The following is a 111291-nucleotide window of genomic DNA, read 5'->3' on the forward strand; positions in this document are numbered from 1 at the left end:
CCATAAAGGCTTGTGTATAACCCAGATTTTCAATTTCTTGCTATTCAGCTGCATGCTGGTCTTGGCCAAACTAAGCTCACAGATGCCTTTCTTCACTCTGTTCTCATAATTCCCTTCTCAGATTGAGGTGCAGTGTTACATGGGTCCTGCAGATGGCACGTAAGTTCCAGTAAAGAAAGAAGGGAGCACCTCAGAGATCTAAACAAACATCCTGCTGTTCCCTGGCTTCTTCAGGGCTACAGCTTGCTGGCTGCAACACAGTAGATACGGATTTTGCTCTGTCACTGTACTGGGACTTGCTTCATTCACCATTCACCTCTCCCCTTTATATGTGAAAGGTGGACAAGTTTGGACTTGCATCCTCTCTGTTGTTTGAGTAGTCAATGCCAAACAATGGGATAAATGAGAGAGCAGAGTCTGGGCCAAGATGCACTGAATCTAAAACCCTTGCTGCTGGTCAGAGTGCAAATCAGAGTGACAAGGGGGAGGAGAGGGGCGACTAAGTCAAACAGAAAAGACAAGCTAGGCCTAGAATGAACTGTTTAAAAACAGGTGGTATTAGCAGAGTACTCTACAACTGAGTACTTTGCTGCTGCCTTGCTTTGTTGGTTTTGGTGGAGGGGTTTTTTATGCTTCATCTCCTTTATGTGGCAGATCTATGTCTTTTCTGCGTCTGGCCTGTCTTTGCTCTTTGCATCTCATTTATTGCTCGCTGAGGTTAATATAACTGCAATATATGTAGCAAGGACCGGAACGTTTTGGGTGAAGGATTTTTTTTTTTTTTTAAACTAAAAATCTTAACCTAGCCTGGTTCACGGTGTATGGGAGCAGAAGGTGATAACACTCTTGCAAGCTGAAATGAGCCCTGCCCATGAAGAGCCATACACTCTAAATCTTTATCCACTAACAGGCAAAACAAACACATGATACGTTCTGTTCAGCAGACTTCATATCATGTTCAGGCAGTTTCTGCTTGTAAAACCAATGCTGTTTAATTGATTGACATTTTGAATCTATGACTCTATAAAGTATCAAAATATTATTTAAACTACTAACAAAGTAATGGAGTTTTTGACAAGGATGAATATCCATTGCTTTCCTTCACCTGAAAGCTGCAAGCATCAAGTTCTGATGGCTATTAGATGCCCTAATACATTAATTTGTGAGAAAAGTGTTTTGATTTACTAGTATAAATCCTTGGTTAAAAAAGCAAATACATTCTTCAGTCTTCCAATAGCAATTGCATATACAACCTATAGCATATATGTGGATTCAGCAAGGACTGTCTAGCTGTGACCAAAATCATGGATATAGAAGGACAATGCTGCAACTACCAAAATGTCAGTTGATTTATTTTTTTTAAAATGGAAACAGTTTATAAGGCAAGCAAGGCAAACTGCTACCGACTAACCTGTGCCACTCCTGACAGTCTGTATTTTAGTCCATGGTATTGTACCTGGCTATTTCCACAAAAATGCTGATTTCTCCATAGTAGTACAGAGTTGCTGATCCTAGCTCTGTGCTGTAGGTTATTCAGACTGGCCTGTGCTGTTCCACATGATGCCATGCTCCAAACAAGAAAGGGGTGACAGGAGTAGTATTACATTATTATAAACGTAAAATCTGCTTTAAAAAAAAAAAAAAAAAAGACGAGGGTATTCAGCATACATTTCTAGAGATTACTGTTTCCTTGTTGGTTGCTTTGGATAGGCTGGACTTGCACATTTCCATGTTTTCGACATTGATGGTGGTATACATGCCTTGCAAAGCCTCTCTGTTAGCTGTCAGTTCGATGAGGATGCACAGATATCCTGTTTGCAGAAGTCTAAGATGCCTACAAACCAGCAAGAAAGTATACACTTAAAGATGCTATCAGCTTTAAAAATATCAAATTCTTCAGGTACTATTCACCAAAACAGCAGAATAGTTTCTTAAAAACTTAGCCTTACAGGAATCTAGCTTACTGTGTATCTTCATTTACTTCAATACAGATTTTCAGATCCCAAAATAGCTTGACTGTGGCTCAGACAGTTTCAGTTTTTATGATAGCTACACACATACCTCATCCAGCTTTCAGTGGATAATAATGGAAAAGCCAACCTTTACGTTTATAAAGGTTTTGATGTTGAGTTCTCCACTACACTCTTCAAAAAGGAAATTATTTAACTGATTTTAAGGTTAATTCAAGAATTAAATAGAAAATTTGTTATCTTTTTCTCAAGTTTGGCGTATCCAAATGAACATTATATACTCTTTTCTCAGAACTGATCTTTGGAATTGGGGAGAAAAATTTCAGAGTGGGAGTAAACCAGTCCTATTTCAATAACCTCATATTTGTTCTAAAATGTGTTGGTTATTCTGTTCCTGCAGAGCTCCAGTTTCAGCGCTTTTGAATAGGAGTTGTAAGAGGCTCTAAAGGAGCTCCAAACACAGAACTCCTTGGAAAATTGTTACTAACAGGATATGTAGAACATGCTTCTCCGTTCAGTCTAAACAAAAGGGCAGTAGCTATGCACAGAAGGCTTCCTGCTTTGCATTTTTCTCTAACTCCGAATTCAGAACTTGACTTTACCTGCAGGTGTACAACTAAACACTGATTCTGCCAGCTGAAAGAAAGACACTCCAAGAATTTCTTCATAGCTCATGTGACTTGCATGAACAAGGTACTGAGTAGCATCTTTGAAAAGCAGATCACTTTCACCATACTTCAATGACTGAAAGAGATGGAACTGAGAATCCAGTTTGCTTCCCAGAGATTCCTAAACAGAAGAGAAACAAGTTCCACAGCTTGGATCATAAATAGCAAGGTTAAGCTGGCAACCCTCAGTTCTATAGCAACACCTAGCAGAAGAAAAGGTTCCACTCCAACCTAGCACTGTCCGCATTCATACAAAAAGATGCGGTTTTGCAGTGGCTTACTTCTCAGCAAAAGTATGACCACTGCAGAATAGCAACTGGTGCCAAAATGACCCTTTAGAGAATCCAAATAATTATTTTCTCAATCTCCTATGCGCATTCTTAATTCTTTCATACTGGACCCGAAGGCACTTCATGTATTTAGTATATAAAGCTTTTGGTCTTGAAAGGGCTTTCAGCAGTCACACATAACAAGTGATGATAACACACTAACTTCTTCCCTGTTATCTCCCTTACCTGGGATTTCATTAGAAAGTCATAGATTTTCGTGACAGTGACTGGTCGAGTCATGACTGCACTGGGGGGAATGGCACCAAGGTTACAGCCTGGCCATTCTGTGACTGCAGCACGCGTTCCATCCGGACACAAGAGGTCAAAGTCAATAGGGGTATAACCTTTTGCCCAACCAGAGCTGTCCAGATCTGAAAAGAAGATGAAGTGAAAGCCAATCCTTTTAAAAAATGAAAACAGAAGGCAGGGTGAATCTCATGCAAAATGATAAAAATTAAAAGGAATAAGTTTAGTCAATATGTTCAAAACATAGTAGTGTTGGGCTGACGGTTGGACTTGACAATCCTAGAGGTCTTTTCCAACTTTAATGGTTCTATGATTCTATGCTACATGGTCGTTTATTAGGAACAGGGTAGTGTTTTCACAGAGCAAAGAGGTCAGTGAACGTAAGCTGCAGCTATCAACTAAAAACAAGAGTAACATCAAGGTATACGAACAGCTTATCGTGCCTCATCTTCATCTGTAATCAGATCACTTCCTGAAAACAGCAATTCAGCCTGCATGTCCTGCTGCCCCAAATAAACTGCTCTTGCAGCTTGAATTCCTGCAGGTTTCTAGGCCCCTATACCTCCACTTGATTTTAGAGATTCTTCTCTTAGAAAAGTCTCTTCTGTTAGTGAAATTGCCTAAATTAGACTTTCAGTGTGCTTTATCACACTGAACAAAATGGGGGTTCCCTTTCTCTTCACCTCTGTGAAAAGGCTGCGTATTTTGGCTGTTAGAGCAGTAGACATAATGTAAGAAATTGAGGGGATTTGAGCTACTGTAACCACAACCATTTTCATCAACAAAACCCAACCGCTAGACTGTTGCGAAGATCAGTATTTCCCAGAGGAATTTAAACATTTCACAGTGTAGTAACAATGTTTTTTTAGAAACTGTGAAAGGCAAACTAACTTGTGATATTTTTACCTATTAAGCTATTTGGACTGCTTATTCCATAACTGCCTGTGAAACAACATGAGAAAGCTGCCATGTCAGGACAAAGCCATAGAACATCTCCCAGCCAACAGCATTGCCCTTATCTACCATCTTCATTCTTGAAACTGATCAAAAACAATGAATATGTGCGCTATGGCTCCCTATGGGAGAAAGCCTGATGGGAAGAGTCACTTGCTTTTTAAAGCTTTGAGCTTTCCAAAAATGAGTGTAGCCTCCAAGGGTGATTACCCCCCCAACACACACCGTGATCTAATCAGTGATTCTTCCTCTTGCCTCTCTAAAACTGAACAGTATCTGAATTTCGAGCTTTACTGGAACACCTACATGCAGGAAGGTTCTTGCAATTTTCCAGTCACAAACACAACTTCAAGGACCTAGATTAAACCTGTAAAAGCTGATCCTCACGAGTGCCAGTCACTGTGTGGGAAGTCACTGACACTAATGAACATTCTCAAAGGAAAAGAGAATATCTGCATCTCACACTCTATGTTCTGGAGTAGGTTAGAGTGTTCCAGGAAAGCTACATCTCCAAAGCTTCTTCCACTGGGATTGCCAACTAGACACCTAGTGCAGGAAAAAAACAAAAGTTATCAGAGACAGCCACTACACGATGACTGATGTTTGGACAGTCTTCTGAAGCTAACACAGGAGTAGCTGGAAGTATCCCCCTCATCTGTAACTACTTGGTGGTTATATGGAAGAAGTTAGTGATGTCGGTATCTTGATGGAGAATGTTCACATATTTGATAAGACAATCCCTTTCAACCCTTAGAGCAGCTCCCAAGTCAAAGTTGTGGCACAATGTCCATGCAGCATCACCTGTGCCTAGCCAGGAAAGAGAATGTAATTCAACTAGATGCATTGTATATAGTCTGTGCTTTCACCTTTAATACTCTTCTCTGCCTCTGCTTCAACTATGGGTTTTTTGATATCTCCAGTCTATTTAATTACCTCCTGTACACCACACTCTTTCTTATCCCATCAACTCTGCTCTCTGACCTCCTAACTATGTTTCATCCCTTCTCTTTAAACAATCAGTAGCAATGCTCTAGGCCTTATATGTTTGGAAGCATTGTCTTGCTCTGGAAATGGTTTCATGACTGTTTTAAATCACCAATCAGCTGAACATCCAATAGCAACTGCAACCAAAACGAAATACACGCATGCATACAGCCAGTTGCTTAACAAAAAACAAAAAGAAAAAAAAAAACACACAAACAAACAACACCCAACCTCCAGAGAAAATCATCAGCAAAATAATAAGCCAATTCTGGCTATTGCTCTGCATTTTTGAGTCTGACAAAAGGCTTACCTGAGTGCTCCCATATTGCCATAGTAACGTTCATTGTGACTTGCAGCACATCTGCTAGATACTCGAGCCCCTTCCACCTCACTCTCTCCAATGCACACCTTGCACAGGTTTCCATCTGCTCCTGGCATGCAGCCCTTCCAGAAGTAGTTCTGATAAACTGAGTAGAGAAAACTGAGGTGAGATTAGGACAAGGTATTCCAAAGCCTCTTCACGCATGGGCAAAGACAAGAATGGAATTCCATCCTAACAGCTAGCAAGGACTAAACATGAAGAATCACAGATAGTCAGACAGGAGGAAGAGCTGCTTCAACACACTCCGAGACTGCAATCGCCACTTGCTGGTCAAATCCTCATGGCCCCATCTCCATTTTACTCCCAAATTTGGGGCTTCAGATTTCCACAGTCTAGTCAACAGACAACCCAGAGCAGCCCTTACCAGAGCCAATGTCACAGTTTGCAGTATCATTCTCCAGATTTGTGTATTTGGAAAACAGTAACCATCCTCCAGGACTATACAGGTGACTGTGGCAGGATCGCCTTCCCCTAAGGTTTCGGATGTTAATCTGTTTGGCATTTTTCTTAGCTAGGGCAACAGCATAAATTGGTGGTAGTGCTGTAAAACAATGACAACAGCCGGTTATACCAAGACAATGAAGTATTCCAGACAGGTACAGCCCCTCTCTTCCCTCCCTCAGCCTGTCATGATATCTTCAGTTACAGTAGAGGATCTGCATTCTTTGCTTAGCCACAAAGCTCTTGTCCTAGCTGCCCGGCATTATCTGTAAAGCTCCTGCTGAACATGCACAGCAAGTTCTTCCCCAAACCAACATGCAAATATATTCCCACATAAATCCTAGGGGCAGCCTCAGGAAAACCTAAATGTTTTGCCTTCTCAAAGTTGTCCTGTTACCTTTGTGCTTAAGGTGAATTAATTTCCCTGTTTCCTCCATGCTGTTAGCAGCTGGGGCACAATCTCCCCCTGGAGAGGAGAAACAACCATTAAGGACCTTGTAACTGCTGATGTTCCTGTTATGTGGCAGCACCCCATCAAAAACCTTGCAATCCTCTTGAGCCATGTCAGCATCTCTGTCCCTTTTACAAAAGATATAATAAATATATCTATATAATAAACAGCCAGATCAAATGCTAGAGCCGGTTAGTGGAAGAGCTGGGAAGAATATTTGGATATATGTATTGATTTCTACTTCCATTACAAAACATCAGAAACTGTGGAAATTTAACTATATTTTTGATGGTACTTTTTTGCTAAGGTCACCTGAGGACTCACCATAACATTCTGCAGCTACAGGAACCAATCCACACCTCCCTGCAATGTAGACATGCGTTGCATCCAGGGTGACTGCATCAGCCTCACTACTCTGCCAACAGCATTATAGAAAATAACAAAAAGAGGATTTGCATGAATTGTGTAACCAAGCAGCTGTACTTCCCCACTGGTTGGAAATTCCCCTGCCTAAATTCCTTCTCATTCCCACTGGTTCCTCTAGTGTACAAATTGTTTTTCCTCTTATTCACAAGAACATACATACCTTGTGTGGTCTTATATACTCTGACTAGAGGGAATCTCCTACCTTGATCATTTCAATGCATTTGGTCATGGAAGTTGCTTGGACACAGACCAATGGGTAGGATTTGACACTCAGTGCCCACTCCTCACACTTGCGAAGCTCAGCATCACTGATGCAGCACCACCGCACAACACTGTTGTCCAAAGAGCTCCCTGCATCGGAAGGAAGGAGCACAGTGAGATCATGTCACCTACACACCATTCTGTTCTTTGCTAGGGGGATGTTTAGGTCTATGCACTTGTGCCTGGCAGGGAGGAATAACACAGAAAGAGAACTTTTTCTTCCCTTTCCTTAGCTACAGTTATCTAGAAGGCTTCTCACCTTCATGGCCAAGTCCCTTAAGGAGAGCTACATAATCCAGACCAAGGACATAGGCAATCTCTAGCTGCTCCTCAAGAAGCTGCAGGTGCTGAGTGGCATCTCGGAACAGCAGGTTCTTTCCCCCAAAGGGTGCTGAAGTGAAGAGTTCAAACCTGGCTCTTTCCTTTCCTTTTCGCCCAAAGAGGCGCTAGGACAAGAACAACACTTTTAATTGCAACAAATCTGCTCATCCTTGCAGTAACAGGCAGCCTCATCCTCCCCTCCCTTCATGTCAATGGTTTGTAACATAGCACTAGAGGTTCCATCACACTGGGACAAAAGCCCACAGGTACTGCAGGAAGTGGGTGGTTCCAGTCCTAAAAGCATTATATGATTCACTTTTTTGAAGAATTTTCTCCTGTCTTAGTTATTCCAGTTTATTGGGCTGTGCTCAATGTCTTCTACCCTGGAAAGGCAACTGAGGGAGTATAGCTGAGTGAGAAATATTTGTGATAAAGATCAGTGCAATAAAGGGGCACAGGATACCTTCTGCTTTATGATGGGGAAGTACCATGTACAAAGTAGCTCTGTTCAGCCTGATGGTGATATCCTGAAGGAAGTAGATTTTTTTGAATTTTCTGCTAAGCCACAATAATGAGCCATGTGAGCTTGGCAAAACAGAGTTTGACGGCCATGGAAGGGAACTGAGAGATAGGGAAGCACTTGTTTTATGAGTTTATCCTTGGGGAGAGCTGAGAGACTGATCAAAGGAAACATCCCACCTCAGAAGAGCTGAGAACTGGGTGATAAAGTGTATAGTCAAGGAGAACAGCTAATTGGGATGTTGATAAGAACGAAAACAAAGTGCCCTTTAGGTGAACTATCCTCATTATAATACTAAAAATCGCACCCATAGGCCGGGAAAACACACACACACACACAGACACCCCCACCCCCTTAAACAAGCCCCTTACTCTCTGAGCATGCATGGTCAATTAAGAGTGCTGTACCTTTAAGTTGAAGCGAGAAAGCAATTAACCAATTATTAGCTGAGGCGTGTTAATATTAGCTGTGACTGACATATTTAACAGTATAAATGCCTCATAGTTTCTTGGTGTGGGGTGCTAGCTTTGTGGGTTACCTACCCAGCACCAACCTTTGCTCAAAAATGAATTAAATGAAATATTTTCACTCTCTGTTTTGCACCCTGGGTGAATGAACCTGCTTTTCAGGCTAACAATGGTACTGGAAGAAAAGAAATCACTGAGAAGTGTACTAGGAACACTGCTGCACAGCCATTGCTATGTGTGGGGGAACACAGCTAAGCTACGCGTTATGAAGTGCACTGAAAAAGACATATTAAGATCTGTCAATAAAGAAGAGGTTTTGTACCACAGTCTATCTACCAGAGTCTGCGTGACAGTACAGCCCAGCCAGTGGCTTGAATTATTCTGTGTCTGCTGGTCTATTTTAAGGCCTGGACAGCTTCACAAATTTTTCAAATTTGCACTTAAATATGCACTTCAGGTTCAGTTTCAGACAGATTCCTGGATGTCAAGGTAACAGATACTATGTGTAAGATGAGAAAAAGACAGGAACAAAGGTGAACCCTGCCTGAACCTATGCACCTCCCTCAGCTACATAAGTTCCAGGGCAGGATGAACACCATTAGCCATTTTCCAGTTTGGGTGTTATGGCATCTTCCCCTTCTTTACTTATTTATTCACACCCTTCTACAGAAGAACACTTGAGAGAGAAGTAAAACCTTCTTCCAGAAGCCAGTGTAGGATCCTTCCCCAGAACAACTGATTTTTAGTCCTTTTTCACACTAACTATAAATTTCTCAAGGATGGCAAACTGGGTGGTAATCTCCATACAAAGATGGAAGAAAAGCCTGTGTCTGGAGATATACAGCTTATAATATCCACTCACTTGGATCATGGTAAGAAATTTGTTGGTGATCTTCTGGAAGTTGTGGCGGGTGATGATGCCACGGCCGGGCCCCTGGCCCAAGTTACAGGTGCTGTATTCAGTCAGCTCAGCTGTAGTCCCATCAGGACATAAGAGTTCATATTCCTGTTGTTCTGACTCTGAAACAACAGGACACTCATGAATCTATGAAGACATGACTTGACAGAAGGCACAGAGATGGAAGGTAAAACATTTTTCAGAGGTGGTTGCTCAAAGATTATGCAAGCGGCACAGTGTACCAACCACACTTGGGAAAGTTGTCTTTGATAGGCTTTTCTCTCAACAAAGAGAAGGACCTCAGCCAGAGGTACTCCAAAATACTCTTTAAACTGTACTCCTGTAAATATGTTTGTTTAAAAATTCTTACCTGCAAATACTGTTGCTAACCACCTTCAAAAGCATCGATACAGAGCTCGACTGAGTTTAAAAATACAAAACCGGTATAGGGGAACCATGCATTTTAGCAGCTTGATACACTGAATTTTAAAAGGAATCTTATAACTCCAGCAATGCAAATACTGACAGCTGCATCACAGACTAGGCTAAAGAAATCACCTGTATAAAAACATCTGTCTGCTCCCATTCTAAGAATCTCCTGTGAGGAATTTTTCCTCACTTACACTTTCCTTTTCTGTTTCCTTCTGACTTGTGGGGAAAGCCAAGAAATACCACTGAACTGCTTGCAGGAACTGAAATTTCCCTAGAAACAACAAAAATATAGGCATATCCCCCAAACTCCCATGCAGGAAAGAGCACAGCCAGAGGTTAAAATGAATCTGAGTTTTTAGGGTTACCTGTGACACTCATAATTGTTAGATGATCTAAAAAGGCAACATCTGCCACTCCATTCTTCAGGCACCTGCAGAAAGAGAATGCTATCCTATTAACATGTCACCTGGTTTCTCCTCCCTTACAAGTTGTTTTTCCCTGAAGGTAAATTCAGTACAGGAGTCAGAGCTCACCTGAAGGCTCCTTCAGAGTCATAGAAGGGCTCATTACTGCTTGTCTCACAGAAGTGGTTCTTGTCTCTAACATAGGATTTTTGTCCTTGGCAGAGAGCACACAGTTGAGGAGCAGCAACTCCAACCCCAGGGATGCAACTTGCATTGAAATACTCACTGATTACTGCAGAGGAGAAAACAAACAAACAAAAAGAAAGGAAAACATTCAAATGGGAAAAAAATGGAAGAAAGAAAAGAGGCCAAACATATCATGAGCATAACTAGGACTATGGTGCTTCAAAAAAAATAAATAAATCAGCAAATGCAGCTTCATTGTCTAAACTTAAAATTTGAAACATTTGCTGGAAACAAAGAGATCAAATTTTGTTTGGTTGAAACCATCCTTGTGCTGGCTAGATATTACAAAGACTTCTTCCCTGTTGCATACAGAACACAAAGGTTTTTGTTTTGGTAACAATTCTGCTGCTTTGAGATCACTAGAAAAGTTCTGAAGAGAGCTAAGAGCCAGTATCAAAAACACTCCAAGAGGATATCTTGTCCACAAAGCCCTTCAATTTTCACATAGCTCAGTACCTTCTACATCTGCTTGCATTTCACTCACTTTGCTGAGGGCAGACATATAATCCTATGGCTCTTATCACCCACCTTGGCTCAAAGGTTGTGCCTCATCCCAGGAAAGATCATTTCTTGCAAGGAGAAAGCCAAGTGGAATATTCCAGCCTGATGTCCACCTGGCTCCATTGTGGCAGCTGCGCACACCTCGCAGCCTCTGGATATCCAGAGTTCCTCGTCTGGCAATGGCCACAGCAAACACACAATTTCCTGTGATAGGACAAAAATATTTAACAGAAATAACTCAATCCCAATTCCATAACTTCCATCTGTGTACAGGAGTTCAACTACTTCTGCAAACACGGCTGCAGAAAAGAAATCTTAGGCATATGAAACATAGGTACTCATGCCAGGACCTTCTACCATATTCTGGCTACATGGCACCTTGTTAAACTGAGCGACGCAAGTGATGGGCAAAGCAAGAATGTAAAAATCTGGTGGGAAAGGCTTACAGGATCATCCAGCTCCATCATTCAATGCAATCGCTTCTCAAGAATTTTGAACATTTGTATCACACTGTTTAGGTATTGTAATGGAAAGGACTCCTACGCCTTATCCTCAGAACATACTTACCACCTGAAACATATCAATTCCACTATGATTTCATGGTTCTTCAGCCAAACCAAAATTCACTTCTGTTCTCATAGCATCCCCTTATTAGTGTCTTCCTACATCCATCTGCTAATTTGGCTTCCTTCTCAGATTCATGTCCCACGAGTATTTTCCACTGTGTACTTGATTTTGGCTCAAACTTATTTATTCTTGCTTTATAAACCATTCATTGCACAAACTGCTCAGGTCTGCCAGGAATGAAGAGGAATCTTACCATAATAAGATTATCCACCTTATATTCTTGTCTCTTCAGGGCAAGAAGGAAAGAACTAATTCATGAGAGAAGCTAACCTCTTAAGGAACCACTAGTAAATGTTCAGTTACAAGAGTAAAGAGCATGGTATAAGAATTGACACAGGCAGAATAAAACCATTCTTATTCCCTACAAGATGTACTTGCCAGTACACTAGCATTGTGGGTAGGGGTAGATATCGACAATTTGTCATAGTGACAGTACCACAGGCAGAAAGCTACTAGATACAAAGCACCACTGGTATTTTATTCATCGTCACTAAGTATTTTAGAAACAGTTGTTAGCCACCTCCATACTCCTATAAAGTTAATGAAAATGTATACACTTTTTTTCAAGAATTCTTGAGCTTTGCCTTTCACTGCACAGCAATTTATTAGCAAATTCAAAAATACAACTTATTCTTTTGCTTTATTAACCTACCTTGATCATAGATCTCCTTTGCCACCACTGCCAAACCATATAGCTTTACAGCAGAGTAAACGTCTCCAGCATCCAAGGAGGCAGCATCTGCTTTGTTCACCTTAAAAACAACAGCAAAACCTTCAAAACAAGTGTGTTTATGGAGAAACAAACAAAACAGCTTCAAGAGCAGGGTTTCTGCCTGAGAAGTAGTAACCAGTGGCTTTTACAAGCATTTGCCTTATTTTTAATTGAATCCCTGCTACTAAGCATGGTGAAATGATAGCAATGAAGGCTAAGTTGTTTTGCAGTAACATCCCTTCTCACCTCTCTTTGGGCCTTCCATTCCAAAAGCACAATTCTGATGCCAACTCAAGAAAAAGGCAACCCCTGTTTTTTCCTAGTGCTCCCCCAAGACCCCAAATCCTTCTTAGAGTTCCCCTGGCTATAATCTTTCCATAACCCAGAAAGTGGAACCGCAGCCTATTAACAAGGGTTGCAGGACTGAATGAAAACACAAACCAAATTATTCCCTAACCTTCCTTGTTGGTTTTTCTTAGTTTTGTTTTCCAGGTCAGATTTGGACTTCCCTGAAGGAAACTGGGACTGAATGAAAATGGAAACTGAAATTCTCTATCCCAATCAAGGTTTAGGTATGTTAATGAAATTGTTCTACAGCAAATGCTTATCTTCCTTTTTCATTAGTAGTTTTTTTTCAAAGCACATAGCGTTATGAAAATTTCATTCTAGAACTGGTCAATTACAAGAGCTTACACTTACAAAAGGTCTGATGTCTAATTTTATTCAAATTAAAGATTTTCATATGAAAAAAAAGCCTTTGCTCTTTACTTCAGAAAAGACTGACTAGGGGCTAAAAGTAGCAGGGAAGAAAGAGAAGAGAAAATATTCATTATAGTCTGAGTAGGACCAAAGCCCACAAGCAAGAAGAATGCTCTGAGGAGGTTTTAATTTAGTAGATTGATTTTGTCCATTTGCTTCCAAGCAACTTTTTACTTATTTCCTGGAGATTGCCAGGACATTAGCTATGGGAAAATATTACCTCTAGTAGGATGCTCATGGGTTTTAATTCTTGACTCTCAATGTTCTGTGTACTTTGTCATATATGCAATACTATCTTTCAGTATCATTTTATTCTCCCATGGATTCTGTCTACCAGTAACTTTTCAAAAGAGGATTTGGACTCAAAATCAGTTTTAAAAATCTCTGTGAACTCACCCTGATTTTATCAATACAGTCATATGTATTGTGGGCTCTGATGCAAGAAATCCGAGCAAATGAATCGAGAGTAGCAAGGGGCAGCACAGCCGTAAGTGCTTTGGACAGTTCAGCACACTTTCTCTGTTCCAGATCAGAAAGGGTGCACCATCGGAATTTCTTCCCTGTGGGATCAAAAAAGAAGTCAAGATTTGTAGGATTTAGTGAAAAAATAACAAACACCTCAGTTTAACTCCTAATGGAAGAGGAAGACTACTTTATTTTATTTAACTTCACATGTAAGTTGATTCTGTTCACTCACACTCACATATCCACTTACTTACAGGCATCCAAGGGATGTGCCCAAGCAGTTTGACCAAGCCACTTTGCCCAACATGGAGGACAACGAATGGTTGTCCTTTAGTCTTTAGTATATCTCTTTGCTTCCTCTTGACTAGCAGCAACAAACCAGTTTTTAGGTAGATTTTTCAAGAATCAACAATTATTATGGCAAGATCTTTTGCCTCAGAATCTTCCTTGCTTCATCCTCCATGAATCTTAAGCAAAGTTGCCACCCAAAATGAGGAAACAAAGGCAAGGACATCTTTATGGCTATGGTTTGTTTTCCTGTTGGGATAGCAAGAAGAGGAATGGCACTTACAACATAGGGTAACCTTCTTACCATCCTCCTGTTATCAGACTGCAGTTTTTCTTCTAGTGAGCCAACTGTGATGTAACCTTATCAGAGCACAGACCTTCTCTCAATGTAAACAATGCATTCCCTAGGGTTTATCAGTTTTAGGGCTGCCAGCTGTGTCCTTGGTTATCAATACAGGCCATTCTTTTAACCTTTGCTCTGCTGTTCCCTCTGGTGCTTTCATACACACATTCTCCCAAGCATAATTTATCCATACCAATCTTAATATTTCTGTACAAAGTTCTAGAGAGTCAGAACTAAGGCTGCAAAAGAACAAGAAGTATGGAGGGAGGATGTTGGTAGGGGATCAAGTTGCTTTAGCTTTGTTGAATTTAGTCTTTAGATATGGGGTTGTTGTTTTTCAAACAGACAATAACTGTTGTTCCAAGTCCCAGCTGTCTCACAGCACTGAGCTACATGCTTTGTTAGAACAGCATTTCCCAATGAGCACCATGCTTTGTTGGAACAGTATTTCCTCCCCATTTTCTTTCCAGACAAGGACCACCTCATTTTAAATAATAAGACCCACATCAGAGGTCCAGGGTGGGAAAAACTTAGATCAGAGGAGAAGTATTAAAATTTTAAGTTGGAAGAAGTTCACAATTAAATGCTACTTTATAGTAGAGTAAACCAAATCTCTCAATCCAGGAAGTGAGGATCTGGATCTGTTTGAAATTAGAATGGCAGTTCTATGTCTTGGACCTTCTGCTCTTTGTAAACAACGTATTCTCTAAGCGTTTTCTCAGCAATGACAAGTAACTTGCTGTACCTCCTTCAAGACAGAGAGGTTTATCTTCCATGACAACACCCACTATGAAAGACAGAAACTAGGGACAATTTGGTTATTGACAATGAAGAATCATGTACTACCATAGAATGTCCTGAGTTGGAAGGAACCCACAAGGATCATCAAATCCAACTCCTGTCCCTGCACAGGACAGCCCCAAATTCACACCGTGTCTCTGAGGGCGTTGTCCAAGTGCTTCTGGAATATCGCCAGGCTGGTGCCGTGATGCCTCCCGGGGGAGCCTGTTCCAGGGCTCCACCGCCCTCTGGGGGAAGAACCTTTCCCTAATACCCAGCCTAACCCTCCCCTGGCACATCTCCCTGCCATCCCCTCGGGGCCTGGCGTTGGTCACCAGAGAGAAGAGATCAGCGCCTGCCCCTCCTCCTCCCCTTGTGAGGAAGCTGCAGGCCACAATGAGGGCTGCCCTCAGCCTCCTCTGCTCCAGGCTGAAAAAAACAAGTGACTTTAGCCACTCCTCATAAGGTTTCCCTCTAAACCCTTCACCAACTTTCTGGCCCTCCTCTGGACACTCTCTAGTAGCTTTAGATGCTTCATGTCCTGTGGCACCCAAAACTGCCCACAGCACTCGAGGTGAGGCCGCCCCAGCGTGGAGCAGAGCGGGACAATCCCCTCCCTCGCCCGGCTGCGATGCAGGGCTCGGTGCCCCCCAGGGCACATTGGCCCTCTTGCCTGCCAGGGCACAGTGGTGGCTTGTGTTCAACCTGCTGTCGGCCAGAGCCCCCAGGTCCCTCTCTGTGGAGCTGCTCTCCAGCCTAATTTGTTGAAGGGAGTACTGAATAAGCATTAACAACAAAATCCTTACAATCCTACCTCTTCCAAGTAGAAAGTTAGTAAGAATGATCTTCATTTCTGGATGCCAAACAAAGAAATTAAATAACCTCCCCAGAAGCACTCTATAAATTTGTAGCAGAACAGAACTATTTTGTTGTCAGATCTTTTTTCCAGTTGAAAACTAAGTAACCAATAAAAGTCAAAACAAAAGTGCCAGCAGAACAAAGGAAGATGCAATTAGAAGTGGTGGAGAAGGTAAACCTCCTTTTCCAGGGGAAGTTGGGGGCTTCATTGGTTTAAATTGACTCTGAAGCTACATTCTGAGTAGTCCAGACACGTCAACATAATATCCTCTTTTGCTTTAGGCTCCAGTTATTCCATCTGGGATGTACTATGACTTATTTTGTATTCCTCCTATTAAATGCCTTCTACTCTGAAATATATCATCATATACATCTCAGGAAGATACTATGCATTAAGGAGAAAAAAGTGATTAATATATACAAAAATAGCATGCAGTTATGTAACTTGAGAGAATCTTATTCCATGTAATGAAAACCAGGACTGAATGCATCAAAAACACTACAACATCTCACACGTCGTCATTACCAGATGTTTAGGCATCTGGCTCTATTAAAATTTAAAAAAAAAATATTGCCTGGAATAAATAATTTTTACAGTTAAAACACTGAAGTTTTTATTTCTTTGAGCATAGCATCAGACATTAGTCCTCCACTTCTTTTGACATTAGTTCAGTGCAATTCCAAAAAGAACCCATTGTGGTTTTGGAGGGGAGTGGCTTGAAATACACTGATTCATTTTGACAGCATTAATGAGTATGCAGATCCCAACTATTCAAAGAAAACAAACCTTCACTGAATTGCTAAGAAACTAGTGTATCAAGCTGCTTCAAAACTAACAGGGTCACCATCTGCCAATGATCAAACAGGAAAAGTACAGACAAATGGAAATCACAGGCACAGTCCTAGCCGCAACTTCTTTGCACAGAAGAAAGCAAAACCAAAGCATATATTAGAGTTATATATTAGTGTCTTCCCCTCTGCCCATCAGCCTTACCTGAAGACAGCAAATTGAAGATGATTAGGACCATTAAAATCGCTGTCTTCATGATTACAGCAGTTCAGCAAGGATCCTCTCTCTACCCTGAAGCTCTGCCTTCTCATACCAGGAATTCCACAGTGATGACCAAAAGCTTCTGGAAGATAACAAAGGGTTTTTAGCCATCAACAAGGATAAACCAAGATTTAAGAAAAAAACCCCAAGCAGAGGATGGTACGTCCTTGTATGCAAAGGAGAAAGGGATAGTGACCTATTCCTACCCACAGATGGAAAATATCTGTGCATTTTCTGCTCGGTTACAAACAGACATGGGAAGTCAGCCTCTGCTTTTGAAATAAATTATACTTCTACTGTTTCAAAAGGCACCAATATGCCCTCAGGAGGTAGGTAAGACTTACAAAAAGGGTATCTAAAGCTAAGTGAATTGTCCAAACTACTGCACATATCTCTTTTCAGAATACCAAAGGGTCTTTCTTGCCTTTTTTTTTTTCACCTGATAATGGTTTATCTATTGAGTAATTTTAAACAAAAAGTAATCCTATGCTTCCCTAAGAATTCAGAACAGAACTGTGACACGTCAACTTTCTTGACTCTCTTCGTTCCATTCTATCACAGCAGTCTCATCCAAGCTGGCTTATTTCCCTGTTTTCTAACACTTAGTCTGGAGTATTACCTCTTAATTACTCTTACCTCTTAATTACTCAATTACAGCAGCCATGATTAACATCATTAATTCTACAGCAGGGAAAAAAGAAACCAAATATATATATATCTATAAAAGCAGAAGGGTGCATACTGAACTGATCTGATGATGCAGAAAATATTGCTAATATGGTTTAATCTTTCCTATTCAGGAAAAAAATTACATTTCCAAAAGTCCTGGAGAAAGAAAGTATTTTTCTTAGTTTTGTTTTCATTCTTCATCTTATGGATTTTCTTGGTACTTTCTCTGCTTCATGTATTTTTGCCAACACTTTTCCCAGAATTCTTCTGTTGCCTTATGCACTCTTCCCTAGTGATTCACAGTCCTTATTCCCCATGTGCTTCTTTTGCATTCACGTACATGGATTCCATTACATATCCCTGCGTTTCCTAAGTTCCCTCACTAGGTCTGCAACATTTGCTGGGTTGTTATGTCTCCCACTAATCCAATCACAGAAGGAGTTAGATTTCTCACTACTTCCTGAACAAATGTTCTCAAGCCCCAAGATCTCCAGTCTCTCATTTGCTAAGAGAACAACTCTGGTATTATCCCACCCTTTGACTGGGCTCACCTGTGCAGGCCTAGCAAAGCCCTGTACCCTTTGGGAAGCATGTTTTATTCCTCAGTGAGTGCAGCTTATATAGTCTTTTGATACAATATATTATCAGATGTTAAAAAAAACCCAAACCCAAACATATGAACAAAACATGTTATGAGAAAAGTAATATTTAAATAGTTAAAGGTCCACATATTTACTTTTAATTCCAGGGAGAAAGATTACGTCAGGACAGATCATTAACCAGTTCAGTCGGTGTCAGTTAATACACACTATAAACAAGTGTGTTTCATTTAATCTCTGAATCACTCTTGAATCATTTCTGGAGAAACTTGTCCGTCAGGCCCACCTGCAGGGTGCACTTAGACATCAAAGCTAATGGCTCTTGCAAGACTTGTAGCAAAGCACCCAACAGGATCAAATCCCACCTTCTTTGAGGTTTTACTTCCTGCCAATCCTACCATTATGTTAGCTCAGGATACACATATATCCCAACAACTCAGCCAGCTAATGTTATCACTATTACATGAGGGCTGCATCTGGATCTCTGGTCATATTTTACATATTTAAAAATAAAATACTTTCCTGTAAATGTCTGAGATACTTATAGAGATACTATGCTGCTATCTGTGGTGGTGTGAAAAAAGCAGAATGACATGACGATGTTGTAGGCTTCATTTAGGCCTAGTCAGGAAAACAAATATTAATCACAAGTGTAAAGTAATCACGTCAGCTGAGAGGACCGTGTCCTAAAGCACTGAGGATGCAGAAACACAGCAGCAGGACTCTGGAATTCTTTTCTGACTGATTCACCTTATGAAACTACTCCCCTACCACCATCAGAAAATGGTAATTAGCTACTTCCCAGTAACGTAGCACCTGTGTATCTATCTAGGTGTGCATCTAAGGGGGTGGAAACCAAAACGCTCTATAAAATCACCTCTGTGCTGCTAGGATCCAGGCATGGAACACCAGACCAGGAACAGATGTTACTGTCCTACCCTGCCTGACATCTCACTTGCAGGAACAGTGTTGTGCCTGTCCTGCACCGCATCCCCCACGGCAAAATCCCTGCCCCAACATCCCTGGTGCTCCCGTATCTGTGGTCAGGGACTTACTTGCCCCTCAACAGCAACACTGGGAAGCAGCTGAACCCCAACGGCCTCGTCCTCAATGCCCCAAGAAGCAGTCCGCTCCTCACAGCACACCTCCCGCTGGGGAACAGCTTTGTCCTGATATCATACCCCCTTTGTGGAGTAGCCTTGTCCCCATGCCACAAACCCTCAGGGACAGCCCTGTCCCCACATCATTTCTCCCAAGTAACAAACGATAGGACGAGAGGAAACGGCCTCAAGCTGCATCAGGGGAGGTTTAGGTTGGATATTGGGAACAATGTCTTTACTGCCAGAGTGGTCAGGCCTTGGACCGGGCTGCCCAGAGAGGTGGGGGAGTCACCATCCCTGGGGGGGTTCAAACAACATGTAGACATGGCACTTGGGGACATGGTTTAGGAGGCCTGGGGGTATTGGGGTGATGGTTGGGCTTGATGATCCTAGAGGTCTTTTACAACCTTAATGATTCCATGATTCTATGATCATGCCCCCTCAGAGACAGCCCCGTCCCTACACCACACCCCCCCGAGAACAGCCCTCACCACGTACCACATCCCCCTTTGGGGAACAGACTCCCGTCCACGGCCCCATGCCGCTTCTCCCCTGAGGAGCGGGGCCGCCCCTACACACCGGAGTCCCTCCAGGTAGCGGTCCTCGCCCCGTCCCCCGGCAGGGCGCCCTCCTGCCGCCCGCCCCCGCGCCCGCCCACCCCGCCGCCTGGCCCCGCCCACCGACCCCTCCCGCGCGGGGCGCGACAGATGACGCTGCGCCGCGGGAAGATGGCGGCGGCCGTAGCGAAGGGCGCCGTGGTCGCGCTGCGGAGAAGCAGGTATGGCCACGGCGGGCGGGACGGCACCGGGCTGCCCGGCGGTGAGGGGGCTGTGGCCGGGGGCGAAGCGGCAGTCGCTGTCTGACAGCCGGCACCGCGGGGGCGGGGGGCTGCAGCCGCCCCTGCCTCTCCGGCCGCCTCGTTCGCCGGCGTGCCCCTGCCGGGGTGGAAACGCGGCTGTTTCTGGTGCCTCGGCCCTGTTCCCTGGGCATGTGCAAGGGGCCTCGTCCTCCTTCCCCAAGCTGGAAAGCCAGATGGAGATTTTATATCTTTTAAGACAGGAAAGCGTGTGACCTTGTGTAAACTTAACTCGGTTTCGTGGTCTGTAGTTGTCAGTGTCTAAGTGTTGGGTAGAAGTTGGTAGGTGGGGGCGGCTGCTCCCCCTAAGGTTGTGTAATCCCCGGGGGAAGGGTGGCCGTGAGGAGAGGCAGCTCGCGGGGAACCCGACAGCCCTTTACAGGAGATATTCTCTAAAAGCTTATGCTTTTCGTAGTAATGAAGCAGTCTTAAGAATACCGTTTCTAGGATACAGTTCTGCGTTCTTGGGTAGAACACACCACCCCCTCACTCCGCCGTTTCTCTCAAAACCCGGCGCAAGCACCCCATGCTCATGGCCTGCCGGGACGACCGGCCGCGGGGCCCGGCAGCGGCGTGTTGTCCCCCGTCCCCTGACGGCTGAAGTCGCCAAGGGGCTGAGGTGGACGTGGGATCCCGTCGGGTGGCAGAGGCAGGAGGCCAGCGCTCTCCTGCACGTTTGTAGCCATCAACACCGGGCTGTCAGGAGCAGGGGAGGCGAGGCTGACAGTAAACTATTCAGTCATGGCATCTTTACCTACTTTTAGACAGATTTCAGAGTAAGGAGGAGACTGCTTTTCCCATGTTGGACACAAAAAGCAATGTCGATAAGAACTTAGGGTCTGCGATTAATTATTGCATCCTTCCTGTGTGATGATCCGTCTGCTGAAGTACAAAGTCCTGGTATGGTATGCCATGCTCTGCCTTGGCGCATGAACAGCTCCAGGATGCTCCTGTGAAGCCAGCACAGCTAATTTTGTTCTGGCTGTGCATTTTTTCTTAAGGTTATTATGTATCAAGACTAATCTATGTCATGAGAATAGTAGTGCTTTAGGCTGTAGATAACTTTGAATATTCCCCCCCCCCCCCCCCCCGAATTTTTAGGGTTCTAAAACTTTTCTGGTAAATTTAAGTCTAATGCTAACTGGATTAGTTCTTATTATTTTTTAGTCCCTTAGAAGTAGCCCACAGGCTCCCAGCTTACTGATGGGTAAGTAGTCCTTTTATGCCAGGTGTTTTAATATGTTGTAAAGCAGGCCTCTTAAGACCACAAATTAGTGTAGGTCTGGTGTGTGACCCAAGAGGATCAGCTGACCTCATTGTTCATGGTAAAATTACACCATGTTGCTATGTAAAACATACAGGTTCTGCAGCAGTGAGGGATGCTTTTTCTGTCTTGCTAAGGAAATAATATCCTGGGAGATGATGCAGCAGCATGGCATGTTTAGCACCTGTTTACAGGAATCCCTGTTTTGGGGAGGGACTGTCCTGTCACATTTAGGTTAATACAGTGGTTTTAGTAGAGACCATGAAGGTGAAGGGCAGAGTGAAATATTGACACCGTAGTATCCTTATATACTTGAGAATAAGTGAAAACTATAGCTATTTGTCCTTGGCTACCATTAAAACATTGTTAGCAAGTGTCTACAAGTATCATTATGTGATTTCTCACCAAGAAATCTCCTGTTCCTAGATTCTTTTTCTAAATAAAGACGTAACTTCTATATGTAACTGAGTAGACGCTTGAAACTAATTCTTAAAATCCTTAATAATCACTTCCTGGAATTGAATCACCTGAAATGGTGCAGTAGCTTGTAAGCTAATGAAGTAATTCTGTACTCAGCATGTGTCTGATCAAGAGCAGATGAAAGGTCAGAGAGCCAAATGAAGACATCCCGGCTGTGGCATTTGCATCCCAGGAATGAGTGGGCTGCACAAAGACCTGCCAGGCCTGGTCCTTCCCAAGGGACGGAACCTGTTGGTGTGAGAACACTGTCTCTCTCCTGCCCTGGCTCAGGCGTATGATCCCATCGAACAGCAGGATGTGGTGTTGCCATGCCTTCTTCAAGTACTTGTCTAAATGTGCTTATTACAGACTTTGAATAGGAATAGTTCTTGTACAGTTGGATAGACCCTTTTCAGATTTTTAAAAAACATTAAATGAAATGTTATATGTTAAGCATATGAAAAATCCCAGTGGAACCATGTCCCAGTGTTGGCCAATTATAAGTCTGTTCTGTATGTTTTCAGAGTGGCAGAACCATGCACGTTACAGTTCACCAGCATACAGAGTAGTAAGACAAACTCTAAAGAAGAGCTTCTGTGCCTGGCAGCCTTTTTACTTTTTCAGCTGTACCAGTTGGTCTATTAAATGACATCACTTCTTCATAGAATCCATAACTGTTCTGGATACTTCTCCTCCCCTCCAGCATGGCGAGGAAGAAGATACATGAAAACAATTCATAAGTGTCTTGTAAGATTGCTGCTGTTGTAGGAGGTTCCTAAGTGACTCCCCTGTGCAGCAGCCTGGTGGAAATGGAATAATCCCAAGTGCTCAATGATCATTACAAAATTTACCACTATGTTTGCAAGCAGTGTTTTTGATCAGCATGACTTCCCTTTGTCCACTATAAGCATTAGCTTTGACTGGAAGTAAATACGTTAGTCATGTTGTTACAGAAGGTTATGATGCTTGTGCGATCACATCCTTCCCTGTAGCGAGAGGAATCTTGTTTTAAACATTTTTTGTTTTCCCCAGCAAAATAAAAGTAATGTACAGACCTTAAAGGAGTTGTTCGCATGCTGCTGGATAAAATTGGTCTATGTTAAACTGGAGGCAGATTTAGAGAGTAGTAACTCTAATCAGTTCTAGAATCAATTAAAAAAAAGAAAAGAAAGAAAAAATTAACAGATTAGTAAACATGTAGGCCAGGACAATGCATAAACCAAGATGAAATTACATTATATTAGCTTGTTTTTTTAAAAAGACCCAAGTTGTGTTCACAATTACAAACATTTTAGAACTCCAAAGAGGCCAAGATACAGTACATAATGACAACATAACTAGTTGCCTGAAAAGCGTTATTGCCAAGATAAGCATTTAAAATACTCAGAAGAGCATCATTGTTATATTAGAATTAAGCTCAAGATGAACATCTGTCAATATTTGCTAAGAAAAGAAAAGATACAATAGATACAACATTAAATATCTGCAGGAGCAGTTGGATTGTCAGGGCTTTTTTGTATTTTTGGGGGGAAGGAATAGGCTCAGTGGGAATTTTATGATACTTTGTGGAGACTTTTTCCTCTGTCATTCACCTTCTGAATATAAGATAATCATTACATTGAACTGCTTACATTTTCATTATTAAATATTTGTACTTAAGCAACTGCTTCTTGTTTGTTGTATTTACAGTTTGCTGCCTAGCTGTAACTTCCTTATACGCGAGAACCTGTGTGTTAGAACTGGAGTGCTGTGGAAGCAGCCACCTTCTAGGTCATTTTTCAGTGGTAAGTGAAGGCTTGTATCTACCCAGTGTTTTTAAATTCAGGGTTACTCAAAGCTAGCCAAATTACAGTCATGTGTTGGTGAATATGAAGTTCTTGAGATTAAAGCAGAGGTCTGGCATCAGAGACCTATTCAATTCATGGCATTTCCATGGACACAAGCTTGCAAATTATGCTTTACTCCATTGGTGTGTTTGTTTTCCAGAGAGTAAAAGTGTATTTACCTACTTCATAATATTCCTTATGAAGTGTTATTTATTGTTTCTCACCTATTTTGGAATATTTGGGTAGCAAATATAGCAATAAAAATTAAAAAAACAAACAAAACCCCAACAAAATAATTTCCTTTAACAAGAGGGGCATTTTAGACAAATAGCTTCCCTAGCCAAGGTTGAAAGCTGCTTCTCTGTTATTTTAGAAGTGCCATCTGTTCCACAGTGAGTTCATAGGTACGAGGAGCCTTGCAAGAGATGCGAATCTGGACAGCAGTTTAGATGCTGTAGTATCCAGAGCAGTATTGGCTAAAACTGGAAAGGCAGAGCTGATCTCATCTGGGAGCTGTCAGCCTCCCAGATCAGGAATACCTCCACTGGGGCTTATTAATAGGCCACACAATTGTTTATTTTCTGCGTCATTATCCTCATTAATTTTGTTCACTCTCACTCTGCTATACCTGTGTGTGTTTATCAGAAAGTAACTGGCTTGCTTTATCATTGTGGCACCTGCTGCCCTAGTGGTCTCTTTGAAAGTACCCCCTTAGAGGGTATTTGCCTTTTTTTAAGCTTCTTTGATGCTTTGACAATCGTCCTTTTCACTGGGATTATCACTTCTGAAGAAACCTGTGTAACGGGGCCAGCAAAAAAGGAGGAGCTAGGATAATAAACAGCTGCTACAATTCTGTTTTGTCAATCCCCACCCCAAGGGGCATCTATATTGGGATCTGTTTCCATCTTCCTTGGCAATATGTTTTTTGACAAGTTTGCTATTTTATTAATATGTTCAAACATTACAATAGCTGGGCAGCTCTGCATCCTTCATATGTGCCTTACTGCATGTAAATACAGTACAAATGCGCCTTTTTCATATCATCCATCTCTGCAGACTAATGAATCAAGTTTTTCCCCTGTGAGCATTTTTGTACAACCTAACAACATACTGTGAACTAGGAGGTAGTCATTTAATAACAGTGTCACTTCCTCGGCTTCATTAGGTCAGTTGTATGCAAAATGAGGGATTTCATGTGTCCCTGTACTCCCTACTCTCAATAACTTAAAGTAGAATATTTTGTAAAGCAAATTTAATCAGATAGGCTGTGATACTAATAACAGGTGCCAGAGGAAGGAGGACTATGGGGAAGAGCATATATGATGGAATCTCTTTACATATAGCTCTTAAACTTTTCCAAACATATACATTTTTTTTCTAGTGAAGGTAATCTCTGTATAGCAAATTAAAACTCATTAAACATAGATTTATTTTTCTTAATTAGCTTCTGCACATTACTAAGTTTTCTGAGGAGTCTACAGCTGAAAAAATGACTTTTTTAAAGACACAATACAGTTTAGCAGGGAGATTCATGTTAGGAAAAGTGTTTTTGTATTAAAAAAAACCAAACACTCTGAACTTGCTGAGCCAACAGTTCCCTAACTTCCCACACCTACATCATATCATTCTCCCTCATTTCAAAATTTGAAACTTTTTTTACGTCATTTTAATGGTTTTGCATGTCCTGCAATATTTTTCAAGTGTTTTGTTGCTCTGGAGTATATCTAGCAGGACAGCAGCGCCGAACAGCGTGCCAGGCATGCTTGTGGCTTTCTTTTGCTGGATAATGTAATGAAGGTGACGCATAAGAGTCTGCATGTATGTTGGCTGAGAGATCTATGTAATAGCGTAGTTATGAATAATGAGCCTGACAACTAGAATGATAACCGCTGTCAACCTGAGAGCCAGTGAAATAATGTTCTATGTGAAGCGACTGACTGAGAAGGACACCATCAAGCTTAACATATAATGGATAATAAGAACGTAACAGCATGTACCAGGTAGGGATTTGTTGGAAACCATTCAACTGTGTTACCTGCTTTGTAGTGCAACTCTTATCAGCTATTCAGACCTCAGCGGTTTAACAGGCCTGTAAGAAAAGTTGTAAGTATCCTTTTATATTTCAATCTGTACTTGGAACTTTAGTAAATCAGGAAGTCAAAGTATGTTTACATAAAATATTTAAGACCTGATTAAAATGGTGCTTGCACTTGGAGTTACTCTAGCTGAGTAATGCTGTGAAGATAAAATATTATTGTTTGTTTTTAATAAAGATTTGTTTGAAACTAGTAGCATATGTGTTATCGTATATTAGTGTAACAACTGCATACAGTCTTCAATTTTTGTCTCCTTGCCAGCTGAGGTACTGATCCTATTTTCTATAGACGTTTCTTTGGGTTAACTTGCCTGTCCAAATCCTTTGTCTGGCGTGTTACATATGGATATTTCATTATAAAATATGCTTATGCAGATTAATAGAAACAGCAGCTCTTTGTTGTCTAGAAAGGAAAGTTAGTCCTTACAGAAAAAAAAAATCTGGGAGGCTGAGAAATAAAATGCAAAATTGTTGATCACATGGAAGAAAGGTCATTTGAAGTTAGCTTTGAGTTTTGAACAAATTAACTTTTCAGCCAGCCATTTTCTAATCCATTGATATTTCAGATTCTCATTTGGTTTTAAATCTAGATGACTTGCAAATGATGTCATTAGGAAGAGAGGATAACTTTTCTTTAGTTTTATATCTACTCCTTATAATGGCGGCCTCTAGGTGTTTGTATCCTTTCCTAGAAGAAATTCTTAATTTGGTCAGAGTAACAAAGCAATATTTGTATCAATGCATCTGATTGCATAGGCTGCAGCATGCCTTCCATTATTCATTTTGCTTTCTCATCCTGCGTTTTTTAATGTTTTTGAGGCAATGAGTCTTTCATCTGTTCCAGAGGAGGAAATTGTTACTTTCTTTTTAGTCTCATTTGCTGAATATACTCAATGTTGAAGAGAAATCTGAAAAAGGTCAGCCTTATCTCTAAGGAGTTCAGATTTAGGGTTCAAAGCATCTAAAAATACGTTATAGTATGTTAAAAGTCTTACACGTTTTTCCTCTGTTCTGGGCTTGTTTCTGCTGGCTCATGTGCCGAGACATGAGCTTTCCTCACGTTCTTACGCTGCTTGCCAGCGAGCTGCAGTATGTTAGTATCATTACAGAACGTGATGTTCAGCTGAAATCTCTAAACAGCGCCAACTGCATGAACATGGTATTGTTGCCAGAATCAGTAACTAATCTTTTTGTTTTGGAATTTGTAAACTACTTGTGTGAATTTCATTGATGTCTGAAAGGTGTGGAATTTTGTTTTGTATGGGGGGGAAAAAAAGGCTTAACAGCAGCATGTTGGATGTCTTTGCCAATGATTGTATTTTGGATGCCACTTACAGAAGTGCTGTTGCATTGATGTTGGAGAAGGGGGAAAGTCAAGTCTTCAAATCATTTATCAAAAAATTAAATTGTTTGCTGTGGCTGGTGGAACATCGAACGGTTTGGTCTCTGGAGATGGAACATCAAATGGTTTGGTCTCTAGCACAGGGAGAAAAATGTTCACATTGGTGTAATCGATAGAGGCTTTTGAAGTGGAAACAGCATCTCCCTGGATACAAACCAGAAAGAGTGTTCCCACTGAGGGTTTTGGTGTGGGAATTTGCGAAGCTCTGGTGAAATAGCTGAGCAGCTTTGCTAACTTAGAACCAAAGATGCGGTGGGAAGGGAGTTACAGGCTTTAAAGCTAAAGAGTATAATTGGTCTCTGTTCAGACATTTCTCTTGAAATAGTGATGCCAAGTTGAAAGGTTGTAGAGTTTTTGTAAATTAAAAATAAATAAAGACTTTATAAACATTTATCGGTTCTAAGTTATCCCTGTCCTTTACTGAGTATTGTTCTTTAGAGTAGAATATTTTCTAGAATCTTAACTGTAACTGTAGTGGCTGCCTTGTTTGCTGTTGGGCTCTTTTTCTCCAGTAAGAATAAAGCTGTTTTCATATTATAATGTATTCTAAGACACAGAATTTGAACAGTGTTTTAAATCACATATTCAGGAATGAAATGAGCAAAAATATTATTTGGTAAAACAAAGTGTGAGCAAGAATTATTGGGCATTTTTTTGCAGCATCATAGATGAAGAATAGCTGAATGCTTTTAATCTCTCCACTACTTAGAAGTAAAGCTTCTCCCAGATCGCTAAGCCATTACGCTTTGTCTCTATGTGTGCCTAGAAATAGATTCGGTGTTTACTGAATTCTTTTAGTTGTTAATGCATCCTTTCATAGTCAAACCCTAAGCCTGACATTGGTGGAACAAGATAGTCCATTGTTTTTGATTCCGGGCTCATCCATGGTAATGATTGTTGTGGAAATGACACCAGTCAGTATCTGAGAATTAATTCCTTTGGGCATTTTCTCTGTCCGGTAGTGACTTGTGCTTATTGCTGAGAACCTTCAGGCTGACTGTAATACAGAAAGCAGCACGGTCTAATACCTCCTTATCCCATTATGCCTGAACATATTTGTTTTCTCAGATTTTGCAAGGGAAGTACTTCCCACCACTGTGATGGCCCTGTGCGGCTGTCCTGACGCATAGTGACAGTGCTATGGTGTGCGTGTATCTCACAGATGACATGCAGGGCTTCTGTCATGCAGGAGCAGCTTGGTAGTTCTCAGTAAGAAACAGATGTTAATACTAGATGTAATTTTTTCTCCTGTGTGGTGACCTGTATTACAGGAGAAGTGTGCCTATTATCCTGTTTACTAAACCTACGCTAAAGCAGCTTGTCATGTCCTTCCCTCTTCCAGTTAGCTGCACAATTTGGGGATTCCCTAACTAATTATAATGAAAGCTACAGGTTGTTCCCCAGCAACTGATTGTTCTGTATAGTAACAACACAGAAGATCCGATAGTTGGAAACCAATGATAGTGCTTTCAGGCAGGTCATTTTATATATTTTGAGGAAGAATGTTGGAGGGATGGGGTGGGTAAGGGATGAGGTTAAAAACACAGATGATCAGTTAATCGGCTGGGTTTCAGTAGCTTGGTAAACTATGATAATTGGAGTACTTACGAGCATATATATTACCTCAGTTGACATCCCTCACTGCACATAATAGCTTTTCCTTTACCATGTAGTTCTCTTTCCTGAAGTCTGTGTTTTTTTCTGTTACAGACAGGAAGAAGCTTCATACTGCGCCAGTAGGGCAAGTCTTCCGGCTGCGCCCCTTCCATGTTCTGGTAGCTACAGGTGGGGGATATGCAGGATACAGAAAATATGAGGATTACAAGTTGGAACAGCTGGAGAAGAGAGGCATAGAGGTGCCTGTGAAGCTTGCGAGCGAGTGGGAGGTAAGACACTTGGGGCAATTTTGCTTCTGCCATGTTTGATGCAAAGCTCCTTTGCTTTCATTCCAACAAGGGAATGTTTAATTTGTCCTCTACTGCCAATGCATTTATGACAAATCATGGAACTAAAGTTTCAGCCACTTAACTGTCATTCTGGCTGAAGTCAATGTAATGATACATTAGGAACTGCTGGTGTCTCCTCCATCTTTTAGTACGGCTGGCACTTTATTTTTTTTAAATACTTGTCAAATCAGCTGTAGAGGGAGTTATTAATCAAGTGATTGTATTACATATTTTGAATAAAAACATGTCTGGTAGGCATTGAATTGTTCAGATGGAAGTCATGTAGTCCAACCTCTTGCTTAAAGCAGGGCCGACACTGAATTCAGACCGGGTTACTCAGGACTTTGTCCTCTTGGGTCTTAAAAATTTCTAAGGACAGAGATTCCACAGTGTCTCTGGGCAGCCTGTTCCTACAATGGCTGTATCTCCTTTGAAATATTAAGTATATTGTACAACTCTGTGTTAAGCACAAAGTATATGTGGTATTCTTCCAAACAGCCAGGTGAGTGCCTGCTTCAGTGCCCTTTCTGAAGGCAAGGAGTTAAAAATCATAGGATTGCAGGATTGTGTAGGAGATGCTTCAGTACGACCTTTAGCATCCCAGTTACTTTGCATTCCTGAGCACACTGCCAGTTTGTGAATGGTTTGGCCACATGCCTGTGGGGGACTAGGCTGGAATCCCTAAATTCATTTTCACTAGTGACCCAAATCAGACATGATCCAGACAGGCCAGATGCTAATAGCTTGGGCCATGATAGCTCCTGAGAATTTGTCTGTAAATCTGTCTTCTGTTTATTCATTTCCTGCTGAAGCTTATTTCAAGCAGGTTTTATGCTCTAATTAAAAAAGACTGGTAATTGTGCATGGAGTATGTATTTAAAAAGGTAACGTCAATTCAGTTTTAATATGCGAAAACAATTTTTTTTTATTGTTCATACTTTTAGGTATGAAATTGGGTAACTTGTTTTCTTTCATTATGCTGATAAGCTGGTTTGTTATTATTTGATGGTTATTATTTGGTGAAGCTACGAGTGTTGCTTTCAGTGAAACAGCTCTAAAAGGTTTGGGTTTTTTCAGTGGGGAATCACACAAAAAATTTCAAACTGATAAGCAGGGCTCCAAATGCAACAGATACCACTGCTAGGAGATGCTAAGAAGGTCTCCTAGTCCTTCCTGGTATGCTTAAGTTCTGTTGAATGCTTCTCTGGGAGGGAAAGGAAGCTTTGCAGTTTTGAGGAAAAAGAGAATCTGTGTTTAGACATTGCAACAAATATTCCAAACAATGAAAGATTCAAGAAGAATAAGAGCTGCATTGTTCCTTTTATTCGAAAGTAGAGTGCCTTTTTGCTGACCTATTATTTTCCATTATTATGTGTGTTACACCCCTGGAAAGCATACTTAGGAGCGTGGAGTGTGGAAAGGAGGGGCGTCATCTTGTTTGTAGAGGAGAATAAGCCTTTGCATAGGCAAAAAGGCCAAGTGCAGTTTGAATGGGCTTTGAAAGAGTAATCCAGAGCAAGAAACTGCTGCAGGTGCTCTCTCTGCCGAGGCTGCTGCTGTGAAGCTCTGATTCCACAGTATTCACGTTCATGGGAGAACAAGCACCATGTTCCACCTGCCGGCTTGGTGTGTGAGGCAGATTCCCCTGCTTCCGAGCAGAAGACAGGGATATGAAAGAGGTAATCGTTGTCATGTTATGCAAGCAGAGAAGCTCTCCCTGTTGCAGAGGACCTGCATGTCCTAGGAGTGTGTATGGTTTTTGATGGAATTAAAAAGAGCATACTCCTATGGTTTTGCTTTGTTCATACTTCATAGAGGAACGGGGCAGGGGGAAATGAATCTGTTTTAAGTCAAGTGTCCTTTAAGTTTTTCCACAGGGAAAGGCAAAACATTGTTTCTTTAGCAGAGACCTTTTCTTCCTGTAATTTTCTTAGAGACATTAGGTAGCTAATAGCTTGAGCCGATTAACGCCTTAGTGTGTCGCCCACTGTGAATACCAGCGAGGATCAGCTTTCATTTAATTAGATGAGGTAAAGCAGAGGGCTTGGAGAGAGACAGATATTTATCAGAGGGATGGGAGCTTATTGTTTCAAATCCTTGCTGTCACAGGACATTTCCTGGCTGGAATCTGCATGCATAGCATGCCATTCATGTGCTAACTAGAGGCACTTTGCCTCTTCTCACCTGGGCACTGGGGCAGTGGTGGTATGGGATCAGAGAATTAGTCGGGGAAACCTGGGCCAAAGAGTGTGTGTGGCTGAACAGAGTGACCAGGTGAACAAGTTTTCCTCTAGAGAAAGGAACTGCTTGTAGCTGACCTTTGCTTCCACGGTATGTTCCGTCTGTGTAAGCGAAAAGCGGTGACGTGCAGCAGGAAGAGCGCAGTGAACCTCTGAGGGAAGTGAGCTGTGGTGACGTCTGAGGGCACAGACAACAGATTAATACCCGATTCTGTCCTGTTTGAACCTCAGCTTATTGTCACAGGCCACAGTTTTTAAAAACAGCATAATTCAGTGTGGAAGTGCTTGAGTATAGGTTTAGGATCTTGATTCTCAGAGGTAAGAACAATACAGAAGGTGCTTTTATTGGCCCAGAGGAGACAGACATTTAGTGTTATGGTAAGAGCTGTGTAACAAGCTCAGGAAGAGCTAATTGTGGAAAATCTCTGGTTATTTTTTTTATCCAACCTTGGAAGAATGAACCATAACCTCCAGTTGGTTGGTCTGTCACTCTTCACTCTTGCTCCCATGTTCAGAGTTTTATTTGAGCAAACATGCAATTATATAAAAATGTCTTGTAGTGTGGCCCAACACACGTGGCAAAGATGGTCAGAAAAATGCTGAAAGGGGTGAAATTTCGGCAACATCAAAATGTGTGAATGGTGTGATGGTGTAAATGTATTTCTGTCCTGTCCTGGAGAGGTGAACTGAACGAAGTCAGTTCTGACCAGAACCTGACCCGTGAGGTGACTTTCCGGCTGTATCGGTCAGTTCTCTCTCCTACACCCTCCTGAGCACCTCGCTGGGGTTACGGAGCAGCGGCCCTCGGCGTTTCAGGAGCACGTTACAAGGCCGCCGTGTGCTTTCCTGCCCGCGGGCCGGTGCGGGGGCGCGGCGGGAGGCCTCCCGGGGCGCGGGGCCGTGCCCGGCACCGCCGCTTCCCGCCCGGCTCTCGGGACTGCGGGTACCCGCGCCCCCCGGAGCGCCCGGCACCCCCCTGCGGCAGCCCCTTCCCCACCCCGGCGCCTTCTCTCCCGTCTCCTTCCCGTGGCCTGGCTCCTCCTCCCGCGGGGGCCGGGGCCCCGCAGGCCGCCCCGCCAGTGGCCGGGAGGCGAGGCGGGGGAGGGCCGCCCGCGCCGCGCCTTAAGGCCGGGCCGGGACCGGCGGGGAGCGAGCGGGAGCGCGGGGCGGCGGCCGGGCCGGCGGCGTCTCCTGCTCGGCCGTGCCGTGCCGGTACCGTGCTGCCCGGAGGTAGGTGGGGGCCCGCCATCCCGGGCCCTGCCCTGCCGGAGCGGGGGCCCGCCGGCCCGGGCGCGGGGCTCCGGGGGGCCGGGGCGGGCTGGCGGCCCGCTGCTTTGTTCACGTGTCTTGAAAACTTGCTGCGGGCGGGCGGCATCGCCCGGCGGGCCCGTGCCGGGGGAGGGCGGGGAGCCGGGCCGAGGGGAGCGGGGCGGCCGCCGGCGGGGACGCGCTGCGGGCCGGCAGGGGCCGGCGGCTGCGGCCGGCGGGGCTTCCTCGGGCGCTGGAGGCTTCGGGAGGGGTGTTCCAAAGGCTCGGCCCTCTCGTGACTAACCTCCCAGGGAATTTAAACAAAATCGGGTCTTTTGGGGCAGCGTTATCAGGGTTCAGAGTCCGGCGGTGCGGTTCCCCCGTGGCAGTCCCCGGCCGTGGGGCCCCGGGAGGATGTAACGGCCGGGAGCTTCCCTTAGAGACCCCTCACAGACAGGGGGTTGGCTTTACAGGCACCTTAAGCTGAAATATGGGGGGTGGTGTCTTAACCAAGAAATGGAAAACACTACTGCAGAATAACGCAGTGTGGTTTAGTTGTCATCAATTTTCATGCCACTTTACAAAAGTAAATAAAACTTTTTTTCCTTGCTTCACAGAAGAGGTCTTTGAGACTATAAAACAGGCTTTTTGCACAGAATTCGGGTTTAAGTTTAAAAAAAAACCACCCAACCATTTTATGGCTTGCTTAAAATACGAGTTCTTCCCCTCCCCCCGCAACTAAAACAGCGATGTAAAATTAGAGGAAAACGATCAGAAGTTTTTTTTTCTTAATAAACTGAGAAAAAATACAGAAAGCCTTATTCTATGAAAAGTAAAGAATTTTAGAAACTAACGGTAGGTAAAGCAGGGTGTGGTACATTTCATTAGGCCGGCACCGATAAATCCACGGAAAGCAGTACAGTTGGCCAACTCTTCCCTGGCCAAGCTGGAAGTGAAGGCGCTACTCGAAATTCACGTGGCCTTGGCAGACGCTAAGCCTGTGCTCGGGTTTCCCCAGCAATGTGAGCAGTTTTGTCATGCTCTTTCTCGGAGTTCAGGAGCTCCTGGCGGGGTGTTTCTCTTGCTGGGCTGACTCCGGAAAAGGTTGGGTGGGAGCGGGGATTACGAGTCTGAAATTAAACAGATACTGCTGGGAAAGGAATGGGGCCTTTAATAAACGGTCACGGAGTACCTCTCCCCTGATTGCAGGGCTTTACTTTTGCTGGTACTTAAATAGAACACAGCATTTGGATGCATAAGGTGCATTTTTTTTAAATAGTAGCTCTGTTACCAGACGTAGAAAGTGTGACCAGAGGGCTCTGAGCACTCTGGCTAGCACATTCCAAGCCTAATGATTCATGCTTATGTTTAGAAGGTTTGAAGTTCAGTTGCATATTAGTCTTTCTTGCTAATTCCTTGCTGTATTGTTTTTAAAAACTTGAGGGAAGGATTTGAGGTAGTAATGAAAAGACAAGTAATTAAATGGGGCTGCTGGATTTGATGCTTATTTGAGCTGACAGAGCAGAATGGTGTTGCACAGCTGGCAGATGAGCAGTTCTCTATTAGATAATAATTCTCTAGGGATCTATACCTCCTGGTAACAGCTGCTTTTATTTACCTAATACAGATTCTGGGCGAGTTCGGCCAGGTGGAGGACTTTGGTACTGATGTCCAACCTCCTACAAACCAACAATCGTAAGATTCTTGTCTAAGCTAACAACACAGGCTTTGTGGCACTGCCTGCATCACAAGAAGTCCAGCTATTGAGATACCATTATAGGAGTTCCTTTGTCATTAGCTAGTTGATCAGCAGTTCTTTTTCCTTTCCCCACAGAAAGCAGGTAAACTTGGGGTGGGTTTTTCATTTCAGCCTTCTTACACTGTAGGAACACTGTACAGGGCGGTGCTGGGGCAGCTGCAACAGGGATGGCAGCTTGCCATGTATGCCAGCGTTCAAGCAGGACTCGGGTATTTACATCTTGGTGAATATGATGAGGTCAGTAGAACAGCGAAACAGGTGATCTTACTCATTTGAACTCGGTTTTTCAAAGAAGTCGAGGGAAAGGAGCTTTTAACACCAATAATTTCTTCCTTCCTGGAGAGGAATCTCTCTTGCACCACGTTTTTTGTTTTGAACTGAAGGGTGGCAGTTCCTGCAGCACTGCGCTCTAGAACATTTCGGTATCCATTTGTTTTTAGGGAGCAGGTGAGCTATTTAACTTGGTCCATGCTTTCACAGAATCAGGCTTGTTCAGTCTAGAGTATAATAATTCTTGGAAATGTTTCAGGGGATAAGATTGAATTTCTGCTGAAAGAGCTTGTGGGTTTACCTCCCTTATCCTTAACGGAAAAGTGCTGAAGAAAATGTAGATAAGAGTTCTGTTTGCTCTGCTGTCGTTCTGCAAAGTCATGCACAGGCGAAGCTCCTCAGAGATCAGACCTTAGACCGGGGAGCAGGGTGCCAGCCTGGCCTGCGGGAGCTGGGCATGGCCGGGCGCTGCCAGCGCTCGCAGGAGGGCAGCCTGCGGGTTGGGGTGCGCTGCCTGCTGCCGCCTGGCCTTGCCAGTGCCCAGCGAACGAACTCTCTCGTTTTGTGAAGATGCACGTTCAGTGTGAAAGGATTTTCATTTTGGTCTGCTAAAGTGCCTTTTGAAACAATGTTGCCAATTTACCTTGTTTCTAGTTAAAATTTAGTATTTTAATGGTGATTTCTCATGTTCCTGGCAGATCAAGAGCAATAGCTCCCCTGTGCTCCTTGTTGCATTTCTTTGATTTTTGATGGGATTTGGGTAACTGCTTTCATCGCTTTACTATACAGATGGCTTCGTTTTTGTGGTGTAGGAGTTTCTTGTGCCAGCCAGAGAAAGACGGAATGATATTTTCAATAGGAAAACAAAAAAAGTTGGCACAGGGCTCAGGGAGGAAGGAGTACATTTTGATTGCTTTCAGTTGATCTTAAATTTACCTTCTTTCAATTAACTGGATTATTTTTTTTTTTTTAGATAAGCAATTGTTAAAATTCAGCTTGAACAACAAAACACACGCAGGTCTTGGAACTTCCTGAGACACAGAATATCATATTTTTCCATATATATACACACACGATATATTTACCATTTTTCTTCCTGAAAAAAAAATAATGTTCTAATGCAGGGACTCCAGAGGTGTTTCTAGGGAATATCGGTAATATTTGGAGTTGAAGGCCAATCAAAATACCTAATTCTTGCTAGAATATTTTCCTTTCGAGGCCTGAGGGGCGGGTATGGCATTAGCTAGTTAATTCGAGCCTTTCCTGCTGGCCCTCCAACTTCTCCTGCCTCATCCTTAGTACAATACGACCCTTTCCCTCACAGTGGCGCACCAGTGCTCTTTTTGATCTACTCTATTAAGCATACAGCTTTCATGGTGTTGAGAGAGCTTTGGAAAACAAGGATTTTTCTTTTTTAAACCCAGACTTTAAGAGACAATGTAAGTGACATGGATAGCCACTAGACAGCTAGCCCCATAACTGTTCTGGGTATTTGGTTTAGTCTTGAGGTGAGGTGTAGCTAGCTGACTTCCACTTTCTGAGCCAGGGGTCTGGTTTCAATCTGGATCTGTGTTGGAGATTTTGTGTGCAGGGTCAAAGAGGGTAGTTTCCCCCTAGGTATGTTCAGAATGCTCAGATAGAAATACCACAGCTTTTTGTCTTTAAAATACAAACTGAAACAGCCTCCTTTACTCATGTTATGTATTTTAGTTCTACTGGACGCAAAATCTGTGACAGTACCAAGAGTCACATAGTAGATATGTTAACACTTCTTTTATACCTGATTCTTAAGCTGGCCCTAGAACTGGCTTACTTCATCGCATATCTGGGTATTAATAGAAGAATGTCCTTTACCTGCCCCCTACGTGAGTCTTTTGAGATGGAAAGAGACTTCAGGAGATGGATGTTGGTGTCTGGCAAGGGTTGTAAAATAGAAGGATGTTCTTTTCCCATTTTCTTCTTTCTAAGCTGGAAGTTAAGAGCAGGAAAGGATTTTTGGTGCCCAGCAGTCCAGAAGTCTTTTAGTGGCAGCTACTGCACTGCAGAATTGAAGCTGGAAGTTATCTCCTCCTCTTCTCCACCCCACTCCTCCTCCCAGCCTCGGATTCAGACTGGCGCTGGGGTTAGCGGTGCAAGGCCAGCTGGCAGCTCATCTGACTGTAGTGCATCACTGCCCAGCAGCCTGAGACTGCAGGGTGTTTTCTGGAGAGTTGAGTTTCAATGGCCACCTTGACTAGCGAGAAGCAAGGACTGCTTATACGGACAGCTTGTTTTTATCTTGTGCGGAGTCGGCTTTGTAGTGGGATGTTGAAATATGACACAATGCCTGTTTGTTTGCAATAGCTGCAACTCTCGTAGCAGAGATTCAAGTGGGAAACAGAGGGGGAATCCAGAGACAAACCAGCGGGGGAATTAGGAACTGTGACGCCGTGTCCTCTCTCCTGTGCCGAAGGAAGCAAAGGAAAAGAGGTAGAGGAAAAAAGACTGAGCCTTGCAACCAACCGTCCACCCTGACGATGTGTCAGTCAAACACCCTGCAGGGACCAGATCTGCACACAGGGAAATGGTGAGATGCTATAAAGCTTTATCTAACCCCCCACCCTCTTGCTACAACCTCCGCAAAGTTAAAATTCATGTCCGGAGGCTGCGTTCAGGGAACGGTGGCAGCAGCAGCTGTGCCGGGGACCAGCACCCACAATTGGAGAGCCCAGGCCCGGCTGGCTCTGCCGGTGGTACACCAAATAGGAGAACTCGTTTCAGGTACTGTTTAGTATTTTCTGCTTCTCAGGAACGGTGACTGAAGGGAGGGAGGATGGGAGGGTTTCTGGGCAGAAGGAGCGACGGCCATCTGCAAAGCTTTTGTTTGGCCTAATTACTATAAAGCTCCTTATGTATTGAATTGGCAGAGAAGGGCATGCTGTTATATGACAAGGGGAACAAGGAGGCTTTCATTCCTTTCTTTCTACTCTCCATCACTAGGAGAACAGAAAAATTAGCGAGGGACTGCTCTGAAACCAGGCCAAGGCAGCGAGAAGCCTGAGGCTCCGGAGCAGCGAGCTGCCAGGACGCAGCTCTGCGGGGATTGGTCTATGAGCGTCTGCAGTGAAGGGGGGGAGAGCGGCAGGAGGGGGAGCAGGACCTCAGTGCTCGGTGCTGCCAGCCCAGCAGCCTGGCTTCCACCTTCACCAGCCCTCGAGCAGACCGAAGGCTGGTGGATGGGGAGGAAGAATGCGAAGTGTCCCTTCTTATTCCCATGTCGAGTCAGTCCTGCCTCCTGCTGAGAAAGCTGGCTTCAACTCTGCTCAGGCAGCATGAAATCTCCTCAGGGCTTTTTTTTTCCTTTGCATTGTGATGCACAGATCGTTCTGGTTTTTATTTATTAACTCTTGGGAGAAAGAAGTTGTGCTCACGGCAGAAAAATCTCTGAGCCAAAAGCACCATCTTGCATCCCAAGATGGTGACAGTTGTACCTGCCTGCATGATATTTTAATTCTGATCCAGGTTTTGAAAAGAGCATGTGGGCAAGAAAATTTCCTTTTGATTTCCCAGCTTCTTTCCATCTTGGAAAGATGTACACAGTATCTTAGAGTTCTTCCTTCATATCATATAACCCACGAGAGAGCAAGGTGTTCAGAGCAGCCAGAGCGTACTACTTCCAGGCTGTGTGCGTGCCTAGCTGCATCCGGGTCGCAGGCATTCTGCCTTCAGCAGTGCCGGGAGAGCAGTCTCTTAGCCAGGCTTAGTCATTACCCAGAAGATTTGGATATTTTGCCCTCAGGTAGGCACTTTCATTTGATAATGTGACCTCAGAAGTGCAATGGTTTCTTCATGAGTAGAAACCAAAGAATAAATGGGGACCTGAAGTGTCTCTCCCAGACCTCCTGCAAGGGTCTGAACTGAGGCCCATGATGTCCGTTGCTAATAAGATGAGCAGCTTTTCTCTCCAAGTTACAAGTTCAATCAATGTCTCCCCATGGCCATTTGTGCAAAATGAGTTTGCTCTCAGCCAGGACATCTACATCTCAGAAAAAAAAAAAAAAAAAAAAACAAACAAACCAAAACCATAGATGCAGTTGGTTATGAGGCAAAGGAGTTGGTTATTGGGCTATGGGGACTAGATTATCTTGTGGCACTAGCGGTATCAGCTTTGTCCACGTGTTCTCTGTTCAGAACCAGGGTACTCAGTGAAGGTTTCAGGACCTGGAAAGATGTCTTTTGGAATCAGTTATTTGTAAATTGTATTAATTAACTCAGGAGTGCCACTCCTGTGGTTTCTCAAGTAAGTGTTTGTTTCCTGAAGTTAGTGAATGAGCAACAGGTCTGTGTAAATTGGACTCTGAGGCACAACCTAGTCAAGATGCCTTCAACACATGAACCCTCTGAGGGACCTCAGTTTCTGAAGTTTCAAGGATTTCTTTCATCAGAGTATCTGTTCTTTCCTTAATGTTGCCCCTTCATAGAGTTCTCATTAAAAGTCCCAGCGTCACAGATTCCTGGCCTTCAGCTTATGGCTTGCTGTCTGCTCTGGCTATCCCACTGCTGGGGATGTAATCTTCTGATATTTGGAAGAAGAACCTTTGCTTGCTCTTATCTCCGCTGTAAACTCTCATTTTATGTTGTTAGTTAAATGAACCGGCTGTGACACTGTTTTCAGATGTCACCTGCAGGTGATCTTGCCTTTAATTTTTGAGGGTGTTGCTCGTAAAATATGACCTGTGAGAGTGAATGCTGGTTTTTTGGACAGAGGATTTTTCTTTTTCTGTTTGTTTTTTTTTTTTTAAGGTAAACTAGTCTGCTTTTGGGAAGGGGAAGAACTGACCAAAATAAAGGAGCAAAGACTTGCAGAATCAATGTTTAAGAAAAGATTAGCAGGAGTAAATCATCCCCAGCTATCAGAAGATGGTGGTTCTGAGGCTGAGATGGCTGACCCTCTTATGTTGTGTATGTAATCTTTCAGGTTGCAATTTCCCCAGCTGGCCCTGAGGCGAAGGTTGGGCCAGCTAAGCTGTATGTCTAGGCCTGCTCTGAAACTCCGTTCTTGGCCTCTGACTATTCTCTATTATCTTCTGCCTTTCGGTGCTCTTAAACCGTTGACCAGAGTGGGATGGAGGCCTATGAGCAGGGTAAGTGTGAGCAGGTCTCTCTTGTGCTTCGTGTCTGTTAGCTGTTTTATACCAAAGGGAGTGGGTAGCAGCTGGCCGGAGAGATCTGGAACGTAGAATGGGCTTATGGTCACCAGTACGAAAGCAGGAGTTTTTACTGTTCATAGCTGTGCTGACTAACTGCTTTGCAGACGAGTGATTTTCTTCAGTAGCAGATAATTTCTCCTCTAACGGTCTAGGGTTGACCCAGGAGAATGAACAGAAACTTTTGAATTAATTCAGTCACCTCAAAGTATCAATAAGGGAGACCAAAGGATTTCTCCAGTTCCCTTTCCTGGCCACGTTGAAATGGTCTGTTGCTTTGTGTCACTCTTGCACAGAGAGGGTTTGCTCCTCGAGCTCTTTGAGAATTTGCGATCCAGCCTGTCCAAATGATACCCAAGGCTCTGCTCTGACACTCCCGAGAGCCGGGTGTAGGAAGCCTTGCACGCGGCTGTCCTCTGCACCTGTGCGATTTCAGGATGCAATGCCACACAAATACTTCAACTGAAAACTGCAACAAAGTTGTCGTTAAGACTCTTTCATTGAACAGCTGTTGTTTGATCCCATCAATGTGAAAACCAGGCCCTTCTGAAGAGAAGGGGCTTCTAGGAAATCTCTTGACAATTTTTATGATTTTACAGTAATATCTGCATATTCTCAGGATTTGTGGGAAACGGAGCAAAATTTTAGAAATTAATACTGTATAAGGCACGTCAAATAAAATGGCAAAACATTTTTTTCTTCAGTACTTCAGCATATATAACCTAAGGTACTGCTGATCCGGAAGTTTTCATCTGAAGTACAATTAGGTTGGAGTTTTCCTTCTGAAATATCACTGTATTTTAATATGATGTGGGATGGTGATTTGTGAGTGACACCTTAATTCACTGTATCTGACAGGATGGACAGGCTCTCAGTGTGTGCTTCTGTTTGTGTTTATGGCTGTGTTTTGCAAGACTTAGTTATGAAGGATATGATTAATATTGAGAATAAATGATGACTCTCACTAAGAGAAAAACCTTTTAGTTGGGAGTGTAGCTGAGCTGCACTGTTCAAAGAAATTGTACCAGATCCAGCAGGTGACTACTTCTTTTGGCAAACTGCCCTCGGAGGGTTCAGTTCCCCTGGTCTGCACCCCCCACCCTACCCCCTCGATCACGTTGTGGTCAGACGAGCTTTTTGGCTGCTACAAAGTACCACAAGCCCCGGAAGAGTTACCTGCTGGAATTACCAACAGGAAGACAATGTCGCCTGCCCAGTGACATCAACAGCATATGCCTCTTACCAGCATGGTTTCATTTCTTCTTGCTGCTAAAACTTAGGCTTTGGTGTAAGTCCAAAGGTACATTTCTACAGGAATAAAGGCACTTAACTCTTGCAATCAGCAGCTCCCATTGCTGTGAGAGGAGTAAGGCTCGCATAGGCTTATACCGGGATAGCTGCGTCCACATGGATATGTTTCTTCAATTGTACCAGTATCATTGGAGCAGTATGACACTGGGATGTGGCAAAAGCCCTCATTAGTAGATGCATCTGAGAAGCATGTCATCAAACACAGAAATTATTTTTCAGTCACCTTTCATGTGGTTATTCACAAAAATTAATATATTGGTAGTTAAGCCCTTCTGATAAGTGTTCTACAGTGTGTGAAATGTGTCTCTTTTTTTTTCCTGTAAGCCTCACGTTGGGCAGTTTCCAGTAACTTGAATGTGGAGCTTCTGGCTTCAGTACAAGGTTATAGTAAGTTTCATCCTGTCCTTCATCTGCTCTCATCTGCGTGGAGGGCATGAGGATGAAGTGCAGGGTTGATTTTTTGCTGACTTAACACCACACACAGAGCAGCCTTTAACCCCCTGAATTCAAGGGAGTGGTTAGCAGGAAGAGTTTGATCCTTTCTGTTGTATGGGGAGAAGTAAGAGAAAGCCATCGGTGGGAAGAATGGAATGACGAGGTGCAATTCTTCTTTCTTTAGGTTGCTCTGTACAAATCCGTACCGACTCGACTGCTCTCACGAGCATGGGGTCGCCTGAACCAGGTGGAGCTGCCTACATGGCTCCGGAAGCCGGTTTACAGCCTGTACATCTGGACATTTGGAGTGAACATGAAGGAGGCAGCTGTTGAAGATCTACATCACTATAGAAACCTCAGTGAATTCTTCCGCAGGAAGCTGAAACCACAGGCGCGGCCAGTCTGCTGTTTGCACAGCGTGGTGAGTAAAAGGAAACGAAGGCTTTGCACTACACTACCAGCTTCCCCCCGCCCCCCAAAGGAACATGTCTGCTTTTTGAGGAATGAACAAATTCCTAAGGTGTTTTGGTTTTTTTCTCTTTGCTGTAGATTAGTCCCTCTGATGGAAAGATCCTGAATTTTGGACAGGTAAAAAACTGTGAAGTGGAGCAAGTAAAAGGGGTCACCTATTCTCTGGAATCCTTCTTGGGACCTCGCATCTCCACAGAGGAACTGCATTTTAGCCAGGGTGAGTTCTGCATCGGTTCTGCATTTACTCTGCTCTGCCCTTTCAGTGTTCCCAGAGATTGAGAAATTAGATTAAGAAATTAGATTACACTGGGGTTTTGGGTTTTTTTCCCCTCTCTTTTCTCGCATTGTCAGGAACAAGACTAGGTCTGATTGTTTTGTTTCATTTGGGGATAAACATGACACTGTTCTAGTTCTTCTTTCTCAACAGCAGCTTTATAGTGTCTTGTCTGGCTTGTTCTGATGATCTGAATTTAATTTTTTGGTCCCTACAATTGACACCAAGATCTGCCACTACAGCGCGATGACAGCGCTCCTGCTGTCAGACTGATATGTGCCCGAGCACCTGGCTAGCAAAAGTTGTATAAGCTGCTCCGTAACGAGAGTTGTGCTCAAGTGCTGTACTTCTAATGACTTGTGGCATTGCTGCTCTGCTGCACCTCGAGCACCGTCTCCAAGGCCTTGCGTTTTGATGAAGGCAACACGTTTTGCTAAACTAGCAAGGGGACTGGGGAGACCGAGGACTGCAAACAGTAGGATTATTTTCAGCATGAGCACAAACACAGCTAATACATTTTATAAAACTAGGGACTCTTCGCAAATTCTGTTCTTAAAAAGGTTGCTCTGAGTAAAAAAACTGTTCTGGAAAGGGGAGCTTTAATAAAAATTCTGTTTCAGTAGATGTCAGTTTCTGCTCTTCTGTTCAGGGAAGGGAAAACTCCAAAATTAAGGAATTTCCAAACTTACTAAAACAATACAGGATGTAATTTTCTTGTAAAGGGAAAAAACAACTTTCAAGTATTGGATTCCTGGACAAAGTGTATCTTTTTGTAGCCACAACAATACACGTGGACTGCATTTAGCCCTCTGCTGGTTCTGATCTAGCCCGCTAGTGCTGATGTAGACTGCTCTGCTATGGGAGGTGACAGTGTCACAAATACCTTTAACCCCTTTTTCCCTGTGGTTTCTTTGCAGCCCCACCTGGTAACTCCTTTCAGCAACAACTAGTCACAAAGGAGGGGAACGAGCTCTATCATTGTGTGATCTACCTTGCACCAGGGGATTATCACTGCTTCCACTCACCCACTGACTGGAGAGTGTCGCACCGACGTCACTTCCCAGGTAGGTTTCTGTTCCTAAAAAACTAATGCGGAGCAGCTACGGCAGGAAGCACTGGCCTGGGCTGCTGCTGAACGAGACACGCCAGTGGAGCAGTTGTACAGTCACGTGGTAGATAATGGTAGAAAAGTGATTTGTCATAAATGGTCATGAATTTTATAGTAGTGTTGTTTACCAGAACAAATCCCATATACAGGGTGAAAACAGTAATATTGCATTCAAGCTGGTTTAGTTCTTTGAAGTGGCTGTTGGCGCATGCTGACCTGCCTTGTTCCCACACTTTGCATCTGACATACAGATAGTTCTGCAGATCAAACAGTTGCCTAAAACATGATCTCTTCCTGTGCACGGCAAAGAAGATGCAACTAAGCAGTTAAACTCCTGGAGCTGGGATCAGACGTTTTTGGCCTCCTCTTTGCAGATCATCATCCTCTAGTTCAGCAGATAACAAAATGTTTTACTTTCTGGTATCTAGCAGAAACCAAGTACTTGGATTTGGTTCCAAACACCATGACAGCGAGACACTAACCTGCTGCAAGTTTTGAGAAATCTGTCAAGTTCCAGATTGAAGCTAGGCCTTGACTGAAACAAAGGAGTATTGGTGAAATGCTGCTATCGGATTGAATGCAGTGAAGCAGATGCACTTTATAGCTAAAAATGTGTGTAGTGAATATACCTCACTAAGCTGCTTTAAGGACTATGTAGGGATTTAAATCTTTGAGGTTCTTTAATATACTTCTTTTCATCTGATTCACCTGATTGGAATTTCCCAGTCAGCTCTAGCTGATAGCGACTATCTAGCTAGATAGCGACTTGGTTTTCAGCCACAGACTCAGTGACCGCTTCTGTGCGTTTACCAAAGAGAACTGGAAGGGGCTGTTCTCATGGACTCAATAGTTAACCACTGAAACCTGTTTCTAAGCTTCTTAAAAATTCTTTAGCTTCTTTTTAGTAGCCTGTAGCCTTTTGCTAGGTGGGTCTTATGTGCTTATTAGAAAGCTTCTTTCAACTCTGTCAGGACTGAGACTAGGGACTAGCTCTGCTGTTGTCCTTACCCTGATGCCTCTGCAGGGCCTATTGGATGACAATTAACAGTAGCTGTCACTTGTGAATTCGTAGATGACACTGGTCTGAAGTTGGTTGGTTACATCTTTGGTAGAGGAATGGCGTCAGGCAGTGTGGAAATGAGTCCCTGCCACCTCCCTTTGGTCGGTGTGACTGATGCTAGAACAGCCTTCAGCAACGACAGATCCTTAATGGCAGGCTTTTGCGGTCAGGAAACGCAGTCAAGGGGAAGCTGTAGATGGGAAGAAGTGAAAGCCAGGGGAGGTGGGGGGTACCAGTCAGCCGGGACAGAACCATTTCCGGGTGTGAAAGTGTAAACCTGTTGCTCTTTAATGGAGAGGAGCGTAGATGGTGCTCCACACGGCATTCAAGCCTTATGCTGAAGGGTCAGCGTGGTCTTTAGTTTCCCTGTGACTGTGCCAGTTAAAATGGAAAGTAATATCAGCCCTGCCCAAGTGCGCTGATCTTTCTGGACAGAAGACTAAAGATTACGTCTATGGCCCCTTTACTACAGCCTTGTCCTTCCTTCACTCTGCCTAGCATTCGCCTCTCTTTTTACAAATAAGTGACAGAATTTCTTGCTGGATCAGCTATGATTATACTGAAAATACTATTCAGATGGCATTACAGTACTGCCACAAACCTGACAACTGAACTCAGGTTTTTTCTCCCTCTTGCAGGCTCTCTGATGTCTGTGAATCCTGGAGTTGCTCGGTGGATCAAGGAACTGTTCTGCCACAATGAACGGGTCGTCCTTACAGGTGACTGGAAACACGGCTTTTTCTCTTTAACAGCTGTAGGAGCAACAAACGTGGGCTCTATCCGCATCTACTTCGACCAGGTGAGCAATACAGTAGTAGGCAGCTTTTGGGTTTTGATGGTTGAGGTTGGTATAGTATAATAAAATAAAATTACAGACAAAATTTTTAAAATCTTATTACCCTAAAATGAAGGTGTTTCACAATACTGATGTTAAGGAAGTCACCTCCAGTATAATTTTTTTTTAATATTCCTATCACACTTTTGAATTGTAAGTAAGTTCCTGCCTTGAAAATGTCTGGATAGCCACAGTCTACAGCTGTGCTAATGAATACAGAGTACTGAAATCCTCAGGTAACAGTTTCTTCCTTCTCTGCACAGGACTTGCATACCAACAGCCCCTGTTACTCTAAAGGTTCCTACAATGACTTCAGCTTCATATCCAACAACAACAAGGAGGGAATCCCCATGAGGAAAGGGGAACACTTAGGGGAATTTAACTTAGGCTCTACGATTGTACTGATCTTCGAGGCACCCAAGGACTTCAAATTCCACCTCAAAGCGGGACAGAAAATCCGCTTCGGAGAAGCACTGGGCTCTCTATAGAAACTCAGCAAGAAGGTTTTCTACACAAAGGGACTCTTGTCACACCACCGAGTGTTTCACTTAACAAGGATGTATCACTCAGCAGGACCTGGGTGAGGAAAACAGATGATGTCATTGCTATGTTAAACTATATTTACATGCTGCTGAAGGCAGAAAGAGAATGGAATGACCATGTATGTATCAGGTACAGCTGCCTTTAAAGATGTTGCCCATGGAGGTTTCTGTCCCACCCTGTGCCTGTAGTCTTTCATGTTCTCCCCCCTCAACGTGCCACAGGATAATTATGTTCTTAGAGCCTGTAAGTCCATGTTAAGCCTTCCTGGGCTGTGCAGGTGCAATGGGGAAGGGTGGAGGTAGAGATTACCTGTATCTAAAGGGACATTGACAGGCTGAGTCAGACCTTGTACCTTAGAGCCGCAACATCTTTTTTTCAGACCTTGAGTAAAGAATGTGTTCTCATATTTATTTTATTCTAAGACACTGCTGACATCCTTACATGAAAGGCAGCCTGTGGATGCATAGAGCACCAAACAGTTAAATTGGCTACTGTGGCTGCGCAGTCCAAACTAAACAAAACGTACAACAGACATCAGCACAACGAATTACACTCATCCAGATTTTCTGCTGCTAGTCAACTTTAATTCTTGTACCTGACATCGTCCCCTTAAAAATGCACTGTGTTTTAAACCTGAAAACACTATGTCTACATTCCGTGTGATGAAAAATCCCAAGATGACTAGTTTCCTTAACAAAAAAAAAAAAAAGCAGGTGAAACTGTGTGTCCTGTTCCTAATCCATGGTTTTATTTTGCTGTCCAGGCCTTAAAGATTTTATTTGTGTGAGAGTTACTTCACTTCTTGGATTATGGGGTTAGAAGACATAGGGGCTGTTTTTCTTGTGTGATGCAATGAGATGGCAGTCAGAATGTTCTTGCTATGTATCTTCATTGTTGCTTTGTCACTAAATTTTTGAAGAACTAATTCCTCTACTTACAGAACAGTTTCAGATACTTCAGGACCAATTTTTATTGCACAGTGAAATGCCCTATGCACTGACTGTGTATGAAAATATTACAGATCTTTGAAGCAATCCTGCGTTGCCTCCCAGGTGCCAACCTGGCCATCCTATAATGGACTGGCAACAATTTCATGTTATCTAAAATATAAAAAGCCCCCACACCTGCTCTAATTTCTGCCCTCATACTTAATGCCAGGAATGTGCTGGGGGCTGAAGGGTCTATGCTGAAGCTACATCCTACAGCAAAACTTGAGCCTCTTTGTAACTTCATGTCAAGAAGAGTTAAAAATCTGACACCTTGGAGCTGCTGCATGTGGCATTACGTGGCACTGCCAGAAACTGGTGCCAAAGTGAAGATGAAGAATTGAGTTTTAAATCAAAGTATCGATTGTTTTTTAAACTGTTTCCAGTCCAGGCACTCACACATCGAGAACTGATGTTGCTGTCCAGAGCTTGTTAGAGTGGACATGCTTATGAAACCTGCCTTTCTGCTCTCTGAAAGATGTCTCATATTGCTTCCTTGCTTGAGCCTTGGGTGTGTTTTCTGCTACTTCAAGGAGATGCTAGGCTTTGACCAGCTCTGATTTCCTAAAGAAACACTTACCTTCTTTGTATGCACTGCAGAAAATAGAATATAATTTTGTTGTACAAATGTCCTGTATGCTTAGCTTGTCATCAGGAAAAACAGGATGATAAACTGCCTCTAAGTGATGTAGCCCAGCCCTGACTCACATGGTGGTGGCTGTTCAGGTGACAAGCAGGAGAAAATTCATTTGGCTCCAAGAGTCAATGTTTCCTCACTTTACAGGGGGAGGAGTTTGAAAGCTTGAAGTGGCTCTCAGCCACCTATCTTGTTAAACTTCTTGGCATTAGCAACTTTACTCCTGCAGCAGTGTATTACAGGTTACAGAAATGTGCACTTTTTTAAACCATCGAGTCTAAGGCAAACATCAACTCCACGTGGATAAAGCTACAACTAGCCTGTTGCCTGAACTTCAGCATCATATTAACAGTAGAGAACAAGTTTGTTCCAGTGGATGGGAGAGCAGACACCTGAATCTCTTGCCCCTTTTCCGCTGGGGCCTAGGGCAGCCAGACACAGCCAAAGCAACTCTCAGCTTTAATTTCTTCCTACTCAGCATCATCATCCACAGTATCTGAAGGTTACTGTAAGGAGGACAGGTTACCTGATGTTTGCTTTATTAGAAATTGAAGGAAGAGGAGAGGATTCAGCATGCAAGTGGCTGTTGTTGTGATGGTCTTAATACTGTGCAGAGGTAGATTAACAAACATTACTTGTTATGCAGTGGTTGGCAACGCACCCTGGAAGTGAGAGCAAAGTTCCTAGAGGGTACTGATAATGCTGTGAATTTCTCCTGCATGGAGAATCCATTTAATTCTTCAACTGTATCAGTAGCACGGTATTTTTGTATGTCAAAGTGTATGACTTACTGACATTAACTCATTTAATTGCAAACATTTTGAAATAAAGAATCTTATCAGTGTTGCTTATCTTTCTGAAATGTCAGGGTAACCTAAACTAGGTATTGTGAGTGCAGCATGAGGTATGTTTAGCTCCTGTTTGGTTTTTAACCAGCTGTAGTAACAAAATAAACCAAGCAAAAATATTTAAGTTGATTTATAAAATAAAGCCATACGTAGACTAAGAGAATGTATACATCTCTTCCATCCTCCCCTGCTATGAAAACGGCAAAAAGTCCTCCCTGTGAGCTGGAAGATTGCTTCAGATGCATTATATATCCAGAGCAACCTTGATATCATGCAGGCGGGCAACCAGCTTCTGCACGTGATGTCTCTCTTTTAGTTGTGCTTTGGCAAGAGTGTTGATCCTCACCTGCAACTGAAAGTGGAGAGAGTTGTGTAAGGTGTTTGTACAGCAAGACAATATTTACTCTTTTTGATGGAAGAAGAGTGAATGAGCTCTGGCAGCCTGTATATTGTCCCACTTAGGAACCATTAAGTGATGACTGAAGCCAGCCAGTGCCAGAGGTGATGGTACAGCCCCTACACCTGGGGCTGTGTGAACTGTGGGACTGAGCAGTGCCCATGTGGTCACTGGAGTGTAGCTACGCTGTCCTGAGGCAATGACAGAAAACTAATTGAGACTGAAGCTACTCAGGGCTGCGCTGTAGCTTGGAAATAGCCTTAGAAAGGTCTGTTGGAGCTGGAGACACGTTTCTGAGCAAACAGGAAGATGCATTTACACCACAAGTCTGTTCTGGTCAACAGCCCACTTCTGATTACAAGTGTCCCTCCTCCTGGCCTTTTAATAACAGCTGGCTATGCAAGTCCTCACAAGTGCTACCAGCCCTTAGTGATAATCACTTAAGTAACTTCAGTGAGTTTGCTGCTTACATACCTGACGCAATTCTTCCTGAATGCCTGGAGCACCGTCTTGGCCCTCTGGCTGCATGCTCGTGTCTAGCCACGTCTGTAGAATCTCTGCCTGCTGCTGACAGGACCTGATAAAAGGGATTAGAAGGATTCCTATCCCAATTAGGAGCTCAACAGTCTAAGCCAACTTAGACCTGCAACTGATGCTTGCAATAAGAGCCAATGTTTTGTCTTAAACCAGTGAATGATAAAAGTCTTTAAAATAAGAAAAAAAGGATGTTGGAAAGCAAAGCAATGTGTCTGAAAGCTGTTGGCTCCATTGCCTACTCCCAGTTCCTGCCTTCTTCCTTTCCTGACAGTTGGATCCTCTCCAAGACCCATTTTCTTTTAAGCATCTTTGTAAATGTCTTCTTGTTGTAGTAGAGAAGTTGTCAAACCCCAGCTGTATTTTTTTAATTGACAGTTGAAAAACCTGAGTCTTCACGCCTCATGATAAAAGACCTAAAAGCTACATTTCAACTACTCTGCCAAGTCCATTTGCACTGCCTTCAGATTACACCCAGTTATGCCTTTGTCACGCTTTCTCCCTAGCTGCCAAAGGTAAAGTTAAACCACTTCCTGACTACAGAAGCAATGCATGTACTCTCTGATGCCTGGCATAAACTCGTAAAAGGAGAAAAAAAAGTCTAGAACTTTTCTCTGCTTCATTCACAGTTCTGCTGTGAACAGAGTGGTTTTCAAAGCAGAGTCATACAAAAAAAATGCAATATTGAGTTGACAGCATGCAGAAAGGCTAGCTAAAGGGGCTTTGCAACATACTCAAGTTCTTGCTTCCTGCTGTAGTAGTACTGCATCTGCTGTTGGATACATCGGAGTTCAACCGCCAGGTTTCTCTGTAACACCATTTCTCTGGAACTGTGCTCCCCTTCTTCCCCTTCAGCTGAACGGGAGATACAAGCACAAGCAATAGAAGGAGAGCAGGCTTAGGCCGTTTCTTCTTACCAAGGAAAGTCAGGTTAGTAGACAGGAAACCAGGAACCCTCCCAAGTCCTTGTCAGTTTGCCACCTTGCGACATGTGCCTTACCCAAGAGATCAGGTACAGTGAGAGGGCAGGAGTCCCAACAGCATTACAAGCTCTCAAGACTCAGTTTACACATTTAAAAAAAAAAAAACAAAAACACCAAAAACGCTCTAGTGAACAGTTTAGTACTACAAACGCTGTTTTGGCCTAGTCATGATTTAGTCCTGTGAAACACAAATTTCATGCCCTTATGTCATTAAAAACCACCATGTTGAGAGGTGCTTAGACATCACCTGTCCCCTTTACAACCACACTGCAAGTATGGGGAAAACTTAGAGACCCACCCTGGGTGAATGCCTGCCTCCTGAAGCAAGTTCTGCTGTACACGCAGCCTTGCGCACGCAAATGCCGAGTCGGGGCCAAAGCCCTGTTCAAGGGATTGAAGGACGGGTACTGCGAGGGGGTGGCTTCTTTTGGCAAAAAGGTGCTCAAGTGCTGGGGCAAAGTCTGTAAAATTGTGTCACCATCCCTAAAAGGAACAACTGATACTCTTCACCTCCTGATGCCGGCATACCATGCTGCCTTGTCTCCCTTACGTTTTGTGGGGTTGACGTGCAGTCTTGCATGTGTTGGAGGAGGACACCCAACTGCTACCGCTTAGATCTGAGGACATACCTGCAGTCTGGTGGCTCCATTCTCCCACCAAGTCTTCAGGTGACAGCAAACATGGCTGCAGGTTTGGTCGCAACTTCTCCACAGAGTCCTCTTGAGAGTCTTGGGAATGGGCTCCTTTGTGACCATTCCCAGGTTGATGTCCCCTCTGCAGGGTCAGAATGATTCTGGTTTTTTTCCTCACCTGACCTGCTGAGCCCCACTCCCACTCAGACATCCCCTGCAGTCATAAACTTCCTCTCAAAATGCCACAAAAGAAGCAGAGCTTAAGAAATGGCCTCTTTCGTTTCTAGCATGGAGGTATTTCATCAATATTAACGCCCCCATTCTGTGTGGAACAGGAGTTTCAAGTGCAAGCACCTACTTGCAGGTGAAGTGAACTTCAACTTTTGAGACACTCAGCCTAGGCACCTCTAATAAACTGAGCTACTCTTAAATCCATGTAATCCAGTCAGCAAACTAACTGCTCGGAAGGAGCAGCACTCTCAAGTCAATTGCTAGGAAAAGCATCCTGCTAGGAAGGACACTAGACCAGGTAAAAAGGCATGAATTACAGTACAGCATACACGTGGATTGGTCAGCTAGTGAAATACTGCTTCAGACTGGTGGTAAACAGGTCTCGGGCATTCAGAGCCAGTTAATTTGGTCAGCTTTTAAGGTGATCACTAGAACAAGAAAAGAATAGCTCAACCACCAGATGGGCAGTCCAGAAGAGCCATGGGAAAAACCCAGCAATAAGCAGCATGCATGCTGACCGCAGCCCAGTAAGCACACTGGTTTGTCCTTCAGCAACAGACTCACCGCTTCTGCTCCACGTTTCATCTGGGGCGTAAAAGATGAAAGAGACCATAGCTCTGGCCTCTGGAGGGCACGGCGCACATCACGTGTCCCCGGTGGTGCAGCCGGGAGAGCAGCACGTGTGAGGGATGGACAGGAATGAGTGGTCTTGCCCATCTGGGATAGACACATAGAGGTACCTTCTTCTGTATGAGGTGTCAGCATCAAGGTCCCAGTCTGCGCAGAACATTTATTCACAGCTGTTTGCTGACAGGGTGCCTCTGATCTGCAAAGGAAGAAGGACGAGGTCCCTGCACATTGCGACCTGTTGGTTTTCTCCTTTGCACTCGGTGCAAAAAAAAGGGAGAATCCCGTTATTCCCTTGCACACAGCTGTCAGTTGGCTGCTTTACTATGCAGCCAAGTTTTAAACCCCAAGTTAAAAAAAAAAAAAAAAAAAAAGAGAGAAAAGAAAAACACCACAGTGGTTTTAAAAAGAAAGTAACCCACAAAGCAGTTAAGGTTTCCATAACTCCTACCTGCCCTGCTCCAAATCCTCCACATTAATCCAGGCTGAAACAATTTCTTTAGAGCTGTGAATTCAATCCATTAACAAAACCCTGCCTTATTTTGGTTTGGGGATGAGAGAAGAAGGGTGCAGAAGCAGCACTCTCAGATAGGTTTTAACAGGAAATACAGATATTTCCCTTCTCTGAAGCTACTTACAGAACAGTTTCACAAAAAAAGTTTAGTCTGAACAGCTGCTTAAAAGTAATTTCTGCTTTTATAGCACGAGCAGTTTCAGCTCCCTCACTTTCAGGTCTAAGAAGTGATACCATCACTAAAACAAGTGCAGAACACTTAAGACAGTGAAACCACAGCTTAGATGAACAATTTCAGCAGCATAGACTTTTTGGGGAAAGTAAAAATAAAAGAGTAGCTTCTTTTAGAGCAGCAAAGTTGATCCAGGTAAGACAGAGAGAAATAGTCAGTTCTGGCTCTGCATTACCAGAGTCATTAATGATTCCCCAGTAGATTAGTTAAATCCAGGCCAAAACCTGTTGAGGAGCAAATATGATCTATGAGCCAAAGAGCATCCTGCACAACCCAAGCTTCCAAGTTTATGTGACAAGACCGACAGAAAAGGAAACTTGACTTATTAACTAAGCCCGTCGATTCTGGAAATAAGTGATGTGCTGTATCTTTCCCTCAAAATCTCTCACTAACGAAACAAAGGCCTTGGTTGCTATTTAATTAACTTGAGAGTTTCATTATTCTTGTCTGCTTCTTGGGCCCCCCACTTTAAGAAGGACGTGGAACTCCTTCAGCAAGTCCCGCAGAGAGCTACGAAATTGATCAGGGGCTGGAGCATCTCCCTTGTGAGGAAAGGCTGAGAGACCTGGGCTCGTCCAGCCTGGAGAAGAGAAGCCTGAGGGGGGAATCTTGTCAATGCCTATAAATATCTAAAGGGCGGGTGTCAGGAGGATGGGGCCGGACTCTTTTCATTAGTGCCCAACGCCAGGCCAAGGGGCAACGGGCACAAGCTGGAACACGGGAAGTTCCACCTGAACATGAGGACAAACCCCTTCCCTGTGCGGGTGCCCGAGCAGGGGCACAGGCTTCCCAGAGAGGCTGTGGGGTCCCTTCCCTGGAGACATTCACACCCCGCCTGGACGTGGCCCTGTGCCCCTGCTCTGGGGGTGCCTGCTCAAGCAGGGGGTGGGACGGGGTGAGCTCCAGAGGGCCCTTCCAACCCCCACCATTCTGTGTTTCATACAAGAAGCCTGATGTTTTTAAGGTCACCATGGCCCGTTGATAGTATAGAGCAATGCAGAGTCCCATAATTACTGAATGCACAGCATAAAGCCTGCTGTAAGACACCCTCTTTTTCTTTACTTTTAAAAACAGAATTTCTACCTAGTAAAAGGAGGTCCCAGCATTTCCTTGCTTTCTAGAGATTCCAGAAGGAAGTCAGGCCTCCATGGTGGTAACGCTGCTTGTTGAAGAGCATTTCTGAAAAGAGCAAACAGAACCAATAATGCCCCAGATTCATGATTATTTTAAGTGGGCATAAGCTGGCGTTGCAGCTAAAGAAACAGTCCTATTCCATCATTCATCCCTTCTCTGCAATATTCCCCTTGCATGCAATAATGATTTTAAAGATTAAATTTCGACCTGTATTAATGTCACAATGTGGTTCACCATACGAAGGAGCATGCCAGCATGAGGAGTGGCGGAAGGGACAGAACTGAACAAAGCAGAACTGCTTCTTTCGGCAGCATATGCTAGCTTAAAGAAGTGTAAAGCTATCACCTTATTTCCCTATAACGCTCCTGTCCCAGGCTGCAAAGCTTCACAGGAGATTCTTCCTTGCAATTGCCCCCATGATCAGTAAGAATTTTTTAAGGTATAGCTTCCCCAAGAAAAGAAAGGGGCAAGAAGAAAGTTCGGTTTCTACACAGCCAGGATCTTCACATTTATCATTTCATCAGACCTATATATGACTTCACTGGAAAAAAGAAAAGCTTCAGTGACAGCTCTGGGTCACTTGGGCAAGATAAGCTTTCCTTATGGTAAATACATCTTTCAAACGTTTCTCTGCGTAACTGTTCCTATGACAAGTGACCAACACACTACAAATTCAGGGCTGCATAATGAGAATCGCGTAGTGGGAAGTATATAGCTGAGCTGATTCTGCCTGTCATGGATACGTAAGTATAAAAAGTCACAAATTCTTTCATTATTTGTGGACTGATGTATGCATTATGCAGCAGCGCTTGTGTAACTGCAACACCAGCCGTGTGATGCAGGATCAGAGAAAGAGTTAGGGAAATGGCATGGAACAGTCATCAGTGTGAAAACTTGGAAATACAAGAATGACAGAGACACAGACAGACTACATCTATGCAGGGAGAGACAAACTACATATATGCTGGAGAAATGCAGGAGGGACTAGAACTTTACACTCACACATTACTGAGAATCAAGTCTCCATCAGCATGGTGAAATGGTAGACAACTGCTTTTTGAAGGCCTTGGCTCTTCCTCTGCTGAATGTCCTCTTGTCTCAGGGCTGACATCAGACATTCTAAGTGTCACTTGCTTCTTCAGAGACGGTAGAAAACAACAAGGATTATTTAATTTTTCTGAGAGCACCTTCTGTTTCCACAGCATGGCATAACGACACACTGACTGGTGAAGGTTGTAGGCTGCCTGCCGAGACGAGCATCTGATGGCCGAGTGTAGGAAGCAACAGCATGCCACCCAGGTTGAAAAACACTGCAGAAAGGAACTGAGATTTCTGATGACCCCACAGCCACACCAGCTCTCTATGCTAAATTATTACTATTTGGGTAAAGAGAATTGGCTGGGTACTTCTGTGATGAGGCAGGCTGCACATCAGCAAATGGAACAACTAGTGTCTTCGTAACCTGGAAAAGAGCTGGGAAAGCTGCCTAGGAGCAGGAAGAGAGCAATCGATACAGGCATCCCTGTCTTACTTTCCACACACAGTGCTGGGCTGACACTCAAAGGCAGAAGTGACACTAGCCCATATTTGACGGTATAAGTGGTGCGTAAAGCTAAGAGAGGACTAGATGCAGCCTCTAATCCTTCATTCTAGCACAGAATTTAGAGCCCAGACCCTACCTACAGGCAAAGGTTCCATCCAGCTGTAATGTCTATGGTAGGGATTGGCCCGTTTTGAAACAGCTTCATCAGGAAAGGTTCCCAATTAGCAACAGAAATCTGAAGTGCTCTAGTCTTAGTTGAATGAAAGGACAGGATGTTTTGCTTTGAACCACAGGCAAAAAAAAGTGTATGTCAGATCCAAACAAGAGCTGAGATGCAGGGCTCCAAGATACACACACACACACACACACAGAGAGCGGATCAGAGCCCAGTCCTGGATGTATCGGAGTGATTACTTGTGTGTCTCACCTTCAGCTGGCGCTGGGCTTGGAGCTGTCCCTCCAACTGTTTCATGCCAGCAGTGTATCTCAACTCCTGGGTTACCCCTTCTCTCAGAACAGCAGTGTGGTAAACTCCTGTGGCTTTTTCAGTGCTATCTTTTTTCTGCTGTTGCCCCTTGGCAAAGCTGAACCAAGCAGCAAATACCTACAACGTGAACAGCAGATAGCTGTGAGGGTTACAAAGACAGGTTCCAGGCCAGGGACTCCGCCTGCAGAAAGGAACGCTTGCCCTTCCACTGGACAGCAACAGGTAGAGCTACAGCAACAGCAGGACACTACCACAAGGACAAAGGGACAGGGATTTAAGCCAGCCGAGGCTGGATGGGGAAAAAATTGCAAATTTTTTAATCCAATAAGAAGATTTAGGGACAGTTTTCCAGCATCCTAAAATAACATACAGCACCCCAAAGATGAAAGGAAACAGATACTCGCTGTGCACTCTGCTGACTGTAGTCAAATTTGAACATGATCTGCATATCTGCAAACTCACTTGTCTGCCTCTGAAGCCCACATACTCTTACCTTCCTTTGCAATGAAAGGGACCAGTGCCACAATGCTTGCGCCGTCTTCTGCTTTTCCCATTGCTGCTGCAACAGCTGTCAGGGAAAAAAAAATCGCACAGGAACCAGGTTAGAAGTTTACATGTCCCACACCAGAAACGCTAGCCAGAGCACCAACCAAACAGGAAGCGCTGGTGGAGCCATAGCAGAATAACCTGCTCAGTTTACCCAGTGTATGGCAAAGTGTCTCTTGCACTAGTGGAACCAAAAAATCCAGAAAATTTTTAAATACTTTTTTTTTGGCCTCATGTGTAAATGGAATACGAAGGAGAAGGGATAAGGATCAGCAAGGAGCTAGATACCTACCCAGGGACAATTCCTTACCTGTGTCTTCCAGCAAGAGAAGGAAGCAGAGCAAAGTCTACGAGTCATTAGCTCATCTCCCTGCCTCTGTAGCAGCTGTAAGGCAACCAACAGTGAGTCACTTGCAGACAAACCCCACTTATCTGTGCCAAACGCTGCTAGAGCAGATCAGGTACCAAACACCCTTTATCACCTTCCCTTCATTCTGTTGAGGCCACCCTCCCTTCATTCTGCTGAGGCCACCCTCAATATCTAAGTGCCCTATGGTGTAACCCCATTTGCAAATATCCATGAGCCCTGCAAGGATTTAATGAACAGCAAGTGATCCCACATGTGGCAAGCCCAGCTTGTCATCTCTTGTTAAGTCTATGAGTTCTATCAAAGCTTCTTCAGGCATGTTCTTTCCTCCCCCTCAATGCACAAGGCTGTCATGCTTCTCCTCAGCCCAGACTACCATTCCCTTCACCGGGGGACACGGCCTGCTCCTCCACACGCACAACTCCCCTCCCTGGGTCACTGGCTGGGGAGGTCGCTGATCCTTCTCACCATTTTCCTGAGGCATCGCTGGTGATATGTCTTCCATTTCACCAGGTACTTCTGGAGTAGGTGCTGCTGGTGGTGCTGTACTGCCCTGTGCTGCTGTGCCCTCAGCATCAGAGACTCCCTAGTTAATCCCTTCCAGTGAAGAAACAGGGTCTGTAAATGCACTGTGAGAAGATAAATTAAGCAATGCACCAAAAGGAGACTATTAGTCTTAGAGAGTATCAAGTGATCAGCTACTCTCCCACACTGCTTTAGTGATACTTAACACTAACAATACTGAGCACTGACAGTACTCAGCACTAGGAAGAAGGATTGTGAAACACTTCAGGTAACGGACAGTGAGCTGTCACTTGCAAGTCTTCCCTGGTGCCATCAACATTCTTCACAACCCTTTAGGAAATGATTTGCCCTCATTGTGCTTCAGAGTGCTCATGTCAAGAACATGGCACATACCACAAAAATGCTTGCAGAGTTTGAGGGCCTTTCTGTATTAATTACTAGAGAAAGACTGAAGCAGTAATTTGTAAGATTACTTGCATTGCCCTCAAACCAGAGATGTCTGAGCTTCCCAAAATTAGTAATGGAAAATTCCTTTGAGGAAGGAAGTGTTACCATCCCTTATATAGACTAGGAACCATTAGAAAAGCAAAAGTCACACAAGAAGACTTCAACAGATCACTGGAATCCCGAAAGTCATTCCCCATTCTATGGGGACATCCTTGGTAACCTTCACAGACCATCCAGTCATTTCATCTGTACAGATGACACAGAAGACTGGCCTACTAAGCCACGTCCTTCTAAGGATCGTACGCAGACAGCTAAGTCTTTTGGGAGTTCAATATCTCCATCAGCTCACCTATATCCAAATGTTTTCTGGCCTCCATCACAGCTGTCACCTTCTGCTGACGGTAATACACCTGTAGCGAGGCAGTGTATCTCCACTGTAGCAACACCTAAAGATATAAAGCAAACAGGAGACAGGATACAGACTGACACTGCAATGCTCTTTGGAAGGGGAAGCAACGTACTCCGCATTGCTGGGACCATAACCATTTCCATCTGTGCTGGTTTCAGCTGAGAAATAGTTAATTCTCGTCACTGTAGCGCCTGTAGTAGCCAGGGGCCTTTCCAGCTTCCCACGCTCTGCCACATGGGCAGGAGGCCGGGAGGGGCGGGGCCATGGCCGAGGCAGCTGACCCCGACTGGCCAATGGGATGCTCGTTCCATACCACGTGATGCCACGACCCGTACGTTACCCTTCGGCTGTGTCAGGTGTGCTTTGTGTCTGTCGTTCATTCCCCTTCCCCCCGCCTCGGGTCTCACGCCTCTCTCATTGTTTTCCTTTTCACTGCATTATTGGTGCTGTTGTTATCAGTTATTAAACTGTTCTTATCCTGACCCACGGGCGTTACCCTCTGATTGCCTCCCCCGTCCCGCCGGCGGGGGAGCGAGCAAGCGGCTGTGTGGGGCTGAGCTGCCAGCTAAACCACAGCACCATCTCATTTTTCAAACAAGGCTCAGCAATACAGTGCAAGTTTCCTAAAAATTAAATACCGCAATGTTTCAGAAGGTCCCCCTGGCATTTTCCAAGGTATTCTTCTTTCTTTGTCTCCACCCACCCACCCCAACCCCAGGTAATACTACTATGCTGTATTATACTACTGCTTTTCCCTTCCTTCTAGGAAATGAGCAGAAAGAAAGGAAGAGGAAAGACCATGAGCGCAGAGACAACAGTTTCAGAGATGTGTGTAAAAATAAGATGGGGCTCCCACTTTCTAAACCTTTCTTTCTGGCTCTTAGATGAAGTTTTTGGTCCCTCTAATTGCATTACCTGACCCCTGCCTGAACTAGCATCTGTACTTAGACCTTGGTATCTGCTATATAGACCCTACCTTTGACAAAATTGCTCTCCTGTAGTGCTCATCTGCCCGAGTAGTTGCCTTAGCTTCACGTATAAGAGCAAGAGCATTTTCTCTCCATGTACACAGAAGCTGTCTGAAGGCAAAATGTATAAACAATGTAAAAACAAACAAAACCCACTAAGAACGATTCTCACTTGTTCATTTGGTACTTTCCCCACTTGCAGGGGAACCAAAACCAGCTGCCTCTATAAACTCAGTCTTGCATCAAGAACATAAATCAACTTCTGCCCCTTCAGGTCTCTGCTGAAGAGAAGACAGCGCAAAAACAGAACACACCCTTAAACCTACCATCTTAAGCTGAGTCACTCAAGCTCTGCAAGCGACTCAAGTTGTATAGCACTAAAACCAAATTAAGTAGTTAAAACTAAAGGAACTACAATCAATACAAAGTGATACTATCTTTAGTCGCTCTCTTCACTATAATGCAAGACAGCCTCTACCTCTTCCAGGCTGCTTTAATACCATAGCAGTTGGAATCATTGCACTGTAGGGAATGATAGTTTGCTGTCTCTCATGGGACTAAACACAGATAAAAGAAAAGTTAAAGCAAAACAGATGGCAGTCCTGGAAGGGTTTAACTTCTTTTAGCTAGGTGACCTGCACAAAAATAGCAATGCAGAGCAAAGTCAATTCCCAGCACTGAATAATCAAAAATTTACAATGGTGGCAGTGAGAGTCATCTGGCTGCAGTGCAGTCACTTCCCTCTCACACTGCACAAGCAAATATAGGCTTACCGAAGCAGTAGTCTAGTGTGCTGCTTCTCCTTTTCTGCTGCTTGGTACAGAACGCACTGTATGTTACGATGGTAACTCTGCAAGAAAAGCAGTAAGAGGTGAAGTTTCCCTCAAATGCCAGTATCTCTGAGGAGGGAAGACATCTGGAAACTCTTAGTAGCAGCTTAGTAGAGTAGTAGGGGCAGTAGAATGTAGGGAAAAAAATGGCACTACAGCCACTAAAATCAAACACTGTTCTTCTGAGATGAACAGTCATTACACGCTAGTTAGGGCTAGCTATTATATACCCTTCACCAAAGCCACAAGGTTACACTGGTTCTCTCTCTCTCCAAAAAGCAATGCTAGAGCTTATACAACCCTATCTACAATAGCCTCCATTCTACCTTGCACACTTGGTGTGTAATTGCCTAGAAAGAAATAGCGTGGCAGCTCTTCTTTCCCAAAAAGAAAAGGCCATTCCCTCCTACCTTCCAGGCTGCCAAGGTCTTGCCCAGTAACACGTGCCGATAGTGCACGTCTGCTTGCACCAACTTCCTCCATTTCTCACGCTGATGGGCCACATACTATAAGGAGGGAGGGAAAAAGAAAAAAAAAAAGAAAAAAAAAGAAAAAATACATGTACATGATGGAGGAAAAACAGGCAATGGCAGAGAGCAGAGGGAAAAGGACCGTATTCCCAGCCTCTGGGGGAACATCAGTCTTGCTACAATAGGTTCTTACTCAAACTGGTGCTGCACTCTGCTATACCTCCAAAAGGCCTTGGTGAGGCTTTCTTATTTTCATTCTGGCCTTTTTAGGAATCCTCTTGAAGAGTGACGCAATTCACTCAGGTCAACAGCTCCAGACCAACAGACTAGCATCAACTCCAAAATTTCTCATAGATTCTCGAGACACGCTGCAAGGCACATTTAGTGCCCTGCAGCATGGTAAGGAAAGACCCAGCAGGAAAGTGAAGTGCCATCTGATGGGGCCTGCTACGACCTGTACACAGCTACAGACCATACACTACGGCCTTGCTGCAAACTTCTAACTTAAGTAACATTTTGAGAAGGACATACACAGTACTGGTGAGGGACAATTTCATCACACTAACTCTGGTTACATTCCCAGATAAATCTCCTAAACTATAGTCCCATTCTCACTATACCTGGACAAGTGAACAAGAAGTCGAAGAACTCTCCCCTCCTCCCTACACAACTCCTGCCCACGCTGAACTGGTTTTATTCACCCAGAAAGGGAGGAGAGCTTAGGAATGACTAGTGTTTAAAATCAACAATTTAATTTCTAGCCATACAGGTACAAGCAATCTGAACATAAAAAGGATTCAAGCTCTTCTCCATCTGTTAACTCTCACCTCCCTCCACTTGTTCCAAGTCTGCTGCAGACACTTTGAAGAGTAAAATCGTAAGGCTTGCATCTCCTTCAGCTTCCTATAGGAAAAATAATTATTTCTCCTACAATGCACTCCATGTTACTGAACCCCTCTAGCACAGGCATGTGCCTACACTTGCTATTTTCAATAAGTCATTTACTGAGTGAAAGACAAACCAGCAGATTCTAAAGCACAAATAAGGAGTCACTCACTGTGAATTAGATGCTGCTTTATCAAAAGTAGGCCACCACAGGGCCAATCAAGTAACTCTCCCTTTTAAAAAAATCTTCTTACTCTGTTTTTCTCTCCTGAGTATTTTGCTTCCACAGACGGAAAGCCTTTAGCAGCAGCAGGTTACTGTAGTGGTCTCTTGCACGAACAAAGCCCTCCTGCTCCTCCAAACATGCAGCTGCTCTTCTACGCCAGAAGCACCAGAAATAATGCAATAGTTGCCTTTCAAAATGAAATACAGCCTATAACAGACAGAAGGAGGTAATGAATTCATGACACAGGCCAGTTACAAACAACAGAAGACAATTCCTTAAAGGTGACATGCACAGAACTGTCCAATGTTTCTCACATCGAACAGCAGTGGGCACATGTCATCAAAGCCCCTTTGCTGTGAGTTCACATGAACTGTTCTACAGGTACCTATGTGCATGTGGATGGAGAAGCTGTTATCAGAAAACAGCAGGCCAAAGAGAGGAAAAATACAAGCTGATAAGTAGCATGTGAAAGACTCCCGAGGACTGATAAGCTCCAGAAACAGTCCTGTTGTATTCAGAAGGCCTGATAATCTCAGAATACCAGGAGTCAGCCATATCTACACAAGGTCACCCACACATGCTACCATCAACTATTAGTTCTGCAACTCAGACCACATAAAAGCTGGCAGTAGCTGCTATATATAAAGACTATAGGATTATATATACATCTTAGAAAATGAAATATCCGCTAAGGGACTTTCTGGACACCCACCAAGAAGCAACTAGCTTGTCAGTATAGCCCAGCACTTCTTAAATAGGTTGGCATTGACTCTTTATTACTATTACTGTTTCAACCAGGTAACTATTAAACAGACAGACTGCGAGAGAGAGCACACACATATTTACCGGGTTTGGGAATAAGCGAATGAACTGTGTGAATAGTTATCCTCTGATAGTAACAGCTTGACAATTCTATTATTAATAAAATGCTTAACTTAAAAAAAAAAAGGGGTTGGTAAATAGTGGCTGTAATCTGTCTCCCCTAACTTGATCCCCCAGCAGGGAAGAGGGAATTTACAACACCCAAGTCCATCTCATCTAACTGATGTTCACAGCCAGTGGTTAAGAAATCACCCCCTCCATTTCCTAAGCAAGGCCACACAGAAGAGTTACATTTACCCTCTTCTCTCCCATTTGGTATTCTTGCTGCTTGCATGCCTTCAGCAACCACGTGTCAAATACCTGTCTCATCAACACCCTCCTGCAAACAAAAAGGGAGAATGTCAGTGCAGGAGAAGAATCTTACTCAGAATACACGAGACAAGATTAATGAATTTTCTGAAGTTATTAGAACTCCTTGCTTTCATCCAGATCATTCAAATGACTGTTCCGACTTCTGACCAAGTAATTCATTTTATTTGCAAACATACACGGAAAAAAACTCTATAACAACCTTTATTTCTTCTCCACTGTAAATATAGTCCATTCCCTCCTCCCTTGGAAATATTCTGAAAATCCTACTCTACCTTTTTATTTAAAAACAAAAACCCAAAACACAAACCAAATAAACTAATGTAATAGGACCTCAAAAAAAGTTATAACTACAAATTATAAAGAGCAGCACAGTCTGATCTCAGCACTGAAGCGATTCTACCAGAGCCTTCTTTTATGAACAAGATCAGGTTAATTGCCCTCATTATCAAAGCTTCTTTCTCTCTAGATGAAGATAATACTTGCTAGCCGGCCTTCTCCCCAGGCATGCATGAGAGTCATTATCAAATAGCATCCAAAAAATGCAGTTAATATATATTTGTGATTGAGCACTATACATCTCTCACACAGAACAAGCACGTGGTAGAAGCATCCTAAATCCAGAAATCTGAGCCACAGCCTAGTGGAAACAGCAGCCAGTTCGAAATACATCAGTTATTTCCATAATTCAGTCATGTGGGTGTACTAATTAGATTGCCAGCAAGTCCCAGCTCTTCTCTAGTCTAAAGAAGCCTAAAAGATAGTTTGGATTCTTACCAGGTAATTTTTAGTAGGTAGCTGTTACAGCTCATTACAAGTTTATAGGTTGGTAAACAACGTGAGTTAAGTAAGTCTTCCTGCAGGGTACTGACAGTTGCCAGCAAGAGCCTTTGATCTGTAGGCAGTCACAAATCTCAGCTGATGGCTCTTCTGGGGTATCTCATGGGTCTTACTACCAGACACCAGAGTAGGGGCACTGACTTGTGAGACAGCACATGTGTGCATCAGAGACCAACAGGGAAGCTGAGTTCTGGCAAGCTGCCATGAAAGTTCTATTTTGGTCTGGTTGGAAAGCAGCCCCAGACCTCTGAACAAGGAACACAGTTCTTGTATTTTAATTTTGTGTTCAGGAAATAGGACTTCATTTATACTCTTTCTGAAGAGAAAAGATTGCACACAAAAACATTGCTGACCCATGGAATCAAGGTATGGCTACAGAACCAACAAGAGCCTTTGAACCATCTGTTCACCCCTTCCCTGGTGAGAGAGGCATAAGTTACAGCACAGCAGTTCCATGCTCCAGCTCACCTTCACTAAGCTTAACCTCCCAAGACTTTGAGCCTTTTCGCTGTCCTTGTCTCCAGAGGGTAAGCTAATGCACTACAGCTGCACTCTCACACCAGCTGGAAAAAACTCTTAACTGCTTGCAGAAATGCAGCTGCCCTCATTGCTCAGCCTACCCCCAAACCTATTTGTGAATCTCCCAAAAGCAAGCCAATATCCAAGGCAAAACAGACTTCCTGCAGCTTGCTTTTCAACTGTGAAGCCAGGCTTCTGATGACAGAAAGGTATGAGTCTAGAACACAGGGTGTGACCATCCTCTGCTAATGAAAGGTGCAAGGTCCCAAGTCTACCAGGAAAGAAGATTCAATGTTAAAAAAAAATTTGTTCAAAAGGGGACCCATTGTAAGAGCACGCTTCCAAACGTACCCTTTTCCCAAAGAAAACAAACTTTTTTCTTCTTGTTAGTATTCCAATACAGAAAATAGGAAATAAGTTTTAATAGCGTCATAAATCATAAGTCTACCTGAAGAGCCATCGCTGAATCCATGGGTAAGAATACAAGCCCAGGCAAGGCCTTTAAGACATCTCAAAAAAGGCAAACACACTTTTTTTTCCCCCCTCTCTCAATCAGTATTCTCCCCCCACCTCCGATTTCCACAATGAACAAGAACCCACTCTGGTAACTCCTGTGCATGTCTGTGCCTCCATAATATGCCAGTAAAAGTAATTAGTAATATATATCATTCCTCTGATGTAAAGGCTGGTGGCTGAATTTTAAGAGGTGATGAGAACCCATAGCATCCATTTACTTTAACAGAAAACAGAAATGACAAGCACCACTAAAGAAGCAAGATTCCTAGTAATTTCATTCAATTTCACATGGCAAACTTAAATTAGAATAACTCCAGCAGTTGTAATGGATTTATTTTGGCTCAACCACAGTTGTGAAACATAAGCAGTATGATCATTTTGAGTCCAGGTTCTTTCCCTATGAGTTCCACACTAGTCTTGGTGCCAAAATTAAAGCTTACAGACTCATCTTGTTTCTTATTGAATCCAACTGCACTTACTGCAACTGAGACAGGTAACAGAGTAATATTTCTTATTTCTCCAGTGACCTCTGAGCAAAATCAAAGTGATCCTGATGCCAAGCCATCAGGCAACTTGAGAGATTTATGCAATAATTGTGCCCTGAAAATAAAACAAGAATCAACTCTAACTCAGTACCAAGTATATCAGTCACTCTTGTAGTATTAGCCTCTCTTAATCTGGAAAATTTTAATACTTAAAGCAAAATCTGCTGGGAGGATTAAAAGAAATTACATATAAATTTCATTGAGTGAAAGATAATGATTAAGCGACAAGGTAGTTCTCTGAGCTGTAGTAAGATCAAATATCTTTTTGAATGCAGGCTGTGCTAAGCTGATAAAGAACATCACACATAAGCTTGCATGGCAGAATGAAGCTTCCCTTCCTTCTCTTACTACCCTGCCCCTAATTTAAGCCAAGCTACTCCATGTGGTTCACTGCACTAATATACTAACATGGTGACATCTCAACAGCTTTCATTTGTTTGAGAGCAACACCGTAATATTGTGGTTGAAGTGTTTTCAGTTTCAACTCTAGCCCCAGGGTCTGAACCCTGTAGGGTACAGCACACTGCACCGAGTAGCACAGACCTGTCTCATAGAGGTCTCATCCTTTCCTGCTAAGCTTCACCTGAAAATCAAGGAAGTTCCAAGACAACAAAGTTTAGAGTATTCGCACATCCTGCAATTTTGGAACCAACTGAAAGCAGCTTTAAGAACCAATAGACAGAGGAAGTGTAAGAATCCAACATATACCCTTTCAACTGCATCATAACAAACATGTACGCCCCACCAAACTCCACGGGTCAAATTTAAAAGCCTTCCAGCTGCTTTGTTAGTGTTGGCTTATTCCTAGGACTAAATAAATTTAGCTTCCACAAAAAAGTCTTACCTTCACTCCTAGAGTACCTCTAGCAGCAGAGGTAGCATACATGAGCCAGCAACTCGTCCTGCTCCTCCTCAGAGTAAAGCAGCAGTGAGCATTTTGAGCTTTGTCCGTGCTCATGCTGCAACCTGCTGCTCTTACCAGTAAAACATCCGGCTCTTACATCTAAACAAGCTTCAGAGCTAGGCTTAATCAATCTCCCTCTCACATTTCACAGAGAAGTAGGAAATGTAAATTGTCCATTACTCCCAGAAAATATAAGAGCAATTGGCATCAGGATCGTCATGCTCCCAGAGGTATTACCAGATTTTAAAAAAAAAACAAAGGCGCACAAATCCCACAGTTGTACAAATTAATAGTTATTTGCATACCTATAATGGGCACGGGCCACTGTTGTTAAGGCTTGCTGCTGTTCTTCCTCCTTCTCTTCCAAACGGGATTTCCAACAGTTCCAGAACTTCTGCAGCACCTGAAACAAAACAACAAAGACATGAAAAAACATAGACATCGAGGCAGGAGAAGAATGCAAAGAAAGATAATGCTAAATGTGCTACTGAAACTGCATGCTGCAATGGTTGCCTCCTGCGCTGCTTCATATACCAAACCTGTCTCATAACCTGCTGTGAATTTTTCTGGCAAAGGAAAAGTCACCATAAACATAGGAAAACAGAAAACGACAATAACATATCTAAGACCGACAGCTGACTTACACAGGAGATCTTCTGTGGCTATCAGTATTTAGGAACAAAGCCACTGATTTAATAGAAAAGCATTTTGTAGGAGAAAGCGGAAGCCAATAGGACGGCTCAAGAAAAACTAACACAAGAATAAAAAAAAGTCACGCTCACGGTAACTTGATGCTGATGGTATGACAGACTTTTTCTCATTTGCTGCAGACGAGAGTTCACGACATTCTGCCAAAGACCCTTAAACCCAAGTTTCTGTAACAAGAAGAAACGTACACAGCTTTCATGTAATCGGCAAGCACCACTAAGTTTAGAACTGGCTGCTCCCCACAGACAGTCTATGTTTGATGCTACTCCTTGCACTAGCTAAGATTTATGAACTTGTTAAAGGCATGCATCAATTTCCTCTCACGAACTGTCACTTCTCCAGCTAAACTAAAATTTCCTTCCACTTTCCCAGATTTTTATTGCAAGACGCCTAACTCCTTATTCAGCTATCAACACCACTACCCAAGTCCTTTCCCCATTTATCTCCTCCTTCAGTTCAAGCCTCATAACTTGCTCCTTATCAAAAAGACAAAAGATCCCCTTTCCCTTTTAGGTCTCCTCTGCACCAGGTCTGTTGGTCTACAACCCCACAATACCTCGATTCAGGGATGAACATGGTAAATCACATTATGAAAGCATCCTGCCTTAAAGTGCTTTTATAGTCACTAATGTTTTCAATCTATGAGCCAAACATTCTTCTGGTGATCAGCACTGATCCACACTTGAAAATAATACTGTTCTGAAAAAGCTGGAGGTTTGTGCCCACCTTTCAGACAGCCTTCAACGACTTCTCAGTTTACTCACCTACCTGCATATGCAACAAGCTATCTTTGGACTCATGTGAAAAGAAACACATAGAGGGGAAAAAAAAATTCTTGTAGCAAAACAATGTAAGCAGACAGAAACATTTGGGGTGGAGGTGAGAAGGACAAAAAAAAATAATCAGGGAAAATCAAGGGGAAAATGCAATCTCATTGTGGAATGGCCAGGGAGCATGATAGCCCAATAGCATCAAGATTAATCTGCTACTTCACCAGTTTCCCAATTGGAAGACTATTTTGGAGAGCAGCACAGTTTCCCCATTTAGGGAATTCTGGCATTCTGGCAGGTTCCAGAATGGTTGAAATTTAGAAACCTGATGCCCGATGCAAAGTCCCCGTGGCAGGAAGTGGTGCATCCCCCACTTAACACTCTCACACCACTGTTCGTATTAAAGGCACGCCGCCAGTCACCACTGTTCCAATTCTCTCCGCAGCCTCTTCCCCCCGACGCATAACAGTGCTCTTACCAACAGATGATGCCTGTAGTGCTCTTCAGCCAGCTCACACTGTCGAGTCTCTTCTACACACAGTACAACATCTGTCACTGAGTTAAAGTATCTTTTACACAGAAACATCCATCCTGATATATACACAATCTTCTCCCACAGAGGGGCACTAGATCTCCATCTAAATTTGCTTCAGTATTTGAACCTCCAGCACTGCTACCTGCAGAAGTTTTGATTACAATCAAGTGTTTAGATTTTGCTGGCTTATCACAACACCTTTCTGAATCACTGTTAAGTAAGGAATTCCTCCCCAACCTTAAGTTATCTTCTGCAGGCTCTTAGCTGTCAACAGATTAACATGCTGTAATTGCAACACTTTTATTAATTGTTACTATGGCCTAACATACATCTTTCTAATGATAACGTGCTTGCTGTCACCCACACTACTGCACAGCATTACTGCTTATTAACCAGACCTTTCCCCTGCGGGAATGCTTTTAGCCTGTCCCTGCTAGGGACTAAACACAGATTGGATACAATGCTTCCAGTGTGCAAAGGCTCTCCATAAGGCAATCCTTGCAGCCAGTTTTTCAATGTCCTTTCGGTGAGCATGCATTCTTCTCCTGCACTCCCATGACAGCCGCCAGTCGGAGAAACACTGCCGGACTATCCTGCTTTGGTGATGCTCTTGGGCCAGCTCTAGAAAACACACACACAAATTACTCAGGACCTGTTCTGTCCTGGGCTCATTTACATCAGATGAGGCCATGACATTTAAGCCACTGGTTCTGAAGTGACAGAAGCTGTAACACTGAAAAATGTTAACTCACAGTAACACTTAGCTATGGACTGTATCGCAAAAGTGGTTTTAACGTAGTTACATACTGTACTGACTTAAGAAGGGGAAGTTAAAGACACTGCATCACTTGTTCACCATACACAAGCTTGCTTACATTTCAGCATACTCCTATTACTAGTTCCCAGATACCCAAGCTGGATTCTTTACCACTACAGGCAATTCACACAAATGCCTGAACTCATTCCAGTGACTTCAAGGGAAGAAACAAAACAACTGGTGTAATCTTTACCATCCTGTATGAGCTGTGATTTGCCTGATTATTAAGAAAATGCACACACAGATTGACAGATAATAGTCCTGAAGACATCCTTCTCACAGATATCTCAGCCAGAATATAATATGCAATGCGCAAGTTTTTGTCAAGGGAACCGTAAAGCATTTTCTTTTAAATCACATGGGAAGCAAGTGATCTTCCCAGCAGTTCAGTATATAACCTGAGCTAGCCAGGCCTGTAACAGTGTACAGAGCAAGTTGCATCTCATCACCTGCTGAGCAAGCAGAAACCTTGCAGCATCTCCTAGACTAGAAAAAAAGCCATCACCGTGCCCCAAGCAAAGGGGCTGAGCCCTCTTCTGTCCTAGCTCACCATTTTCGCTCACTATTTTCACTCACCATTCTGAAGTTTCTTTGCTTTGTGGAGGTTTACGTATCCCAGCCATGCTTCCATGCATCTCTTCAATTCCCAGTGTCGATGGTGAGTTACTGCCCTGGTCTCCTTCTGCTTGTCATTCTGGCTGTATAAATACAACTCTCGCCACTGCAACCAAGCCTGACAGAACAAGTGAGGACGGAGGGCAGTAAGGGGAAAAACCAGACAAGATTAGGGAAGTAGAACAAAGAAGAGAAGAGAAAGAACACACAGGCAATAAGAAATTCCATGTAAGATCTAAAGGTGAAAGCCGTGAGCAATGAGGTTCCTCTCCAGAAGAGGAAAAAAAACCAAAAAACACTAAACAAACAAAAAACCCATGCTGAAGGAATGTCAGCACAGAAAAGGTCAAAGACAAAGCATGTCGATATCAAACTTCTTTTTTCCTTTTTTTGATACTTTCGCACTTTTTCCATTAAAAGGCCAAAATAGTACTTTCTGGACAACACGGTTTCTTTTAGAGTATTTTTATATATAAGAGAATCACATCTTGAGGTACGGTAAGATTTCCCAAGTCACGAGTTTATCTCCTTAGTAGAATATAGGCCTCAAACACGCAGCATTGCCATCTTACAGCACAGGCCAAATTAGATATCAGGACCTGTTTTTAATGAAATGGACAAAAAGCTACAGTTCCAGTGAAAGAGAGAAAAACACGTGGTTTTCCCTTCAGCTAAGATGGACAATTTACTGAACAAGCTGACAATATGAAATGCTGGATTATGTTTTCTTATGCCAAAACAGAGTTGGACATGCTCACAGAAATTCACTAAGACATAAGAAATGTTTTACAAAGAGATAAGGTGCTGTCTAACAGCCAACCAGTGCTATCTTGCCTCCCAACGGGATAGTGGATGGGACCTCTGTGAAGTCTGGCATTCTAGAGAGCTACGTGCAACTACTCTTCATGGCCTGCTCAAAATACCAGCACTGCAAACTCACACACCTGTTTTCTTTTACCTCTTATTTACCTGTGGCTAGTTTCTCTGGTGGAGAGAGCTCTGACACTTTCACTGTCATCAAGCATTGCATAAGAGTAATAATTTCTTTGGACAGTCTGCTTCCTAGCAAATACAAGACATGGATCCAGTTTGCTTTGCCCAGATTTCTTGTAAAGAAATTTTTCTTTTAAAAAAATTGTTTTGACCTTCTTCATAGCATATCTCAAGTTGGAAGGGACCCATAAAGATCATCAAGTCCAACTCCCTGTTCCTCACAGGACTATTTAAAACTAAACCATATGACTACGAGCAGCATCCAGACACTCCTTGAACTCTAACAGGCTTGGTGCCGTGACCACTCTCCTGGGGAGCCTGTTCCAGTGACACACCACCCTCTCAGTGAAGAAATTTTTCCTAATGTCCAATCTGAACTTCCCCTGACCCAGATTCATTCCATTTCCTCATGTCCTAATGTGTCCTTCCACCATAAGTACTGCAATTTGCAAAGCAAATGAGTGTAAGGCCTATTTTTTATTAATCTGCAACGTTAGTCACACATGTGTGTAACAAACATTAGAAATGGTAGTAGCTGAAGCTCCTGAAACTTACTCGAAATTGCAGGCTCTGGGCCCAATGCTGCAGAGCCAAAATACTCAATTTATGTCTAGTGCAGTTCTGGTAGTGTCGTCTTCTCCACACCGCCCACGATATGCTGCCAAAACAATGTTACAGATATGTTCAAATGCAGGTTCCATAGTTTGGTGAAAAAAATCACCTTCCTCTCACTGGAAAAAGGTATGAAAAACAACCATTTAAATTCACAGTCTATGGGTGTACCAGAGGAATTCAGACATACACGCCCCAAAAAGAAAAAAAAAAAATCAAACATGGAACAAAGTCACTGCAGGAAAAGATAACAGAACACAGGTAAAAACCACAGTCTTACAGTCAGCACCTCTCTGCCTGTTTCCACTCCACTCTTACCGCAAACAGCTTCTTTCCCTGAATGCCAGTGCCACAGACTGCATCCAGTGTTTTGTCCTTTGAGCATCAACATAAACCAGCCAGCACTGCCAAGTCCTAAGCAATTTTTGCTTCTTTGCTGTGCACAACGACAAAAAAAAAATTACACCATCTTAAATTCATGTTAGAAGCTGGCATTTTTTAACTACTCCATACCACCCCTTGTCCCTGACCTCCAGACCCCTCGACCCGCAGTGACACCTCGTGGGAAACCCTGAAACAACAGCCACCAAAGCTGCAGCCGTGACCACCCACCCTGGATGAGGGTCTCACATCGACAAGAGTCTCAGAACCGCTGACAGGACATGCCACTTGTTCAGAGCAGCGTGATTTATCAGACAACGGTACTGCTTTGTCATCAGTGCTTACAGGGTACAGAATTGGATAACAATATTCAGCCTAACAACCTTATTGGGTAAGAATTACAGGATTTTCTTTGGTTTGTTTAAAAAAAAAGTTCATCAGGTTCATCAGTAACTTTTCAAGAGTTATTCCCTAATACAAACAGAGAAATCAACCAGAAGCAAGTCAAGTTTATTTAGCAGGCTGGTCATGCAGCTAAAAACAGAAGTGGTGTCACAAATTCCAGTTTACCACTTTATGCAGTGCACTGCACTTTCTCCTCACAACAGTCTGGCTTGTCAGAACTGACACAATTGAAGCAAAGTTATTAGAAAAAAAAAAAATCATTGATTTTATGCCACTTCATACTTACACTAAAAAAAACCTAACACTTTTTTTTCCTAGTATTTCCTTGTGCTCTGGTGAATCAAGTATTAACCCACCTTAAAACAGTTCACTTTTTTATCTTTTTGACTAAGGAACACACAGCTGCTTCTGCAAGTACTCTGGGCTCACTCAATAAGAATGGAAATCTAGATAGCCTATCCATTTGTTTCCAAAGGTGCCAGTCTACATAACATTCTGAGGTAAAGGGACCAGTTAATTTATTTTGCAAATCAGCACAGAACAAAAACAGAATATCATCTTTAAAAGAGGGTCATCCTCCCGCCTTCAGGTAAAAAGATATTCTGAAACCAAAGGAAGTTGCAACCAATATAGGCAACTTCATCGGTAGGGCAAATCCACTGCAGAACAGAGAATCTACATAACAAGGCAAGGGGCACTTCAAAAGCTTGGGCTTCTTTTCAGTTGCAAGACACAAGCTGGAAGGAATAGTGAATATAGAGAAAATATGTGCAGTTAATAGCACAGGGAATTATCAGCTAATTTCTACAGCCACAGTTGATAGAGAATTCCAATAACACATTGTGATAAAGTTTAAAAAAACACACACAAAAAAAACCCCAAACAATAAAACAAATCAATCCTGAAACCCCAACCAAACCACCCCCCCAAAAACAAACAACGCAATCCAGAGCAGATGGAGAGGCCCTTAAGCTTATTCACTGGCATCCCTAAAAAGCTACGTAGCTACACAGCAGTGCATCCACGGGAAGCCCCCTGCCAGCTTGAGACAGACAACCATCTGTACCTAAAAGCATGTCACTTCCATAGTGTGGGGGAGGTCAACGTGCAAACACATACAAGGGACAGAGATTCCGTGTAAATATTTCCTTTGGAAATTCCCACCTCAGTATGTCCCCAGATAAAGGCAGTTACCATCACTTACCATGAGACTCTGCAACGCAGCATTTGTTCCGCTTTCTTCGTTGCTGGCATACATAGGCTCGCCAAGCCTTGAATATCAAACTGTGGAGTAAATGCCTGAAAAATGAAATAAGTGCCATTCAGAGAAACAGCTACCAATGCCCAAAAGTAGGGTTCTTTCAAGTTCAGTTGCACTCTGAAGATATGTTGAATAGGAATTTTTGACTTCATCCTAAAACAACAGCAACAAAGAGGAAAAAAAGAGGGAAAAAAAATAGGAAAATAAGCAATGAAGACATTGCTTTCGGCCTAGAGGTACTGTTGACGTAACTTGCTTACTGGTATTAACAACTCCTTCAGAACCTACGGAAAGTTTCTCATACTGCTATATACACACAATAATAGGAAGTCATTTCACAAACCTGTAATGGCTGTCTGCTCTGAGGCTGAGCTTCCTTTCTCTGCAAACTGTCCACCACTCCTTCCACTCCGCAAAAGTTTTTTGAAGAATCTTCTGGTCGTAAAAGCATCTGAACAGTTGAAAGATTTGGACATGGGAAACTTCATACAGGTTTCCAGGTTGACCACAAACCAGTTTTAATGAAGATTATGCTACATCTTTTCCAGCCTTGTCTGATTAGCCTAACAGCATCTAATTGCATTTTAAAAGCACTACCCTACTGTGACACTTTATTCCAAGACTCTTGTAAAGCATGACAAGAAGCAATCAGCTTACTGACTGTAAATACTTCACAAAAAGTCAAAGAAGGAAAACCAGATGTTGTTAAGTGACTTGCCAAGTATCAGAGTGCCAGCTGACCTTAGACCTACGAACAGCTTGCATCTTTTATCCTCAGTTCTGTGTTTCACTCAAACAACCAGCACAGTTGATAAATAATGATACATGTATTTTCCTTCCTAATTGTGTTCTTTGTTATTTTAGCACAAAATATTTTTATGTACAAATACCAAAGCTACTTCATATTTTATAACGCCTTGATATTTCCATTGTCTTCCTAGAAACAGCATGCTGATCTTAAGTCATGCCAAATTCAAAATCTTCCCAAAGAACACTTAAATAGGCTTAAGAACTCCTTCAGCTAGTTGCACATCATCTCCATCTATGCTAAAAACAAAGCTGTTCATCTGCTCGTGTACCTTCTTCATCCTTCCGATGGATGCTAAGTCACACACAAAATGGATTCACAAGTCACATATGACCTTCAAATTCTTTAACTGCAGTAGAACAGTCTTGGCTTTTATTCCCAGATTTAATTAACACGTACCTGACCAGGTAAGAAGTGATGCTACGTTTCAACTGAATTGTAAACAACTAAACATTCAAATATAAGAGGGTCTGCACGAGGGAATTAGGATTTTGATCAACTAATTAAAAATACTGGCCATAATCTACTATTTCAAGCAATTAATTATTTTTTTTTTATTTTAAAATATTCTCTCAAGCATTCTTCCACGTGGTCAAGATGACCTGGGCAGCAGCCTAAGAACCACAAAGTCTCATCAGCTGGAATATGCATACTTCCAACAGATTTCTCAATCTCTTTGTATTTGCGAGGGAGAAAAGGAAAACAGAAGGACCCATGAAAACATACAAGCTAACAAACAGAAAGCACACAAGCCCGGACTCGCAACCTTCGATCACAACTATCCCACTAGCTGAACGAAATCGGTCATGTCTGTAATAACTACAGGATTAGGCCCAGGATACCTAGAGGTCCTTCAGTGAAACCCATGTGAATCTTCTCACAAGTTGCAGTTCATAGCTACCTACCCCAAGCCAAGTTGCTACATCATTCCAAGCACTCATGCAGAAAAGAAAACAAAAGAAAAAGGAAAAAGAAAAAAGAAATGAGCTATACTTTTTTTTTTTTTTGACTTGGTGCATTTACAGAACATTGCAAATAAAAGCTATGGAGCCTCAGGGACTCTTAAATCTAAAAAGGCAATTAATTATTGCTTATGTTCCTCGCTGAACTTTATGAAAGGTATTTCCACTCATCCTCCTAAAAAAAATATATATATATATATAATCATCATTGTTCTGAATATACACACAGTCAAAGCAGTGCAAATTCAGTATACGGGATAACAAGAATGGTAAGGTTCACAGGACAGCTCCTGTTTACCAACTAAGGCAGACATAGTCAGAATATACTTGATACAGCATAAGGAAATTGGATAACTAAGGGCTTAATGTTATTCAGACTGTAACAAATGCAGGTCTCTCCACTGGGAACTGCTTCAGTTCCCAAGTGTGTGGCCAAACAAGAATGAACATGAAAATGAAAGCAAAACAAGAAAAGAGAATCAAAGTGTTGGTTTTCAGTAGCTGCCAGAACACTAACAACAGAAACGAATCATCTGCCACACATATTTCAGTGTCAGACAGATACAAAGCATATATAGATACGCATTAAGAACAACAGTGCAAACAGTAAACTGAACTGAATTTCAAGATCCATCTCTAGTTATAATGTTGAAAAATCGTTAGCAGGCATCACAATCATACCCCATCATTTACATTCAGTTACGTACAGTTCAGTTTCATCAAGACAACCGCAATTCCTACGAATTTAGTTAGTAAAGATTAACCATGATTATTAAAAACCAGCAAAAAGCAGGAGGAAGAAGAATATTCAAAGGAAACCTTTAAGTGATCTGAAAAGACATCCAAATATTTTCTTGGCAGCCAGTACTTTCTTAGCCCAATGGTACAGCACTAAACCATTAAAAAAAAAAAAATCTGTACTTTTATCTACCTGGCTTTGGAAGGGAGAGCTTGTCCAAATGTCTTTTTTGCCCACAGACAGAAGAATTTCCTTGCTAGATATCTAGAATATAAAGAAAGGTTAGTTGCTTCTGTACTCTTCCTCTGTTAACTCCCAGACAGCAGTAAAGACTGCTTTTATGCTAGTTTCAGTAATAAAATTAAGGGTCTGGTTTCCAGAGACCAACACGTATATGAAATCCTTACACCCTAAAATGAGTACCTTTAATAGGACTATTCACCAAGCATAAACAGAGGCCGAAGCATCATTGCAAGACTTGATCTGGGACGTACTTCTCTATGAAACCTCAGCGCCCACTTAGACCCAGTGACACTGATGAGCAGGCTGCCAATTAACTGGGGAGCCTTTTTGTGATTTAGAAGCAGTACCGTGACTGTTTCCCTGAAGTCAGCAGGCTGAGTCAGAGTTGCTTCCAGAACACTTGAGCCAATCTAATGTTTACCCCTGCCTGAAACCAGCAGATCTTCCTTCTTCTTATGTCCCCACAGCAGTTCCCCTCCTCAGCGAGCTTCTGCTAGTACCAGTTCAACTAATCTGTGACTGTAATACTATCACCCTTTCCCTCCTTTGTTTTCAAACGGATTTAAGAGTTAACTGACTCACAGAAGGCCCCAATAAGCACCCAAGTCATGGCAAGGTAATCCCCCTCCCACGCGTGCACACACAGCCTGCCCTTCCAGGAAAGATTTGAATGTGTTTTTCTGCCCTTTATTCTCGAACCTATCAAGGTATTCTGTCTATCGCTGAACAAACTCTTTTCAGGACTAGGGAACTGAAGTGAGACTTTTCCATTTTAACATGAAATGCACTTATATATACAGTTCTTTTATAATTAACTCTTTCCTAGTTTTGCTCATATTTGAATTAAATGTGCTGCTGCTTTAGAAACCACCCTAAAAATCCCTTCCTCTTTTTTATATCTTCATCATTAAAAAGAAAAATCAGGCATATTTTCCATCACACAGTTTACTTTCACTTGTAGTCCTAATCTGAAAAACAACAAGTACCTTTTTATGAACTGTAAGTATTTTGTCTCAGTCATTTTCTGACAACAATGACAAAAAAAAAAAAAATCTAACCAGATAAAACTTGCTGAACCAGTTGTATAGAAGCTTCTTTCCCAAAACAAATGCTGCCACCACCCTGATAATTTGCACATTAGAACCACAAACACATTCTTGAACTCCCTAACAGGCAACAGAAAAGGATAGTCTGAAGTCTCACCCTAATAATCACCTGAACTAAGCTAGGAAAAACATGGCTGCAGCCAGAAGAAAAATGTTGGTTCCCCAAAGTTATTGGAACAGTCCATACTAGTAGGTTTCTGGAGTTCAGCTGAATAACTAACCGCTCACACTATTAGCAACAAATCGTTGAGGGGAAAAAACCCCAAAACAAAACCAAAACCCAACACCCACCCCCCCATAGGAGGAAATGCAGTATTTTTTGCTTGTTCCAGCAAGCTGCAAGGAGCTAAAACACCGCTAATGAAAGAAAACAAGACCTATATTTTGTGTGAGAAAGATAAATCCTTGTTCTCCTATAAAATATTATTTGAATGTTTTCTGAAAGAGGTGGGCCCCATCCAGCAGACAAAAGAATTCTGTTCATGTCAAGATGCGCAGTTAAGGAAACCGTATGCATTTTCGAAGAAAACAGTTTCAGGCACTTTTATATTTACACCGAACAGCTTTCAGCACGAGCTCTTGTGCACGCCTGTTAGGCCCAATTCCCTTTAAAACCATCTAATCTGTTCCCAAGGTAAACCCGGTCAGACCACATGCAATGACAATGTAACACAAATTAGACAAAAAAAATCAAGCTTGGGTAGAACACATAAGTTTTGTAGGCACGGGAACACTTAAACATTTCCCAACATATGCAATTTTTAACAGATTATTGCTAAATTTGAAAAACTATGTGCTACACATACGTAGTGATAACAGCCAATGCCCATGAGAATATGTCAAATAACCACAAAAAATAAGAGTTGATGAAGGATATAAAGTTAGAAAATAAAAGCATGGGAAGAGAACTGACTAACACCACAGAATAAATCTGTGGATGGGCCAACAACTATATCCAAATGTCTTGTGTTCCAGTCTAATACCTCAAGCTCAAGAACATCATTTTTATATTTGAATATTATGATAACATAACCCCACATAAAGCAGTGTTTCATGATGGGTTCAGGGTACGCGTGTTTGTGGCTTTAAGAGGAACACTTTCTGATTAATAATGTTTCATAGAGACCAATAAGCTCTCATATGAGAATAACCCAACTTTCTTCTGTCCAATGCATAAGATATCAAAATTTTTAAAAATGTTACAGATGAGGTGATTAACGAGGTAGTATCTTATTATTGCTTACCTGCTCCTGGATTTCTCCATTTTGATACAGTTCCAAGCCTGCAATAAACAAATGCACTGTCCGGGCTGGAATGCCGTATATTAGCTTTGGACAAAGCATAAATCAGTTCCTGTTATTTGTGACGAATCCATCAAATGGATCTATACTAAATGCAGTCTGGATCTTAACAGTGACAGGAATTCCATTCGCTCAACCCGTGTACAAATAGCACAATGCAATTCTGGATGTTTAACATGAAAAGCATATCTCCGCACACTCACAGCCCTACTGACCTGGACGATACTGTGCTGGCACAATTTATTGGTAATAGTCTCGTAACGGTTTGAATCCTAAGACAGTAAGCGTGGCTGGCTTATGAGGGCTACCCAAAGCTGTGCGCAAGAAATGGTATACAAAGGAGATGACCCCAAATTATGGTCCCCTATTTAGAAAGAAATTAGTAATCAAGGGTGACAAAATCAGTACCCAATCAACCTGATACCTTTCACTAAGCTTCTCACCCTTCGCAAGCACACAGAGGTGTGTGCTTGAATTCCACCCAGCTCCACCAAGAGCTCCTGTGTGCGCAGAGCCTTCCACCTGCCAAAGGTCCCGGGGAGGGTAAGGCTCTGTGCAACACCTGCCCTTATGGCCAGCAACGTGCTTGTAGGCGCGAGGTCCGAAACGGACGCGTCTGTAAGCAAGGTTTAAGGCGTGGCAGACTGAAAAATACCCAAAACTTACTGCAGAGCTTGCCTGCACGAAACTCCTTTTGGTAGAGGAGGTGTCACCCGAGCGCGTTTTGTGCTTATGGACAACCACTGCGCGCGTCCGCCCGCTCCCCGCCAACGGATCCCGCCGCCGCCCCGCTGGGCCCCGCGGCCCCGCCGGGGCGGCCCCGCACAGAACCCGGAGGGCAGCAGCGGAGCCGGGGGCTGTGCCCACCACGTCCCAGCCGCCTCTGCCCTGGCAGAGGTCCGCACGGCCCCGGCCGCCCCCACAGGCCGCGCTCCGGGGTGGGTGGGTGGGCGGCGGCGGCGGCGGCGGCGGCGGCACCGGGACGGGCGGAGCCAGAGGCTGCCGCGCCTCAGCCCGGGTCCGCGCGCTGCCGGTGGGGCCCTCACCCTCACGGCAGGAGGCGGCTAAGCCCCGCCCGCCACCCACCACGGAGAGAGGCCGGAGCGCCGCCCGCCCCCTCGGCGCCGCCACTGCAGCGCCCCCTGGCGGCGGGGAGGGCCGGGGCCCGGGCCGAGCCCTCGGGCTGACCCGCGGGGCGCGACAGCGGCGGGACACAGTGTTTGTCCCCGTTGTGGTGGGGTTTTTGGCTTAAACCGCAGTCCCGAGCAGCGGGAAAGGGGCCGAGCGTGCCACGGCACCGAACCGCTGCTCGCGCCGCACCGCGACTGCAGAAGAACAAGTATTTTGCCATTTCTGCACCATTGGGCTTTGCTGCTGCGCGTAGCCAGCGCCTTACAGAAGACGTGCCTTCAGGAACTACAGTAGTATTTCAGCTCGCAACAGCGATGTGTGCGAAAGCTACAGCGAGGCACAAGGCAGTTCAGGCCCTCTCAAAGCTGCCGCATCGTGACAGTCCCTGGGCGAGGGGCGTGAGGCCCACCGGGTGCTGCCGAGTGCCGTGGGGTGCTCGCCTGAGAAGCAGCCTCTCTGGGAGAGGCTTTGTAATAACACCACTGCTGTCTTGTTTGTAATGCGGCGCTTTGTCACTTAAGAAAAAAAATGAGAAACGTTTATTCCTGTTTCTTTCCACAGGTAACTGATTTTTCATACTGGTATTCAGCTTCACTAGAGATCAGGGAAGAGAACCTTCCTGCAGGCCCTTCCTCGCTCCTCCACAGACATCTCTGCCGAAGGAGCTTGGAAACCCGGGGTCTCCGGCGTGTTTCCGTGTGGTCCCGAGGGCGCGGGCGGTGGGGCCACCGCTCCCCATCAGCTCCGCGGGCAGACTGGGCAAGCGATCTTGCTCACCGAGTGAATTCCTTAAACTGACGTTGCAAACGTTTTCTGCTTCTTATTAGCAACAATTAAAAGACTTGCCGGGTGCCTCCGCGCCAGCTGCTCTGCTCGCTGCACCGGCTTCCCCCCCACTGCCTGTGGAAATGCCAACTTTCCCTCCCGGCAGGCGACTGACAAAGGGCGATCTAAGACAGGCCGGCGTGTGTGGGACACGGCAACCCTGCCCTCACTTCCCCGCGGGTGCCCGGCCCGGGGTGCCGCCAGGCGGGGGGCGGCGGGACGGGCCCCGCTGTACTTCCCCTAGCCGTGCCTCCCCTCGCCCACCCGCGGAAGGGAGCACGGAGGCGCTGGCGGGGAGCCTGTCCCGCGCCCGCCGGGTCCCCGGTGCCGCCGTGCGTGCGGGGAGGCGGGCCGAGGCGCTGGCGGAGCTGTCAGCCCCGCCGCCGGCGTCGGGCTCGGCCCGGAGCGCTGAGGGGGCCGCGCCGCTTCCCGCCTTTCTCCCACCCCGCGGCGGCGCAGCCTCTGCCCGCCCCGGCCCCGCCGCCCCGCACATGGCGCGCACCACGTCCCGCCGCCGCCGCTCCCCGCGGCCGCCTCCCCCGCGGGGCTGCCCGCCGAGAGTGCCTGCGGAGCCCGCGGGGCGCCCCGACCGTTTCCTCGCGCACCGCGGCGCCGGCGGGGTGAGAGAGCGGCTCGGCGGGCTGACCCGCGGCGGGGAGGGCGCCGTCGCGTCCCGGGGGAGCTGCGGTCCCGCCGCCGCCGCCCGCCTTTCCCGGTCAGGCGCCGCGCGGGGGAGCCCCGGCGCGCGCGCCCGCCGCCGCGCCTGCGCGCGGGGCATTAAAGGGGTGCGGGGGGCAGCGGAAGGGCCCGGTCACGGCGGCCGAGGAGCGGTGGAGCCGGGCGAATAGGGAGAGGGCGCGCGAGGCAGCGCGGAGGCACCGGAGCCGCGCGAGCGGAGGCGGGCAGGGGACGGCGCCGGCCTGGTGCGCGGGTGGCGCGAAAAGGGGCGGTGGGGGCGGGAACGATCGCGGTGCAGGGCGCCGCCGGGGGGGGGGGGGGGGGGGCGGCGGCGGCGGGCAGTGGCCGAGCGGAGCCGGTGGCCGGGAGCAGGAAACGCCGCGGGCGGTGGTGAGGCCTTCGGCGGAGCGGAGCGCCGTGGGGAGACTCGCCGCCGGCGTGATGAGTGGGACTGGCGGGGTGCGGGGCTGGGGGCGGCGGCGGGGTCGCCGGTGCAGGTGACGATCCGCTGAGTCACCTGCCCCGCCGCCGCCCTCCTTCTCCCCCTCGGCTCCAGTGCCGCGGGACGGGGCCTTGGCCGCGCCGCCCCCGCCGCCACGCGAGCGGCGCCCGGGCCCGGCCTCCCGCCCGGTACCCCCCCCTTCTCCTCCCGGTCGTGCCCACGGAGGGACCTTTGTTGTGCAAACGCCGGTTGGGGGCCGGGCGCAGCGGCGGGGCCACGGGGGTGGGCTGGGCGCTGCGGCGGGGGCCGCTGCGCGCAGGGGAAGGGCGCTGCACGGGGCCGCGGTCCTTCTCGGTTTGCCCGAGCGCTGAACAGTCTTGGGTTGGAGGGAAAACGCACCCGCTGGAAACGTCCCTCTCAAAATCTGCCGGCTTGGGTTTGTCTTAATCAGGTCCGGGGTCAAAGGTGTTGAAGTAACCATGGATAAACGAGGAGGTGTAACAGAAACTGAAAATGGTGATGCTTTCCTGGAGTTGAACAGAATTACGACAAAATACCCCCATCGTTACACGAAGGTCAGATCTCTCCTCTTTCCTCTTCAAGTTGTGCGTGGAGTGGGAGAAGTAGAGTGGGAGGTTGCAGCTCCCGTGAGAGGGAAGCGGCGGGATGAAGGCTGAAAAGCCAGTGTCCGGGTTAGGATTTGCAAGGGGGTGTAAAATGAGCAACCTGTTAAACGCGGTGTCGCTGTGCAATCCTGCCCGCGATACGCCTTGGATTCCCACCGCCTTATGTTAATACGTGAGCAACTCGCAGCACGTGCTGGAGAGATGATGGTAGAGACTGAAGTATGTTGTTCTACCAGCTTTCTCAAGCGCTTGCACTTCATAGTTCTAGTTCTACTTTTAGCAGTGTTCCTTTAAGAAGTTGACCAGAATGTTTCCTTGTAGATGCCACGTCCTTGGAACATGTAGCACGCCAGATCTTATCAGGGCCGTTAAGGTGTTTACTGAGATGTCTTTTTTTATCTTAGAATTGCTCATATTTGGCCGCTGGAAGCACAAGTGCTTATGATCCCAACCAATGCTTAGTGTTGAAACTTAAACACAGGTGCTTTTGTTTAGCTGGGATACCCAAATATGTGTGTGCCTGGAAAATGATAACTAAATAACTTGCAAATAAAGATTCTTTCAGTACTAAGCCTGATATGCTGTGAGGGTTAAGGGTTGAATCTTGTTTGGCCTTTTGGTACTGCTGCTGAAGCACAATTCTAGAAAGAGTCTCAAATGGTGGCTGATTTTCCCAGTGCTGAAGGCTGTGGGAACAGGTGGTCGTTGCTTTGTCGAAATCTTTGCAACAAATGGCCCAAAGTGCAGAACAGGGTGAGACAGTGTACTGTTGTTGACTGTGTTATCTTACTTGAGGAATTCTCAACTATAAGCTTCCTAGGAGGTTGTTTTCTTTTTTAAAGAAAAAATTATCATTGTGCCTCTGTTCTGTTGAGATAGTGGGGATAGCTTATTTTAACTAGGCATCAACAATAAACCGAGTACATCAGAAATGGCACAACTCACATGGCAATAGCATGGCTTTCTAATTCTGACTTCTTAGAAAAGGTGTACGCTTAACCTTCCAAGATGCAAAGTGTTCTGTTGTTCAGACCTTGTTGTTCCATCAGCTATAAAGTGCAGGAGAGGAGCTGTCTTGCCCAACTCCTCTCAAGAGTAGTAGCTGACTGCAGCTTCAAATTCTGCTGGCTTTTTTGGGCAGTATTCAGCTAATGCTGATGGTAGCTCTGTGCTGAAACTGATGCCTTTGTAGCTTTGGTTTAATTAGGCCAGTACCTATGGTTTCTGATCAGAATAACGCTGCAGAACTAGTGCCAGAAGGCATCTAGTCTGGTTCATCTGTTGGTTTCTGAGGATTCTAAAGTCAAGGAATGCCAGAAATCAGTCTGTATTAAAATATCTTGCATCATATGTTGGTTTTTTTTTACAAGTAGCACCTTAAATATAGCTGGTTTAAGGTGCTCATGTAATCACCATCGTAAGGCATTTTCACATGATCTAGTTTCCTACTAATTAGGGATGGGAGGAACACTGTTTCAGAACATGTGCTGCTGATTTGAAGAGAGGACTGATTTTCTTTAGTCTATATTCATTTACTACAGCCAACTAATACTGGCTCATACTATGAATCCTTGTAAACTGTTTGAATAAAACTCTTCAATAACAGCTAAACATGCCTTCTTCCACCTGCTTAAAAGTACGAGTGTGTGAGGTTAAAAAAAAAAGCCCAAAACAAACCCCAGAACACACTCCAGAAGTGCTGGTGTTCGCTTGGACTATAACACTCATAATAGAGGAGGTTGTGTCTTTTCTAGTTCTTTGGCAGCTGTTGCTCTGAGGGTGGGCAGCTAATGACTGAAAGCCAAGAAACAATTCAAAATTTCCTCACTTCAATGGAAGAATTGCAATAGGATCTGATTTGAGGGTCTGTGGACTCCCTCTCGTGGCCAAAAAACCCACTCAGTTTCTGGACTGGCGATGGACAGTGCTGTCAATACTTGTGATTCCTGCATCAGGCCATGATAATGTGAGAACACTGATGCTCCTCCTAGATCAAGGTTTATTCTGGGAAGCTGTGGGCAGAGAGGCCAGCCTCCCTCCCTTGAACAGAACTTTCTGCTGAAGGCTGGTACAGGGTGATGCTTGGGGGGGTGCGTGTGTGCACGTTAAGGCTTTGTCCAGCTGCCATCAAGTATCAAGCTTGCCTAGCTAATGAACTTATTTTAATCACACAGGGGTAATGATGTAAAAGCTCTAGAGGATATTGTGTTTTTGTGAAGAAGGTGAAGAGATCTCCTTCTTCAGTTTGGCTGATATGTGGTGTCTGCTGTTAGGACTACTTTATCCTTCCAGCTGTCTACTGATGTCTGCACAGTTCTAAATCAACCCAGTAGAGCTGGGAGCGTGGCAGATTGAAGAAAGGTAATCTAGGGAGAATAAGATACAAGAATTAGAACTGTGCATCTTGGCTGCAGCCAAGTTCATGATGATTCAAAGTGCTGATGATAGCACCATTAATAATGCTTTTCAAATATAGCAAACCGCAGTGAAACTGTAGGTCGACTGCTAGTCTGCCTCCAATGCCGAACTGCTTGAGGGTGTGCGGTAGAAAACTAAGATGTATTTGAAAGCTGGTAGAAAGTGGGAAAACTCAAGTAATCATTCAGCATTGACTTGGTGTTGGGTAGAGTGGATAACTGTGTAACAGACATTCAGATATTGTGGAGTCGGTGGTGGCCAGAAATGGCGAGCTTGTCTGGAGATTCCAGATCTGCAGTAGTAACTGGTATTGTGGTAGTGCTTTTTTTACCCACTGAGTCTTATACTGTATTAAACATAGCAATTTTGATTCCATCTTGAAAACTTACTAGCTCTGGTATCGATGATGCCTGCCTGGCTTGTAAGCTGCAATGACCAGGGAAGCAAATAGGTGAACACGAATGGTGTGAACAGCCTTTGAAGTGTTAGCGAGGGCTGAACCTGACCTAGTGAGGCTTAGTGTTTTGAGTAAGTGTTTGCTTAGTGGCCACTGGTAGAAGAACTGAAAAATAAACTTGCTGTCTAATGCCAGCTTTTCACTGCAGCATTTCACAGGAAATGAAGCAACATATTGGGAAACTTGGGTTGTCAAATTAAAACACTAAATTGAACAGGCAGTCTGGAATAGATGTTCTGGGTCACTTGAATCTGGTCTGGGTGAGAATTGGAAATTCTTGCTTTTTTTTCTAGGAGGAACTGCTGGATATTAAAGAGCGTCCCTACTCTAAGCAAAGACCTTCTTGTCTTTCTGAAAAATATGACAGGTATTTTCTTAGTTCTAAAAAAAACTATGTACATTTCTTTCAAAATAAAAGCTTAAATTGTGAAAAAATCCTTAGCTAAGATGTGCACTGATGTTGATGTGAGATATGTGTGCTCTAGAGTTTAGTGTATGACTTTTCAGAAGTACCAATCTACTGGGAAAAGCTTAATGCTCTGGCTAGGAATTTTGTGCTTTGAGCAAAGATTGTGACATGAGATCCAGCAGAAAATAACGTCACAACCCAAGTCTTACAGACTTGCGGGAAGAACTGCCAAGGATATAGACAGCTGTAAAGCACAGACCGACTAGGTTGTGTTGCAACAAGCTGACTTGCTTCATGGTTTACCCTCCCAAGTTGACAGTGTACCTCATTTAAAAATTAAGGTGAGAGTGTTTTTGCCTTGTGTCTAAGTTTGCTGGACAGCAGTATCTTTACTATTCAGAGTAATTTATTGTACACGTAAGTGTGAGATTGAGGTAAAATTTTCTGAATGCTTAAGAACAGTGGTATATGATCTACTTGAGCTATTCTTCAGTGTACTGGGCAAATTTCACCAATAACTGGTGGGACAACAGATCCATATGTTGTCCCTTTTATAATTTGATGCTGGGTATTGTATTTCCTTACTGTTAAAGAAGGGATCCAGAATACCATGTGTAAGGTAATATAGTAAGGCAAAGATTTAGAAGTTGGGTATGAAAGATGTTTTACTTGTGCAGATTGCTAGTCAGTAAACTCTAGGTGTTCAGCAGTAGTACTATGAATTGTTTATTAGACTACAAGTAGCAAACAATCCTGCAATTTTATTTTCATAGCGATGGTGTCTGGGATCCAGAGAAGTGGCATGCATCTTTATATCCTAGTTCAGGAAGAACTTCACCAGTGGAAAGCTTTAAAAAGGATTTGGATTCGGATCGGACTTCTCTTATGCGTAGGATAGTAGGTGAGTGTGTCTTATAGCACAAGACTCAAAACTGAATGTAGGCTGTTGGCAAAGCCTTTCCTTTGGGGTGAAACAAATGAGACTAAACAAAGTTCCTCTGAAAATTGTTTGACTACACAGAACATGTGTCAAGGAAATCTTGGTTACTCCAACTATAGTCTTAGCTTCTGGTATTCTCATGACTGTTATCTAGTAACAAACTTAGGCAGCAGTCAGCTATTGTATCCTACTATCCTTGTGATATAATAGTAAATACATAGGTAATAATGCAAGTGCAGGGGACAATTTCCCTACAGTTCCAGACTGAGTACTTAAAAGGGCTATAGTGGGAAAGCAGGTCCTTCCTAGGGACCCCAATGATTCCTCAATATCCAACTGTAAACTACTATTTTTTTTGCCTCTGCACTTCATATGGTCTCAGCTAGATTAGCTTCACAAAAAATGAGTGTTTTCCTTCAGAAAGCTCTGGGGTAGCAGCAAGGCTATGGAACAGGAAGCCATAACATACAGATAACAAGCTTGTATTTACTAATACATTAAATTCAATGCTTTTGTGTGATTTTTTTTTTTTTGACTTGTAGATCCAAGAGAGCGAGTGAAAGAAGATGACTTGGATGTAGTGTTAAGCCCACAAAGGCGGAGCTTTGGAGGTGGCTGTCATGTAACTGCAGCTATTAGCTCACGTCGAGCGGGGAGCCCATTAGAAAAGGAGAATGATGGTGTCCGTGTTATTGGTGGCCGTAGGATTGGCAGTGGAAGAATTATCTCTTCTCGTAACTTTGATAAAGACCACCGGGGTGGTGAAAAGGACTTACGTGATTCTAGAGATGCAAGAGACCGAGATCGTGAGAGGGACTACAAAGATAAACGCTTCAGGGTTTGTTCTTTCTTTTCCTGATTGCATATTAAGTCAGATGTTTTGGATGCTTTGTGCTAAAAGCAACAGGGGCGGGTTAGCTGCATACAGTAGTTGTGTTCTGTGCAAGAAGGCTGTTTCTTAGGAGTGCCTTTATGGTTTAAAGGGTGGGCACTTGGTACTTCAAAAACTTAGTTTTCAATCCTTCTGTCAGCTCAACTGGGATGCATCTGATACAGTGTGTCTTACAAACCTCTCCTGTGGTAGACTTCGTAGCAATATATTGAAAAGTCTAATAGTTTGTTCATAGTTCTTGACCTAGCAGTTGTTATTGTTGTCTTTAACCTCAGCGGGTAGAAGCTTTCCGTGCTTTCAGGCATCCACTAGCCTACTTCTCAGGATACAAAACTGAGTTACAGGCACTTGCAGATCAGTAGCCTTCAGTGTAATAAAGCAGAAATTCAACTGTGATGTTACTACATTTTAAAAGCCTACCGAGCATTCTAAGTGTGCATTTAAACCTTAAAAAAATGAAATGAAAACAAAGAAAAAACCACACAAACCAAAAGCTAGAACTGGTGTGAAAAGGTTGTCATTTGCTTTGGAGGTCAGGGATGAAACTTATGAAACAGCACTTAATGGTTAATGTTGTTAATATCCCACTTCAGAGGGAATTTGGTGACAGCAAACGTATCTTTGGGGAGCGAAGAAGGAATGACTCTTACACTGAAGAGGAACCTGAGTGGTTCTCTGCTGGTCCTACAAGTCAGTCTGAAACCATTGAGCTCACAGGCTTTGATGATAAAATTTTGGAGGAAGATCACAAAGGAAGAAAACGTACAAGACGTCGTACAGCCTCGCTAAAAGAAGGTACGGCAAATTTGACAAAAACTGCTTGTCTGCTAGTATGTCACGTTGCCAGATAGAGGTGCTTGTTAGAGATCCAGGCAAGTGTAAAGAATAATGCAGTTTATTGATCTTTAAGATAAAACTTGCATAGCTCCTGGTCATCCCGAAGCACAAGACCTAAGGCCCATGATTGATCTTTCAGATTGCAAATACCCTTAAGTGACAAAATACTGTTTTTCCAAAATAAAAGCAGGACTGAGAGCCTGGGAAAGAAACTCGTAGGGTTGTTGAATGATAGTGGGAATTTGTAGGCTATTAAAAGGGTTCTTGTCCATATTTTTTTTATATACTGCTGGCTGCTAAAGGCTTGGTTTAAGCTAAGCCAATGCTCTGAGGTACTTGAAATATCTTTTCTTGTAGTAATACTAGCATTAGGAACACTGATTTGGACATACAGCTGCCAGTCACTGGGCTTCAAATCTACCATTATTACTACCACTGCAAAAGCTGTAGCATAAACCTCTCTGAGGCAAGAGAGAGGATGACTACTTAATGTGAGAAATTCCGCAGGTGAACAACATAAACCTGAACTCTTCAGGTTTAGTTGTGTATTAACTTAACTAAAATGTAGTACAGTTTCAAGCATACTGGCTTTGTAGTCATGTCACAGCTTTTCTGCAGCACCTGTGCGAGCTTGGTAAGTCTTTGTAATGTGACGCATGCTTCGCTGCTGCAGGAGGAGTGGGAACAATATTTGATGTACATTGACAACATTGAAAACTCATGTCAAATACCGGCTTTCAGGGAGTCTGCTCTCTGGGCCAACTAGGAATAAAGCAGGAGCTGCCAAAGGATTCTTGATGGAAAAACAGCAGCAGCTGTCAGCTTACTGGGACAGCTGTATCTGCCTGGTGTGACACAACATCTGACCTGTTCGGCGTACTTCTGGGTAGATCAGGATGCAGTTGTTTAGATGCGACTCAATGCCAATTCTTACTTTCTTGAAGCAGATAGTCTTAATCACAGACTAGAAGCTCTGTGCTAGAGTTCTAGTGGGCCCTATTTTCTTTTGTGGCAGGCTGCAGCCAGCACAATATAACCAATGAAATATCACATAGGTGGCTAGATTGCTTTTGGTCCTATGATTCTAATTCCTAGGTGAATGCCTTGACTCTTAGACACTGTTCCTGCAGGAAATGGTCAAGTTCAGTGACTAGGCAATCACTTGACTTTTCTTTTTAGGCATAGAATGCAACGGTGGAGTGGTGGAAGAAGATGAAGTGCAAACTGTCCATGCCAATGAAACCCCAGCAGATCAAGAAGTTCCTAGGGAAGCAGTTTTGCAAGAACCAGCTCCAGGAGAGTTTGACTTCAATGAGTTCTTTAACTTGGACAAAAGTGTTCCTGGCCTGGCTTCGGTGAGGTTTTGGTTTTTTCTTTTAAGACTGGCTGCATTCATGAAAAGCACTTTTGCTGCTGCTGCATTCAGTGAAAGCTAAAACGTCTTGCTTTGTGAAAACATTGTGTTAAGTCTAAGATGAATTTGCTGAGATGTAGCTTTGGAGTATTAGGATGTTACTTCTAAAATGCTATCCCTGGAACCGGCTCCATCTCCAAACAAAGCATATGAGGCAAAGTAGTTGATTTTTGTTTTTTTAAATCAAAATCAGTGTCCTAGATGAATCTTCTTCGGAAGTGTTACAGATTATCTTCAGAGAAAATCTACTGTACAAACTCAGTGTAGCTGAAAACAACCTTTTACTGCAATTCCCAGACTTAGCTGCAAAGAGGTACTTTGTTCAAGCTTCCTGGAAGGCAGTAAGCCTGGCGACACCTGATAAATTCTGTCTCTGAGAGGTAGTCACGTTGTTATCAATACCAGTAATATGGCTGAAGGGATGTATGTCTCAGAGGGTTTGAATTGTTATTACTTGAACCCCTATATAGTGGTTAATTCATTATTTAGAGCTATTACTGCTGAGCTGGAAAAACAAACAGCCTACTAATCAGTCAAAAGTGCATTTAAACAATAATATTCACGTGACTAGCAGGTACTCTGTGTAGCTCGAGTCACGTGTGGGATGCCACCGATACCTAGAAGCTAGTAACAAGACTATGAGGAAAGACTGACAGTTGCACCACAAGTTTCTTCAAATAGTGGATTTTTACCTGCAGCCATGATTTGATGGGGGTTCTGGCACTTCTCTTGGTGGCGTACAGTTCTTGAACATCTGATCTCTAGAGATGACAGTGGGTGATTGGTGTTCACTGGTTTTAGTCCGAAAGCTGTAACTGGTCTGCATCTTGGTGTCCTTTTTCCCCTTCCCCACAAGAAGGAGTAAGCCGGTCCAGCAAGTACTAAGCATGGGCCTAATTCATAAACTGCTGATATTTCTATTCTGACCTCTTTATCACTAGGGAGGAAAGCTATTCTTGACTATTCTAGATGGTATAACTGATTAGGAGGTAGAGTTTGAGTAAAAAGGCTTAGTGTTTTAGAAAGGTAAATGTGTTTTTAAAAAAGTGTTCTGATAGCAAAGCCACAAACCTGCTATACATTTTAGAAACATAAAGGTTTAAAAAAATAGAATCCTGACCTAGTATGTAATGTGGAAAAGGTGTTTGCGTTAAAAAAGGCTCATCATATGCTGGCAGGAATTCAACAAACACATAGTGGAGAGTGTGCCTCCCATAGAAGATGTAAATGATGTGTCTTTAGACTTGATAATCTGATTTTCAGCATATCTGCAAGATGGTGACTCCCTTCAAAAGCAGGGAATTCCTAAGTCACAAAATACCTGCTGATGAAACGTTAGTGGGCAGATGTTATAATTTGTCAAAAAAGTGTGTTTCAGGCTAGCCAGAGCAGACCATATTCTTTCTTTGTGTTGGTGATATGTCTGTGACGAGTGTTACAGAAGACTTGGATGTTTTCCCAATGTAACTTCTAACTTGTTAGGTTCAAACAGTTAAAACCAAATGGATTGATGCTGTCTGGTTTTTGCTGTTGGAAATAGTGTTGAATGCGCCTTGTTTCAGAGAAAACAGCTTCTCTGGCAGAAGGAAGCTATTCTTCCTTTTGTCCAAAAGTAAGTGTGCTGCATGGTGAAACTGCATCTGTGCCTGTTGAACAGGCTTTTAACTGGATAGTGTCTTGCAACACAGGAAGAGCTTTAATTTGAGTTAAATTTTATAATGCTCTGGTTTTGAAATAATTGTAATGATTAGCAAAGAAGTAAACAGTCGCTATAAGCTGTAGTGACTTCTGACAGGCTGACCCTATGAAGTACTGCTTAGTGATCTCTGTGCCCGGAGGGAGAAGGTGCTAGCTGCCAGTACTTTGCTGATGACACAGGCTCCGCTGACTTGAATGCAGCCCTCTTAGTTCCAGAATGGTTTGGCATGTGAAGTGCAAGCAAGCAGCCCTTACCTACTGTCTTTCTTCCCCAGCCCTTGTGCAATGCTTGCAAGTCAGGGAGCAGTCTTTGCACTTCATTCCAAGCACCGTCTTTGGCCAGTGCTGGAACTGCATTGAGTTCTGGTTGCAGAAAATCCAGTGGAAGAGTACTCCTTCTGTACAGTACCGGGGACCAGCATTGAGCCATCTGGCTGTCAGAATTACTGCTTGTTATAATTTGGTTTAATTCTTGTGGCAAATGCTTATCTTTTTTTTTTTTTTTTTGGCACATCCACTTCGAAATGGTGTAGTTAATGGTCTTTGGATGCTCTGATTGTTGTTTCAGTTATCGCTTTACTCTGAACAAATATTTGGTATAAACAAAACAGGTATGATGGGTTATGCTGACTACACAAATGCTGCCGTATTGGAAGGGGAAAAAAAGCAGTTCAAAGCTTCCAAACTCTGGGAGCAACATCTAGTTGTCTGTAGCAGAAGAATCTTGGTGGCACAGTAGAGCTTCTCAAAGATATTGCTGATCTTGTATCAGTTAAGATTATCTTTTTTTTCCTTACACCTCCCCCCCCCCCCCCCCCCCCATAATCTAGATGATCGAGGATGTGCTGGGGGAAGGTTCAGTGTCTGCCAGCAGGTTCAGCAGGTGGTTTTCTAATCCTAGTCGTTCTGGAAGTCGGTCAAGCAGCTTGAGATCTACACCACATGAGGAGCTGGAGAGGCTAGCAGGTAAGACTGTAGGACAATACAGGGTCAGATTGTCTCCTTCCATATTCCTTCCTACTCATTCAATAAGAACATGGTAGATAAAGCTTTGGGATAGTGAATTCTCCCACAGTTTAAGTGCTCGACGTTCATTTGGAAGCTCTTGGAGTAAGCAGCTATAAGTTCTTTTTTCTTTTATAAATGTTCTTGTCATGTTCCTGATGCCTTCCCAGCTGGTCTTGGGCAAGGGGTGTGAGGCATAACTTCTCAGTGACATATTGAAGTTGGTTACCAGTATATGTTCATCTTGAGACATTGGGTTGGTAAACTGATGTCGCAGTGCTCCTGGTTTTGCTGTTTCAGGTCTAGAGCAAGCCATTCTCTCCCCTGGCCAGAACTCTGGAAACTACTTTGCTCCCATTCCATTGGAAGACCACTCTGAAAACAAAGTGGACATCCTAGAAATGCTACAGAAAGCCAAAGTGGACTTAAAACCTCTTCTCTCAAGTCTTTCAGCCAACAAGGAAAAGCTTAGAGAGAGCAGTAAGTGCCTCTTCAGATATTGTTGAGTTCTTGTGATGCAGTATCTCAAGGCAAGAGGCTTGGTATTCTGGAAACCTCAACTGCCAATTCCACGCGTAGGAAGTATTATAGGTTTATTTACCTACTGAAAACCCAATTACTCAACAGATCTCAGCTGTGTCAATATCGCCACTGGTTCTTTTCATCCTAATCACAGGATGACATCAGGACTCTATCAGACTGCTTTACTGGCCAGTAATAATCATAAGTTAAGATGATGCAAGTCTTGATCTGAGTTTCCAGCTTTGCCTGTGGCGTTTACATACATTTTTCGTACTGGAGAACGGTAATGTCAGCTCTGACACTGTGTGGCATTTAAACTCTGGCTTTACGAAAAACTTAAAATCTGCGTCATTCTTGCAAGCATCTATAATGGATCACATTGATCCATTAAGTATCAGTATCTAAAAAGGCAAACAGTGGCTTGAGGATGTCAAATTTTTTTTTCAAGAGCATACTGTAAGCTTTAACTTCTCAAGGCTGTTGCTAGCGTTTGAAACAGTGGTAGTGGTCTGTGCTCGCCGTTCAGTGCATTAATTAAATAATTATCTTAGAGCTACAACATAGGAACAGATTTGTCTTAGTTACACTAACTTGGCTCGAATCACAGGATTCCGGGGAACTTAGTCTGTTAGAATTCACTTTCGCTAGCATCAGCTGATCTAAACAGTTCAGGGCCGACTTTAAACTTAATGTTCAAGGGCACATCCAAGTTAGAGATTTGCATGTTTGGGCCCATAGCATGCATGGAGAGTACAAAACGCATGTGTTCTTTGAAAACTTGAGGTCGAATTCCAAATTGATTTCTCTTTGGCAAGCAGCATGTGTTGCCGTGTAAACTGGACTGAAAAAAAAGCAATGCTACTCTGATTTGTGTGGAGTAGCTAGGAAGGAAAACATCCAAGCCCTGCAAAGATTCTTAAGCATCCAGTCTGGGAGCAGAGAGTGTCAGCTAACATGTGGAGAACTTTCTTATTTTGACTTAAGTAGAACTACAAGTCTTTTCTGTGTTCTGTTTAGTCTGACTTTCCTACCAAAAGCTTTTTAAACTTTGATCCTCACAAACCAAGGATGAAGGAACAAAAAACTGTGGGGAAGCTTCCATTCACTCAGAAGTACCTGATGTGGGTTCTGTATTCCCATAAAATGCCATACAGTTCTTCAGGTGTTATGGAGTTCTCGGGTCAATTCCTCTCCACCATCGTATTTTTCCTTGTGTTCCATACTGCATGTCTGCATCATTGTTTTTCTCCACCTTCTTGCCCAAATTACCAGTAAGTCTTATTTCTTTAGGCCAACATCTGCTACAGCAACACATGGCATGCTCCTCTCTTCTTCCTTTTCTCTTAAGGTGTCATACCTTGTGATGTGTGTTAGCTGGTCCATAAAGCATGTCTAGCCTTGATGTCAGGCACTGATAGGTATTTATGTGTACATACATGGGGAAAAAGTATGGCTTAATGATACTTATACCTTATTCTGGTTATGCCAGTGGAATCTTTCTATATTGGCTTTAACTTCTGAGCAACAAAAATCTACTTCATGCTTTTATGCACACCAAACTGTGTGACTGAGTCTCCAGAGTATCTAAATTTTCCAGGTATGTATTCTCTTTACTTACAATAGCTTAAAACAATTTAACATCACTTACACTGTGGCTCTAAGGCCACCAGGACTCCTGGAGTATAAGATGAACTTTCCTAACTGAAGAACAACAAACTCGGTTGTCACACGAATAGGTGAAGTCATACAACATAGGAATGACGTGTCTTTCAGGATGAATTAAAATTAGTGAGAGCTTACCAGCGGAAACCTAAACAGGTGTTCTTGTGGAGTCTTGCATGGCTGTAGTTTGCATGGCAGTACTCCTAATTCAAATATTCTAATATCAGTCTAAACACAGGTCAGACATGGTTTGACAGCTAGTATGAATATCAGAAGATAAGTTTTTGGCTGTTCCTTGTTCTCAAACAACAACTTGTATTTGACACCTGCACAAGAATTATTAGCTCACTTTTAGACAGAGCCGTGGTTTATCAGTGTTTCTGCTGTGTTTCTCAGCACATTCAGGAGTTGTACTTTCAGTGGAAGAAGTCGAAGCTGGGCTAAAAGGCCTGAAAGTTGACCAGGAGGGAAAAATTGCTACTCCGTTTATGGCTGAGCAAATGGAGGAGGCATTGAATGTTGCTGGCTCCAGACAGATCAAGAAAGATGGAGATATGACTGCATTTAACAAACTAGTCAGCAGTATGAAGGCAAGTGGGACTCTACCTTCACAGCCCAAAGTCAATGTAAGTAGCAGACACCTGACTCTTCTGAACCATAAACAGATCTGTGCTAAGACGTGTTATGAACTGGAAACCCCTTACACGGCCCTTCTGATAATATGTGAGCCTTGACTGGATACAGCAGCATGATATTTAATATAGGCTTACATTTAGAATATTGTTGCTTGGAGGAGAAGGTAAGGGAGGGGCTTTGGTCACTTTTCCCTAGCCAGAGTAACTGAAAGTGGGGTGTTTTTCAGTTCAGACTTCTCAGGGTTGATTTCATGTTAAATTTCTGAAAGACCCAGAATTCCAATACTGTGTTAGAAGTCTAACTGCTGTCTTGAAAGTGGACCTGTGTGAATATCTAGTCCAATTGATGAATATCTAGGCTTGAAGACTATAAGTGTTTGCCCCAGGAAAGATCCTGTATAATGACAAGGCTGAATCCTCTACTATGGAGGATGCTTTGATTAATGTCTAAGACTCTCCTATGCTTGAATTCGTCCTGTCTGAACCACATTTAATAAAAACAAATACATCTGTAGAAAAGGTACTGTCTATATAACGGATATCATAAGCCCGCTCTTTACAGAAGACTTGCTAGTGTTAGTTTAATGGTTGCCTCGCTGCTGCTGTTAAAAGGCATCTCTTAAAATGCTTGTAGTGTGGGTGCAGCTAACACTTACCTGAAGCTCAGATGTCTTGCTTTAGTGACTTCTGGTTTGATAGAGATGTCAGTGCACTATCTAATACTTTAAACTTGATTTTAAAATTATTTGCGCTAAGATGAAACTCAGCCGAGTACTTGTTAGCTGAAAGATTAATATTAACCAACAGGTGATACTAAGTTTTAGATTGGGAGAGACTGTAGTATGAAATTTCATCCTGCCACTGACTGCCTGAACAGTATGCTTGGCTCAGAAGCTAACAATAACTACTTCTGGCATCATAAAACGCTTCTAACAACTGAGTGAGTCTAAAGCATCTGTTTTTCCTGCTAAACTCTACCCAAGGACTTTTAGGCTTGTCCCACTTCACTGAAAGATAGTGAAAAACGAAAATTTGGCCTGTGAGGAATTTGCAGGCTTGATTTCACACTTAAAATGAGACTTTCATTTCTGGCTCTCCCTTTACATTGACATGTAATTTTGATGCATAGAACAATGTCTTAAATAATTTCTCTAACATACAAACACTTTTCAGTTTGTGTGTAGCTTCAGTTGACCCCTTAGCCCAATGTTTCACCTCTGGTTTACACAATTGTGTAAATTCATCTATCTTACTCAAACTTGAGCAAGGCATGTTGAACTACCTGTATGCAATCTAGCACTAAGCATTTCTTTAGCTAGGGAGGACTTGTGAGCCAGCTCAGCCCTTGACTTTGCTGGAATTTTATTTGGCTGATGCATAAACTGTGGCTCTGACAGAGCAGGTGAAATTATTTCTGCCAGTAGGACAAATGTGGCTTGTCTCTTAATGAGTCTGATGCTGTTTGTATCTACATCTGACTTATAATGTTTTCATTTTCTTAGCAGAGCCTTGAGAGCCACTTAATGTCACCACCAGAGATGTCAGGCCAGCTTCTGTCAAAGAATATTCTGCAGGTATTTCTTATTGGTGGGGGAAGGTACTTAAAAGGGCATCCCCAGTACAAAAACAAAAATTATTTGAAAATAAGATGTTTAAGGCAATCATGAGATCAGTAGTCGGACACGGCTCCCTACAGAGGAAAGAGAACTAATCACTAGTTCATTCACTTAGAAATTTGTCTTGTTGTGCTATTTCCCGTGATTACAACTTGAAAATTAAAAGCCTGGCTAAGTGCCTAATTCTAAGGGCAACCCACAATTGGTGTGTCTCGTTGCACAAGTCCGCCTTGTCTCTTTAACTTGCTATAAGTAGTGTAGCCTGTAGTGTAGTAAAATGAGCTTGTTGTATAAGTTGATCTTACGCTGAACATTCTTTCATTACTTATTCTTAGGAACTTCTTGGTCCACCCATTACCAGACCTGCTTCGTCAAATGTCTTAAGTGGCCTGATAGGTGGTTTGGAGCCTGCAGCATCTTTACTGACACAAAGAGCACCTTCTCCCCCTATTCCACCTGTGTTTCCAGCTCGAGCAGCTTCTGCAGATTACCTGCGTCATAGAGTATCTTCGCCCATTGGTGAGACTGATTGCAAAACCATGCTTCCTTTTTTACTACTTGAGTTTGTTTTAACAAATGCTTTACAGAACAATAAAAACTTCCTGGCGCTTGGTGGGCAGCTAGGCCAGCATCTGCCTCTTGAGTGCAAGATGCCTTTTTACTTACTAGTGTCTAATGCTAAACTAATATCCAAAAATTGTAGGTGTCTGTGACAGATCAACTAGACCTCACAGTAAATTCTGACGTGGAGTAGTGTGCTCAGCTGCTGTATAAGAAGCCAATTTTCAGGGACTACCTGGCCATTTGTATTGCAAAACACTACCGGTAGCCTCCCTGTAGCTCTCCAGTGATAAGGAAGAGACAGCTCTGTGTAGACTTCAGGGATGAGCTGGGAGTCTTCACAAGAAATCCTTAATTCACGTAGAATTGTTTAACTCAGGGATGTATATTGTATATGTTGAAAGAAACTGTTAGTCCTTTTAAATACAACTGTTGAACATTCTCTAGGTTTTGGACAAGGTTCTCAGCAATTGCTTGGTGATCCGTTTCCAGGTGTAAGGAAGCCCATGAGTCCAGTTGCCGCACAGGTTAGATTAAATGCTTTTTTGCTTCATGTGTATTCATCTCCTTTTATATTGTGTGATCCAGAACTAACTGGTGGAAACACATACTTAACTGCTGTGTTCAGATGTTTATGCTTATTAAGCTCACTCTGTGAGGATGCACAGTCTCAAAACCTGATTGCAGTTGAACTCGGAGTACCTTAAGTACAAGATTTTTTGAACCTTATTATATATCAATAAAGGGGATGGCTGTTGGTGGGCAGGCACTTTGAAGGTATAGCAGTAGATCTTCAGTATCTTAAAAAATACCCAACCAACTACAAGCTTTGATTTATGTGTGTACAACTCTGCTTCAGATGAGTCCCCTGGAAATACAGCAAGCTGCATTAGAGGGATTAGCATTACCACATGACTTAGCCATACAGGCAGCAAACTTCTATCAGCACGGCTTTGGTAAACCACAAATGGACAAAAGCAGGGATGGCTACAGAAACAGGCGAGTATATGATGGCAAAATTCAAGGGGTACGCTGTAAACTGATTTGTAATGTATTTTCTTTCAGTAGATATTAGTACTAGTGCCTCGAGCTTGTGTTGGTTCTTGGCAATCCTGCCTTCTGTCCTGTGTCAAGAGCAGAGCTGCCTCGTACTAACTTCCTGTTTGTTAACAGGCAGCAGCGAGTGACTAAATCACCTGCACCAGGACACAGAGGGAATACATCTTCTCCAGCCCCTACAGCATCCATCACTAGCATGGTCAGTACCTAATGTATAACAATTGTAGGAAAAACTGCAGACACTTTTACAGCATCTAGGTTGTAGCAGTTGTAATTGGGAGAAAGGGAGGCCCCAGAGGAGTTAATCATATTCAGATCATATCGGTAGTCACATGATACAAGAACAAATTACACTTCATACTTAACTGAATGTCTTCACTTTGGAAAATGGCCTTTTCTGACCACTATATTACCTAAAACTGAAGAAGCACCATTAATATTACCTTGACCTGATCTTCTGAAACCAAAGGAAGATAACTCTGAATACTCAGGCCCTCATATCTTGGTACTTAAGTTTTCAGAAGACAAGTGCGGAAAGCCATTAGCCACTTCAGAGAACACTGGTCTTCAGGTAGGAAATGACAAACCTAAGTGCCTGCATGTTGAAAGATCACCTAGGAGCTTCAGGGTTGCTTTGAAAACAAATAAAATCTTGGAGCCAAGCTTTTGCCTCACTGCCTTTGGTACTATGTAGAATGCTGCTTCGATCTAAAGTTTCTAGTTAATCAGCCAAGTACTTGCCTGTAGCTCAGGACTAACACAGGCTATGAGCTGCTAAATCAAGCAGGTACTTCTGTTTGTATACGAAATGAATGGCTTCCACAGATGGCGTGTGGAAGCATCATGTTGCCTCATTTGTATTTTTCCCCCAATAGTGTTCTGCAGAACCCTCAGCTCTGAGTAAATACAGATAAGCAGCTCCTGATGAGCTGCTGTTCTGAACCAATAGCAAAGAGGAGGCAGCTGAAATGTAAAATACAGCTCATACTTTGTTTCAAGCCTGTTACGATACATTCAATTTTGAGAACATCTGGTTTTACTAAAAGTATCAGACTTCTGCAAAAGCTAAGAAGCATGTAAACTATAGAATAAAGCTATGAAACAAGGCAAAGTAAAATCACGGGCACGCAGTGGCTGATTCAAGAGAGCTTTAAATGGAAAGGATGTGCTAGAATTGGTGTCCACCCACAACTAAGATAGTGTGGCCTAGATAATGAGCCCTGAGTGAAGTGTTGTTTCTTACTATGTTCTCTGCAGCTGTCTCCTTCCTTTACACCTACCTCGGTGATTCGCAAGATGTACGAGAGCAAGGAGAAAAGCAAAGAGGAGCCGGTTTCTGGGAAGATGAAAGTCAGTGATGGTAAAGATGAAAATCAGCGGCCAAATGAAGGTATTGTAATGGCTCTAAAATAACACACACAAAAAAGATTTGGAATGGAATCAAAGAGCTTCAGCGCATAATATGCCTAGGCTAACTTTAGACATTCCTGATTTGTGGAGATGAAGAGGGTGTAGAAATGAGCCTACAGTAAGAGGAAGGGTTAGAGATCTGGAGGGGATGCACTTCCAAGTGTGGTCTTCCAGCAGTGTTGGGTTTAAAACCATTTTTTTTTTCTTACCTGTCAATTTGTGAGCAATAGTGACACTAAGAGGCCTGGACCAAAACTGTTTCTTTGCAACTGGTCTTGATGAACAAGCATATTAACAATAATGCTTCAATATCTCTCTACACCAGTAATTGAATACAAACAACTTGCAGCTCTCTCGACATCTGAACTGAACAGTCAAAGCCAAGATCAATTAAGCTCTTAAGTGTAGCAGATCAAGGAAGCATTTTGTCACCCTAACTGATGTAAGTGGCTGTTAAGAGGAAATGCTTGATAGTGATGGTCTTACTGGGTCAGGCAAACATGCCTAAATGCGGCGACATTGTACTTCGATGCTGGTAACTGCAGAGGGTAGCTTGCAGTTCCTATTACACAGCTGACTCTTCCTTTTAGCACTCCAGCTATTACTGCTACCTCTGCTGGTAGCAGATGACTAAGATATCCTAGGCCTTGTCCAACTGATCTATGTGGTGTGTGGAAGTAGCTTCTTGAGGTGATGTTCCAAATCTTGCTAAGCAGATATCAGACACAGAAGGCTGCTGCTAACACCCAGATGCATCTAAACAAAAAAAAACCACCTACTTCAGGCTAGACTCAAAATCATAATCTTGTCTAGGGAGGATCCCTTGTACCTCCTGTCTCCTTTGGGACTGACTCATCCATGCTGCCAGTTCAAAATTTCTAAGAAAAAAGAAAAATAAGAATTAAAGGTGGAGTTACTGCTCATTCTGACCTAATTTAAGCTTGCTGTCAAGGGATTTCTGTGCAACATGTTCCTTCTTATTACTTTTCAAAACAATTCGGCCAAAAGCATCCAGGAAAGACAGATGCTTACTATTAAATACATATGACTCAAGTTCAGCTAGTCCTGGAATACAGTAATCAGCTTTAATTTTCATTAGGTGTAACCTCTAGCTGTGGACTATAATAGTTGTATTCAATTCTAGCTACAGATAACCTACTGTCTAGTTCTGTGGAGAATGCAGATCAAGAAACTTTGCCCACCTTAGGTACCAAACTACCCGCACTGCAACGCTCTGCATGTTCCACACCTCTTACCCAAGCAAATCGTTGCACCAAAGAGCAAGACTACAGGCCTAAGTCAACTGGTAGAAAGACTCCTACAATGGCCTCCCCAGTACCAGGAGGCCCTTTTCTTCGTCCTGTTCATCAAGTACCCCTTGTTCCCCATGTACCGATTGTACGACCTGCTCATCAACTGCATCCAGGATTGGTCCAGAGAATGCTGGCACAGGGGGTTCCTCCGCAACATCTTCCTCTACTGCAAGCAGGTAATCCATATGGCTTTTTTCCTTCATTAAGTTAATGCACATTCTCTGTAAGACTCACTTTGTATTAGGAACATCGCAAACTGATACTCATTGCTGTAATAAATGTTAGCAGTAAAACTTAACCTGTAAAACCAGGCAATAAATTCCAACCCATCTAAACATTTAAATGTTTGTTTTGCTTTAAGTTCCTTATGCTTATTAAGTAAGAAGTTTCCTCGCTCTTGTTCAACAGGTATGCTTCCTCCTGGAGTGGACCTGTCTCACTTGCAAGGAATATCTGCTCCCATCCTTGGCCAACCTTTTTATCCACTACCAACAGCCAGCCATCACATCTTAAATCCACGCTCTGGGACACCTTTGCAGCTAGCGATGATGCAACAGCAACTACAACGATCAGGTAGGCTGGAATGTAAAACAGGAGTGAGAGTGTTGGAACACTGACTAGCCTGCTCCAGGTGCTATACTCGTAGGATGGTTTCAGTGTACTGTGCTAACAGGAAGCTACTTTGGTAATTTAGATAATCACTCATCATAATCGCTAATCTCATGTGGGTATCAGAGCAGTATTGGCTGCTGCAGGCTCTCTTATGGCAGAAGAAAATCCAAGTGAAGCATTCAGCTTCAAGATGTATGTTGATATTGACAGATCCACCCCTTGCAGCATGCGTGCAGTCTTTCCTTCCTTGCTGGGTGAGAGGCCGCCCACCTCTTGAATAAATAGCTATTTGATGCTGGTCTTCCAGTTAAAACCTGCATGATACTGTGTCCAGAAGTGGCAGTGTCAGGCAGTTTATGGGAGTACTAACGAGAATACACGTGGGGCCTGGATTTCCCAGGGCCAGCAGAATGAGTAAAAGCCCCATCCAGCTCACATGCCTTATCAGGTGATTGCTCTGGGCAAATCTCAGTGTCGGGTGACCACATTACTCCACCTCTAATAGCTTTACATTTCACAGGCAGTGGAGCACAGGGATCATCACCTGCTGGTGCACAAACCACCCCTCAGAATGTGCTGTCTCGGACTGGATTATCTCATGGGCACACACAGCTTGACCATCGCCCCAGCCAGAGAAGTGGCTCTCCCATTGGCCTTGCAAAATGGTTTGGTTCGGATGTCTTGCAGCAGCCTCTTCCTTCCATGCCATCCAAAGTCATCAGTGTAGATGAACTGGAATACCGGCAGTGAACAGTGACCACTGGGTGGGACACTTGCAATTCTTTAGACTGGATAAAAATGTCCATAGTCAGGACTTCACCTCTGTTTGTTTTTTGGGGCTTTTGTTTTTAGCACTCTGTGCAAAATTTCTTTTTTGAGAGACTAAAGCACATGGCACCTGTCCTGGTCTCATGTCTGCATCAAGACTAAAGGATCTGTTATGGCTTGAATAGTGAAGCCTGAAGAAATTTAGATGCAAGACAAAGCCAGTTTAATCCTGGAAGTGTCTAATTTTTTTTTTTTGTAAGATATGTGAATGAAGTGCTGATATTCTCTAGCGTAGAGGTAGCAGCTCTGGATTCCTCCTGCAGAAAGCTAAATGTATAGACCCTTGTGTACAGACTTGTGTATAAACAATCTTTTGTATATATACACATATAGAATAGCCTTTTTGAATCTATACAGCTGTACATAAGAGTAGCTGACAACAGTCAAGCTTTAGTTGTGCTATGGTTTGGATCTTTCTCCATTGTACATGTGGGACTTTCTTTAAGATAAAAGTTGCATATCCTAAGTGTGAGCGAACAGGATAAAGTTGCTTTGCCTTTTCTTGCTGCTCATCTCCTAGGTCTCCCTCTCACGTTCTTCTGTCACGTACTGTGCACTCAGTGTAGCTAAAGTGTCAAAGTAAAAAGCCCACGTCTTGCTGTCTGTGTAACAAAGGTCTGATTCCTTCTGTGTATGACTCTTATTGCCAACTGAGAGAATTGTTTAGTCTTCAAACAGCCTTGAGGATGAGACCTGGTACAGTAACGATAAAGCCTGATCTTCAGCCTGTCATAAGCAAAGAGACTGTAGGTACCTACTGGTTGTAGTTCTTTCAAGAGGGCTGGTACTGGTCCTTGTCTAGCTGCAGTATTTTCCTTGTTTTAATCTTTGAAATCCGCTACTAAAGGTCATCAAAATGGAGCCTTTAAATCCTCACCCCTCAGCTCCTCAGTCATAGCTGTGGTATGTTCAATACTGCCTTCAGTTCTATTTATAGAAGGGAGCCCCAAGAACTGTCCTAAATCTAGTGTGCATCTACCGATGCAGTTACTGTGAAACTTGCCTCTGGAGTCTTGTTCTGTGGCTTGAAAAGGGGAGGAGGGGGTAGTTTTTTGTGATATTACGGTATAGATTTGGTTTTAAAATACTATGTTCCTTTTAAGCCTGTTTCACTTTCCTGAACAGTTGAGTGTTCTCTTCCATCCTTCTACTGCATGGTTCCTCACTTCACTTTCTCACTTGTGCAGTCTACTCCTCTGTGGTGTCCTCTACCCAGCTTAGGCCACGTGCCCTTTTAAAAAAAGGTGAAAGCAAAACCAGAATTCTCATGGACTTGCTCTCTCTTAGGTCTCACTGAAAGCAAAACCAGCAGCAGGGAGGCGGGGGGAATTACTCGATGATATCATAACAACTGCCAGCATGCTGTGGTGGGTTTGTTTCAGTCCAGCAGAGACAATGTTGTAGAGAAATAACAAGCTGAAATGTCCAATGTGGAATCTGTTGGGGGTCACCCGTACTTCTAGTTGTTCCTAAAACAATCTCTGTAAAACATGCAATCACCAGCTTGTCCTTGTAAGATTGTTTTCGTACTTTTTTAACTTGACACTTTCCCAGTAACATTCTGTAAATAAAGTTGATTCTACCAGCTGTCTGTATCAACTGCTCTTGAACTAAGCTATGATGTCAGTATATCGATTAATTTTTAGCATTGTTCTTGAGTGTAAGCTAAAACTATGGTTTGAGCTGGATTTGCAGAACACTTCCCCACATGCAAGATAAACTAAAGTTGGAGAAGAATGGTCTGCATTGAAGGCAACTGGAGTTACTGCATTTAAGTGTTTGCACAGCCACAGTTAAGGAATGAGACTGCAGTGTACTAGAAGAGCTCATACAACTAAGCTGCTCTAAAGAAAGGATGATCACAGCTTCTGCTCTGTCCCCTTCCACTCAAGGCTAACAACCCCAGCACAGCTCCACTAGTTCAGCTCACTTGTGCAGGAATTACTTCTAAGCATAGAAAAGATATTAGGGGAAATGCTTTCTTACAGCACTGAGTAGCAACCACTGGTGCAAGGGCTTAGTGATTTCAGACGCCCATTTAGCCACTGTACTCTTTACATGCTTAGTAACATGAGAGGAAGCGTTTTTGACATGTCTAAGTAAACATCCCTACTTCCTTTTTGTAGGACAGCAAATGCTAGAGGCTAATGTATTTGATAGAGCACTAATGTGAGCAAATAGCTTAACTTTATTCATTTCTATTAAAAAGCCATAGAACCATTGCTTTTAGAGCAATGCAACTTATCTAAGCAGGAAATTCTTTTAAAGAAACTTAGTGAGAGGAAGCTTTTAACACAGTATAACACAAGCATTTAGTTTACTTCCACTTGTAAAAATAACTGGAAAAGTGACTGCTCATGAGTAAAACCTACCATCTTTTCCACAACTGCAGGACTATTAATAGCCTTGAAATATTCAAACAAGAACACTTCCGATTAAGGCAGCTGGAGCTAGAACTCTGTCCTCCAGTACCAATTTATAGGATAATGGTTCTCTAGCCTCTGCTTTTCAGGTTTTGTTCTAAATTAGAAAGAAAATAATTCCTAATGTATTAAACTCTAAACTGGAAGAAGGATGTGTACATGTAGCAGAAAATCACTGGACATCAAAGCTTCCTTGTAAGATTCTGCCCCTGTGGAAATCACTTGAGTTTCTCATCTGTAAGTTCTGCCAGAATAGGATGCTGCAGGACAAGATGGCCAGAAACAACAGTTTTACCATGCATAAAAACCCAATACCGGTTTGAGAGAAATGGCCTGGTCTTTGCCACTTATGACAAGTTTCAGGCATGGTAGCAAACCGTGTTAGAACAACTTTATTTCTTCACAATCTGAATAACATCCTCATCTTCAAGAGTGTGGTCTTTACCAACTTTTTGAGGGTTGTGTTTAACAGATGAGCCCCAGACCAGTGCACTGAAAGGAGAAGAAAAATCAAATTTTAAAGGCTTAGAAGTGTAATCGGCAAACAGCAGAACAACAGCTATTTCTGTCACAAAGCTAATACAGAAAGCAATGCTTACAAGCTATTTTTGTTCTCCTCCAAGTACCTGGATGAGTGGTCTGTGTGAACCAGAGTATGAGCAGCTCAAAACAAAGTATGAAGTCATCCAAAATACTTCTGCATGCAGGACAAGGGCCTGTAATGCTGCATCTAGCACTACATTCAAATATAAAGAAAAGCATTTTCCCCATAGAGGAAATTTATCCAGGAAAGAGCGTTAATTAGCTTTATTAGCTTTAGTTGTCATAGGGAGACCTATCCCATTCAACATCTAAAAAAAAAAAAATAATCAAACCCTCAGTTCCCTTCTAGTTTACACTATTACCAAAGAATATACCAGGAGGCAGATTATTTTCTATTCTCTATAAATTCTTCTTTTACAATAATACTTACTATTTAAAGTCTTTAATAAGATTTTTGTGGATCTTCATGCAAAAATCCTCCACTGTGGTCTTGCAGTAAGGTAGTACCACAGGAGAGGTATAGTCTGGGAGCTGCCCTTTAGGTTTGGTGTAGCTGTAACACAGATGGAACAGTCAGTTATACCAAAACCTCCTCTTCCCTTTCAACTCATCATGAAATTTCACAGGTTATTCACACTGTCACCCTTGGTGCTTGTGCCAACTTGCACTAGTTCAGTGGGGACAACAGATATTCTGTAAATTGTTTGGTGTTCTTAAGCTGAAAACTCATCAGGGTAGCAATGGCTGCAGCAGGTTCTCCCTTGTAACTGCAAAGGTTTATCCCTAATGAACTTTCTATAGTTGCTTAAAAGAAGATGAAACAGGAACAGTTGATCGAAAAGAACATTTACAGTATTATGGTTCTAATTTGTGATTTTTTTCAGTGAAAAACTCAACATATATTAGGAAAAAAACCTGACAAAGTCTATAACCCAGATACCTAGACACACTGAATCCCATTTTACAATACATTTTATATTGTCACAAGAAGATAGCTACATGTTTAGAAGACTACCATTACTGCATTATGAGTATTAATAGATTCATCCATAACTTTATCCAAAGAAATGCATTAGCAGTACGAGGTAAACCTGTAATACAGTAAAAATATCTGAAAGGGTAGATGGAGAACTGAATTCAGTTCTGCTAAGAGAGCCGAATGCATGCCTCTCATGAGAGGCTGCAAAGAGGTATTTCTGAAATTCCTAACTTTGCACTAAAGTTTACCAGAACTCTTATGTTTTCAGGAATTTTTAAAAACTTATTTTGGACTTGATTTCACAAGGTCCTTGTCTAATTCCCCTACAAGAAGTTCAAAACACAGCACTTGTGCCTGTTAGGAAACTCTGTTCATCACACAACAGACAAGAGGAGCACAATCTCCGATCTGCAGCTCAAACATACTTCAGTGAGAAAAGACATCATCATTTGAAAGCTAGAGTTCTATGCTAGTAGAAAACCATTATAAATTAGTAATCTTTCATCCATTCTTGAGACATTCCTCAGTCTCAGCCGCCTCACACTTAGCTCCACAGAAGGCAACAATTGGGACTCACATTCGTACTAACTTCAAGTAGTCCCAAATTTTCTCCAGCAGATCATCAAAGTTCCAGCGATGATGAGCAGATATTGGTACACAGTGGGGTACTTTGTAAATAATATCTAGTTCCTCAATGGAAATCTGGTCAATTTTATTTAGGACGTAAATGCATGGGATGTAAACCCTGCAAAGAGAAGGAAATACTGTTATAGTGGGCTAGCAGCAATACACTGCTACCTTCAAAAAAGCTTCATTTTCTTAAGAGGACAGTAAGGTGCTAAACAACACTTGTTGATACCACATTGCTAGCTTAGCTTCTGGGGGAAGCAAACCTCGGGGACAATGCTTTTCTTTGAAATATAAATTGCAAGTATGCCAAACCCAGGGTCCCAACAGTACCTGTTCCCTTCAACAACGTCTATTAGGTCATCAGCAGTGGCATCGCTGCGCAGTGTGACATCAGCATTGTGGATTTTATATTCTGCTAAGATGCTCTTCACTGTTTCAGTATCCAGTTCACTCTGAGGACACTGAACATAGACACAGGAAGGAATGGTAGAGTTTACAGTCAAATCAAGTATTACAATTAATAACGCTAACACCTAGCAATCACTGCATATAGGTTACTAGAAATAATAGCTGCATTGGAAGTTATTGGACTTGACTACGATTTTAACACAGTTAGCCTCAGGAAAGGGAAAAGAATATTTAAATCCTAACAGCTGTATTTACATTAATGCCCCAGCGACAGCTGCAGTCAGACATTTCAGAAGCAGTGCCTCCTGTCAGTCTGGCACCAGTTGCAATACAAACCCATGTATCTACTAGTTCCGTGCCCAGACCACCACATGTTAGGTACCTCAGTCCCAGAGCAGAGTTCTGGTTTTTGGTATCTCCAGCTATTTCTACACTTTTAAAGGTTCAGTGGTAAATGGGAAATGAGGAGCAGTCCAGGTTGCAAGGTTTGGAACTCCCAGAAATCTCCAGAAGAATGCTGCAGCCACCAAGCGAGAGGCAGTTTTTGCACACTCTCCTTTGGGCCTCCAAACTTGTAATTGTTGGAAAGCAACCAAGCCTCTGATCTGGGGGTGGGGAGGTGGTCAGGCTCCTAGGACAGCTACGGACAGCCTCCAAGAGAAGTAGCTGTCTGCAGCAGAGTAGAGCAGTTCAGCTTCTAAAGAATTCATAGCACAGGAATGGTCCCAGGCACACCATTAACTGCAAATCACTCTTTCTTCAAGCAATTTTTTTTTTTAATTTTGGTTAAAGAAAACTTCCAACTTACTGTGGCTGTAAGGTTAATGCCTCCTTTATCCTTTTTTTTAAAGCCAATATTGGGGGGCTTACTATTCAGGCGAATTCCAAATCCCTCCAGTTCATTCTCAATGATTTTCTTGTGACCAAGGGGTTTCAGCACATCCAGAACAATCAGAATGAGATTACAGGTTCGAGCAACTAAGAATCAGAAAAAGAAAGTAATCTCTCAGAAAAGTATGCTCGCACAATCTGAGGCAAAACAACATGAAGTATGGCTGAGTGGACTTGACAATATCAGGAACAGTGTGGCCAGCAGGGAGCAGGGCAGGGATGGGGCCCCTGTGCTCAGCACTGGTGAGGCCCCACCTCGAATGCTGGGCTCAGGTTTGGGCCCCTCGGGACAAGAAGGACTTTGAGGGGCTGGAGCGTGTCCAGAGAAGGGCAGCGGGGCTGGGGCAGGGTCTGGAGCACAAGTGTGCTGGGGGGGGGTTTAGCCTGGAGCAGAGGGGGCTGAGGGGAGACCTTATCACTCTCTACAACTGCCTGAAAGCATGTTGTAGTGAGGTGGGTGTTGGTCTCTTCTCGCAAGTAACAAGCAATAGGATGAGAGGAAACAGCCTCAAGCTGCATCAGGGGACATTTAGATTGGATATTAGGAACAATGTCTTTACTGCCAGAGTGGTCAGGGCTTGGACCAGGCTGCCCAAGGAAGTGGTTGAGTCACCATGGCTGGAGGTATTTAAGAGACGTGTAGATGTCCAGCTTAGGGACATAGTTTAGTAGTGGACTTGCCAGTGCTAGGTTAATGGTTGGACTCAGTGATCTTAAAGGTCTTTTCCAACCTAAACGATTTTATGATTCTCTATTAAACCCTGAAGGCCAGTACACTTGTTATTTTTAAACTCCAGTATACGACTGAAGTTTGCAGTGCTGGCCAAGCACTGATAGACAGATCCTTACGTGTTATATGAATCAGAGAAGCTGGAAAAGTCTTCCTTCCTGTCTATATTCAGAGCCCAGAATGATGGCAATAAGCTAGGTAAAGAAATGAAGACAGCAGCCTTGTTTAATATGGGATCACATCTGCCTTCAAAAAATTGGCAATATACTTTCACTGCGGTGCCAACACAGAGCACAAACTCAGCAAATGCATAAAGCCACAACTGAAAACAGAATTAAATTAAAGCAGCTACTGCTTCACATCAGGCAGCTCAATTCCAGCATACAATTCAGCTTTTTAAAGACATGAGAAACAGTGATTCAACCCTTCATTCTCATAAGCTGCACTAACTGAACCAGTGACAGGATGCTGCCTCCAGCTCAAATGTACTCACCTGCAATGACTTGCCGTCCTCTGCCTTTACCATCCTTGGCACCTTCAATAATTCCTGGGAGGTCAAGTAGCTAGTTGTTCAGAGGAAGGAAAACAATTCATGGGAAAAATATTTCTCTTCATGGAGAAAATAAATCCTACTTTCACCTGCCTCCTAAACCAGCTGACTCTACTGCAAATCAGAATACAATATAGCAAAATTGTTTCCCCTTTGATTCTTATACACTGTATTATCCCTGCTGCCCTATTAGTACAATGGAACAGATCATCTCATACAGAATATGAGAACTACCACAGGAACTTCTCCCCAGAGCACAGTGAAAAGCAGGGTAAAATCAGTGCCTCCTGGAAACATTTCCAGTGTATTCTGAAGCACTTCTACATGCCACTTCTAATCTGCTAATGTCAGGCTAGACCATTCAGCTGTAACACCACTGCATCTATGTATACCACCTCATCCTCAGAGACACAAAAAGATCTCACCTGTATCTTTGCTCCTTTGTATCTAATGACTCCAGGCACAGTAGTTAGCGTAGTGAATTCATACGCTGCCACTTCAGAGTATACACCAGCAAGATTACTTAGAAGAGTAGATTTCCCCACAGATGGAAAACCCACAAACCCAATTCGGGCATCACCCGTCTTTGCAACATCAAAACCTGCAAATAAGGAGCAAAAATATTCAGTTAAAGATTGACATTTTCTATCTTCTATGGCTCTGCACAGCGGTCCCAGTATTACTTTTACTATGGCTTGAGTGAAAGTCTCCCTAACAAGGAGGATGAGCATGAAACAGACAGTTCACAGCCTATATATTGCCTTGCACCACTTTGTCTGTGTAGCGCTCCACGGCATGTAGCTGTCACTAAAGTGTAGGCTGCAAGGCTTCCCAGGGGGCTGTATTTCGCTTGGGGTAGGTGCAGCATTCCCCTTAAGCACCGCAGCCTACATAGTTCACACCTTTATATACAAAAATGGGTGCCTGCTGCAAAATGCTTCTTCATTTAAAACCCGTAAGATTTCTGCAAATACAAGATCATATTAGCCAGAATGCAGAAGTCCTTGCATTTACAGTTCAGCAAAGGCTCCACCCCAAAGCCCTAGAAAGGGCCACAAACCACGGGTAAGGTCCTGTACCGGGAAGGGCAAGAGGGAGAGAAGAAAGCTGCTCTGACGGTCTGTAGCGATTTCAGCGGACAAGAGCCACCCCCGTTAGATCGATTCCCGTCACACACCCCCGCTTCAGCAGGGAGCCGCGGCCGCCGGAGCCTTCCCGCAGAACCACGCACCTTCCCCGGGGCCGCCGCCGCCGCCTCCCTTGGGGGTGATGAGCTCCCGGCGCAGCTTGGCCAAGCGGGCCTTCAGCAGCCCCAGGTGGTGAGCCGTGGCCTTGTTCTTCTGCGTCCGAGCCATCTGCAAGAGCACGGAACCGAGGGCTCACCGCCGGGAGAGGTTCTGCGGGGCCGAGCCGGGCCGGGCCGCCCCTGGGCTCCCGCCCGGCACCTCACCGCCCCCCGGGCGCCGGTCTGGGCCCCGCCACCCCTTCACGGAGCGGCCCCGCGGCCCCCCTTCGTGCCTGGCCCACACCCGGCTGGGGAGGGAGTCGGCGCGTTACCTCAGCCTCGATCTCCGCGATCTTCGCCAGCGTGCCGCTCATCTCGGCGGCAGATCTCGGCCCCCGGCCGCCACCACCGCAGCGCCCCTCCTTAGGCCCGGCCCAGCAGCGCGCAGGCGCGCGGCGGCCTCTCGCGGGGAGCGAGGCCTAACGCTCGCGAGAAGCGGCGGGCGGGAAAGAGCCAGCGGCGCGCGCCGTGCAGCCTGTGCGCTGCCCTGGCCCGAGGCGCCGCAGCGCCCCCTGGGCGGCCGCCGCCGCCGCCGCCGCCCTCGCGCCCCCCGACAGCGGCGGGGGCCGGTGTGAGGGAGAGGGCGCGGCGGGCTGCGGCGCCGCGGGGAGAGGGACAGAGCGTGGTGCGTGTGAGAGAGGCGAGCTGAGGCAGCTGGGGGCTGTAGGGACCGGCATGAGCCTATGATGCCGGCGTGAGAGAGAGGCGGCGAGAGGCTCGGGGCGGGGGAGAAAAACGGCCGTCGTGAGGGCTTGAGGTGCTCGTCTGTGAGAGAGGCGCTGGGGCTGTGGTGCTCGGACCCAGCGTGGCAGCCGGCGTGGGGCTGAGGGTGCTCCTCTGTCAGAGAAAATGTGCGCGAGGTGTGGCGATGAGAGGGGATGGGGCTGTGCGGA

General features: G+C 43.7%; 5 protein-coding genes across 26 annotated transcripts; 2 read left to right on the forward strand and 3 right to left on the reverse strand.

Moving 5' to 3' along the window:
- Positions 1-1196: 1196 nt before the first annotated feature.
- Positions 1197-19798, reverse strand: LOC142064743 (serotransferrin-2-like). 2 transcript variants are annotated; one of them, XM_075110079.1, is made up of 18 exons: positions 19651-19777; positions 16728-16866; positions 13396-13559; positions 12181-12280; positions 10929-11105; positions 10284-10446; positions 10116-10180; positions 9283-9440; positions 7372-7558; positions 7054-7202; positions 6750-6840; positions 6372-6440; positions 5898-6074; positions 5462-5618; positions 4631-4713; positions 3154-3338; positions 2573-2759; positions 1197-1834 (listed from the first exon to the last, which is right to left on the reverse strand). In XM_075110079.1, exons 2-18 carry the CDS (start codon positions 16777-16779, stop codon positions 1785-1787), a joined length of 2214 nt encoding a protein of 737 aa, XP_074966180.1. In that variant the 5' UTR covers positions 16780-16866; positions 19651-19777; the 3' UTR covers positions 1197-1784. The 2 variants fall into 2 exon arrangements, with proteins under 2 accessions (XP_074966180.1, XP_074966182.1); XM_075110081.1 differs by lacking the exon at positions 6372-6440 and having other exon boundaries at positions 19651-19798.
- A 51-nt stretch (positions 19799-19849) lies between these two features.
- Positions 19850-48209, forward strand: PISD (phosphatidylserine decarboxylase). Of its 8 annotated transcripts, XM_075110110.1 has the most exons (11): positions 19868-19930; positions 23421-23515; positions 28765-28940; positions 36861-37083; positions 37161-37277; positions 39475-39640; positions 41634-41870; positions 41999-42137; positions 43112-43258; positions 45001-45161; positions 45461-48209. In XM_075110110.1, exons 4-11 carry the CDS (start codon positions 37034-37036, stop codon positions 45683-45685), a joined length of 1242 nt encoding a protein of 413 aa, XP_074966211.1. In that variant the 5' UTR covers positions 19868-19930; positions 23421-23515; positions 28765-28940; positions 36861-37033; the 3' UTR covers positions 45686-48209. The 8 variants fall into 8 exon arrangements, with proteins under 8 accessions (XP_074966210.1, XP_074966213.1, XP_074966211.1 ...); XM_075110112.1 differs by lacking the exon at positions 37161-37277 and having other exon boundaries at positions 19862-19930; XM_075110111.1 differs by lacking the exons at positions 19868-19930; positions 23421-23515; positions 28765-28940 and adding an exon at positions 32391-32470.
- Positions 48210-48326: 117 nt separating this feature from the next.
- Positions 48327-78777, reverse strand: SFI1 (SFI1 centrin binding protein). Of its 6 annotated transcripts, none has more exons than XR_012663194.1 (30): positions 78636-78774; positions 77913-77996; positions 75512-75583; positions 73154-73261; positions 72754-72848; positions 71082-71199; positions 70707-70809; positions 69120-69276; positions 68186-68347; positions 67670-67740; positions 66496-66588; positions 66019-66116; positions 62318-62399; positions 61227-61405; positions 60915-60990; positions 60028-60123; positions 59561-59637; positions 58796-58898; positions 57760-57856; positions 56907-57067; positions 56382-56456; positions 56019-56093; positions 55466-55642; positions 54498-54631; positions 53445-53540; positions 51729-51814; positions 50755-50899; positions 49877-49997; positions 49083-49185; positions 48327-48563 (listed from the first exon to the last, which is right to left on the reverse strand). XR_012663194.1 is itself a non-coding variant. In XM_075110093.1 (30 exons), exons 2-30 carry the CDS (start codon positions 77930-77932, stop codon positions 48456-48458), a joined length of 3264 nt encoding a protein of 1087 aa, XP_074966194.1. In that variant the 5' UTR covers positions 77933-77950; positions 78636-78777; the 3' UTR covers positions 48327-48455. The 6 variants fall into 6 exon arrangements, 5 of the variants coding, with proteins under 5 accessions (XP_074966194.1, XP_074966195.1, XP_074966193.1 ...); XM_075110093.1 differs by having other exon boundaries at positions 51553-51814; positions 77913-77950; positions 78636-78777; XM_075110094.1 differs by having other exon boundaries at positions 51553-51814; positions 54498-54628.
- A 1939-nt stretch (positions 78778-80716) lies between these two features.
- Positions 80717-103546, forward strand: EIF4ENIF1 (eukaryotic translation initiation factor 4E nuclear import factor 1). 9 transcript variants are annotated; one of them, XM_075110098.1, is made up of 19 exons: positions 80717-80848; positions 81497-81620; positions 84840-84913; positions 85729-85856; positions 86438-86733; positions 87381-87582; positions 88804-88979; positions 91567-91702; positions 92042-92221; positions 94322-94551; positions 96063-96134; positions 96512-96695; positions 97185-97264; positions 97597-97740; positions 97915-97995; positions 99054-99186; positions 100351-100695; positions 100928-101092; positions 101652-103546. In XM_075110098.1, exons 2-19 carry the CDS (start codon positions 81525-81527, stop codon positions 101879-101881), a joined length of 2952 nt encoding a protein of 983 aa, XP_074966199.1. In that variant the 5' UTR covers positions 80717-80848; positions 81497-81524; the 3' UTR covers positions 101882-103546. The 9 variants fall into 9 exon arrangements, with proteins under 9 accessions (XP_074966199.1, XP_074966203.1, XP_074966205.1 ...); XM_075110102.1 differs by having other exon boundaries at positions 100414-100695; XM_075110104.1 differs by having other exon boundaries at positions 100633-100695.
- A 1212-nt stretch (positions 103547-104758) lies between these two features.
- DRG1 (developmentally regulated GTP binding protein 1) lies at positions 104759-110887 on the reverse strand. The gene is made up of 9 exons (XM_075110116.1): positions 110671-110887; positions 110345-110468; positions 109539-109714; positions 109057-109126; positions 107751-107920; positions 106865-106995; positions 106482-106649; positions 105356-105478; positions 104759-104874 (listed from the first exon to the last, which is right to left on the reverse strand). Exons 1-9 carry the CDS (start codon positions 110710-110712, stop codon positions 104775-104777), a joined length of 1104 nt encoding a protein of 367 aa, XP_074966217.1. The 5' UTR covers positions 110713-110887; the 3' UTR covers positions 104759-104774.
- Positions 110888-111291: the final 404 nt, after the last annotated feature.

The sequence above is a fragment of the Phalacrocorax aristotelis genome, chromosome 15 (genome assembly GCF_949628215.1).
Source record: "Phalacrocorax aristotelis chromosome 15, bGulAri2.1, whole genome shotgun sequence".
NCBI classification, from domain to species: domain Eukaryota; kingdom Metazoa; phylum Chordata; class Aves; order Suliformes; family Phalacrocoracidae; genus Phalacrocorax; species Phalacrocorax aristotelis.

Excerpts from the sequence above, each read along its gene's own strand:
- SFI1 (XM_075110093.1), bottom strand. The coding sequence starts at position 77,932 with ATGGAGAAATCCAGGAGCAG. Across the intron at positions 66,589-67,669 it reads ACTACAGGCATCATCTGTTG|AAACTTGGGTTTAAGGGTCT; the intron begins GTAAGAGCACTG and ends TTCTTGTTACAG. Across the intron at positions 49,186-49,876 it reads AGCAGGAAGCAAGAACTTGA|GTCCTGTCAGCAGCAGGCAG; the intron begins GTATGTTGCAAA and ends CCCTTTTATCAG.
- LOC142064743 (XM_075110079.1), bottom strand. The coding sequence starts at position 16,779 with ATGAAGACAGCGATTTTAATGGTCCTAATCATCTTCAATTTGCTGTCT. Across the intron at positions 10,447-10,928 it reads GGCACAACCTTTGAGCCAAG|TAATCAGTGAGTATTTCAAT; the intron begins GTGGGTGATAAG and ends TCTCCTCTGCAG. Across the intron at positions 6,841-7,053 it reads AATGCATTGAAATGATCAAG|AGTAGTGAGGCTGATGCAGT; the intron begins GTAGGAGATTCC and ends TGCTGTTGGCAG.
- DRG1 (XM_075110116.1), bottom strand. The coding sequence starts at position 110,712 with ATGAGCGGCACGCTGGCGAAGATCGCGGAGATCGAGGCTGAG. Across the intron at positions 109,127-109,538 it reads ACAAAGGAGCAAAGATACAG|CTACTTGACCTCCCAGGAAT; the intron begins GTGAGATCTTTT and ends CTGAACAACTAG. Across the intron at positions 104,875-105,355 it reads CTTATTAAAGACTTTAAATA|TGCACTGGTCTGGGGCTCAT; the intron begins GTAAGTATTATT and ends TTCTCCTTTCAG.
- EIF4ENIF1 (XM_075110098.1), top strand. The coding sequence starts at position 81,525 with ATGGATAAACGAGGAGGTGTAACAGAAACTGAAAATGGTGATGCTTTC. Across the intron at positions 85,857-86,437 it reads TCTTATGCGTAGGATAGTAG|ATCCAAGAGAGCGAGTGAAA; the intron begins GTGAGTGTGTCT and ends TTTGACTTGTAG. Across the intron at positions 99,187-100,350 it reads AAATCAGCGGCCAAATGAAG|CTACAGATAACCTACTGTCT; the intron begins GTATTGTAATGG and ends ATTCAATTCTAG.
- PISD (XM_075110107.1), top strand. The coding sequence starts at position 34,156 with ATGTCCAACCTCCTACAAACCAACAATC. Across the intron at positions 39,641-41,633 it reads GATGGAGGCCTATGAGCAGG|GTTGCTCTGTACAAATCCGT; the intron begins GTAAGTGTGAGC and ends TTCTTTCTTTAG. Across the intron at positions 42,138-43,111 it reads GGAACTGCATTTTAGCCAGG|CCCCACCTGGTAACTCCTTT; the intron begins GTGAGTTCTGCA and ends GTTTCTTTGCAG.